General features: G+C 49.2%; 2 protein-coding genes across 4 annotated transcripts; one reads left to right on the top strand and one right to left on the bottom strand.

Moving 5' to 3' along the window:
* Positions 1 to 24,351: 24,351 nt before the first annotated feature.
* SYS1 (SYS1 golgi trafficking protein) lies at positions 24,352 to 34,935 on the bottom strand. Of its 2 annotated transcripts, none has more exons than XM_075266962.1 (3): positions 34,774 to 34,935; positions 27,450 to 27,555; positions 24,352 to 24,998 (listed from the first exon to the last, which is right to left on the bottom strand). In XM_075266962.1, the coding sequence occupies exon 3, from the start codon at positions 24,952 to 24,954 to the stop codon at positions 24,475 to 24,477; it is 480 nt and encodes a 159-aa protein (XP_075123063.1). In that variant the 5' UTR covers positions 24,955 to 24,998; positions 27,450 to 27,555; positions 34,774 to 34,935; the 3' UTR covers positions 24,352 to 24,474. The 2 variants fall into 2 exon arrangements, with proteins under 2 accessions (XP_075123063.1, XP_075123062.1); XM_075266961.1 differs by having other exon boundaries at positions 27,507 to 27,555.
* Positions 34,936 to 35,086: 151 nt separating this feature from the next.
* On the top strand, positions 35,087 to 83,925 carry AFTPH (aftiphilin). Of its 2 annotated transcripts, XM_075266958.1 has the most exons (10): positions 35,087 to 35,368; positions 53,356 to 55,061; positions 58,346 to 58,494; positions 61,568 to 61,703; positions 65,585 to 65,641; positions 66,890 to 67,012; positions 68,738 to 68,798; positions 71,487 to 71,570; positions 78,651 to 78,774; positions 80,955 to 83,925. In XM_075266958.1, the coding sequence occupies exons 2-10, from the start codon at positions 53,391 to 53,393 to the stop codon at positions 81,097 to 81,099; spliced, it is 2,550 nt and encodes an 849-aa protein (XP_075123059.1). In that variant the 5' UTR covers positions 35,087 to 35,368; positions 53,356 to 53,390; the 3' UTR covers positions 81,100 to 83,925. The 2 variants fall into 2 exon arrangements, with proteins under 2 accessions (XP_075123059.1, XP_075123060.1); XM_075266959.1 differs by lacking the exon at positions 71,487 to 71,570.
* The last annotated feature ends 26,809 nt before the right edge of the window (positions 83,926 to 110,734 follow it).

Here is a 110,734-nt window from a genome sequence, read left to right as displayed (position 1 = left end):
AGCTGTATATCCATAGTGATCACCAGCTCTGCCCTACTACAGCTGTATATCCGTAGTGATCACCAGCTCTGCCCTACTACAGCTGTATATCCATAGTGATCACCAGCTCTGCCCTACTACAGCTGTATATCCATAGTGATCACCAGCTCTGCCCTACTACAGCTGTATATCCATAGGGATCACCAGCTCTGCTCTACTACAGCTGTATATCCATAGGGATCACCAGCTCTGCCCTACTACAGCTGTATATCCATAGTGATCACCAGCTCTGCCCTACTACAGCTGTATGTCCATAGTGATCCCCAGCTCTGCCCTACTACAGCTGTATATCCATAGTGATCACCAGCTCTGCCCTACTACAGCTGTATATCCATAGGGATCACCAGCTCTGCTCTACTACAGCTGTATATCCATAGTGATCACCAGCTCTGCCCTACTACAGCTGTATATCCATAGTGATCACCAGCTCTGCCCTACTACAGCTGTATATCCATAGTGATCACCAGCTCTGCCCTACTACAGCTGTATGTCCATAGTGATCACGAGTTCTGCCCTACTACAGCTGTATATCCATAGTGATCACCAGCTCTGCCCTACTACAGCTGTATATCCATAGTGATCACCAGCTCTGCCCTACTACAGCTGTATGTCCATAGTGATCACCAGTTCTGCCCTACTACAGCTGTATGTCCATAGTGATCATCAGCTCTGCTCTACTACAGCTGTATATCCATAGTGATCACCAGCTCTGCTCTACTACAGCTGTATATCCATAGTGATCACCAGCTCTGCTCTACTACAGCTGTATATCCATAGGGATCACCAGCTCTGCTCTACTACAGCTGTATATCCATAGTGATCACCAGCTCTGTCCTACTACAGCTGTATATCCATAGTGATCACCAGCTCTGCCCTAGTACAGCTGTATATCCATAGTGATTGCCAGCTCTTCTCTACTACAGCTGTATGTCCATAGTGATCGCCAGTTCTGCCCTACTACAGCTGTATATCCATAGTGATCACCAGCTCTGCCCTACTACAGCTGTATATCCATAGCGATCACCAGCTCTGCCCTACTACAGCTGTATATCCATAGTGATCACCAGCTCTGCCCTACTACAGCTGTATGTCCATAGTGATCATCAGTTCTGCCCTACTACAGCTGTATATCCATAGGGATCACCAGCTCTGCTCTACTACAGCTGTATATCCATAGTGATCGCCAGCTCTGCTCTACTACAGCTGTATATCCATAGGGATCACCAGCTCTGCTCTACTACAGCTGTATATCCATAGTGATTGCCAGCTCTGCTCTACTACAGCTGTATATCCATAGTGATCGCCAGCTCTGCTCTACTACAGCTGTATATCCATAGTGATCGCCAGCTCTGCCCTAGTACAGCTGTATATCCATAGTGATCACCAGCTCTGTCCTACTACAGCTGTATAGCCATAGTGATCGCCAGCTCTGCCCTACTACAGCTGTATATCCATAGTGATCACCAGCTCTGCTCTACTACAGCTGTATATCCATAGTGATCGCCAGCTCTGCCCTACTACAGCTGTATATCCATAGTGATCACCAGCTCTGCTCTACTACAGCTGTATATCCATAGTGATCACCAGCTGTGCCCTACTACAGCTGTATATCCATAGTGATCACCAGCTGTGCCCTACTACAGCTGTATATCCATAGTGATCACCAGCTCTGCCCTACTACAGCTGTATATCCATAGTGATCACCAGCTCTGCCCTACTACAGCTGTATATCCATTGTGATCACCAGCTCTGCCCTACTACAGCTGTATATCCATAGTGATCACCAGCTCTGCTCTACTACAGCTGTATATCCATAGTGATCACCAGCTCTGCTCTACTACAGCTGTATATCCATTGTGATCATCAGCTCTGCTCTACTACAGCTGTATATCCATAGTGATCACCAGCTCTGTCCTACTACAGCTGTATAGCCATAGTGATCATCAGCTCTGCCCTACTACAGCTGTATATCCATAGTGATCACCAGCTCTGCTCTACTACAGCTGTATATCCATAGTGATCACCAGCTCTGTCCTACTACAGCTGTATGTCCATAGTGATCACCAGCTCTGCTCTACTACAGCTGTATATCCATAGTGATCACCAGCTCTGCCCTACTACAGCTGTATATCCATAGGGATCACCAGCTCTGCCCTACTACAGCTGTATATCCATAGTGATCACCAGCTCTGCCCTACTACAGCTGTATATCCATAGTGATCACCAGCTCTGCCCTACTACAGCTGTATATCCATAGTGATCACCAGCTCTGCCCTACTACAGCTGTATATCCATAGTGATCACCAGATCTGCTCTACTACAGCTGTATATCCATAGTGATCACCAGCTCTGCCCTACTACAGCTGTATATCCATTGTGATCACCAGCTCTGCCCTACTACAGCTGTATATCCATAGTGATCACCAGCTCTGCTCTACTACAGCTGTATATCCATAGTGATCATCAGCTCTGTCCTACTACAGCTGTATATCCATAGTGATCATCAGCTCTGCCCTACTACAGCTGTATATCCATAGTGATCACCAGCTCTGCCCTACTACAGCTGTATATCCATAGTGATCACCAGCTCTGTCCTACTACAGCTGTATATCCATAGTGATCATCAGCTCTGCCCTACTACAGCTGTATATCCATAGTGATCACCAGCTCTGCCCTACTACAGCTGTATATCCATAGGGATCACCAGCTCTGCCCTACTACAGCTGTATATCCATAGTGATCACCAGCTCTGCTCTACTACAGCTGTATATCCATAGTGATCACCAGCTCTGTCCTACTACAGCTGTATATCCATAGTGATCACGAGTTCTGCCCTACTACAGCTGTATATCCATAGTGATCACCAGCTCTGCCCTACTACAGCTGTATATCCATAGTGATCACCAGCTCTGCCCTACTACAGCTGTATATCCATAGTGATCACCAGCTCTGCCCTACTACAGCTGTATATCCATAGTGATCACCAGCTCTGCTCTACTACAGCTGTATATCCATAGTGATCACCAGCTCTGCCCTACTACAGCTGTATATCCATAGTGATCACCAGCTCTGCTCTACTACAGCTGTATATCCATAGTGATCACCAGCTCTGCTCTACTACAGCTGTATATCCATAGTGATCACCAGCTCTGCCCTACTACAGCTGTATATCCATAGTGATCACCAGCTCTGCCCTAGTACAGCTGTATATCCATAGTGATCACCAGCTCTGCTCTACTACAGCTGTATATCCATAGTGATCACCATCTCTGCTCTACTACAGCTGTATATCCATAGTGATCACCAGCTCTGCTCTACTACAGCTGTATATCCATAGTGATCACCAGCTCTGTCCTACTACAGCTGTATATCCATAGTGATCACCAGCTCTGCCCTACTACAGCTGTATATCCATAGTGATCACCAGCTCTGCTCTACTACAGCTGTATATCCATAGTGATCACCAGCTCTGCTCTACTACAGCTGTATATCCATAGTGATCACCAGCTCTGCTCTACTACAGCTGTATATCCATAGTGATCACCAGCTCTGCCCTACTACAGCTGTATATCCATAGTGATCACCAGCTCTGCTCTACTACAGCTGTATATCCATAGTGATCACCAGCTGTGCCCTACTACAGCTGTATATCCATAGTGATCACCAGCTCTGCTCTACTACAGCTGTATATCCATAGTGATCACCAGCTCTGCTCTACTACAGCTGTATATCCATAGTGATCACCAGCTCTGCTCTACTACAGCTGTATATCCATAGTGATCACCAGCTCTGCCCTACTACAGCTGTATATCCATAGTGATCACCAGCTCTGCCCTACTACAGCTGTATATCCATAGTGATCACCAGCTCTGCCCTACTACAGCTGTATATCCATAGTGATCACCAGCTCTGCCCTACTACAGCTGTATATCCATAGTGATCACCAGCTCTGCTCTACTACAGCTGTATATCCATAGTGATCGCCAGCTCTGCTCTACTACAGCTGTATATCCATAGTGATCACCAGCTCTGCTCTACTACAGCTGTATATCCATAGTAATCACCAGCTCTGCTCTACTACAGCTGTATATCCATAGTGATCACCAGCTCTGCCCTACTACAGCTGTATGTCCATAGAGTAGAGCAGAGCTGATCATGTGACCGAGAGCCGGAGCACCAGCAGGGAAGGCAGAGGAACAAGACTCTCTCTGCAAAGGTAATTATTTTGGCTTTAGTAATAAAGCTTATTCAGTGTAGGGTTTGCATCCATAAGCTTCATATCTTCCTGGAGCTTTCAGTCCTCCTCGCCTCTTCATCCCTGGTCACCACATTTGCTGTTCCTGCTCTCTATGAAGAAATCAACTAATTTCCTTACCTAGGCTACAATACAAAATCTGGGTGCTGCCCGGTGCCCCAATACCCTCATGTGACCGCTGATAGGAAGAAATTCTATACGAACATTGTACAATATGGCCGTGTGAAATCTACAATCTGTTTGCTCGGAGCCCGTAAACATTAGAGTGCAGCGAAGGATCCGAGAAAACAGACAAAATGAATAAATTAATAAATATTTTGGTAATGTAATTTGGTAATAGCCCCCAGTTACATACAGTGACTTTAATGCAGCCGTATGATGGTGATGATATGGCCGATGTGAATGTAGTGTGAATGTAGGCTTAGTATACCTGTGCTATGTATATACTAATCGCAGGGAGGCACAGGGATCTGTGGTCTGGCCATAGTCGCCATATAGTCCTACATGTATAAGCCGCAATCAGACACAAAAGATCTACCCAACGGGATCAGATGTTATTCAGCCCATAGTCAGAAGCCTTGGGATTCTCTCCGTGCAGATCCTGGTTCCTGCAGGTGCGGGTCACTGACTGGTTCATCATACGTATATCAGGGTGCTAATAGTAATATAATATCGGGGTTCTCCGTGCAAAATGTAAAGAGTATTACAGTGTCACATAGTGGGAGACAGGACCAAGGCATTGTACACAGATAGTGAGGGGTTAATATCGCAGTAATACGTGCAGCAGCGCTCAGGTCAGCCTGTGCCCCGGGGGGGGGGGGGGGTATTTTACAATAAACCCCTAAAACAGTCTCCGATTTTTGATAAAAAAAAAATATATTTTGGAAAAATTCTTTAATGGAAACAGATCTGGTCCCTGGTCCTCCAATATAGAGATCTTGGTCTCCTGTGAGTCTTTACATCGTCAAAGCTTCTTAAGACTTAGCGTGCAGACCAAGTGTCACCGTATCTGTAAACGGTTTTCTGTACAACCCCTTTAATCCTTAAAATCTAATGTATGAGGACCGCTCCCAAACAGCTCCTCGTATATCCACTACCTGGACCCTTGTAGATAAATTGGTTGTCTTAAATAGAGCTCATGGATTTCACAGATAGACAAAGGATTGATGCAAACAGCGCCCCCTGTCCTGGAGGACTCAGCTGGACCGTGTATTACACGGCTGCCTACCTATAGGATAGGACATAGTGTATTACCACTATTCTCCAGCAGTGGCCACTGCAGGAAAACCGTACAGCTTCCCTTGGAGATAAGAACTGATCTCCGTTACAGAACAAATTGTCTACATTTTTATTGGTCGACTGGTAAACTTTGTATCTTGTTTTTCTCATTATTTCTTATGACCATCCTCATTACATCTGAGCCAGTGTTCCCCAGGTCCATGCATTCCGCCACGTCGCTCCCGCGTTTCTCGCGATGGTCAGGGTAGTTGTACTTCATGACATTAACTTAAATGCACATTCATACCAATAAAGAAGGTTTCGTGTGACACCATTGTTCCTGCACTGACGTGTATTAGCGTAGCACAATAATCTCTCTCTATATTGTCAGGGTATTTGCCTAGAATGTAGCTTGTCGGTTTGCACAGTATATTGTCGCCACCTCTCTTGCTTCTTTCTCCATTGTACGTAGCATTAGAACGCCAAGCAATACTTTCCCTTTTTTTAGGATCCACGTTGAATGTACACTTGTGTTTTGGAGGGAACAATCGTCCAGCGAAGCATCTCATGTACCGAAGATATTTCTAGATATTTTGGATCTTCTCGGCCGCTCCGTCTGGTTGAGGAATGTGATTTTCATGCTTTCTAAATTTTTGTATTGACTCCCGAGTATTGAGACGATGTTGCCATTTTTTTGTAATTTGTTAAGAATTCTGACAGTGATTCCGCAAAAAAAAGTCTATTCTGAAAAATAAAAAACACTGAAAATGGGGATTAGAGATGTAGAACATTTACTGACGCGCTGCCTCGGGAGATCCGGACGTTTCGCCAGATTGGGATACAGTTTTGTAAATCGTAACGTGTCATTAGAGGAGAGTGGTTACATTAAACATTATAGAAGACTTTCACGTCCTCATCGATGTGCGGTATTATATACTGCTAGAAAGATGATGGCGCTGACTGGGATGTGCCAATATGGCCACTTATCACTACAGAAAAAGGTATAAGAGTCCGATCACTGGTGGCCCAATGGCAAGGTTCCCCAGTGATCAGGAGGACAAGGACCAAAAGATCCCCCATGGCCTCCTTCTGACCGGGGCACCATCCACTTCTATGGGGCGGTCAGGACTGTTATGCACCCGCAGCCCTGTAGAAGTGAATGGAGCTTTGTTCACACTATCACACTGGCGCTCCGTTCACAAGGAGGACTTGGGTGGGCCAAGAGATTGTAAACTCATCCCCTGTCTTGTGAATTGGGGAGACGTTTCTGTAGCGGCATAAGTTGACCCTACACTTTAGTCTGGCCTGCAGCTGCCATCGCTGACGCCCTCATACAGATACTTGCTCAGGTTGGCTGATGGAGAAATCCAATAACAGATTCTTCTGGCAGCAACTTATTTATCCAAGAAAATAGGGATTGGGCTGTTGCAATCCATCTGCCCGATCCTTATCTTCTGCAATATCTGAAAGAGTCATCACATTAGAGGATTGGCCGCTCCCATTGCAATCAATGGATTTGGTCGATGTGCATGTAATGTCTATGGGCAGTTTTATTTCTTTTACCTCCTCTATATGTTATTTTCACTTGGATGACGGAGATAATACCATGTGGGAATCCAGTTACCATTGATTTGGTCGGAGGCCCCCACACCCATAAGGTCATTGGCGACTCCACTGGATTCACAAGAGTTTCCTCTGCTGTGTGCGGGCTGTTAGTCGGATATTCTTATAGTTTGTGTTATATTGCTTAGATATGGAATATAATATCTGTATTCCCTTTTTGTTGTTAAGTGGTCGCTATTATTTCCAAAAAACTTTGGACATGTCAGAACTTTTGATTCCCAGAAGCAGTGAATGATGACTACTAGAGATGAGCGAACACTGTTCGGATCAGCCGATCCGAACAGCACGCACCCATAGAAATGAATGGAAGCACCTGTGACGCCGGCCGGCCGCCCGCAAAGTGTACGTACCAGGTGCTTCCATTCATTTCTATGGGTGCGTGCTGTTCGGATTGGCTGATCCGAACATTGTTCGCTCATCTCTAATGACTACGCCTCTCTGAGCTTCGAAAGGTGAGAAAACTGAGCAGAGACGTGGGGGGTCAGACCCATAGAGGGTTGGAAGCCCAAACACTTGGCCTCACTCCTCGGCTCCACTTCCAACCCTTCTTCCCCATCGGTCGTGGGGTCTCAGCACTTAGACCCCCACTAGGCAGACTTGACCCCCACTAGGCAGACTTGCTAACAGTTTTGTGATACAATAGTTTGCTGTGACTTCTCTGCATACACATCAGATCTGCCCAGGTATGGACTGGAGGTATAAGGTAGTCCCTGTCCCCAAAGCTTCATACACTGCACCATCGTTGATCTCTTCCCCTTTGGTCAGGGCTACAGGGAGATTTTGGCCGGGATTGAAGTTGTACATGGAGGGGTTACCAGTAAAATGAATTCCGGGCTTCACTGCACATGCAGATACTTTACGAGACTCATTCGCAACATTCTAAAATGTCACCAATGAAAATATAAACATTTTCTTTAGTAGTTTGCTGCCTGGGTCTTGCCTTCCAATGTTGCAGTGCCGGGGTCGTGTCAGTGTCTTGCCTTGTAATAGGGTTCTCCTATGGGCCAGTCCCTGTCTGCACTTTGTTCACATTGGGGGAATCCAATCCAATGTTCTGTTGTAGAGAGATGAGACCGCTCTCGTACCCCCCAGCTCCCGGATTGTGATCCTGTCCTGCAGTTTCCTTGCATTATAATGTAAATTTCTGCTAATTCCTGGTTTAGATCTCCATTGGGCAGACGGATTTATATCGATATAACCTTGTGCCAGTCAGGGCCTCTATGAAGACTGGCATACAAGTCGCCATTCTTAACCAATCTTCCCCACGGATAAACTGCTGCACCTATTTGGGTGACTGCATAATAAATATTCTACCTATGCGCCCCCGTGACGACGCCCCTTCCCATACATGTAGTAGTTCTGCCCCCCCCCCCCCCCTGTCCTTGGGATTATGGGCACAGTAGGACTTTAGTGCAGCTTTTCCATCATTCTGCACGGCTGACTTTCTTCAGGCCGTCATTGTTTATGTGGCGGTGATTCCGTTTACGCCTCGCCAGGGCTCTGTTTGTGCTGCTCAGTTGCTATATATTAACCCTCACATTATAATCTTCTTCTATTCTCTGTAAATACGGCGGCAGGGATCAGCCATTGTTTCTATGATTCACTGTCTTCTGCTCTTCTAGTAATCTCGGGCTAATCCAAATCCACCCATTACTTAACATTCTTCTCCACGAAGTGTAAACATGGACGGAATCTGTCACCGATTTAGGGGAAACCTCCAATGGGGTGTTTGTTCTTACCATGGACATGAATATAAAGTACAATAGAACCAAACATACCCGATAGTACTATGAGTGCATGAACCAAGGCTGCAACTGCACCACATCTATCGCTGCCACTAAGGCTCTAGTCACAAAGACATCACAAGGCCGCTCTAAAATCAATGCAAGCCTATGGACCGTTTCATACAAGCGCTATTTCATGGACTTTAGGAAAATTCTGTCGCACATGGACTGATACATCCGTGTTTGATGGCCATGGTCGAGTGAAATAAAGGAGAAAAAACTTTGAACTGTCAGTGTACGGGGGCTATACCTCATAGGATGGGACTAAATCGCAGATCAGTAGGGTCTGACACCTCCATGATCCTGAGAACAGGAGGGGGGTTGGGGGGGTTGGGGGGTGTACTTTGGTGTTCCTATTGAAATGTCATTAACCCCTTCCTGACATGTGCCGTAATAGTACGGCGCGTGTCGGGTCTGTAACTATGGCGACCGCCCGGGAGCCGGGCGGCCGTCATAGCCGCCGGGTGTCTACTGCTTTAAGCAGTAGACAACCGGCTCTCATGCCTCCGATCGGTCCCCGGACCGATCGGAGGCATTAACCCCTCCGGCGCTGCTGTCAAAGGCGCCGGAGGCGCCATTTTCCCGGCGGTGCATGGGCGCCGCCATTTTGGCAGGGATCGCCGGCTCCTGGAGCATGTTCCAGGGCCAACCCCCCGTTGCCATGACAGCCGGGAGCCTTGTTAAAGGCTCCCAGCCGGTCTGCAAATTCTCTCTTTTGCAGGCTGGTGTATACAGCCTGCAAAAGAGATGATGATTTTTTGCAATGCATTGCAATGCATTAGCATTGTAATACATTGCATTAGTGATCAGACCCCCTGGGGTTCAACACCCCTAGGGGGTCTAATAAATGCAAAAAAAAAATTTAAAAAAAAAGTAAAAAAAAATATAAAAAAATATAAAAAGTATTAAAAGTTCAAATCACCCCCCTTTCCCTAGAACAAATATAAAAGTAGTTAAAAACTGTGAAACACATACATGTTAGGTATCCCCGCGTCCGAAATCGCCCGCTCTACAAATCTATAAAAATATTTTTCCTGTTCGGTAAACGCCGTAGCAGGAAAAATAGTCAAAAGTGCCAAACCGCCATTTTTTCACTGTTTTAATTCTGATAAAAATTTGAATAAAAAGTGATCAAAGCAATAACATTTCCCCGAAAATGGTAGAACTACAAAGTACACCCGGCCCCGCAAAAAAAGACGCCCTATGCATCTCCGTACACTTACATATAAAAAAGTTACGGATGTCGGAATATGGCGACTTTTAGAAAAAAAATTTTTTAACACCGTTTTGGAATTTTTTTTAGGGGTCAAAATGTAAATAAAACCATATAAATTTGGTATCCCTGGAACCGTACCGAAACACAGAATATAGGGGACATGTCATTTTGGCTGCACAGTGAACGCCGTAAAACCAAAGCCCGTAAGAAAGTCACAGAAATGCATTTTTTCTTCAAATCCACCCCATTCTGAATTTTTTTCCTGCTTCCCAGTACATTATATAGAATAAGTAATGGCGGCATCATGAAAAAAAATTTGTCCCGCAAAAATTAAGACCTCATATGGCTCTGGGAGCGGAGAAATAAAAAAGTTATGGGGTTTAGAAGGAGGGGAGTCAAAAACGAAAAACGAAAATCAAAAAATGCCATCGGCGGGAAGGGGTTAAAGGGAGAGGGGGGATTCTGCATCCACCAAGGAGTCCGGCTGCTTTTATCACAGCTGCATTTACATTGGGGATAATACCACACACACCCCCCCCGCCCCAATCTCAGGATCTACAATTTACTATGTCACTGACTACAGATATACATGTGAGGTTCTTAGCGCACAGTTTGGTGACTTGTGTAGCCCATCTGCCATGTAACGGCCAACGTCCTCCTCATTCACATGGGTCCCTCCACTAAGACCCCAGAGATCAACTTCTCAGAGGCTGCCCTGTGACAGTGAGTATATAAGAAGGTCATTCCTGCCCTATATATACAGTGTCAGTGTAGGGACCCATCCGAATAAGGTCACTGAGTGGTCGATGGAGTCGCACGTCATGTAAAATGTCTGATGTCACTGCGGATAATACATCATTATATAGGAACTACTGGAGGCTCCCATATTATCTGCAAATAAAGATCATCCCCCAACCAATTCCGAGACACCTAATGAAGATCTCTGTGTGACGTCAAGGCCGAGGGACAAGATCTATTATTAGCGACCCACAACCTGCCATCTTTACAAATAGGAACTCGCTGCATTTATTCAGTGCTGATGTGAATCTATTACCACTTCTAATACAGCTCCATTATCAACAACGTTCATTCACAAACTCACCAGGACACCGACAGAATGACTGAAGACCACCGCGCCCATGAATGACAGAAGACCACCGCGCCCATGAATGACAGAAGACCACCGCGCCCATGAATGACAGAAGACCACCGCGCCCATGAATGACAGAAGACCACCGCGCCCATGAATGACCTGAATGACCACCGCGCCCATGAATGACCTGAATGACCACCGCGCCCATGAATGACAGAAGACCACCGCGCCCATGAATGACCTGAATGACCACCCCGCCCATGAATGACCACCCCGTCCATGAATGACAGAAGACCACCGCGCCCATGAATGACCTGAATGACCACCCCGCCCATGAATGACCACCCCGCCCATGAATGACAGAAGACCACCCCGTCCATGAATGACCTGAATGACCACCCCGCCAATGAATGACCACCTCGCCCATAAATGACTGAAGACCACCTTACTCATGAATGACTGAAGTGCTGCCCATTGTGTTGGATTGTCACTGCCGCCCTCTTCTCCCATTCTTGACACACTGATACAACACCGCAAGAGAAATTCTAGCACAGGCTTCCAAGTATCCGTTGTTTCAGGTGCTGCACATCTCGTATCTTCACAGAATAGACAATTGTCTTCAGATGACCTCAAAGATAAAAGTCTAAGCGGGTCAAATCAGGCGGCCTTGGTGGTCATTCAACTGGCCCACAACAACCAATCCACTTTCCAGGACTGCTCGGACCTGGCACCCATAATGTGGTCCTGCACCATCTTGCTGGAAAAACTCAGGGAACGTGCCGGCTTCAGTGCACAAAGAGGGAAACACGTCATCATGTAGTAATTTCAGATATCCAGTGTCATTGAGGTTTCCATTGATGAAGAATGGCCCCATTATCTTTGTACCCCATATACCACCCCACAGTCTAGGAGGGATCTATCCAGGGTGGGTCACACCAATGGCCGTGGTTTTGTTTGCCTCATCACTGAACATAATGTTCTGTGTAAACTGAGGGTCCTGTTCCAATTTTTGTTTTGTCCATTCTGCAAATTCAGTGCACTGATCGAGGTCTCCTGGTTGAGATGCTGCAGCGGGTGGAGTTTGTAAGGTGCCCTTTGTGAGTAGCTAATATCCGCCGAAGGGACTGATGCCGCTCTCCAGGGACACGCAACAAGGGCTACACTGAATGAAGCTTGGGCAGCCACTGATCTTTCTTCATTAGTCACACTTTTCATGGGTCCACATTTTGGCAAATCCAACACTGAACCAGTTTTACGAAATTTTGCAAGCAGTTTGCTAACTGTTGCATGGGAGATGGGTGGTCTCGTAGGGGGTCTTTCATAGAAATCTGCTGCAATGACCCCGATACTGCGTTCACCAGACATCAACACAATTTCTATCCGCTCCTCACGAGTTAACCTCTGCGACATGTCAATGGCTGTAAACAAAGAGAAAATTGTTAATAACTCATGAAAGAATAAAGTTACGGTAAAATCAAGGGCACCGTTGTTTTTCTTGTGAAATTGTCGATAAGTCTGATGTGTGACATGACCCTCTTCCCATTATACAGTCAGAAGCAGCCCCTCTCCTTTGGTAGTGAATGGGGAGTGTAGCCGTGGAACAGATCTTCTTCTGGCCATATACCTAGTATATAACTTCTGGCGCCAATACAGATGATCAGGACAGGGTCGGGGTTATGAATATTAGATTGGTGGGGGTCCAGCATTGGTTTGGTGTAGCTCGGGTGAGTATTGCTTGGCTTTGCAGACCAGTGATGTCTCCAGTCCTCAGGCACAAGGGTCAGGTGCCCTTATAGGTAGTGAAGACACTGCAGCACTTCTCCAAACACTGCACCCTGGGCTGAGCGGTGGGGTGTCGGGTGCTGGACCTTCACCAATCTGATATTGGCCTGTCCAATATGGAAACCCCTTTAAGATCCATAATGTGGGCAGGAGGTGTCTTAGCAATGTCTGCATATCTATATAGACAGGCGATGAGCGGACCCATAAATCTTCCACCCCTGACAGCACAATGCACCCGCTGTATATAAGATAACACTTAACTAGTGATTATATGAGGCGGATCCAGATTACCGGCCTAATGCTCAATTAAAGAATTAGCATGGAGCGGTTTGGTTTTTGCTTTTACACACCTACTGTTCCAGATGAATAACATACACCTCCCAAAAACCTGCACTAAAAATACCATAAATCTCAGGGTGTGATGGCAGGAGGCGAAGCTCTCACAAGGCTCAGCACATGGGGCCGGCATGCTGGACTGGGTGCATTAAGGACATTATTGGGCAATTACCTCCATATTGCAGGATGTCTGCTCCTAAAACTCACCCCAGCCCTGTAATATGGATTCAATTGCATCAATTAATATAGAAGGAGACTATAAATCTGTTTGTTAACTGGGGTAGAAATCACAGAATGGAGAGAAAGTCAGGCTGTATATAATGGAAAGGGCCCGGGCAGAGCAAGGAGCAGCTGGACGACTACAAGGTCATAGAGAGGATATAGGTAGTATACGGGTGATGACTTCATAGGGGATGGGCACCACTTTGGGTCCCAACAGAACTTGTAGTACTGAGCACTGTAGAGTTTCATGTAGTAAGGGCTAAATCTGGGAGAAGAAGCGTCCGGGTACGTCTTAGGGCGGCCATCTGGCCCTGCATAAATAAGAGTGGAGGGGAACAAATAAGAGGCTTATAAATAAGAATACCAGGGGCAGGTGGTAACATTGGGGGGGGGGGGGGGGATTACACGAATGACTGATGATCTAACAACTATCATGCTGAGCCTCATGGACCCAGAGGAGGGGGCGGCTGCATTTAGGAAACCTCACCTTAGGCACCCAGACAGCTATCATCCCCATCCTGGGGTCACAGCTGGTGGCTTTGGTTCCTATACAACCACCTATAGACTCGGAGACACGATGCCAGGATCCCTGCCTTCCCCCATTGCTTGCTATGGCTATGACCCTACCGACTATTCATGTCCTTGCATCCAATACTTCACTGGCTTAATAGAAGCAGCCCTGAGGATTGTAGACATGGACATGATAGTCAGTCTAGGAACCACAGCAGATAGGGATGTGAACCCCCCCCACACACACACACCTTCCCCAAAATGTAGATGGACAACCCTACACAGCTAGAAAACATTAATACTGAAGCTTCTCCCTTCCATTGCAACTTTCCAATATGGAGGTGAATAGGACGAGTCTGCACAGACTGCAGCTGCCAAATACGACCATGTTCACCTCTGCACTGGAGTCTTTGCTGTAGGGGCTTCCAAATTCTGCAAGTCTGATGACTCTTTAGTCCAATGGTTTCAGTTTTAAAGAAGGGACCCCTGACTGATTCCATTATAGTGAATGGCGTCCACTGGGCTCTGTATGTGACCTGTGTTGTAGCATGTATGTATGTTACATGTATGTTACATGCCCTATAGCCTAATGTGAGCTGGTAAATGTCTATAGCCAGAAATGTCCTTCCCCCTCACTGTTACCGTCTAACACCCAGGGCCACTGTGGATATAAGATGTAATTCTTACCCTGAACTATCAGATTCATTAATGGGGCCAATATCTCCTGGGATCTCCTCATCCATGTGACCTCGCCTTCCTTCTATAAGAAGCTTCAAGGGTTATGAGACATAAATATGGTCTATATATAGGGAGAAGGAAGCAGATTAAGGCTGTATTCACACAGAGTAACGCCAGGCGTTTTTTTGTGTGTTTTTTGCACATAGCGCCGCGTTAATGCCGCGCTATTTTGCGGTGGCGTTGACCGGCGTTAACGCGGCGTATACGCGGCGCTATGTGCAAAAAACACACAAAAACGCTTGGCGTTACTCTGTGTGAATACAGCCTAAGAAGGGCCGACTCCTCCAGACACCTCAGACTACTGAGTCACATCTATTAGGCTCCTGTCGCATGTTTAGCTGTGTTTCGCTGCCTGATTGTAGGTGACCCCTTGGTGTACAGGACACATCCGTGATCCCATTCACTTTGGCTATCTCTAGTGTTCTCATTGAAGTGAATGAGTCCCGTTCAGCACAGGCACGCCACGGCTGGATGCACAATGGGGGGGTCTCAGGATTGGTGAGGTTCTCTGCAGTAAAACCCCCATCATCAACTATTTGTCCTCTATAACAAGTACATATTATTTGTGGCATAAACCCTTTACACAAATCTCATCCAAGTGTTGCACCTAATACCTGCAGTGCTGACCCTTGGCTTTACTGGGTAAACTGGAGCAAAAATTTGCAGATTTCCAGGGTTTTTAGATTTTGTTTTTGCCACAGCGGCTGACAGAGGTGCAAGGAAGGATTGGATAGAAGGAGAATAATCACCAGGACTCTCTTCATACAAGTGCAAATACCTGCAAATAAGTAAATATTGCTCAGGGTGTACAAATATCTATTCTCTCACTGCTATAACAAAGAGCTCGAGTAGAAGAAACGTGAACCACAAACCTCCCAGGAACCGCCCTGCTCAGAGCACAGGACTTGCCGGTGACCCCCGTACTGCAAACCTTTAAGGGACTGTTCACACAATGATCCTCATTCACATTCCAGTGCAGTCCAAATGAATGGGCCTGACCGGCAGGGCGCCTCCTGCACTGGACTCCAGGGCACAATCCAGATGGACGCAATAAAAAGGCAGAGTCCGGGTGCAATTTGGTGATGACTTTGGGGTAAAATCCTACAAATTCCAACCTCCTCTTATGGGTCTCGCTATGGAAAGAAATATTACCCAGGACTCCGAGAGCGTCTGTCCGCCGGCTGGAACAACCATTATTTTCAGTATCACAAGGGACACATTTACCCCCTGCACATTTATAACTCTTGAGCCTTGTTTGTGACCGTTCAAAGCACAGCTCAGAGTGTGAACAGGACCTTAGTAGTAAAAATCGACCTCAATCATAACTGTCTGACCGCAGGGACCCCCACTGATAACAGGAACCTGTGTGATTGGTGCGGTTGTATATACTGTACGTGTGACCTCTGCTCCAGACACTTCTATGGGGACAGCGGGTAGAGCGCCCTGTTAGTCCCATATACAGTCCTATGAAAAAGTTTGGGCAGAGGTGGTCTGTGGATTGTCCTTGACTGTTCTCACCATTCTTCTTCTCTGCCTTTCTGATATTTTTCTTGGCCTGCCACTTCTGGGCTTAACAAGAACTGTCCCTGTGGTCTTCCATTTCCTTACTATGTTCCTCACAGTGGAAACTGACAGGTTAAATCTCTGAGACAACGTTTTGTATCCTTCCCCTATGTTGAACAATCTTTGTTTTCAGATCATTTGAGAGTTGTTTTGAGTAGCCCATGATGCCACTCTTCAGAGGAGATTCAAATAGTAGAACAACTTGCAATTGGCCACCTTAAATACCTTTTCTTATGATTGGATACACCTGGCTATGAAGTGCAAAGCTCACTGAGGTTACAAAACCAATTTTGTGCTTCAGTAAGTCAGTAAAAAGTAGTTAGGAGTATTCAAATCAATAAAATGATAAGGGTGCCCATACTTTTGCACCGGTCAAATTTTGGTTTAATGCATATTGCGCATTTTCTGTTAGTACAATAAACCTCATTTCAATCCTGAAATATTACTGTGTCCATCAGTTATTAGATATATCAAACTGAAATGGCTGTTGCAAATACCAAAATATTTAGAACTAAAAATGATTAAGATTAATAGGGGTGCCCAAACTTTTTCATAGGACTGTAAGTGAATGGAGAGGCGATCATCCATGACATGGGATCCCTGGTCTTGTCATTGCGGGGTCCATGTGATCAAACCCTCAGCATTTATTGTCTATCCTGTGGCTAGGACTTTACAGAGGCGAGTCCTTCATCTGCACATGTGGCAGTGACCTGAACTTCTGCTATTGGTTTAATGGCTGCAGTGAGAATCTTATCAACAAAAACCTATGAAAAATGTTTTTCTAATGATATTTTATTAGTTTTTGTCTTCTGTGATATCAGACTGCAGAAGACGTTTAATAAGCGGAGGCCCATGGAAGGTGAGCAGACATAAACCAGTGTTACTCACCTCTCCCTGGCTCTGGGCGGACTCCATGACTGACACCAGGAACCGCTGAGACCTGCGACTTGGCCCAGTGGTCACGTGGTGTTGGGACGCACAGACACAATCATCACAACGCTGTGTGACCCCCCCCCCCCCCAACAGCTGAGGCCTCAGGGGTCCCCGTCTCTTCAGATCCCAGAGTATAATAGGAGTTCTGGGTGGCCACATTGGACCCGAACAAAACCCCCGGCTGAACTTCACAAAATGAATCTTACAAAAGTCGCCTAACACTGTATATGGGGCGTGACATAAATAATTGCCATTAGCTGTAATCAAGGTGCAATGCCCAGTCCTATACAGCGTGCACCCCTGCTGGTCCGGGGCTACCCCTACTGCAGATTAACAGCCAATTGGGCTCAGAGGGCACCATGTAATACTTCAGTTCACCTGTGGGGGCGCTGGACGGGAACTGAACACTGGCCTAAAGGTTCCTTCTCTAAATGCTGATCACTTAGGGCCGCCGGCCGGGTCCTGCGAGAGATTCCTCTACTAATGTGGATTGTATAGAGCGGAGGACTCTTTTATACATGATAAATTGTTGATATTGGGGAATTATATTTGGGGTAAAGCAGAAAAGTTATTACATATTCTATTAGATAGAGATGAGCTGCAATACCAGAGACGTCTGCTGCAGAAACTGGACCAAAGAGGCGCAGCAGAAAGTTCAGGGGTTTCTAGCAGACGATTCCAAAGCTCTAGGAAGAAGATTATACAATCCTGTTACCTGAGAAATACTGTAGATTATATTCTGCCTGTACCCCTGGATGTCACAGGAGAGCGCTGCCATCTACAGGAAGAACAGAGCCCTGCACTACATAGACCCGCAGTACACCACAGTCTGGATACAGATATACACTATAGATGTGTACAGAATATTTTCCAACATGTGAACTGTCAGGTATAATGACATATCATTGCAAAAGTCCCTGGGGGGAACTGCTGTACCCTCTGTGCATGAAAACTGGCATCGATGGGAACAAAATAGCTGCAGCACATCTTTGGCACATTTTTTTCACCACCACAGTCCTCTTTGGACACTTTGCAAAAATGGGTGTCAGGGTGCAGAGCATGGAGGGCGGGGGGAGGGGTGCACTGACCTGACAGCAGATATCCTGGACACTGTATAATCTATAACCTCAGATAGGAACCTGCACCAGATAGGCCCAGTCCTAAATGTTGTGGCCCGGACTGGTGGCCCTCGTGTGGTCATGTACGTGGGATGACAGAAATGAATGGGTCAGTGTGCTATCCGGAGAAACCTGAATAAACCTGAACTACACCACGGTCTGCAAGGGCCTGAGATTGTGCCCTGACAATATATCTGTACAGCGCTGCGGAATATGATGGCGCTACATAAGGAAATAATATTACATATAGGACGTCAGTTCAAGAACCGGTCACTAAGCTGGAGGAATCCATGAGTGCTGGAAATGGGGTGTGTGTATGTATGTATATACAGTGTGTGTGTATGTATATACAGTGTGTGTGTATGTATGTATATACAGTGTGTGTGTGTGTATGTATGTATATACAGTGTGTGTGTGTGTATGTATGTATATACAGTGTGTGTGTATGTATGTATATACAGTGTGTGTGTGTGTGTATGTATATACAGTGTGTGTGTGTGTATGTATATACAGTGTGTGTGTGTGTGTGTGTATGTATGTATATACATATATATATACACACACACACACTTTTTTTACACCTAGACTATTGTGTGGGGAGGAGTTTGCTGCACATTTTGCTCTTATACTTTATTAACCTTTTCTACCACCTTTCAGTAGGTGACACGTTCCATTGTTTCCCCGGTCGTGCTCCGTCCATAGTCACTGTGCACCGCCATTGTATACAGGTATAGCAGTTACCAAAGTGGCTGTATCTCCAGCTTTATACTCTCTAGAAGGTATACAAAGTATTCACAGCATTTGCTAACACTAGAAGGGCCGGACTATCAGCCTTCATATGACACTAAAAACACTTTTTAGGCCGAGGCCCGACGTTGCAGAAACGCAGCTTTTTTGTTGCAGAATTTGTTGTGTTTTTTGAGCCAAAGCCAAGAATGTCTACAGAAGGAATATATAGGAAGTTCTTCTACTTCTCCTTCTGCTCGATCCAGTCCTGGCTTTGGCTATAAAAAAACGCAGCAAAATCAGCTGCGTTTCTGCAACGTGGGGCTTTGGCCTTCGGAGGTAACACTGGAGCTCCAGACCCATTGAGTGACCCCTCACCTCCTTGGCCAATGCCAGACTATACATAGAGATAAAACCGCGGGAATACAGGACGGGCCCCTGCCAATGCTAACAGACTGGATTCACACAGCAGAACACAAAGATATTCCTTTTTTTTTTCCACCATCATATTCGGCCACAGGATTGCCATGATGGACGCTGGTGCAGGTCATCAACATTGCGGCTTTTCTCTGCCCATTAGAATGAATGCGAATCTGCAGTGAGATTGTGCAGGAGACTGATTTTTTTTCTCTCTGTTGTACTGCGATATCTGCCACCCACTGAAAGCAATGGGACGTAGATTTGGGACAGAAACCTCCGTGTGAACTTAGCCAAAGAGTTACGTCGGAGAACTTTAGAACCGATTGTCTATTAAAAGGAAGCAAAACAGGTTAGAAGAGATGGCCAGGACTCGTTCTGTTTGAGATTGCTGCAGAATGTGTTGTCTTTCTAGCCGATGCATTTAGGTGTGGTCATGTGACCATCCTCCCATATACCGGGCACACCATCACCTCCATTCTGCAGTCCGCACCGTTCTCCTGTGTGACAGCACCAGTATATAGTGCACATGATATAGTGAGGGTATACGGACACGCTACACACCAGACATGTCACCAACATACACAGCAGAAGGGCAGGGACGCAGAGAGGAGTCGGCCCACAATAAGTGACGAAGGTGATGGCGCCCGGAGAGTGGGCACAGCCGTCTGCACTGCCGGGTACACACACAAACACAGGAGGATCACATGACCACGGAGGTAATAATGTCATATATTAAAAATGAATTGACTAGCAAGATGAAGACAATCACAAAATCTGAGTCCTGGACATCCCATTTAATAATACAAACAAACCCCCCCCCCATCGTTACACATATACAATACTGAGAAAAGCCAAAACACCAAGAGCAAAGAGTAACGGAAACCCATAAAAATAGAAATAAGGGGTGCAAAAATAGATTTATTGTCAGTTCTTCCAAACCATCGTCTGTCATTCTGTTCAGCTTCTGCTACAAACGGCCGCATGGGCAGCAGTGGCAGAAGAATTAGGGATGGGGTGGGGAGTTTTTAGGGTGCACGTATTCTATGGGCTTCCTGTTAGGTATTCACAGCAATAGGTTACATGAATGTACATCCATAGGCCGGGGCTCCTGCAGATCCGCTCAGTGCCCCAAATCCTCAGGGAGTCTCCGGACGGATAAGACTTGGGCTCCATCAACGTCTCCTTGTGCAGAACTGAAGTAAGAAGCCGACCCTGTCTTTGTCACCCTCTTAAGGTCACTCACAAATTTTTTTTCTTCCCCACAAGAAAACAATGCGGATGATTTTACTGGGACTTGTTCTGAGGATCAGGCCCAGGAAACATTAGTAAAATCTTAGATTTATTCCTTTACCCCATCACAAGGCCGGAGCTCCGCGGCAGCAGCAGACAATAGCGGTGACAACATGGCGGGATTTGGGTTATTGTCTCATTTGAAAGTGTCCCAACCAACCTTGGGACAACGGTGACAGTCTAACGTTTGCAATGAGCCCCCCCCCCCCATCTCTCCAGATAGTGACTTGCTATGGACGATGCGTCGCTGTGCAGACCTTGCCTTAGGACACAGATATTTGCAATAGGTAAATCCAACAAGTATTCTTCAATGAATTTGCAGCTGAAATACAAGGATGAGTCGGATTTCTCCAGGGAAAATGGTTTTCTCTCGAGGCCGAAGAAGGTGAAAAAACAAACAAGCAAAACCTCACCCTCACCCGTCTCCGATGCACTGATGTCCCATCCCGCAGCCTAAGGAAAGGACCCAGGTCAGGTGAGGTATGACCGACGTTCCAGATCCTTTCCTTAGGCCACGGCGCTCACGTGCAGTAAAAACTTCCACCAGAAGAAGCCCCGGGATGAACAAGACAGTGGAGGGAGACACCGAAAACAGGTGAATGGTTTTTTTATTTTTTCACCTTCTCCAGCCTCAGGAGAAAAAAAGTTTTTCCTGGACAACCCCTTTAAGTGTAGCAAAAAAAAATAAAAAAAATAAATAAATCAAACACCAATTTTTGCACCTCAGAAGTAAAGTCTTGGCGATCTCCAGTTCTCCCATTACATGCTGAGCGCCGTCCACCACCAGCCTAGCTGCAGAATTGACCCCTGTTCTTGGGATTGGTGGTCAGATCCCCACTGATCAGGTATCTAGCCTATGGGTGGAGAATAACTACAATTCTATGGGAACAATTCCATGTGGAACAAAGAGAATCTGTCACCGCCATAGTGTCCTATATCGGTCCCATCAGCTTCAGTACAAAAACTGCAGTAAGACCTGCAACAAAAAAGTGCAACTTTTCTGCAAGGTGCGGCCTCAGCCTAAAACCTCCAACTATACAGGACAGATCCATGGAGGATGGGGAAGCCATTGTTCTGCCTGATCTGACGGCAGCAGAAAGCAGCCACAAGCCATAAAGATCAAGGACTCTAGAGCAGGTGCCGTCACTGAGATGACACCAGGACACGGCGCCCCCTGCTGTAATACTGCAGACATCCAGTAAATGCCCCAGCACTGGCGGTGAGGTCTCTATTACTGCTCTAGTGCTCTGAGTAACATTAGGTCACAGAGTCCCCATACAATCTGCAGCGGTTTTGGTTCTGAGCACATTTTTCCGTTTCAAATTGACTTGGAACGTAGACCAGGTATCAGTAGATAAGATGAGGGTTTAGCAACGTGCAAATGCTCAACCTGTAATGTCGCCTTATAAGACACAGAACTATATAAGTCATACAAAGCAGAAAAAACGCTTTTTTTATTTTACGCAGATTTTACTGTATTTTATTGAGCCAATGCAAAGAGGAGATTTAGCAGAAAAGGAGTCTGTCAGCAGGAAGGGAGTCTGTCAGCAGGAAAACCCGGATCAGACTAATGACAGCACCTTGTAAGGCGGCTTCTACACTTTCCAAAGATGTCTTATCCTTATTGCAGTTCCATTTTCATGAAAAATTAGGATTTTATTCTTATGCAAATTAGCTGACAAGGGCTTTAGGGGCGTGTCTTCTCCTGCTGGGGCTTCATTCTCTGTAATCTCTAAGTAATCGCCCCTAGCTGCCGCCTAGCACCCCCTCCCCATTGTTTGAGTGACATCTTCCACACTTTTCTCTAGACAACCTAAGTGCAGACAGAGAAGGAAGCCTCCGCAGGAGAAGAAACGGGGCTAAACCTTCATTTGCATAAGAATAAAATGCTGATTTTCATTAAAATGGAGCTGCAAGAAGAATAAGAAAGACATCTTAGGAAAGTGTAGTATCCGCCCTACAAGGTCCTGTCACAAGTCCTTCCCATAGATTTCCGATTCCTTTTTAAGATATTTCCGGCTTTGTCTCCAAAAACTCAGAAAAATCTGTAGTAACAAACAAACGCAGATGTTCTGCAACGTGTGGCCTTGGCCTAAATCCTCCATCAGCAGCTTCTTCTCAAACTCCAACTATATCTATGAACACAGCGCAGGCCCTAGGGCAGGGGTCGGCAACCTATGAGGTCCTCGGAGTGCCGGACAATAATTGTAAGGCTGACGACCTCTACACTAAAGTCATCTAGCACAAACATAGAGGTGCTGCCATACTGCGCTCCCAGCCACACGTGCTTACCGCTATTTGCCTGGATACACATGTGATTTTCCATTAGAAGTGATGTAAGTACATGTGTAACCCATAATTAGTGATAATGTATGTGACTGGGAGCAGAGGGAGGTAATACCTGTAGGGGGCGACACACAATGTTCCTGGGTGCTGCATGTAGTCCCCAGTTGTCAGTAACTTCAGTTTTCTGTAAGGGCGGGTTCACACCGGCACCCGGTCCCCACTTTGTGGGTTTCCGTCTTCTGCCTGAGAAACTAGACAGGAGACAGAAACCCAGCAGTCAGTGTCCGCCCGTGAGCGTCTTCAGATCTCTGCGGCAAAACTGTTTTTTCTTTTTTAACCGGTCACAAAGTCCTGCAGGTCCGACTATGTCCAGTAAAAAAAACCCAAAAACTGTTTCACTGCAGAGAGGAAGAAGACGCTGACAGGCGGACACTTTGCAAACCCATTCAAGTGATTGGGTTTGAAAACTGACTGCTGGTTTTTGTCTCCTGTCCAGTTTCTTGGGCAGGAAACAGAGACCTGCAAAGTGGAGACCGGGCGCAGGTGTGACCCCGCCCTCAGGGAAACGGGGAATATATATATATATATATATATATATATATATATATATATATATATATATTTGGTGGGCAGTGAGAAGGGGGCGTGTCCTACACCTCGGCTCTAGCAGAGCACTGAAGCGACGCTCCGTCTACATTTACTACACTTAGTCACGGAAGTTGGGGCCGGCTGCTGTGACAGCCAGGGGTTGCCGACCTCTGCCATAGGGGATGGATGAGCAACGGATCTAAATGTGCCAATCCCTACTCCTCTTTATAACCAAGAATCGCCCCAAAACTGAACTGTATGGACGCTTTGATCTGTACTGAGGTTCTGTCCACACAACATGGCTGCTGCAAGTGGCTGAAACCCCAATTGAAGGTAGTACCTCAGATTTACTGCAAAATCACATGGTCATTGTACATGATGCAGGAGATGGTTTTTGCCCACGTCGTCCTACTGAAAGTATCTGATTTCTGCTCTGACGACTCTACTATACCAGTGTATTATCTACAGGATGTCCTCACTATCGGCATCAGTATCATCTTGCAGAAAAGATGCCGAAACCTTTCATTCTCCTCCAAGACGGCTCTTGCAAGTTTGAGTGGACAAGGAAAGAACCTGCAATGTAAGTGCGCTCGCTCACAGCTTAGATGATCTCAGTTACTTTGCAGCTTTAATTCTAGAAGTAGTTTTAACCAAACTCCAGAAACCATTAGCAGATCTAACAGTGTGGAGGATAAATACTGAAGTATAAGAAACATGGGAGAGGGTTGCGGAGTCTACACATTAGACTTGGGGGCAGAATTGAGGGGGATCTCATTGAGTTCAGTCCGCAGACACAGATACTCGCCAGTCACTGCCATGAGGCCGATGCAAACAAACATCAGCAGCCACCAAGTGATTGTGCTCGGGAACTGAGCGTTATATATCCAACATCCCAACATGTGGAAAAGATGGACGGTCACCGTGAAGTCCAGACACTGCTTTCCCCTGCGGATAAAGTAGAGCAGTCCCAAAGCGCAGGTTAAAGAGTTCAAGATGAAAGCCATCATGGTGATCCTCCCGTGCACTGAAGAAAATCCCAAAAGTTCAAAACTGAAGAGCTGGTCAAGGGAAGGGCTGTAGTGAATCAACAGGTCCAGTAATGCAATCCAGAGGCCCAGGCAGCCATAGTAGATGAACTGCATCAGCGCGATCTGAGAGACGATCAGGACGGGATCCCACACGTAGCTCCGGAACTGTCCGGCCATTCTCATCATACAGTATTTAAGAAACGACAGGGGAAGAGCTCAGGAGATTATGGCTGAAGAAGAAAACATAAGTACGTATAATATAGAAGAGTGTGACAACAAAGCAAGTGCACAGAAGACAATACATAGAAGTCAATGGGGTATAAGAAGCCACTGCAGCAGACAGGAGAGCACGGGCCATGACTGGTGGAACCAGGAACTGACAAGACGATTAACAGAGGAACAGAACAGGTATAGGAAAAAATCCTCAGAACTATTATTATTACTTTATTATAACAGAAATGGAGCGATGTCCTCACCAATGTGCGGTATTATACACCGTTACAATGCCGCGCACTCTTGGCTTTCCCTTTTTGTCTCCCGGGGCTGAGATATCTGTGTCATTAGTTTTGGCACCGATATATCCCCACTGTCAGAAGGACAGACCTCACAGCCTAGCACAGGGGGTGAGAACATCCCTCCTGACAGTACAAGGCTATGATAGGGTGCAGCCGGGGGGAGGGCGCTCATTACTGCTCAGTGATGACCCCAGGCTGTAAGGCCCCGCCCATCTGACTAAAGGGAAATATCAGGGTCATATAATCCCGCACATGTGAGGACATAAAAGGTCCTCTTTAAAGAACCTGACAAACTGTAGGCCGGTGCACATGGGCAAATTGCAGAGAAGTGCTGATCAAATCTGTGATATAGTGACAATCTATGGGGACCTAGTGCACCTCCCTATACCCTCCATTTTATCCAGGGGCACATCGTTTTTTTTTGTTTTTTTTTACCCTCATGGAATGAGTCTGTATTAGAGAACAATGAAATGACGCAGTGTGTTCTGGCAGAGCGCACTATAGACGTATTCTGCAGAATGTTTGGATGCTACACAAATACAAATCTCATCCACATGATGCCCTGGAAGTGTAAACCTGCAGCATGTCAGTGATTTCTCCAGATCTGTGGCCTTCAACCATTGCAATGCAGGGAACCCACAGTAACATCTAGGGGTGAGCTATATCTGGGGGTGAGCTATATCTGGGGGTGAGCTATATCTGGGGGTGAGCTATATCTGGGGGTGAGCTATATCTGGGGGTGAGCTATATCTGGGGGTGAGCTATATCTGGGGGTGAGCTATATCTGGGGGTGAGCTATATCTGGGGGTGAGCTATATCTGGGGGTGAGCTATATCTGGGGGTGAGCTATATCTGGGGGTGAGCTATATCTGGGGGTGAGCTATATCTGGGGGTGAGCTATATCTGGGGGTGAGCTATATCTGGGGGTGAGCTATATCTGGGGGTGAGCTATATCTGGGGGTGAGCTATATCTGGGGGTGAGTTATATCTGGGGGTGAGCTATATCTGGGGGTGAGCTATATCTGGGGGTGAGTTATATCTGGGGGTGAGCTATATCTGGGGGTGAGCTATATCTGGGGGTGAGCTATATCTGGGGGTGAGTTATATCTGGGGGGTGAGCTATATCTGGGGGGTGAGCTATATCTGGGGGTGAGCTATATCTGGGGGTGAGTTATATCTGGGGGGTGAGCTATATCTGGGGGGTGAGCTATATCTGGGGGTGAGCTATATCTGGGGGTGAGCTATATCTGGGGGTGAGCTATATCTGGGGGTGAGCTATATCTGGGGGTGAGCTATATCTGGGGGTGAGCTATATCTGGGGGTGAGCTATATCTGGGGGTGAGCTATATCTGGGGGGTGAGCTATATCTGGGGGGTGAGCTATATCTGGGGGTGAGCTATATCTGGGGGTGAGTTATATCTGGGGGGTGAGCTATATCTGGGGGTGAGCTATATCTGGGGGTGAGCTATATCTGGGGGTGAGCTATATCTGGGGGTGAGCTATATCTGGGGGTGAGCTATATCTGGGGGTGAGTTATATCTGGGGGGTGAGCTATATCTGGGGGGTGAGCTATATCTGGGGGTGAGCTATATCTGGGGGTGAGCTATATCTGGGGGTGAGCTATATCTGGGGGTGAGCTATATCTAGGGGTGAGCTATATCTGGGGGGTGAGCTATATCTGGGGGTGAGTTATATCTGGGGGTGAGTTATATCTGGGGGGTGAGCTATATCTAGGGGTGAGCTATATCTGGGGGTGAGCTATATCTGGGGGTGAGCTATATCTGGGGGTGAGCTATATCTGGGGGTGAGCTATATCTGGGGGTGAGCTATATCTGGGGGTGAGCTATATCTGGGGGTGAGCTATATCTGGGGGTGAGCTATATCTGGGGGTGAGCTATATCTGGGGGTGAGCTATATCTGGGGGTGAGCTATATCTGGGGGTGAGCTATATCTGGGGGTGAGCTATATCTGGGGGTGAGCTATATCTGGGGGTGAGCTATATCTGGGGGTGAGCTATATCTGGGGGTGAGCTATATCTGGGGGTGAGCTATATCTGGGGGTGAGCTATATCTGGGGGTGAGCTATATCTGGGGTGAGCTCTGGCGCCTTGCAGGAAAATCCTGCCACGTGTTTATCTGACGTGGCCTGGCCTTAGGGTGACGTTACCTGCGGCCTTGTTACAGAAGTTACGTATTTCAGTGAATGGCAGGATCCTTTCCTCACCTGGCATGAACTTCCTCTTGTTGAAGACACCGGGAGATACGTAACAGACCTAAAAGGAGAAAACATACACTGTTAATAAATAATACACCCCCCCCCCCCAAAAAAAAAACAAAAAAACAAAAACCAAAAGAGTGAGTTTCCTGAGTTGTAAGCCCCGGGGCTGTGGGTTATTAGGCTACAGCCTGACTCTGTCGGCCATAAGCAGTAAAGATCCTCTAATTCATTAAAAGACCAGTGACTTCCTAACTATCGGTAATTACTGTAATTATGTAACCATGTGATTTAGAAGCCGGAGACTAATTACTCCTCCTCCTGTGACTGCAGAGCCCTGGAGCCCCATCACTAACTAACAGCAGGTATCTGGCCCTTTAATATACTCTAGATCTGTGTTTGCTGTCAGTGAGTGAGACTTTCTTCTTCTGAGGGGCAGACGCTCATACAAACCTAATATTTCTTAGTGCTCAGTGTCTGCGTCGATTGTATCAAGACACGATAATCATCTGAGCCCCTCACAGTAAAGAAGACCCTTCACCACCTCCAATACGTTCAGCGCTCCAGCTAATAGACACACGTCTGCTGATTTCAGCAGTTGGAATTTTCTCTCTAGTCCCCACCGTTCCTGAGCAATCAGTGCTGTTAGTTTTGGTGCCTGATGTGCTATGTAAGCTCTGTAATGTCAGGTGGGTGGGGCCAGGCAGGGGTTTGATTGAGAGCTCCAATCAGAGAAAAATTCCAATTGCACCAGAATCAGAGGAGCAACGACTATTAACAGATACTGGAAATGGTACACGTGGAGAAAGGTCGTCTTTAAAACAAATCACTTTCTGGACACAAGTGGAGCAAACCCTCAGCTGTGAGTAGCTCCAGTCCATGCTAATGTTCTGCCCTTGGCTGCCAATAGAAATGTCTCCGGTCTTAGAGGGCAGATCTGTGGAGGACGCGAGAGTCAGAGGATTGGAGAAGGTTTCTGGGTCTTTATAGGAATCCTCCTCCCCTGAGCGCTGGCTGAGACTTGTGGTTCTCCTCACCTAAGGGGCCGCGTCTGGCTGAGACTTGTGGTTCTCCACACCTAAGGGGCCGTCCTCTGGCTGAGACTTGTGGTTCTCCTCACCTAAGGGGCCGCCGTCTGGCTGAGACTTGTGGTTCTCCTCACCTAAGGGGCCGCGTCTGGCTGAGACTTGTGGTTCTCCTCACCTAAGGGGCCGCCGTCTGGCTGAGACTTGTGGTTCTCCTCACCTCAGGGGCCGCCGTCTGGCTGAGACTTGTGGTTCTCCTCACCTAAGGGGCCGCCGTCTGGCTGAGACTTGTGGTTCTCCTCACCTAAGGGGCCGCCATCTGGCTGAGACTTGTGGTTCTCCTCACCTAAGGGGCCGCCGTCTGGCTGAGACTTGTGGTTCTCCTCACCTCAGGGGCCGCCGTCTGGCTGAGACTTGTGGTTCTCCTCACCTAAGGGGCCGCCATCTGGCTGAGACTTGTGGTTCTCCTCACCTAAGGGGCCGCGTCTGGCTGAGACTTGTGGTTCTCCTCACCTAAGGGGCCGCGTCTGGCTGAGACTTGTGGTTCTCCACACCTAAGGGGCCGCCATCTGGCTGAGACTTGTGGTTCTCCTCACCTAAGGGGCCGCGTCTGGCTGAGACTTGTGGTTCTCCACACCTAAGGGGCCGCCGTCTGGCTGAGACTTGTGGTTCTCACCTAAGGGGCCGTCCTCTGGCTGAGACTTGTGGTTCTCCACACCTAAGGGGCCGCGTCTGGCTGAGACTTGTGGTTCTCCTCACCTAAGGGGCCGCGTCTGGCTGAGACTTGTGGTTCTCCTCACCTAAGGGGCCGTCCTCTGGCTGAGACTTGTGGTTCTCCTCACCTAAGGGGCCGCCGTCTGGCTGAGACTTGTGGTTCTCCACACCTAAGGGGCCGTCCTCTGGCTGAGACTTGTGGTTCTCCTCACCTAAGGGGCCGCCGTCTGGCTGAGACTTGTGGTTCTCCACACCTAAGGGGCCGCGTCTGGCTGGGACTTGTGGTTCTCCACACCTCAGGGGCCGCGTCTGGCTGAGACTTGTGGTTCTCCACACCTAAGGGGCCGCGTCTGGCTGGGACTTGTGGTTCTCCACACCTAAGGGGCCGCATCTGGCTGAGACTTGTGGTTCTCCACACCTAAGGGGCCGCCGTCTGGCTGAGACTTGTGGTTCTCCTCACCTAAGGGGCCGCGTCTGGCTGAGACTTGTGGTTCTCCACACCTAAGGGGCCGCATCTGGCTGAGACTTGTGGTTCTCCACACCTAAGGGGCCGCCGTCTGGCTGAGACTTGTGGTTCTCCACACCTAAGGGGCCGCGTCTGGCTGGGACTTGTGGTTCTCCACACCTAAGGGGCCGCGTCTGGCTGAGACTTGTGGTTCTCCACACCTAAGGGGCCGCGTCTGGCTGAGACTTGTGGTTCTCCTCACCTAAGGGGCCGCGTCTGGCTGAGACTTGTGGTTCTCCTCACCTAAGGGGCCGCCGTCTGGCTGAGACTTGTGGTTCTCCACACCTAAGGGGCCACCATCTGGCTGAGACTTGTGGTTCTCCTCACCTAAGGGGCCGCGTCTGGCTGAGACTTGTGGTTCTCCTCACCTAAGGGGCCGCCGTCTGGCTGGGACTTGTGGTTCTCACCTAAGGGGCCGCGTCTGGCTGAGACTTGTGGTTCTCCACACCTAAGGGGCCACCATCTGGCTGGGACTTGTGGTTCTCCTCACCTAAGGGGCCGCGTCTGGCTGAGACTTCTGGTTCTCCTCACCTAAGGGGCCGCGTCTGGCTGAGACTTGTGGTTCTCCACACCTAAGGGGCCACCATCTGGCTGAGACTTGTGGTTCTCCTCACCTAAGGGGCCGCGTCTGGCTGGGACTTGTGGTTCTCCACACCTAAGGGGCCGCCATCTGGCTGAGACTTGTGGTTCTCCTCACCTAAGGGGCCGCCATCTGGCTGAGACTTGTGGTTCTCCTCACCTAAGGGGCCGCGTCTGGCTGAGACTTGTGGTTCTCCACACCTAAGGGGTCGCCGTCTGGCTGAGACTTGTGGTTCTCCACACCTAAGGGGCCGCCGTCTGGCTGAGACTTGTGGTTCTCCACACCTAAGGGGCCGCGTCTGGCTGAGACTTGTGGTTCTCCTCACCTAAGGGGCCGTCCTCTGGCTGAGACTTGTGGTTCTCCTCACCTAAGGGGCCGCCGTCTGGCTGAGACTTGTGGTTCTCCTCACCTAAGGGGCCGCCGTCTGGCTGAGACTTGTGGTTCTCCACACCTAAGGGGCCACCATCTGGCTGGGACTTGTGGTTCTCCTCACCTAAGGGGCCGCGTCTGGCTGAGACTTCTGGTTCTCCTCACCTAAGGGGCCACCATCTGGCTGAGACTTGTGGTTCTCCACACCTAAGGGGCCGCGTCTGGCTGGGACTTGTGGTTCTCACCTAAGGGGCCACCATCTGGCTGGGACTTGTGGTTCTCCTCACCTAAGGGGCCACCATCTGGCTGAGACTTGTGGTTCTCCTCACCTAAGGGGCCGCGTCTGGCTGGGACTTGTGGTTCTCACCTAAGGGGCCGCGTCTGGCTGAGACTTGTGGTTCTCCACACCTAAGGGGCCACCATCTGGCTGGGACTTGTGGTTCTCCTCACCTAAGGGGCCGCGTCTGGCTGAGACTTCTGGTTCTCCTCACCTAAGGGGCCACCATCTGGCTGAGACTTGTGGTTCTCCTCACCTAAGGGGCCGCCGTCTGGCTGAGACTTGTGGTTCTCCACACCTAAGGGGCCACCATCTGGCTGAGACTTGTTGTTCTCCTCACCTAAGGGGCCGCGTCTGGCTGAGACTTGTGGTTCTCCACACCTAAGGGGCCGCGTCTGGCTGGGACTTGTGGTTCTCACCTAAGGGGCCACGTCTGGCTGAGACTTGTGGTTCTCCACACCTAAGGGGCCGCGTCTGGCTGGGACTTGTGGTTCTCCTCACCTAAGGGGCCGCGTCTGGCTGAGACTTCTGGTTCTCCTCACCTAAGGGGCCGCCGTCTGGCTGAGACTTGTGGTTCTCACCTAAGGGGCCGCCATCTGGCTGAGACTTGTGGTTCTCCTCACCTAAGGGGTCGCCGTCTGGCTGAGACTTGTGGTTCTCCTCACCTAAGGGGCCGCGTCTGGCTGGGACTTGTGGTTCTCACCTAAGGGGCCGCGTCTGGCTGAGACTTGTGGTTCTCCACACCTAAGGGGCCGCCATCTGGCTGGGACTTGTGGTTCTCCTCACCTAAGGGGCCACCATCTGGCTGAGACTTGTGGTTCTCCTCACCTAAGGGGCCGCCGTCTGGCTGAGACTTGTGGTTCTCCTCACCTAAGGGGCCGCCATCTGGCTGGGACTTGTGGTTCTCCTCACCTAAGGGGCCACCATCTGGCTGAGACTTGTGGTTCTCCTCACCTAAGGGGCCGCGTCTGGCTGGGACTTGTGGTTCTCACCTAAGGGGCCACCATCTGGCTGAGACTTGTGGTTCTCCACACCTAAGGGGCCGCGTCTGGCTGGGACTTGTGGTTCTCACCTAAGGGGCCGCGTCTGGCTGAGACTTGTGGTTCTCCACACCTAAGGGGCCACCATCTGGCTGGGACTTGTGGTTCTCCTCACCTAAGGGGCCGCGTCTGGCTGAGACTTCTGGTTCTCCTCACCTAAGGGGCCACCATCTGGCTGAGACTTGTGGTTCTCCTCACCTAAGGGGCCGCGTCTGGCTGAGACTTCTGGTTCTCCTCACCTAAGGGGCCACCATCTGGCTGAGACTTGTGGTTCTCCACACCTAAGGGGCCACCATCTGGCTGAGACTTGTGGTTCTCCTCACCTAAGGGGCCGCCGTCTGGCTGAGACTTGTGGTTCTCCTCACCTAAGGGGCCACGTCTGGCTGAGACTTGTGGTTCTCCTCACCTAAGGGGCCGCGTCTGGCTGAGACTTGTGGTTCTCCTCACCTAAGGGGCCGCCGTCTGGCTGAGACTTGTGGTTCTCCACACCTAAGGGGCCACCATCTGGCTGAGACTTGTGGTTCTCCACACCTAAGGGGCCGCGTCTGGCTGGGACTTGTGGTTCTCCACACCTAAGGGGCCGCCATCTGGCTGAGACTTGTGGTTCTCCACACCTAAGGGGCCGCGTCTGGCTGGGACTTGTGGTTCTCCACACCTAAGGGGCCACCATCTGGCTGAGACTTGTGGTTCTCCACACCTAAGGGGCCGCGTCTGGCTGAGACTTGTGGTTCTCCACACCTAAGGGGCCGCGTCTGGCTGAGACTTGTGGTTCTCCTCACCTAAGGGGCCGCGTCTGGCTGGGACTTGTGGTTCTCCTCACCTAAGGGGCCGCGTCTGGCTGAGACTTGTGGTTCTCCTCACCTAAGGGGCCGCCGTCTGGCTGAGACTTGTGGTTCTCCACACCTAAGGGGCCACCATCTGGCTGAGACTTGTGGTTCTCCACACCTAAGGGGCCGCCGTCTGGCTGGGACTTGTGGTTCTCCACACCTCAGGGGCCGCGTCTGGCTGAGACTTGTGGTTCTCCACACCTAAGGGGCCGCGTCTGGCTGAGACTTGTGGTTCTCCTCACCTAAGGGGCCGCCGTCTGGCTGAGACTTGTGGTTCTCCACACCTAAGGGGCCGCGTCTGGCTGAGACTTGTGGTTCTCCTCACCTAAGGGGTCGCCGTCTGGCTGAGACTTGTGGTTCTCCTCACCTAAGGGGCCGCCGTCTGGCTGAGACTTGTGGTTCTCCACACCTAAGGGGCCGCGTCTGGCTGAGACTTGTGGTTCTCCACACCTAAGGGGCCGCCGTCTGGCTGAGACTTGTGGTTCTCCTCACCTAAGGGGCCGCGTCTGGCTGAGACTTGTGGTTCTCCTCACCTAAGGGGCCACCATCTGGCTGAGACTTGTGGTTCTCCTCACCTAAGGGGCCGCGTCTGGCTGAGACTTCTGGTTCTCCACACCTAAGGGGCCACCATCTGGCTGAGACTTGTGGTTCTCCACATCTAAGGGGCCGCGTCTGGCTGAGACTTGTGGTTCTCCACACCTAAGGGGTCGCCGTCTGGCTGAGACTTGTGGTTCTCCTCACCTAAGGGGCCGCGTCTGGCTGAGACTTGTGGTTCTCCTCACCTAAGGGGCCGCGTCTGGCTGAGACTTGTGGTTCTCCTCACCTAAGGGGCCGCGTCTGGCTGAGACTTGTGGTTCTCACCTAAGGGGCCACCATCTGGCTGGGACTTGTGGTTCTCACCTAAGGGGCCGCCGTCTGGCTGGGACTTGTGGTTCTCCTCACCTAAGGGGCCGCGTCTGGCTGAGACTTGTGGTTCTCCTCACCTAAGGGGCCGTCCTCTGGCTGGGACTTGTGGTTCTCACCTAAGGGGCCGCCGTCTGGCTGGGACTTGTGGTTCTCCACACCTCAGGGGCCGCGTCTGGCTGAGACTTGTGGTTCTCCACACCTAAGGGGCCACCATCTGGCTGAGACTTGTGGTTCTCCTCACCTCAGGGGCCGCGTCTGGCTGGGACTTGTGGTTCTCCACACCTCAGGGGCCGCGTCTGGCTGAGACTTGTGGTTCTCCACACCTAAGGGGCCGCGTCTGGCTGAGACTTGTGGTTCTCCACACCTAAGGGGCCACCATCTGGCTGAGACTTGTGGTTCTCCTCACCTAAGGGGCCGCCGTCTGGCTGAGACTTGTGGTTCTCCACACCTAAGGGGCCGCGTCTGGCTGAGACTTGTGGTTCTCCACACCTAAGGGGCCGCCGTCTGGCTGAGACTTGTGGTTCTCCACACCTAAGGGGCCGCGTCTGGCTGAGACTTGTGGTTCTCCACACCTAAGGGGCCGCCGTCTGGCTGAGACTTGTGGTTCTCCACACCTAAGGGGCCACCATCTGGCTGAGACTTGTGGTTCTCCTCACCTAAGGGGCCGCGTCTGGCTGAGACTTGTGGTTCTCCTCACCTAAGGGGCCACCATCTGGCTGAGACTTGTGGTTCTCCACACAATTAGATGACCTGCCATCTGACACATCTCAGACTGTGAACCTTCCCTTTAAGGAGTTCAGTTCTCCATCCCCAGACTGGCAGTATAAAGCATGGTGGAGCGCACCTCAGCCGCAGGGTCCTGTGTGAATCCCAGGCTCTCACACTCACATCTGGATCCCGCCATTGTGCTGTGGACGGAGTAACTTCAGGAGCATTGAATACAGTTGGACAGCCACCGCACAGCACACGCCGCTCCCTAGCGTTAGACACCATCTCCATCCACACCGAGAAGGCAGAGCCGGCCGTTACTCACCTCATTGTCTCCGTAGACTACAGACTCCCCCCTGACACCCGCTCCGGACTCCTCTGTCTCCTGCCATCGCACCGGCCACACAAATGCGTCACTTCCGCTCTAGCCGCCAGCGCCATCGCCGTGCCGGAAATGACGTCACCTAGCACACATCACACACTTCCGGTGATTACTCACAACACTTCAAAAAGCATTAAATCACGTGATTAAGAAACACAACACAACATTCCCCTAACCCCGGAAGTTGGCGTCGCGCCATGACAGGAAGTGATGAAGAACTGGCAAGTGAGTCTGACAGTTTGTGTTCTTCCGCCCTTCTTTCTCACCACTTCCGTCTTCGCCTGCGCAGCGGTCCAGCATCTCCGCCTCTGACGACTGGACGCGGTGGATGACGGGAAGGCGGATCCGGGAGCAGGAGGAGGCGGAGGGGAAGCTTGTTCTGTTGTTGCCGCTTCCTGGGTTCGGGGTTACCTGGAGGACTGGCTGCTGGAGCTGCTATAGGAGATCTCTGCGCTGACTGGAGACAAGTGTCGGCACGATATCGGGGACCGACATGAACGGCAAGTCCGAGCGGTGCGGCCCGGGAGAAGCGGACAAGGTGAGATGAGCTGGCTCAGGCGCTGTTCACACTGCTGTTTACATATGTGCCTGCGGTGACGCCTATGATCGGACGTGACAACTTCTGCGGCCACTGGTCCGGGATCAGGACTGCGACATTGACCTGACTGGACGGTCCTGAGCACGTAGACACCGCGGCCATGTCCCTGAGCAGCCCCGCACCATATGGTTTAGTGTCCTCCGACCTCACTCACCACTTACCAGGGTTACTGTAAGGGGGTGCAAGAATCTTCCAACTAACAGCGCCCCCCCTGTCCTCAGGCTGTGTGTGGTACTGCAGCCCTGGTTACTTAGTAGAGCTGAGCCGCAATACCAGGTGTGGACAGGTGTGGCGCTATTTATCGGAAGTGGTCGCCATGTTGTTTTCTTAAACTGTTGAACCCCTTTAAACGGGGAGTCTTTCGGGGGGTTTAGGTGCTGTACTAAGGGGCTCTGGACTGACCCCAGGACACATGATTGGTACCAGCACTTGGGTCCCTCCTCTTAGATTCCATTTCTATGGGGGGGGGGGCTATTGGACTATAATCGAGTCAACCCCCATCATAAAGGTAAATAGGAGCAGTGACCCGGGGGCTGTTCCTGATCACATGACCTGGAGTCAGAACCCCGGGGTACAGCGTTTAGGGTCAGTTCACACGTGAAAACCGCCTAGCTTATTTGTGCGAGGTAAAAAACCTCGAGGAGTTTTTTTGACGCTGTTTTTTGCATTCCACGCGGTTTTTGACGAGGTTTTTGACGCGGTTTTCGCTAGCGGTTTTCGCTAGGGTTTTTTTTTCCTATATGTGCTATAGAAACTGCAGGCGAAAACCGCGCGGTTTTTTGCAAAAAACCGCGCGGTTTTGTGTGCAAAAAAACGCGCGGTTTTTTACCGCGCGGTTTTCGCCTCCCATTCACTTCTATGCAATTCTTCAGGCGTTTTCCGCCTGAAGAAAGGTCATGTCGCTTCTTCAGGCGGAAAACGCTAGGAGGAAAAAAAAAGCTAGTGGTCTACATAGACCACCATGTTAAAGGAGAGGTTTTTGAAGCGAATTCCGCTGTCAAAAACCTCCCCTTTGCCCACGTGTGAACTAGCCCTTAAATTCCCATGGGAGGGAAGAAAGTCAAAGACGGACCCCCTGGAGAACCCCAATAAAGAACAGTTACTCAGAGGTGCACATGAGATGTCGCCTGTACATAAAGCGTTCAGTAATACCGCAGATCTCGCTGTGTGCGGTGATCAGGCCACGCCCCTATTAACCATTTCATGTAGAAAATGACATCACATGACAACTAAGGGTGTCGGATTTGTAGCTTTATGGGCAGTAATTCTCTTTGGTGGAAGGAGCTGTCATCAATTAGGAAATAAAATGGCTGATTTATTGTAAGAACAGCGCCCCCCCTGTCCACAGGCTGTGTGCGGTATTGTAACTCAGTTCCGTTTACTGCAGGGCACCTGAGTTGCAATACCAAACACAACCAATGGACAGGTGTGGCGCTGTTTCTGGAAGCCATAGTTGTGTCATTCTGGGCGACACCTTTAGGCCGAGGCCCCAGGAGGCGAATCCCATCTGCACATTGCGGAAACAGTCGTGCAGCGGAGACGCCGCTATTACCAAACCTGTCGTGGAAATCGCAGCGTGTCAATGATATCTATGGAAACGCCGGCGGTTTGTCTGTAGGTGGAACGGACGCAGAAAGTCTGCAGAGGAAAAATCTGTGAAAAGCGCTGCGGGAAAAACTGTGCTGCATTGTCGTTGCAGTTTTTCCTGCTGATCACGGCTGCAACGTAGGGTTAAAGGGGTTTTCCAGGCTTTATTAAGTGATGACTTCTCCTTAGGATCAGCGGGGGGTCTGACACCCGGGGTCCTTGTGGATCAGCTGTCTGAAGCAGTAGCAGCGCTGTCATGTTCATTGGTCTCATGGCCTGATTATAGCTCAGTCCCATGCAAGTGAATAGGCTGAACTGCGATACCAACCACTATTCATTGTCTGGTGCTTTGCCGCAGTGTTCACTGGATAGCTGATCGGTAGGGGGTCTGGGTGTCAGGCCCCTGTCAAATCTGCAGTCCAAGACCTCTCCAAAATAAAGCTCATCAATTGATAAAACCTGGAAAAAAACAGGGCTCAGCAACATGAGGCGCTCCGGGGTCTGCAGAACTACAACTCCTAGCTTTACTGACTGTCCAGGCATGCTGGGAGCTGTCACTGATTTCTGACCCTTGACCTCCCCATGACATGGGCTCATTACAGTGCAGTACTGGTCAGCCATACCACATTATAGTGCCACGTCCTGCGCCCGCACGGGCACATTGCACATTCTCTGTTTTGCTACATTCACAACTTTGTTGAAGCAGAAATTGCTAAATCTTTCAAGCACAATTGTTTCATCTGGAGATGTCTGCATAGAGAAACAAAAAAAAAAAAACACCCACCCACCCAGTGTACCCCAATATAGTCAGTGGGGTGTGTTGGGATCTGTTGTGACCTGTCAAAAGACCGACCGTTTGTTCTTCTGGTCGTGCGATGGAGAAGAAGAACGGATACTCCGACACAGATGTGATCTCAGCCTTAGTCATTACCATGGTGGGGGCTCATCACGTGCACCCCCCCCAGTCAGCTGCAAATTGGGGGACAATGTTTTGACTCTGTGCTCAGTTTTTACTTTTTGTGTGGTTGAATTTTTTCGTGACTAGTGTAGTTGGGCAGGATTATATCTAGTAACAGGTGCAGCGGTCTGCAGACATGTAGGGGGCACTTTTTGGTTTTCTCCTGGCTGTGCCCAGATGCATTGTGGGTCCATATTATACACAAGAACATCACAGGATTCTCCAGAACCAAATCTACATTGTAGGGATCAGTAAACTGCAGGGGGTCTGGGGGCGTCTAACAGGTATGTGAGTGGGGGGATGTACGCCAATCTTATGGAAACCGCCGACTGGCACCTGAATTATTAAAGGACTGTCACCAGACCAGCATATCACCCCAGCCCTGCAGATAGATAGGTTACTGTCACCAGACCCAGCATATCACCCCAGCCCTACAGATAGATAGGTTACTGTCACCAGAACCAGCATATCCCCCCAGCCCTGCAGATAGATAGGTTACTGTCACCAGACCAGCATATCACCCCAGCCCTGCAGATAGATAGGTTACTGTCACCAGACCCAGCATATCCCCCCAGCCCTGCAGATAGATAGGTTACTGTCACCAGAACCAGCATATCACCCCAGCCCTACAGATAGATAGGTTACTGTCACCAGAACCAGCATATCACCCCAGCCCTACAGATAGATAGGTTACTGTCACCAGAACCAGCATATCCCCCCAGCCCTGCAGATAGATAGGTTACTGTCACCAGAACCAGTATATCACTCCAGCCCTGCAGATAGATAGGTTACTGTCTCCAGAACCAGCATATCACCCCAGCCCCGCAGATAGATAGGTTACTGTCACCAGAACCAGTATATCACTCCAGCCCTGCAGATAGATAGGTTACTGTCACCAGAACCAGCATATCACCCCAGCCCTACAGATAGATAGGTTACTGTCACCAGATCCAGCATATCACCCCAATCCTGCAGATAGATAGGTTACTGTCACCAGACCCAGCATATCACCCCAGTCCTGCAGATAGATAGGTTACTGTCACCAGACCCAGCATATCACCCCAGCCCTGCAGATAGATAGGTTACTGTCACCAGATCCAGCATATCACCCCAATCCTGCAGATAGATAGGTTACTGTCACCAGACCCAGCATATCACCCCAGTCCTGCAGATAGATAGGTTACTGTCACCAGACCCAGCATATCACCCCAGCCCTGCAGATAGATAGGTTACTGTCACCAGACACAGCATATCACCCCAGCCCTGTAGATAGATAGGTTACTGTCACCAGAACCAGCATATCACCCCAGCCCTGCAGATAGATAGGTTACTGTCACCAGACCCAGCATATCACCCCAGCCCTGCAGATAGATAGGTTACTGTCACCAGGACCAGCATATCACCCCATCCCTGCAGATAGATAGGTTACTGTCACCAGAACCAGCATATCACCCCAGCCCTGCAGATAGATAGGTTACTGTCACCAGACCCAGCATATCACCCCAGCCCTGCAGATAGATAGGTTACTGTCACCAGAACCAGCATATCACCCCAGCCCTGCAGATAGATAGGTTACTGTCACCAGAACCAGCATATCACCCCAGCCCTGCAGATAGATAGGTTACTGTCACCAGAACCAGCATATCCCCCCAGCCCTGCAGATAGATAGGTTACTGTCACCAGAACCAGCATATCACCCCAGCCCTGCAGATAGATAGGTTACTGTCACCAGAACCAGCATATCCCCCCAGCCCTGCAGATAGATAGGTTACTGTCACCAGAACCAGCATATCACCCCAGCCCTGCAGATAGATAGGTTACTGTCACCAGAACCAGCATATCACCCCAGCCCTGCAGATAGATAGGTTACTGTCACCAGAACCAGCATATCACCCCAGCCCTGCAGATAGATAGGTTACTGTCACCAGAACCAGCATATCACCCCAGCCCTGCAGATAGATAGGTTACTGTCACCTGAATCAAGGTGATTTTCCCATTGTGATTCGCTGTTACTCATTGAGCTGTTTGAGGCAGTGATGATTTGCCATTTATCTCTTTGGACCAGTGACACCTTCATTGCTCTAAAGTGATTATATGCATATGAACAATGTGGTAATGGGAGCAAGAAGGGGCTGTGCAGCAAGGATCTGCCACAATTACACCCAACCCCACCAGATATCTGGCTTAGATAGGTTTGTAATTTCCCACCACTGTGAACACACTACAGAATTCCTTTATTTTGGACGTGTGTCACCTCTGACCTCTCACCTCTGACCTCTCACCTCCAGCTTTCAAGTTTTGCTTTGTAATGGGTGACATTAGCGGCAATAACTGAATAATTGGCTGTAAAGCTGCTGAGCAGGTCGCCTTGTGCTTGGGCTCTTAGTCATGGACTTGTTCACAGAGCTGGTAATGTAGATGGCAGTGGGATAGCTGCTGACAAATTTGCATCCCTTCCCTTATGGTCTTAGTCCCCGCTGCACACGGCTGGGGGTGCTGTCCAATGTGGGGGTGACTTTGCAGCAGAATGCACTTGGCAGTGACATCTGGGCCCATTCTGTAATGTACTTACCTCTATGATCCGTTCTGTTGCATTGACAGAGCAGGATAGGACTTGCTCTGTGCTCAACGGACTTTTGGACATCCCCTTCGAGGAGCGTCGGCCTCCACACTCAGCTGTGTGTATTAGGCCTTAAGCACCATTCACACAGGGAGATGATCACCTGCATGTTTGTTCTCAATCATTTCTCCAATAGTCGATATAGGCTTTTGTTTCCCGCTGTAGGGTGCGCACACTTGGAGGAATTTACCATGGATTTGGGGCGTATTAGACTCCTGAATCTGTCTCCCATAGAAAACAATGGGCAACAGAGATGGCAGTGGGACACAGCAAAAATATCAGTGTCCTGTTTGATCTTGCCGCAGGTTCCGTGGTTCGAGACTCCTTCTGATGAGGACCGTTCACCTGATGTAATGATGATACCCTGCATCAGATCCTGTCGCAGCGAGACTGTGGCCAAATACTGTACCGTGACGGAAAATTAAGACCTTTGGTCATGTGATGGACAGACAGGTGCCTGCAACCCCCATCACATGACCACGGACTGATTTTTTTTTTTCCACCAAAGTAAACAGAATGAATGACAGCAAGCAAAGATCTAAAAACCATGTGGAATTCGACACAAAGTATCACAGACAATTGTACAACTTATCATTAGATAAACAATAGCATTTGTGTCTCACTATTTGTCTGAAACTGGACGGCCCCATGAAGTCTATTAGACAGGTCCAGGCAGTGCTCTTAGTGCTGACGTTGTGGCACCAGATTATACCATATAACCCTGCAATCATCGGCTGCCACAACATGAGCCTGCGCCATTATTATTATATGAGCCCGCACCATTATTATCATATGAGCCTGCGCCATTATTGTTATATGAGCCTGCGCCATTATTATTATATGAGCCCGCGCCATTATTATCATATGAGCCCGCGCCATTATTATTATATGGGCCTGCACCATTATTATTATATGAGCATGCGCCATTATACACCATTCCTGCTGTCAGCCCAATGACGGGAGCGGACACTAATGGACGGCGGGGTATATATTATACTGGTATATACTGTTCTGACTCCTTCCTAGGGGACACCCTGTATTTTGTTGCGGTAGAATTTGGTTAAGATTTCACCTTCTTGTCTATGAGCTTCCAATTCTTAAGTATCTTCATGGAGAAAGGGAAGGGGAGAAGACAAACTAAGGCCCCACGGAACGTCCTGCAGCAAAAAAGCGCTGCTGAAAAAACCGCAATGGCAACACATCACCGTTTTTCCCGCAGCGCTTTAGACAGAAAGTTCATTAGACTTTCTATTACAATTAGACTTATGAGGAAACTGCCGGTGTTTTTGTGAGTAATAATTGACGTTCTGTGATTTCCAAAACCTCGACCGTCTTATAAATCGCAGTGTTTCCGCTGGTTTTTACCGCAAAGTGGGCATGGAATTTGCTAGAATCCTCTTTGCCCTTACTGTAAAACGCAGCTATTTTTCCCGGTGCGTTTCTGCCGCAGGCAAATCACGGCATTTCCATCCCATGTGGCCCCGGCCTAACACAGGTGTGCCGTCTTCTATACAACTTCCCAGCCATCGGTTCAGTTTCTAGTTCCAACTTCAGAACTCACCCGTATAGATTTAATTCAGTGTGAATGGCGCCTTTACCGATCAGAACTGTACCGCGCCCCTTCAGTTATTTGCTGGATGTTACACACATATATATATTTATTACCTCCTATTGGTTTGTAGACTATTCCTCGTCCTGACGACTGTTTCTGCTGTACGGACGTCCGAGCTGTTTTATCTTTGTTTCCTATTTGGTATCTGGTTTGTAGGTTGATCCACCTCACCGAAGGCAGAGACCTGGAGACTGTTTGTAGCTATGATGCTGCCATATAGTGATATCACCCCCCCCCCCCCCCCCCCATCAAAGTGACAAGAGGGAACGTATACTTATTGTGAGATGAAGAAGGAGAAATACTCATTGCGGTCCTAAGGATGCCGCCACATGGTGCTCACAGCTAGATAGATGTCTTGGACTAGGTTCGCACTAGCGTTCGGCTCTCCATCATTCAGGTTTCTTGGGGGTCTGAAAGATGGAGAGTCTGTATGCTAAGAAAAAAAAAACAGTTACCTGCGGACCCCATAGACTGTAATGGGGTCCACTGGGTGCCCATCAGGTTTCGTTTTCGGTATAAATCTGGTGGAGAGAGAAGTCTTCCTTACAGGACTTTTCTCTCCGCCAAAATTTGTCAGAATCTGCAGTAGAGTCTCCTAGGGTGAGGTGAGCCTGGCCTTAAAGGGGTTGTCTGATGGGGAAAAAAAATATGGACAAAGGACTCGGAATGGGTTAAAAAATAAAAGATATCCGACTGTTTGCTGATCGCCTGCTGCAGCCATTCAGATTCTTACCAGGCGATCCTAGAATGTATGGGCTTGGCATGGATCTAGTAGGTGGCACTACCTTGGCTTTGCCCCCTCCGGCCTATGGCCTTGGCATTTGTTGCCGTGTGGTCATAGAACAATCAGTAAATCTGCCTCTCCAATCTACAACCCTGACCTGGCGGCTCTGATTTGGGTAGCTGGGGTAGCGCTCACACACCCCAGGAGCTGCCCTGGTCTTTTCTTGCTCAACCAACCACTTGCTGCATTGCCAAAGGGCACCGAATCTTGTAATTTGTTTTGGACTTTATAGCGTATCTGCTGCCAGTTTGCTGCACATTTTACCCCCCACCATTGCAGGCCTGGAGTCTGTGCAGGTTTTTTCCGCAGTCTGAGGATGCGATTTATTAGATGTTCCCCCTACTTTACCACTACAGTAAATGCAATGGTGGAAAGTCTGCGGCGTATCCGCCCTGTGTGGACACGGTCTATTTAAGAATACCTTGTAGTACAATAAGCCGCAGAATCCGACGTCACCACAGAGCAGGTGTCCCAGTCTCTTTAACCCCTTGTGGTAACTGGTTCTCTGTAGAACATACGTTATCTGGTACGTCATGTGACTATAGCCTGGCGTCCGTCTCCGCACTGTACCTCTCGTGGGGGGGGGGGGGGGGGGGAGAGGTGTGACTAGCAGGTGGCACCTGATCCTTCCTTCTGAAATATTCAGCAGACTGGTAATTTTCCAGTGCAAGATACTGGAAAGCAAATACAAGAACCTGATCGGTGACATTCCATGCGGAAGTGGGCTCGTGTCCATAGACTGCAGCCGCCATGTGCAGAGGATTTCTATAGGGGCTGTTTATAGAATGGCTGCTTCCTCTTATATTCTTATAGCAGTCAGGCTTTCTGGGGCCGGACATATTAAAGTGTTCACCTCTGGGTAGGAAATCATTGATAGGAGCTCAGCGGAGAGACGTCACATTGTCTTTAGGGATTGTAGTGTCTGTGCTGGTATTGTGTGAGTACATATACATGGGGCAATCCGGACGGGAAGTTCTGGTCTGTACATTGAAGTGGTGACCCCGTCATCATACTGGTCTATTATTCTCAGAGTCCCGGGCTCCTATCGGCTCTACTGTCCGTACCATGTATAGCACAGGACAGTAGTCACAGGCAGGCACAGACTCCATCATAGACTCCAGTGCACAGAGCCATCTGCTCCCAGCTGCATACGGTGCACAGAGCCATCTGCTTCTGGCTGTATACAGAGCACAGAGCCAACTGCTTCCTGCTGTATACAGTGCACAGAGCCATCTGCTTCCAGCTGTATACAGTGCACAGAGCCATCTGCTTCCGGCTGTATACAGTGCACAGAGCCATCTGCTTCCTGCTGTATACAGTGTACAGAGCCATCTGCTTCCAGCTGTATACAGTGCACATAGCCATCTGCTTCCAGCTGTATACAGAGCACAGAGCCATCTGCTTCCTGCTGTATACAGTGTACAGAGCCATCTGCTTCTGGCTGTATACAGTGCACAGAGCCATTTGCTTCCGGTTGTATACAGTGCACAGAGCCATCTGCTTCCGGCTGTATACAGTGCACAGAGCCATCTGCTTCCTGCTGTATACAGTGCACAGAGCCATCTGCTTCCTGCTGTATACAGTGTACAGAGCCATCTGCTTCTGGCTGTATACAGTGCACAGAGCCATCTGCTTCTGGCTGTATACAGTGCACAGAGCCGTCTGCTTCCGGCTGTATACAGTGCACAGAGCCGTCTGCTTCCAGCTGTATACAGTGCACATAGCCATCTGCTTCCGGCTGTATACAGTGCACAGAGCCATCTGCTTCCTGCTGTATACAGTGCACAGAGCCATCTGCTTCCGGCTGTATACAGTGCACAGAGCCATCTGCTTCTTGCTGTATACAGTGCACAGAGCCATCTGCTTCCTGCTGTATACAGTGCACAGAGCCATCTGCTTCTGGCTGTATACAGTGCACAGAGCCGTCTGCTTCCGGCTGTATACAGTGCACAGAGCCGTCTGCTTCTGGCTGTATACAGTGCACAGAGCCGTCTGCTTCTGGCTGTATACAGTGCACAGAGCCATCTGCTTCTGGCTGTATACAGTGTACAGAGCCATCTGCTTCCTGCTGTATACAGTGTACAGAGCCATCTGCTCCCGGCTGTATACAGTGCACAGAGCCATCTGCTTCTGGCTGTATACAGTGTACAGAGCCATCTGCTTCCTGCTGTATACAGAGCACAGAGCCATCTGCTCCCGGCTGTATACAGAGCACAGAGCCTTCTGCTTCTGGCTGTATACAGTGCACAGAGCCATCTGCTTCTGGCTGTATACAGTGCACAGAGCCATCTGCTTCTGGCTGTATACAGTGCACAGAGCCATCTGCTCCCGGCTGTATACAGAGCACAGAGCCTTCTGCTTCTGGCTGTATACAGTGTACAGAGCCATCTGCTTCTGGCTGTATACAGTGCACATAGCCATCTGCTTCCGGCTGTATACAGTGCACAGAGCCATCTGCTTCCTGCTGTATACAGTGTACAGAGCCATCTGCTTCTGGCTGTATACAGTGCACAGAGCCATCTGCTTCCGGCTATATACAGTGCACAGAGCCATCTGCTTCCTGCTGTATACAGTGTACAGAGCCATCTGCTTCCTGCTGTATACAGTGTACAGAGCCATCTGCTCCCGGCTGTATACAGTGCACAGAGCCATCTGCTTCTGGCTGTATACAGTGCACAGAGCCATCTGCTCCCGGCTGTATACAGAGCACAGAGCCTTCTGCTTCCGGCTGTATACAGAGCACAGAGCCATCTGCTTCTGGCTGTATACAGTGCACATAGCCATCTGCTTCCTGCTGTATACAGTGCACATAGCCATCTGCTTCTGGCTGTATACAGTGCACAGAGCCATCTGCTTCCGGCTGTATACAGTGCACAGAGCCGTCTGCTTCCAGCTGTATACAGTGCACAGAGCCTTCTGCTTCCGGCTGTATACAGTGTACAGTGCCATCTGCTTCCGGCTGTATACAGTGTACAGTGCCAGGCCCAGCAGTAGTCGCAGACAGCTGATCAGTGACATGGGTGGCCGTCGGCTGTCTACCAGTCAGATAGGCGGCTCTATGATAAAGTTTGTGTCTCGGTCCCTAAGTTGCGGGCGGTTTCCATAAGCATTCCTGGTACAGTAACCTTCAGCACATATAGATATGGCCACCCCTATAGTAATAGTCCCATAAGATCTTGGCATCTTCCATCAGGCTCCTTGGGGGATGTATGGAGATCCCTGAATCTGTCCCAAGTCTCTTCCTCACTCTTTACCATCCGTCCCGGTGGTTGCGCGGCGCTGGCGTTACGCTGTAATTCCTGGACCGGTTTACCGCTGTTAGTAAATGTGCCGCTTGTGGACTTGTTTATGGCGAATCCTTTTAATATCTTGTAACAGCGGACGAGGAAGGAGAAACGGGAGACGTCTGTTCTGTCTCAGGGATCCTTGAGAGAGCCGAGGATGTGAATGCAGAAGAAGACATCAAACTATTGATTTGTGCTTTAAGCCAAGATTATACTACAGAAAACAAAGGAACAGATCCTGCGCTGTGACCGGCCGCTGCCCTTTATTTCTGCAATTTAGCACGCCTCGGGAGATTGGTTGTGTAAACAGAGCGGGCATTGTACAGGCCTTGGGGCTGCCCGGCGTCACCTGCCAATGCCAAGGAGTTATATGAGGGCACCTGGTGCGTATGGGATGATGAGAGTTGTCGTTCAGACTCGGAGGATTCTCTTTGGTGTCGCTTCTATGTATTGCACATGTCTCCTGATACTGGAGGTCGCTGAGCCCTGGAAGACTGATAAAAAATGCAGAGCAGATTATATTACTGTCCTGTAACCGAGCGCCCGGGAGCCGCCCGTGACGTGATGGAAAGTCCTCAGGGGCTCATTTTGTTGTGTCCTGACTTACATGGGATCAGAGCTATGAGGACAGACGTGAAGGGTCGACCGGCAGGATAACCTGCGCCCTAGATCACCCACCCCCTGCTGCTATGCTAGTGGTTATAGGGTCCCTGCTGGTCCTGCCCCAACACACAGGACATGGCTGAGGTGGGTATGACGGTGACCAGTCATGGGCAGGGCGTAGAGACCAACAAGTGGCAGAGTAATGACCCCCTTCATGAGCAGCCCCTTCTAGGCCTCAGGCACATGACAGTAGTCTATTATCTGCAGGTACAGGTCCGCCATTGCAGATAATACGCAGCCCTATTATATTCTATGAGGTGCACATACACATTTGTCCAGGTGTTCAGATTGCTTGCAGAAAATACTGTGTTACAGTCCCAACAAAGTGAATGAGATTTATTTAATATCATCCCCACAAAAACACTGCAAAAGAAGCCGCATGTAATATTTTCAGTGAAGACCCCGTGTTCCCTGTAGTATTATAGGGGGAGGTAGAAAAGGCCAAACATGGCAGATAAGCAGTGATAGATGGGATTGCATTTTCCCCCTTCGTTCCTCTCCCTCCTGGAGGGACTGGGCTCTGGGCTGGTTCGGGGGCACCCCGCGGCTATATACTGTATATATCTGCTGGCTGCACTTCTTACCCTGGACATGATGCTGTTAGTCTATGGGGACTATGGCTGATCTGCCTGTCAGGGCTCTGAAGCGTCTGCGCCCCTCTACCGTGCAAATCATGTGAAATCCATAGAAAACCAGACAAGGCTGCCGTTATATAAGCGAGCCGATCGTGTCCTCTGTGGTTTGTGTCCCTGTCATCTGCCGGGTAACGAGCCATCAAATGCTGCAATGTTTCCCCTATAGGGTGACCACGTGCGCCTGGGACTTGTAGTGATTTGTGGCGGACACTTAATGACAGTCTATGGACACGTGATGGATGGTTATATAACCGGGTGTTTGTTTTTGCGTCACGCCTTCAGAGAGGGTGCGAATCTTTGTCTCTTGGGTATTTATAGCCTGTGCCCATGGGGGGCTTGTTAAAGGGATTATTATGATTCTTTAATGAATCCTCTCTGCATCGGATAGGTTGTCTATTGCAGATCCACAGGGATCCGATACCTGATACTCCCCGGGATCAGCAGCCCATGTCATATCATTTTCATCAGTCACATGGCCTGATTGCAGCTCAGTCCCATTCAAGTGTCTGTAATAGTCACCTGGAATACCTGTATAATACACTATTATATTTTCACTGAAAGCCATATGTCTAGCCGGGACTGGAAACCCTAAAGGTAAGACCTGGATTTTGCAAAGTCAGTGCAGAATTGTCCCCATTCACTTCAATCTAAGGTTGTGCTGCAGATCGGGTCGGCCGCTTTTAGGGGAGTTCACGCTACCCTTCCTAAAGTCCATTGCTGTCTTCTGCCATAAGATGACCTCAATGGTCTTTCGCTATCACAGACTGATCCTGGGTCCTATTGACATGAATGTAAACAACATGGCGGAAGCTACGGTAGCTAGTTCGCGGTCAGTATAAAAACAACGGCAACCTTTAATTTAGGGGATGGGCCAAAAACATCCTCCCTTGTCCCTGGTGACACCGGTGTGATTGCTCCATGTTCCTCTCTGGACCTCTCTGTAACCTGCGAGTTTCTGGTGGAGGTATCAGGACTCCATTACGTTATGGCCGCCCTTTGCTCCCATGGATAGATCTTCCTATAATAGCGCGGTGCGGTCTCTGCGCCTTCCCTGGGTTACATAATCCATTTAGCAATCCTCCTCCGTCCGGTAAACGCTCAGTGTCAGGGCCGCGCTGTCTCAGACCTCTTTGTAATGTCTTTAGCACAGTGGCAGGACGGGACAGTCGCCTTGTCTGCAATGCTGGATAGGACGTGGCTTGTGTTCAGATGGGGCTTTATTTTGTTCCGAGCAGCGATGTTTAGGATGCAGATATGGATGGAACGTGGCATCATTTATCTGCAAAACTCCCAACTGTGCACAGTCTTTCCATCGTGTCCATAGTCCTAAAGCTAGAATTATAAGGGTATGTTCACATGGGCAGAATGCTTATTGGTTATTTGGCTGGGAGCCCGGGCTAAGACTCTGCTGCCGTGGCCCTCGGTTTACAGGTGCAGGTTTCGGCTGTTTGCTCGGCACGCAGATAAAGCCTCTTTATTGGGCCTTCCAGCAGGGCTTTGGCTCTGTTTTCTTTGTGCAAATTGGACGACATTGCTGGCGTGGAAGATACCGGTTGGGTATAATTTCGGACTATGAGTTTACCCTGTGCAGGTCGTGGGTTTGATTCAGCATATTGTCATTGCAGTGTGCTGCTTAAAATTCTTGACAATTACATACAATACAATACTACAATACCGTTCTCTTAGCTGATGGCATCTCTATGCAGACAATATGGCACTCGGCATCAAAGAATTAAAGGGGTCTTCCAAGGTGCAAAAATCTTAGCAGTGTATTCCTTACATTGGATAAGCTTTATTCCCCGGACCCCCTATTATTCCCTTTGCAGAGATCAGCGGAATGGTCTGCATGTGCGACCTCCCCTCCTCCGCTCTATTCTGCAGGTCCATAAGAGTACAGCGGAGTAGTCTGCATGTGCGACCTCTGCGCCCTCCACTCTTTTCTGCAGGTCCATAAGAGTACAGCGGAATAGTCTGCATGTGCGACCTCCCCTCCTCCGCTCTGTTCTTCAGGTCCATAAGAGTACAGCTGAGTAGTCGGGTGTCAGCAGGAGAGTCGGAGGAACAAGACTTACAGCCTCCCCAGCAAGGGTAATACACAGATCCCTGGGGGACCTGCATATATATTCGTAAGAAAGCTTATCCAGGGGAGGGAATGCAGCGGTCAGCTTTATTTGTCCCTGGATAACCCCTTTAAGCTGCAGGAGATGCCGAGGTTTGCATATTGCACATACTTGGCTCCACTCAATGCCCTGAAGTTGCCCAGAGCAAGGAAAACGTGTCTGCTTTCTTATAGAGATAGCACCAGGTCCACGGCTAGTGTCTGGCATTGCGGTTTTCAGCTCCCAGTCCACCTGATAGGTAATCGGTTGATAAGTGGGGGTGCGACACCCAGACCCTGCACTGATCAGCTGAGCTGACTGCCCCCGGACAATGAAAGTCACAGAGACAGAGTGATCCTGAAGCAGATCTGCTCCTATTCAGTAAGAGAACTAGAGCTGCAGCCCCCTCCTCTGTACAGTGGTGGCACCAGGTACTGCAGCTGATCAGGGTACTGGCAGATCTGTGCGGGGTCTGGGAGTCAGACCACACCAAATAAATTCTGATATTTTGTGGATTGGCCATCAGTAGGAGAAACCACTTGGGGCAGAAAACCCTTAAAGTGATCTTGGCCTGCAGGACCGGTGGGATGAGGGGAAGCTTCCATGTCTTGGAAAGTCGCCTTAAAGTCCATGTGACCGTTGCAAGGAGCGCTGCCATTATTCTAGGTGAGCAGGTAACGGGTGAATGTGCAGCAGCCTCTGCAATGTGCGAACATGACCTAAGGAGATGGCGGCAGGAATGTGAAGTATGTGCTAGGAGAAGTCGTCTGTTATCGCTGTCTCCACCACATTGGTCCAGACGCTGCGGCCTTGGGTGCAGTTTTTGACCTTGTTCTCAGTGTTTTTTTTTTTTTTTCCTTTATGGTATAAGCTCCTACATCGTTTCTTCAGTGAAGGATCTCGTCCTAATTTTGGCTTCAAGGAACCCCCTATGTGTCCCCCTTAAAGGGAATGTCTACCACCACCAAAATCTTTTCTATCCCACTTACATATTGTTGTAGGGGCAGTTAGTGATGTAGGGAACGGAACTTATTTTTTCCGTGTCAAAAAGACCGATCTTGTGTCCAAAATAATCTGCTTTTAATCTGTTTGCAAATGCAAGTTCAGTGCACCCGTGTGTGGCTGTGCCTTTAAGCCCCTCTGCACATGACTGTATGACATCTGGGTTTTCCCCGAATAGCACACTGACCCATTGATTTCTATGAGTCTGTACACATGAATGACACGGTCCGGTGTTAGGAGTTTGGGTGAAGCGCGCACAAACTCAATCTTTCTCAAGAATTCTTCAATAGCTTTGAGTACCAAGCACAATGCATTTCGGGCTGGACCCTTTCTCAGGTGCAGTTAAAACTGGTCGGTAGCCTAACTGGTTGCCCCTAAACTAAAGTCCCATACCACAAGCCATAACACAGAAGTGCTGCCACCAGATCCTTAAAGGGATCCTATCAGTCAGGCACTATTTTTTCTAGGTACCACATCGGAATGGCCTTAATAAAGGCTATTCCTCTCCTACCTTTCGTCACCTTCTCCGCGCCACCATTCGCCTACAATCCCGATTTTTCTAGGTATGCAAATTAGCTCTCTTGCAGCACTGGGGGCGGGCCCCAGCACTCAGACAGCACTGGGGGTGTCCCCAGTGCTGTGAGAGATCTCTCCAGCGCCGCCTCCATCTTCTTCAGCAGAGTCCTCTTCAGCCTCTTCTTCCAGCAGTGGCTTGTAATTTCTAGACTTCGGGCCTTGGGCAGAGCAGACTGGGCATGCCCGCTGGCCACGAGAAAATGGCCGCTCACAATACTGTGCAAGCAGCCATTTTCTTGTGGCCTGTGGGTATGTGCAGTCTCCTGTGCCCAAGGCCCGAGGCCTTAGAAGTTACAAGCCACCGCCAGAAGAAGAAGAGGACACTGCTGAAGAAGATGGAGTCGAGTTCTCTTGCAGCATTGGGGACGCCCCCAGTGCTGCGGGAGAGCTAATTTGCATGCTGGGATTGTAGACGAACGGCGGTGCGGAGAAGATGACGAAAGGTAGGAGAAGAATAGTCTTTCTTAAGGCCATGTCTGGACGCAGCTGTACTTAGAAGCAATGACAGTCCACGCGCAGCTGCCAATTAGTGGTAATGTGCAGTATGTGTCCAGGAGCCCCGTATGGCAGCACACTGTGTATATGGACGCAGCCATGTTCTTAGGCCACTGGAACTTTTATGTTGATGTAAAACTGTGTTCACATGGTGCATTTTGCACAAAAAAAAAAAGCCTGAATTTTCAGATCCCATTATTGTCAACGGGCTCCTATTTTAGCGGTCCGTATGTCCGTTGTTCTGGTCTAACAACATATGATACATGGCTGCAGATGAGAACATGGCGTATAATAAAGGAGCGGCAGGATAGTCACCATATTGGACACATAAGACGACTGTGCTTTATTATTTTCACCTCAGGCTTGTTTTTAAAGGAGATTTTTAAGGACTTTGATCTTCTGCAGCGCTGCAATAATGGAGACGTGGTGGTGACTGGTGCGGGTATAGCACTCACTGGTGTACGGCACATTACCCTGCAGTATAATGGAGGATAATATACACGGTATAGCGGTCTGGAGATCTGACCCCTCTGAACCAGAATAAGGTGGACTCGCATATGGCGGGAGACGTAAGTGTATGACAGTATGTTATAGAGGACGAAGGGGCAGACGAGACTGGTATATAGGTTCATGGGAAACTAAATCTCAGCACATTCTGTACTTAGGAGTCCAATGGGCGGTCCTACTCCATAATTAATAGACTTCAAGATAGTTGTCAGTCACTGAGTAGGACCGCCCACTGGACGCCCAGAATGTGCTGAGATTTAGTTTTCCATGGACCTATATACCAGTCTCGTCTGCCCCTTCTTCCTCTATATCATACTGTCTGCAGACATTACAGGTTTCCGTTACTCCATACCTAACCTGTCATACACTTACGTCTCCCGCCATATGCGAGTCCGCCTTATTCTTAGCTCAGGACCCTCTGGTTCTTATTGAAGAGACTCGGCAGCGTTTGGAGACTTTCTTACAGGCAATGTTCCATAGGGAAAAATATGCAAATTAGCCCGAATCCTCCAATCCAGAAACCCACCTGGTCCGAGTCTGTTCTTCACATCACCCAAGTGCTAAAAAAGGTACAGTCTATCCCTGAGCCCTGTCATGGGACCCCGATAATCCTCCCCAACCCTCCTAAGCTAGAAGGCCCTAAAAGAGTTCAGGGAGACCCTGACTTGCTCCTTATTGCCACCTGCTCTCTCACCCAAGGGTCTACCATGGAGCCTTACACCAGTGGCTTCTCCCATGGACAGAAGTATAGGGGTGCCGGAGCCTCAATGGGGCCACGCTGCTTCCTCTAGGCCTGGGGAGGGTCCCAGAAGTGCTGTAGGGTGCCCGTACCAGGGGACAGAGCAGGCTGCTGCCTAAATAAGATGTCTTAGATGTCCCTCAGGTGGATGCTGCTTCTTATTGAAGAGACTCTGATGAATGAAAACTTATTGGCAATGCCCTATGGGAAATCTACAAATGATCTCGAGGTTCCTGCCCTTTATCTGTAGGAGGGATTCGGGCCGGGCTGCTCTGCGTCTGTTCATGTTGGTTGATAAAGTTTTTTGTTTCTTTTGTAGCTTTTATGTATATAATAATGTAACTTTGTTTGTTTTTTACATTTCAGGTGTAATTTTGCTGCTGTAACCAAGACCTTACACCATGGAACCCGAAATCATTCGAATGTATTCCTCGTCCCCTCCTCCTCTCGACAGTGTTGCAGACGATGACGACGACGACGGGTTTGGAGAATTTGGAGGATTTTCTGACGTCAACAACTCTGGAATTGGATTTGCTGACTTTGATTCGGTCGGCTATCCCAAGACTAGAGAGGACTTTATGCCATCGAAACACTTTTTACCGATCCACGAGTACTCGGATAATGTAAATAACTTCTCCAGCCTTACCTCCATCACCGCCAACGAGAACATCTCCGAGATCGGCATTTCTAAGAAGGGACCTTGTCCGGTGTTTGAGACCAACATCAACCACGACACCACCCCATTCAACGTTGCTGCACTTGATAATAAAGGGAGCTCAGGGGAGAACGCAAAGTACTTAAACTCAGAGACCCTCCTTACTCGTGTCGACAATGTGGATTTAATAAGTCGAAGCGAGGAACAAATCGTAAGTACTTGTAATGGCGAGAAAGTCCACAGTCTGGAAAATCTGACCAATGGGTTTGCAGCGGTTGATGGCGACAACCCTCAGGGATTACAGGATCTGGACCGATTGGGCCATTCTAAAGGGTTTAAGTCAATCAGTTCTCATAGTACGGACTTAAGTATAGACTTTTCACCTCCGAGTCCCGGGGACGACTTTGCAGACTTTGCTACGTTTGCAAGCAGGGACTCAGTAGGTGCAGATGAGGCCCAGTTGCCGCCGCCCAAAGGTTCACATGAAGGACAGCCTCGAAGTATTAGCACTGAATCCAGTAGATCAGAACATGGCAGCGTCTCTGCTCCTACCGAAGTACTACAAGACCCGTTCCCTCCAGAAGAACCCGAAACGTTAGCACTTAATAGTGTTCCTCCTCACGAAGCGATGTGCGATCCCCTAGACTCTGATAGTATGCATTCACTGGATACCAAAAATACAGCAAAACCTACACAATGTAGAAAAGAGGAAGAACAGACTATGAATACAATAAGTTCTCTTTCTCACGATGAGTCACTGGAAACCTCAAAAGATGTCGAAAAGATAGAACTCGATCTCCAGAGTGGTCCAACCATGAACGAAGGTCACGAGGAGCCAGAATTTGAGGCTTTTGGAGATTTTGATGCTGCTCTTCCTGTGACAGACAATGTCGCGCCGGATACAAAACTCGTTCATGAACCTTTAGAGATGCCCTCGACGGAGGGGAAGGACGAGGACTTTGGGAATTTCGAGGATACAAATGTGGATTTTCAGGAGGAACAGGCAGGTCCTTCAGAAAAGTTGTCTTCTGAGGACCAACCTTCTCAGCATTGGGCTTCTGAGGAGCCGGATGAGTTTAGTGACTTTGGAAGTTTTGTGTCCTTGGCGAAAAAAGAGGAGTCGAATGTTAAAGCGGACTGCGATGACTTTGCTGATTTCAGTACGGCGGGTAACACTCAGCCACCTTCAGACTGGAATGCGTTTGAGGATGACCAGGAAGGAAATGCTTCTTCTTGGGCGGCCTTTGGAGATGAGAAAGTGGAGTCTTCTGCAGAGTCTGAAGACTGGCAGTCATTTAGGACAGACATTCCCTCTAACTCCAATGACTCGGGTGTCAGCGCACAAAGCAGCGACCTCCCTGCAGTTCAGGAACCGGAAACGACGTTCGTATATGAAGAGTCAACCGTGGCCTTTCAGGTAATGCTTGGAGGTTGGACTTGTTTCCTTATGGTAGTAGGTGATAAAGAATCCTAGAGTTACATGTGACTTAAAGGGATCCTATCATTCAGACGACGTTTTTTCTAAGTACCATGTCGGAATAGCCTTAAGAAAGGCTATTCGTCTGCTATGTTTTGTCGTTTTCTCCACGCCGCCATTCGCCTACAATCCCAGTTTTTGTTGGTCTGTAAATGAGTTCTTTCGCAGCACTGGGGGCGGGCCCCAGCACTCAGACAGCACTGGGGGCGTCCCCAATGCTGCGAGAGAACTCTCTCCAGCGCCGCCTCCATCTTCTTCAGGAACGGGGTCTTCATTCTCTTCTTCCGGCGGTGTCTTCTTACTTCTAGGCCTCGGGCAGAGCCGACTGCGCATGCCCACAGGCCCCGAGAAAATGGCTGCGTACAATACTATGTAAGAGGCCATTTTCTCGTGGCCTATGGGCATGCGCAGTCTGCTCTGCCCGAGGCCTAGAAGTAAGAAGACACCGCCGGAAGTGAATGAAGAGGCCGTTCCTGAAGAAGATGGAGGCGGCACTGGAGAGAGTTCTCTCGCAGCATTGTGGACACCCCCAATGCTGTCTGAGTGCTGGGGCCCTCCCCCAGTGCTGCGAAAGAACTCATTTACATACCGACAAGAACTGGGATTGTAGGCAAACGGCAGCGCAGAGAAAACGACGAAAGGTAGCAGACGAATAGCCTTTCTTAAGGCTATTCCGACATGGTACTTAGAAAAAATGTTGTCTGAATGATAGGATCCCTTTAAGGTTCTGTGGGACGAGTCTACTATGTTATCCATATGGCAGATATTGGGGAAGAGAGATCAGACATGTTCGATTTCAACATGACTGATCCTATGATCTTGTGGGATATAACCCACTGCCAGGGAAGTCGCAACTTATTTCCATCTTTCCTCTGACAATTGATGTTTGCTCATGCAACAATAATTCAGTGTCTTAAAGGGGCGTTCCAGCCCCTAATGTGTCTGTAATACAGCTGACCTCTGCACAGTCCTCAGTATCTGATCTGTCGGGTTTTACACTCAAACCCTTTGCACATGGTCTGCGGGCACTGAAAGCTGCTGCAGTGGATGAGGCATGGAAATAATAGGAGTAGAGCCCCAGCCGCTGTACAGCGGTGGTGGCCGAGCTAAAAAAACTGCAGCAGAATCTGCAACAGCAATCTGTGACATGCAGGAGTGTTTTTGCTGCTGTTTTTTTTTTTTTGCAGCGACGGCGGAAATCGGCCGTGTGATGTCCTTCAAAAAACAGAAGTCGAACGGCCATCGCACAGTCTATCTCCACTGTAGTGTAAATGGAGTCTGAGACTAAGGCCACACGGAGCAAATCTGAGCTAAAAGACATTGCAGAAAAACAGCAGCAAAAACACTCGTACACGTCACAGGATGTTGGTGCAGATTTTTCTGCAGTTTTTTTGCTCTCAGCTGCATTAAATGGTTAAATTCATTGTATGTAAATCAGGGTGAGTCACATGACTTATTTTTTTTATGTGTGTTAGAATGTAGCGTCAAAAAATCAGTCATGTTCTATTTTTGTACATTTTCGCGGATCCCTCAATAGACTCAAATGTGAATCATAAAAATGGGCGCGCCTTGAGGGTTAATAACAGTGAAAATGGCGTATGAATCTAGGTTGGGCGCTTTGGTTTGGGCCCTTAGGTTTGGATGCTTAGGCTGGGTTTACACTGTGCTTTTTTTTTTCTTTTTCCCAGAGGAGTTGTGTGCGTTTTAGTGTCAGTAATGAGTCGCTCCTAGTCTGCCCCCTCAGGCTCGGTTTATTGGCCATACAGCTGAGAGGTAGAGTCGCCGCACTGCTCATTACTGCGTTAAAAACCACATGCAGTTTTTCAGCAAAAAAATATACCCCCATTTGTAAACTCCTCAACCATTTGAAGCAAAGGCAACTACAGGAGCAGCCTGGCCCCTAGGGGGCGCCTCTAATTCCTGATATTTGGGCTGCACATACACTTGCCATTGCTTCACATGGGAAAGCCCAGGAGCGCCCGGACAATTACTGCACAATGGATGGGATGCCTCTTGTAAGGGCACCGTGTGCTGACGGGTTCTGCACTTACTCCGGACTGTCCCCCCGTCGCACCAGATGGGAGATCGTCTTTCCTTTTTGATGATATTCATGGATATTTCTATCGGACTCTCCTAATTATGAGGTCGTTCTCGGAGAATATTTTATCTCACCAATGTTTATTTGCTTACCTGCTAAAGTGAAAGGTGCTGAGAATGGGGCGACTGTCTTTCCAAAATAGCGCCACACCCGTTCATGGTTGTATGTGGTACTGCAGTGGAGCTGTAACACCCTACAGGACTTTATTCACCTATTAGGCCACAAACCTTCCTCTTATAGGTTTTCACTGTGTAGGTTTGGTGTCTGGTTTCGGCCTACAAATACTGATGCAGAATACTGACCGGCCCGAGTCACATTGGGGGTGTTTGGTTCATGAAATACAGACTGAAAGTATCTCTCAGAATGGACACTGAGCCAGAACCCGAACTCCGAGCCTCATAGTCCCATAGGTGCAAGTGCTGAAGGGCTGTCCTGGACTGCTGGAGCCCCCTGCTGGTCATTTATCACATCACAGTCTCCACACTGCTTCACTAGGCACAAGCCCAACATGGAGGAGAACAAGATGAGATGGGGCCCAAGTGTATACGGCTGCTGCCTGTCTGATGGGTGTTCTGTGTCCTCGTTATATTGGGGTTCGGGTCCCTGAATACTCCTGGTGACCAGAGTGTCCATGTCCACGGGCGTCCTGTGCGTGCCATGTGAGGGTTCACTTTATGGATGGATCAGAATATATATCCATTCTGCAGACCAGTGACCCCGTATACCAGTGACAGCGATGTATACAGATAGTCCTGCACCAGCTAGATAACCTTGTGTAAAGGCGTATCCACACCTGCCTATTGCACATCTGCAGTAGTGTCAGTATTTTATTGGATTGCAGTGCTTTTACCTGGTTTCGTTCCCGTTGCTGCTCCTTTATCTGCACAGGATGTGTTTTGCAGTTGCAGCCCGTCCCGCTGCAGCCAGGTCTGTGTCGTTCACTTCTGTATTTGTTCCGGGGTTTTTTCGCCTTTTATATTCCTCAATTACAAATGGGGTCAAAATATAAAGAAAAGACAATATAAATAAATATAGAGATCCGTATTGTGCCGTTATCTGTGTTTTCATCTACAAGTGTGAATGAGATCTAACCCTTCACGTGAATCGCATGTTTTTCCCGTCGCAGCATCTCTTACTGAGTCGTCTCGAGCGCGTTCTCCAGAGCTGCTTCCCTCCTCCTCCTGTGGCTGAGATAGAGGAGAAGATTTCACCCCTAGATCTTCTGCTATGCACCGAGCAGCCGGAGAAGACCTCAAAGTCCAAGTCTGCTGGCAGGTAGGATGAAGCGAGTGCCGCCATACTGTGGTCACTACACCCATCCACATGAGTGCCGCCATACTGTGGTCACTACACCCATCCACATGAGTGCCGCCATACTGTGGTCACTACACCCATCCACATGAGTGCCGCCATACTGTGGTCACTACACCCATCCACATGAGTGCCGCCATACTGTGGTCACTACACCCACCCACATGAGTGCCGCCATACTGTGGTCACTACACCCATCCACATGAGTGCCGCCATACTGTGGTCACTACACCCACCCACATGAGTGCCGCCATACTGTGGTCACTACACCCATCCACATGAGTGCCGCCATACTGTGGTCACTACACCCATCCACATGAGTGCCGCCATACTGTGGTCACTGCACCCACCCACATGAGTGCCGCCATACTGTGGTCACTACACCCATCCACATGAGTGCCGCCATACTGTGGTCACTACACCCACCCACATGAGTGCCGCCATACTGTGGTCACTACACCCATCCACATGAGTGCCGCCATACTGTGGTCACTGCACCCACCCACATGAGTGCCGCCATACTGGGGTCACTACACCCACCCACATGAGTGCCGCCATACTGTGGTCACTGCACCCACCCACATGAGTACCACCATACTGTGGTCACTACACCCACCCACATGAGTGCCGCCATACTGTGGTCACTACACCCATCCACATGAGTGCCCCCATACTGTGGTCACTACACCCACCCACATGAGTGCCACCATACTGTGGTCACTACACCCACCCACATGAGTGCCGCCATACTGTGGTCACTACACCCATCCACATGAGTGCCGCCATACTGTGGTCAGTACGCCCATCCACATGAGTGCCGCCATACTGTGGTCACTACACCCATCCACATGAGTGCCGCCATACTGTGGTCACTACACCCATCCACATGAGTGCCACCATACTGTGGTCACTACACCCATCCACATGAGTGCCGCCATACTGTGGTCACTGCACCCACCCACTTGAGTGCCGCCATACTGTGGGCACTGCACCCATCCACATGAGTGCCGCCATACTGTGGTCACTACATCCACCCACTTGAGTGCCACCATACTGTGGTCACTACATCCACCCACTTGAGTGCCGCCATACTGTGATCACTACACCCACCCACATGAGTGCCGCCATACTGTGGTCACTACACCCACCCATGAGTGCCACCATACTGTGGTCACTACACCCATCCACATGAGTGCCGCCATACTGTGGTCACTGCACCCACCCACATGAGTACCGCCATACTGTGGTCACTGCACCCATCCACATGAGTGCCGCCATACTGTGGTCACTGCACCCATCCACATGAGTGCCGCCATACTGGGGTCACTACACCCACCCACATGAGTGCCGCCATACTGTGGTCACTGCACCCACCCACATGAGTACCGCCATACTGTGGTCACTGCACCCATCCACATGAGTGCCGCCATACTGTGGTCACTGCACCCACCCACATGAGTACCGCCATACTGTGGTCACTGCACCCATCCACATGAGTGCCGCCATACTGTGGTCACTGCACCCATCCACATGAGTGCCGCCATACTGTGGTCACTACACCCACCCACATGAGTGCCGCCATACTGTGATCACTACACCCACCCACATGAGTGCCGCTATACTGTGATCACTACACCCACCCACATGAGTGCCGCCATACTGTGGTCACTACACCCATCCACATGAGTGCCGCCATACTGTGGTCACTACACCCATCCACATGAGTGCCGCCATACTGGGGTCACTACACCCATCCACATGAGTGCCGCCATACTGTGGTCACTACACCCACCCACATGAGTGCCGCCATACTGTGGTCACTACACCCACCCACATGAGTGCCGCCATACTGTGGTCACTACACCCATCCACATGAGTGCCGCCATACTGTGGTCACTGCACCCATCCACATGAGTGCCGCCATACAAAGCCCAACTCTATATTGATGTCCAAACATGAATAAGAAAACTAGTCGCACTATCACATAGGAAAGGGTGCGTGTCTGAGAAGCCAAGGACCTATTCATAGTAAAATCCCCAAAAATGGTAGCACTCCAAGATTGGAAAAATAAAGGGAAATGGACCTCACTCTCCCTCCTGTGCACTGGTTCAGGTATTCAACAGTGGCTTGGAAAAGGCTGAAACATTGCGCAGATGGCGAATAAAGTTTATCTTAATACAAGGCATATGGAGGGAAGTTCAGTCCGTTGGGGCTGAGTGTTCACAATACCGCTGTTCATGTCCGTTGCTGTCTTCCATCATAGTGTGACAACAACGGACATGAACTGTTGCAGAGAATGGACACAGAGTCAGCGACCATCAATAAGAACGGATACAGAATCGGTCTGCGACTGTTCTCTGCAACAATGTCACTTGTCATCCTATGACGGAAGACAGCAACGGACATTAACAGCGGCAGTGTGGAGAATTATATAGTAAGTGATATTCATACCGCTATCAGAGAGTTTCACTGCATATACGGTATATTAGTATGGTGTAGGGTGCCGCAGCCTTTAATAAAGCGCCCGGTGTACTAATAATAAATGACTACTAATCTGCCAGGCCGTGGCCTCCTCGCCCCACTCCACCCCCAGTCACATATTTGTCAGCCTGGTGTGGATCGTTGCTCGAGGCTCATGTTTACCACCAGACGAGGCCTCACTCAGATCTGCACCCCAATATCTTCCCTCCACTCACTGTGTATACTGAGCCAATGTTTGTCCTCGGCCTGTGGCGTCCATCTTACATGACCAGTGTGGGTGTTACTGTCCATATACACTGATCCTTATTCCACAAAATCCTATTAGCATTGCCCCCACATACTCGCGGATCTGCACAAAGCTTTGTATGATCCCATAAACTTGTATTGTTTCTATATAATATTTTCCTGCATTTCTCTGGTATTTTGCACACTGCTGCTATTAGATTGCTCTTCGTGTCGCAGTTATTAGCGGCCGGTGCAGCAGATGTGCGATCCTCTTGTACACAGCGGCGCCGGCCAAGCAGCGGGATTTCTCTAACGTGTTGATTTTCCGCAGCTTACGCACAGAAGTGCTGGACATATGGACGGAGCTGCAGGATATCCACGATGCCTACGGACTGAAGCACCAGTGGGGAGGTTCTCATAGCAACAAAAAGCTCCTGCGCTCCCTGGGAATCGACACCAGGAACATAGTACGTTGGTTGTTCTGTCTGTGCTATTGTCTGCTGCTACATAAAGGCTCCGTAGGGAAGGAGCGAGGCGGCGAACGAGCAGATCCCTGGCAGACATCTGGACGCAACGTTGTGGGTCAGTAATCCTTAACCCCATCATGGAGCGTCCAGCGGCCTGCGTGCTCTGCCAGTGCTCTGTGGGGCTATGAAGTACCCATCGGGGCTTCACCATTTATATTCTCTACAAATTTTGATATGTCATAAATGACTCAGAAACAGATATGGCTCCTGTAAACCAAACCATGTGAACAGGCCCTTATGCTATTTACTAGTGCGGGAGTAACAGGTGTGCATATGTGTATATATATACAGTCCTATGAAAAAGTTTGGGCACCCCTATTAATCTTAATCATTTTTAGTTCTAAATATTTTGGTGTTTGCAGCAGCCATTTCAGTTTGATATATCTAATAACTGATGGACACAGTAATATTTCAGGATTGAAATGAGGTTTATTGTACTAACAGAAAATGCGCAATATGCATTAAACCAAAATTTGACCGGTGCAAAAATATGGGCACCTCAACAGAAAAGTGACATTAATATTTAGTACATCCTCCTTTTGCAAAGATAACAGCCTCTAGTCGCTTCCTGTAGCTTTTAATCAGTTCCTGGATCCTGGATGAAGGTATTTTGGACCATTTCTTTCTACAAAACAATTCAAGTTCAGTTAAGTTTGATGGTCGCCGAACATGGACAGCCCGCTCTCAAATGATCTGAAAACAAAGATTGTTCAACATAGTTGTTCAGGGGAAGGATACAAAACGTTGTCTCAGAGATTTAACCTGTCAGTTTCCACTGTGAGGAACATAGTAAGGAAATGGAAGAGCACAGGGACAGTTCTTGTTAAGCCCAGAAGTGGCAGGCCAAGAAAAATATCAGAAAGGCAGAGAAGAAGAATGGTGAGAACAGTCAAGGACAATCCACAGACCACCTCCAAAGAGCTGCAGCATCATCTTGCTGCAGATAGTGTCACTGTGCATCGGTCAACTATACAGCGCACTTTGCACAAGGAGAAGCTGTATGGGAGAGTGATGAGAAAGAAGCCGTTTCTGCACGTATGCCACAAATAGAGTTGCCTGAGGTATGCAAAAGCACATTTGGACAAGGCAGCTTCATTTTGGAAACAAAAATTGAGTTGTTTGGTTATAAAAAAAGGCGTTATGCATGGCGTCCAAAAAGAAACAGCATTCCAAGAAAAACACATGCTACCCACTGTAAAATTTGGTGGAGGTTCCATCATGCTTTGGGGCTGTGTGGCCAATGCCGGCATCGGGAATCTTGTTAAAGTTGAGAGTCGCATGGATTCCACTCAGTATCAGCAGATTCTTGAGAATAATGTTCTAGAATCAGTGACGAAGTTGAAGTTACGCCGGGGATGGATATTTAAGCAACACAATGATCCAAAACACCGCTCCAAATCCTCAGGCATTCATGCAGAGGAACAATTACAATGTTCTGGAATGGCCATCCCAGTCCCCAGACCTGAATATCATTGGACATCTGTGGGATGATTGGAAGCGGGCTGTCCATGCTCGGCCACCATCTAACTTAACTGAACTTGAATTGTTTGTCCAAAATACCTTTATCCAGGATCCAGGAACTGATTAAAAGCTACAGGAAGCGACTAGAGGCTGTTATCTTTGCAAAAGGAGGATCTACTAAATATTAATGTCACTTTTCTGTTGAGGTGCCCAGACTTTTGCACCGGTCAAATGTTGGTTTAATGCATATTGCGCATTTTCTGTTAGTACAATAAACCTCATTTCAATCCTGAAATATTACTGTGTCCATCAGTTATTAGATATATCAAACTGAAATGGCTGCTGCAAACACCAAAATATTTAGAACTAAAAATGATTAAGATTAATAGGGGTGCCCAAACTTTTTCATAGGACTGTATATATATATATATATATATATATATATATATATATATATATATATATACACACTACAAGTCCCAGCATGCCTACCTGCTCTGCCCTTCTCGGAGCTGCCCATAGAAGCGACTGGAGCCTGCTGGGAGTTGTAGTGCGCCTGCCGCTGGATGACGAAGGTTAGCGATGGCCGCTCTAGTGGATATAAGCCTGTCCTGGTCACGTGATGGACACGCAGGAGATCGGCCGTACACGTATGTCCATCACATGACCAGGGCAGGCTTTTTATCCTTTTGTATTGAATGACGGCGAGCAGAGATCTTAACCCTTTCCACTGCAATCCATTGGAAAACTAAAAATGCCATGACTGCCAGAACATGACTGCCAAAAACAACAGCTCCTGCATGACTAGGATCAATATAGACCCCATCCGGAGGGGGTTAAAGATTTCGATCTGATACATTGTGACGAAGCAGTGGGCTTGTTTTGTTTCTTTCCTCCTCTGCGTTGTGCTGTTCTTCTGTTATTCCTCCTACAAATGTGGGAAGAAATTCACAACTAGGTCTCAGCAGTTGGGTCTGTCCCTGCACCCTCCAGTAGTGTCAGATCAGGCCCCTTGTACACGGCCGGACTGTTACTGTCTGCAAGTAACAATACACAGAAAACATGTCTACATTGCATCAGTATGTCATTCTCCATCAGTCACAAGAAGACTTGTCTGATCCCTTATGCTTAGGACCCCTGACATGACCTGAGCTGTGTCTCATGGCTAGCACACGGACACATTCATTTCTGTGGCCCCTTCCATATGACTATGTTCCAGCCTATACCCACTGACCTCAATGAATGGATGACAGATGTCATCCTTGGTGACACGCATACGGCCATGTACATGGTGCCTGCAAGTCTGTACTGCAAATATGGACAAAAAATAGGAGCTGCTCCATAATAAGTGTCTATGGCCCGGGCACTGTCTAGTAAGAGCTACGCACATATGTACATGGCCATACAAATGACTGCATACGTATACTACCTGCAATGGTGGACAATATACAGAAAAGGACTACAGTCTTGTGCATGGGGCCTTGGTACTGACTGTGTCCTATTGTGTAGGGCTGCACCCACTAGATATGGGGGATGGGAACGCACAGTTGTCAGACATACTGAGGAATAAATGAGGAACAGCACAATGCCGAGTCCTAAGGTTGGCTTCACACCTTTGTTGGATTCTCTATAGGAGACTACGCCGTAATATCTGCATAAAATCAGCGGAGAGAAAAGTCCTGCAAGGAGGGGGGGGGGGCCTTTTGTCTCTGCAAATTTCAGTGTAAAATCATCAGAATCCCAGCGACCTCCCTTATTGTCTATGGGGTCTGCAGGTTTTTGTAAGTGGACAGGATTTCCATCTTTTGGGTCCCCGTGCAGACCTGAAGGATGGAAATCCAAACGATAGTGTGAACCTAATGTAATAATGATGCTGCAGAAAATATAAAGGGGAACCCAAGCAACTTACTATAACAGACATGTCAGACGAGGTGAGAGGTCCTCTGGTTATGAGAAGCCCATTGGAAAATGTTAGCGGGATTTTCCAGGAGTTGTATATGGATGACCGCACAGATCAGCTGCTTGAACAACTCAGGTGATCGCTGCATCACAGGCCAATGACGTCGCGTTCATCAGTCACATGGCCTCTTGTGGCAGCTCAGTCCCATCAAAGTGAATGGGGCTGAGCTGTGATGTAAAGGCCCACACCTGTGCTATGGTGGCCGCGGCACTCATCTGATCACTGCAGTCATTCATGTAATTGATCGTGTGGATCCCAGGTGTCCGACCACCGCCCTCCGATATCGGATCAGCTATCCTAGGACTAGCAGATGAATACTCAGCAATGCCCTCTATCCTGTGCAGGCTTTCTCTGTGCTGTGTACAAGTCTTTCTTCTAGTAATTGTTCCTTTGTTTGCAGCTCTTCACAGGCAATAAGAAGCAGCCTGTTATAGTTCCCATGTATGCAGCCGGCCTGGTAAGTGACACCTCATATTCACACACACGTTACTGCTGTTTTGTACTAAAAGTCTAACTCCGGGACATTTGCAGACTTTGGATTTTTTTTGTCAGTATTTGTGTCATTAATAGATTTTCATAATATACTTTTATTACACGTTTTTTCTCCTTTATGTGAAATCCTGCATTGCTTCACTCTTTCCCTTGTATCTGTATTGAGCTGCTTTTGCCTCCTCAATCTGGAACGCCGTCACGTTCAGCTCTCAGTACAGAAACAAGGGAAAGACTGAACAAATGCAGAGGAGACAAAATCAGTGTATAAAGTATATTATAACATGTATTAGGGACACAAATACTGCTAGATATAATGTATTATATATTATATATGCCCTTGTCTAGTATTATCTATGACCCTCGGCCAGGTGCATAATAGCTAGAATACCAGTATGGCCCCCGGCATTCGCCCAGCCGACCCCTGGCAGTAATATTGAGGTCCTGCCTATGTAAATAGAATCCACATTGGTAAAATCACTGCAGTGGTCCTGAGGAGCTCTGTACGAGGCCGGGGTCACTTGCAGAGATCTCTATTTGAGTCACAAGAAACATCACCCAAATTCTTGGCTGCAGCGGCTTATAGTGGCCCGAGCATATTCTTAGGCAATATTTCCAAAGAGCTTTTACCCTCCCCTCCCCCCCCTCAACCGCAGTCATTGTACAAGTAAGATTATTGGGGTTATGCCACATATATTTATCCGTCCACTTTAGGGGGGGCTCTGGAGGTAGCGGAGCGCTGGACTTCAGCTGTCCCAATGCAATGAATGGAGCAGGGGTGCATCGCGTCCAGCACAAGGACGTCTGCATTTCACATGGCTGAATTCACCCAACGCTATCGGTATTGGGGAATGGGTTTGGGCGGTCCGTTCCACACCGATCAGCTATTTCTCCTAATGTTCCATTTGTTGTACAAACCCTTTAAGACCAGAACAAGGCTGCACTGACCCAATAAGTGAGTTGTCTGGGGATTGTCATTCACCTTGAGATTTATGTTTTAATATTAGGATTATTATTTTGAACCCCCCCTCCCTTCCAGGTAGTGAATAATTAGGTTTCTTGTGACCTCATCGGTCTGTGTTATAGCAATTGTGACCTGAGCTAATGTTGCTGTACCTGTGTGTGGCCACTAGAAGGCGCCCGTTACCTTGTATAACAGCCATGGCGGTTTATGTTACATTACCAGCTCCTTGTAATGCCTTTCTCTCACCTGTAGGGGATGCTGGAGCCGACCAAGGAACCTCTCAAGCCTTTATCTGCTGCAGAAAAAATAGCGTCAATAGGGCAATCGTCCCCGCTCCCTCCAGATGACAGTGTTTGTTCTTCTGACCAGTTACAGGTACAATCCTGCCCTCCTCTGTGTTGTCTACTCCAATAAAGTTGAGAAATTTTGCACACAAGGCCGCACCTTCATTAACCAAAAACCACCGGTGCACAGACAAACTTACTAAAAGCATTTCAAAGTGCGGAAAGACCTCGGCAATGACGAAGAGACGGAAAGAGCGAAACATGGGTCCTAATATAAAAAGAAATACGGTCCCTGGCTGTACCCGAGCCCCTGTGTGTACCTGAGCCCCCTGGCTGCTGTACCCGAGCCCCCTGGCTGCTGTACCCGAGCCCCCTGGCTGCTGTACCCGAGCCCCCTGGCTGCTGTACCCGAGCCCCCTGGCTGCTGTACCCGAGCCCCCTGGCTGCTGTACCCGAGCCCCCTGGCTGCTGTACCCGAGCCCCCTGGCTGCTGTACCCGAGCCCCCTGGCTGCTGTACCCGAGCCCCCTGGCTGCTGTACCCGAGCCCCCTGGCTGTCCAGTCCTGACTATCTGGGTCCCCTCTGCTCTCCTTGTGTTTCTCAAGCTTTGCTCCATCTTTAGACAGGCTGCTGTTTTGTCCTGCGACAGAGATGACATTGGAGGTGTGAGTGTGGCCTCAGCTTCCGCAGGTGTTTTGGGAAAGTCCTCTCCCTTATCAGTACAGAACAGGATTCTGGTGGGCGAGGCGAGAGGCCTTTGTAGTTTTGGGGGTTGTAGAGACCACCAGACTTTATAGATCAGGCATTGCGCCCTGGGCATGCAGATTAGCTCTCCTCCTCCAGGAGGGGTCGGGCTGTGACTTATAGGGTAGCGCCATCTATTGGAAGTAACAGAAACGACTTTCTTCCTGGAGGAGATCTCACCTGCACACACCAGAACATTGGAGGGGCGCACTGCTAGAATAGTGGCTACCCACAGCGTCCGACGGACTATATTGGGGGCTGTTTGACAAGCGATGTTTTAAAACTGAAACCGGCGGAGGAAAATGTCCTCCATGCAAGAGGCTTTTCCTCTCCCGATTTCATATGGATGTTGTGACTGGGTCTCCAGCAGAGACTGTGGCGCAGGTAGAAACCAAACCTTAAAGGGATTCTACCGTTACCTTTTTTTTGTGGATAAGACGTTGGGATAGCCGTTAGAAAGGTTATTTGTCTCTTACCTTTAGACGTGGTCTCTGCTGCGCCATTCCTTAGAAATACCGTTTTTTACCGGTGTGCAAATGAGTTCTCAAACAGCGATGAGGACGTCCCCACCACTGCCAGATAATTGTCGCCCTCATCGCTGTTTGAGCACTGGGGCCCGCCCCCATCGGTGCAACAGAACTCATTTGCATACTGGTAAAACCCAGTATTTCTAAGGAACGGCGCAGCAGAGACCACGTCTAAAGGTAAGAGACGAATAGACTTTCGACGTCTTATCCACAAAAAAAAAAAAAAAAAAAGGTTTTAATGGTAGAATCCCTTTGACGGATCGCTTTGTGTCCCAGAGAGCGCTACAATCGCAACATCCAGTTGCCAAATAATCCCGCAGCGCCCTGTCTTTTGTGAACACCCTCTGTATACATTACAAGTGTGAACAAGGTGCAGCTTGCCCTGACGATCTTGGATCCTGGTCACTGCAGCCGTAACCTAATGGAGTGTTTTCTTGCACCAGGTCCCGGCGGCTTCTTCTCACTTGTATTAAGTGATCTGTATACCCGATATCTCCGGACGTCTCCTGTATGGCCGCCATTAATCCATGTTCTTTCTTCCGCAGGAATCCCTCCCACCTGTCCAGTTTGACTGGAGTAGCAGTGGCCTTACCAACCCCTTAGACGGTACGTCTCTCCATAGCTCCTCTAGACATAGGAAAGCTTCAGAGTCCATCGCGTCTCCTCTGCCGACCTTCCTTGTGTCTTGTTAGTGTCTTCTTGGGAAATTCAGGCTTTCTTTCTTCCTTCTCTGCTCCGCATGAAGCGATAGATGAATGTGTTATAGAATGGGACGGTCACGCAGACCAGCGCCCAGGCGGCCATCTTGTAATGTGTAATCTTATGTACTCGCATCCACTTTCCATGGTCCCTTATTGACTTTTACCTGTTTATTAACCCATTGACAGTTGCGGTACCAGGTACGTTCCGTTTGCTTCTTTTACGTGATCTCATTTCTTCCTAGATTCTTAGTCTAAAGTCTCTTTACTAGTCTGCGTCTTACCAATGTTTTACCTTTGTGATCCTTATTGTTGGCAGTTACTTGCACAAGTGACGGCCGAGGGATGGATGAAGGTAAAATGGCTGTTTGGTATCTTCTATCTCCTTCAGACTATTACCCTTATAGTAAGGATGTAACTGCTGCTTTATAAGGTTGTGTAGACGTCTTTACCTAAAGATGCCCATATATATATATATATATATATATATATATATATATATATATATATACTGTATTACAGGGATGAACCTACTGACACTGGCAGGATTGGGCAACCATCTTATCTGTATGGGGGTGTCCAATTCGCCATGACAGTAGGTGATGTCAGAAAGAAGGATCGGGCATGTTTTATTTTCAGTATGCCCGATCCCTGTCCTCATGTGCAGTAAGTCACCACCAGAAGGGTCTCAGCCGTTTACTCCTCGTTCCTCATTGGGATTGCAGCCGTGTATGGCCGAGGGTCAGGAGACATAGCTGTCTAAGGTGCCGTCCTTACTTGTGAATATCCATAGAATTCAGACCACTGAGGTTCTAGAAATTATATTTGTGCTGGATTTTATTCATATTTTTTATATTGTATGTTCACGCCTTCACTGAGTTATACTGAGTTATCTCCATAAAAGTAATAAATCTAAAAACCAGACGCCCTACTTGCTGAAGGTTTCCAGTTTTTTTTTTTCATCAGAAAGTGAGAATTAACTAAAAAAAAAAAAAAAAAAAAAAAAAAAATGTATAAAAAAATATTAGGCTATTAATCTTTGAGGTAAGAACCTTCAGTGCTCAGTGCCGGTGGGGCTCCATTCAGATCATGTGTTTAATGGATGGAAAAAAATGTATGCAGGCAGATGTCATCTGTTTAAATGGTTATCAATGTATAAAGAAGACCTTTCACCACATCATGTCCTAGCTGCTTCTCCACTGATTCTGGCACCGCTGGTGTCCTCTCTCTAGCCCTCACCGCTCCTGAGCAATCATTGCTGCAAGTTTTGGTGCCTGATGTCAGGAGGGCGGGGTCAGGCAGGGGGTGGGATTCTGAGCTCTGACACTGGCTGCCTCTGATTGGAGCTCTGAATCACCACGCCCCCTGCCTGACACTGCCCACTTGACATTACAGGGTTACATAGGCACACCAGGCACCAAAACTAACTGCACTTATTGCTCAGGAATGGTGGGGGCTAGAGAGAAAATACCAACTGTGCTGGAATCAGTGAAGCAGATGGTAAGAACTAGAACTGGGAATTGGTGGAGGTGGTGAAAGGTCCTCTTTACTGTGATCTCTATGTAGACCTCTGCCCATCCGTTTGCATCTATTAAGCAGATGATGTGATTGGAGCCCTGCGCGTCACGTCCGCAGCCTATAGGATCCTGTGTCCGTATCATGAAGGAAAGCCTGAATGCCCGGCTGTCCACTTCCCTTCTCTGTCCGCTTCCATTCTTTATTTACCCTTTGTGTGCTGGTCTTTTCTTCTGCTTTTAGTGAATTAAAGGGAAACATTTCAGGTTACTTCCACAATTCCTTATTGCCGTCCATCATTTACTTCTTACCAGGAATCCTAAGTATCCGGCCGGTTTTCTCTATGGTCATACTATGAGATGTTCGGACCTGGGCCACCACCAAATTGGCATTTTATTACCTTTCTGCTATGGAAAATATTTTGAAGGGATTGCCCAGGATTATGATATTGATTTCTGCTCTGTCTTTACTTTATATCCAGAGCAGCGCCCCCATTGTGTAGTGGCTGTGCTTGGTATTGCAGCTTAGCCCCATTTATTAGTATGGACTTGCGCTGTAGCCTAGCCATAGACAATGGTTGTGATGTCATTGGCCTCAGTAAGGGCTCTCTGCTCCTGCTTTCTACATGGTGACATCATCACATCCTGACTTGGTGATGTCACTCGCTTTGTGTAATGTGACAGGCTGCATTGTTATATCCCGGTCCGCTCGCCAGGGTAATTGGATCATTGTAGTGAATCTTGCATTATATTCCGGGTGACTACCCGCGGGGGGTTGTGCAGATACTCTGGGCTGTTTCCCTTTAAGTCGTAGGATTTGTGTTTCTTCCTTTAATATGTTTAACCAGCCAAGTAAATGTAAAGTCTTTATTACCTGCCGGAGATCTGTGCCGTGGCGCTATACTGTGTGCACTCCCGTCAGTGCCAGTCACCATGTAAGATGTCGCTGTTTTCTCTGTGGATTATATCCTAGTGATAATACTATGCATGTTTAAGTGTGTGTGTCTTACCCCCTCTTTACACACAATCCCAACAATACCTTCTTTATGGCTGAATACCCAACACGCTCACTGACTTTCAAGCTAGTGGAGGGTCTACTCTTCTGAATCTTGATTTCTTTGGACCGGTGGATGACAGTGGCTTTAGCGGCACCACCACTATCCCAGGTCAGCTGAGTGTCACGATGGTCGCCTTACAAAGCATGAGCACTGCACTGTGGCTTTCCTACAAACAAGAAACCCGCTCTCGGTTCTGTCTCGTGTGTAATTCTCATCAATGGATCTTACAAAGCACCAAAACCTTGCAGAGCCCTGGCCCTGCTCCCGGGGTGGGAGACCTGGGGGGGACGTTGTAAACCAAGGAATCCTCTTATGAATGCAAGTAAGAGAGAGATTTGGAAGGAGTTACACTGAGTATATACAATGCACCGGTCCGAGTAATACGTCTATCCATAGGCACACTATATCCCACTTGGTGTATTCTTGTGGTTTTTTCACTATCAGACAGTGACTATGGTTTTGCATCTTCATGACATTTTTTTTTTGTCTTGCAATTTTTTAATCCCCTCTTCTGAATTCTTCTAATCTGTATGGTGTTGTGATAGAGTCCCGGAGATAGCAGGGAGCCGCCTGTATTCAGCTCTCTTCACATCACATCATTATTTACATCTGTTTAATGTACATCAATGTGAAAAACCCAAACGGACCAGTTTGTGATGTGACTAGAGCCTTAAAGGGGTTATTCAGGATTAGAAAACATGGCGGCTTTCTTCATTTCAGGGAGTCCCATCACCTTTGTTGGTCATTGCTCTCTGACTTACAGACTTGATGTCACTTCCTAAGATGAAGAAAGCCGTTGCGAGTCTAATTCTGGACGAACAGTCCAAGGCCGGGGCTTCAAGTGGCGTAAATGCCGCGGTTTTGCTGCAGCGTTTTACTGTCTCTGCAAACAGGATAGTCCTGTAGCAAATCCCATCTATACTTTGCACAAAGATACGTGCAAGGGAAGTGCTGCGATTTCCAAAACCGTTGTGGTTTTGGATATCACAGCATGTCAATTATTCCTGCGGAAACTCCACTATAGGTATAATGGAAGCAGACGGGAAACCTCCGAGGACTTTCTGTGCAAAGCGCTGCAGGAAAAGCCGCAATGCATCGCCACCACAGTTCTTTCCACAGCGCTTTTTTGCTGCAATCCGTTACGTGGTACCTTAGCCTAAAGGGGTTTTCCTGGGTTCCTGTCCTTAGGATAGGTCATCAGTATGTGATTGGTGGGGTCCGACACCAATCAGCTTGTTGTAGGGGCTGCAGCATTCGGGTGAGCACTGTGACCTCTTCTTGCACAGTGGCTGTATTTGGTATTGCAACTCAGCCCCATTTATGTGAATGGGACTGAGATGCTGCTGCACCATGTGACTAATGAACATGATGTCACTGGCACGGGGAAGAGGCGGCAGAACTTGCAGTCTTAAGATGCTGATCAGCAGCGGTCCCTTGTGTCTGATCTCTCACCAATCACACATTGATGGCCTGTCCTAAGTGTAGGCTATAAGTATTTAACCCCAGAAACCCCTTTAGGCCGAGGCCCCGCCATCTATTACATGACCTGGCTAATCCCATTCACACATTACAGAAAAATATCTGCAGAAACCATTGCGTTTCCGTGTGGGTATAATAGAGACAGAAAGCGGAGAACTCTGCAGAAAAAACACACAATGCATTTCTGCCGCAGTCTTTTCCCCAGCGTTTTTGGGCTGCGGCTCGCTATGTGGGGCCTTAGCCGAGTTATCACCTATAAGCAGGATAGGGTCGGAGGTCAAGCAGGTTGTTTATTTTTTTCAACATCCATCATTGCCCCCAGCCTGGAATTTGGAGCCCTGGTATTCAGGTTTCTGTTCTTCAGTTCCGCTTGGGGACTCAAAAAACGGAAGCCCTGTCTGCTTAAAATGATGCCCAGCGGCACCGCTTATTGAATAACCAAAAGCAGGGGGGAAATTTAGACATTCATAGAACCAACAACCGGAATTTTTGAAGTCTGGTCTTCCCCTTTAAGAAAGTGGATTTAGTGACTGGTCAGTCTTAGGGTTTGGTTTGTATCCGGTTAAAGGGGCGTCTGTACGTTTTATCCACAATTGTCACTGATTTATGTGTCGTGCCCGGTGGAATGTCTTTATATCAGTCACATTATAGGATACATGACATTTTAGCATCCACATCCCGGCACCATTGTTATAAGATAGGCAGGATCATGTTTAACCCAAGTAGGGATTACCCATAGTCCCTGGTAATGACCCCCTGCTCTTATCTACCCAGAACAGATCTCCTTCAGGACGGTGCGAGTACTCCATCATCTCAGCGCCCGGCTCCTCGGAGTATAGATGTATATAATTAGCATTGCTTAGCCTTTCCGCATCTTGTATCTTATCGTGCCTATAATAGCAGGCTTCCCTCTCACACTCTTATTACTTGATGTGAAAGGTAAAACGGCAGAAGATCTGTGTTATCGTGAAGAGATTACAGGAATTATCACACTAGAGACTGAATGGATAAAAAAAATAGGGAAATAATACTCATCACACTTACTGGAACCCCTGACGCTCCCATTCCAAAGTTTACTAGGTCCCCGTTGCTCCCCTTTTGATGGTTCCTGGGTCCCCCACTGCTCCCATTCCAGTGCCTCTTGCTGCTTCCTGGGTTGCACTTCTATTCCAATGCTTCCTGGGTCCTCCGCTGCTCCCCTTCCAATGCTTCCTGGGTCCTCCGCTGCTCCCCTTCCAATGCTTCCTGGGTTCTCCTCTGCCGCTCCCCTTCCAATGCTTCCTGGGTCCTCCACTGCTCCCCTTCCAATGCTTCCTGGGTTCTCCTCTGCCGCTCCCCTTCCAATGCTTCCTGGGTCCTCCACTGCTCCCCTTCCAATGCTTCCTGGGTCCTCCGCTGCTCCCCTTCCAATGCTTCCTGGGTCCTCCACTGCTCCCCTTCCAATGCTTCCTGGGTCCCCCGCCACTCCCATCCTGATGCTTCCTGGGTCCTCCGCTGCTCCCCTTCCAATGCTTCCTGGGTCCTCCACTGCTCCCCTTCCAATGCTTCCTGGGTCCCCCGCCACTCCCATCCTGATGCTTCCTGGGTCCTCCGCTGCTCCCCTTCCAATGCTTCCTGGGTTCTCCTCTGCCGCTCCCCTTCCAATGCTTCCTGGGTCCTCCACTGCTCCCCTTCCAATGCTTCCTGGGTCCTCCGCTGCTCCCCTTGCAATGCTTCCTGGGTCCTCCACCGCTCCCCTTCCAATGCTCCCTGGGTCCTCCACAGGTCTATTCCTTCTGGTTCCTCTTGAGACACACGAACTGCTATTCATCCAATCCCTGGCTGAGGGGGTCACCATTGGGGGCAGTTGTTGGTTGAGAATTTCCTGTGTATCGAGAGGGATCAGGAGGTAGAGACTGACAGTGCTGTTAGTTTTGGTGCCTGATATGCTAATTAGGTTCTCCATTGTCTAGTAGTTGGTCTCTTACCCATGGACAAGGGGACATGACACCTCCCACATTTTGTCATTTCTAGATCTGTATGTATGTATTCTACATATAACTGGAATATTCTTCAGTATCGATATATCGGCTCCATTCTATTACATGAAGACAGTGAATAATACTGTACAGGGCAGAGCTGGAATATCCGACACCGGCTGTAGGTAGCTAGAGTAGGTGCAAGGAGCAGCCATGTTTATTCAACCCCTAGAACAAGGCCCACAACTCCCGGCCCCCGAGCAATATATCACATAAGATTCTCTGAAATGTTTCACCTCCGGTCTTCAGTTCTCATTTGCTAATATTTGGCTTCTTCTGGTCTCGCCTTATTCGCCATCTCACATTACTAACGTGTTTACTAATTCTACACCTTTTAACTCTTTAGGAACTGCTGGTCCCTTTGAGATATCTCCCCAAAAAATAATCTTCACTCTTGGCAGTTTTTTCGGAAACCTCGCCAATGAAAGCTGAGATCTTGTCTTGGATTCTTTCATTGGTTTCTAACACTTAACACACAAACTGTTTTACTTGTTTCTGGGAAAGTCATCTGTTAGAGCTTGCTGAACATTTGGGAGTGGTTTTGCCCTTTCTGTGTAGCGCCCATGCCTCGGAACTCGCAGGTTGACCTAGCAGTAAGATTGTGCCAAGCTAGTCACTTGGCCGATAGTTCACCAAGCTTACACGTATTAAGCCTAACACATTGCCGACATGGTTATCCCTTCCATATTGGTTTTTGAGATATAACAAGAACATTCACTTGTGACATGAGTATAATAGTTATGGTCAGCTTGTTCTAGAAGTTCCCAGGCATGTCATAGTAGTTGGTGGTGGAGTGGTGGCTGTCCAATGTAGTCGCATCATGTAACATGGTTTCTGTCTGTCTTTAGTTGGGATTTGGTGGCTTTGCAGGTGAACGGTGTTTAATTGCTTATTCTGCATCTCAACGTGCTCCTCTAGGAACAAGAAGAATGGAGAGATTAAAGAAATGACACTAGAGGATAGACCACCCTGACCGTAAACTTGTCCACTAGAGGATAGACCACCATGACTGTAAACATGTCCACTAGAGGATAGACCACCATGACTGTAAACATGTCCACAAAAGGATAGACCACCATGACTGTAAACATGTCTACTGGAGGATAGACCACCATGACTGTAAACATGTCTACTGGAGGATAGACCACCATGACTGTAAACATGTCTACTGGAGGATAGACCACCATGACTGTAAACATGTCCACTAGAGGATAGACCACCATGACTGTAAACATGTCCACTAGAGGATAGACCACCATGACTGTAAACATGTCTACTGGAGGATAGACCACCATGACTGTAAACATGTCTACTAGAGGATAGAGCACCGTGACTGTAAACATGTCCACTAGAGGATAGACCACCATGACTGTAAACATGTCCACTAGAGGATAGACCACCATGACTGTAAACATGTCTACTGGAGGATAGACCACCATGACTGTAAACATGTCTACTGGAGGATAGACCACCATGACTGTAAACATGTCCACTAGAGGATAGACCACCATGACTGTAAACATGTCCACTAGAGGATAGACCACCATGACTGTAAACATGTCCACTAGAGGATAGACCACCATGACTGTAAACATGTCTACTGGAGGATAGACCACCATGACTGTAAACATGTCTACTGGACGATAGACCACCATGACTGTAAACATGTCCACTAGAGGATAGACCACCATGGCTGTAAACATGACCACTAGAGGATAGACCACCATGACTGTAAACATGTCCACTAGAGGATAGACCACCATGACTGTAAACATGTCTACTGGAGGATAGACCACCATGACTGTAAACATGTCCACTAGAGGATAGACCACCATGACTTTAAACATGTCCACTAGAGGATAGACCACCATGACTGTAAACATGTCTACTGGACGATAGACCACCATGACTGTAAACATGTCCACTAGAGGATAGACCACCATGGCTGTAAACATGACCACTAGAGGATAGACCACCATGACTGTAAACATGTCCACTAGAGGATAGACCACCATGACTGTAAACATGTCCACTAGAGGATAGACCACCGTGACTGTAAACATGTCTACTAGAGGATAGACCACCATGACTGTAAACATGTCCACTAGAGGATAGACCACCATGACTGTAAACATGTCTACTGGAGGATAGACCACCATGACTGTAAACATGTCCACTAGAGGATAGACCACCATGACTGTAAACATGTCTACTGGAGGATAGACCACCATGACTGTAAACATGTCCACTAGAGGATAGACCACCATGACTGTAAACATGTCCACTAGAGGATAGACCACCATGACTGTAAACATGTCTACTGGAGGATAGACCACCATGACTGTAAACATGTCCACTAGAGGATAGACCACCATGACTGTAAACATTTCCACTAGAGGATAGACCACCATGACTGTAAACATGTCCACTAGAGGATAGACCACCATGACTGTAAACATGTCTACTGGAGGATAGACCACCATGACTGTAAACATGTCCACTAGAGGATAGAGCACCGTGACTGTAAACATGTCCACCTGATCCCACCACCAGTTCAGGCACTGGTCCCAGTCTCTTCAGTCACTGGACATGTCCACTCTTTGGCCCTGTCGGGTCACCGGTACGGACTCATTATACTCCCTACTGTTAGCCACAGCCGCGGGCCACTCCATGTGCTTTGTGTTAATGTACAACAATGAAGTAATATAATGTAAGGTTGGCCACATTTTTCCCCAGAGCTTCCACAAGTTTGCAACCTGCCACCTAAAATCTCAACAGTCTTTGATTTTTTATGACGGTGCAGTTTGTGACGAGACAATGTCGGGGGTTGCAGTGTGATCTCATTCACAGCAGATGCGACATCACATTACCTGTCACATGTCTTCATAACGCCTTGTTTAGTAAGAGGTTGAGGAGCAACAAAATTACAAAAAAACAAACACAGTCCATCCCTGTCCGGTGCCGTGCGGTGGTCCTCCGCCAGTCTTTGCAGGTTGCCAGTGATGAGTTTCGGCTCGTCATTGCTAGTAAACAAGCAGCGGCGCTGGATTTAGGACGTCAGTTTTTGTCCTTTTTTCCGCCTCTGTCCTACGGCCCTTTCCAATGAGCATTCCCCTTCCATCAGAGCGCCCTGGATGGAGTTGTCTATTATTAACCGTTTCCTCTCCGTTCCTCCCGTCTTCCATCTTCTGGAGGAGCCGATCTCAGAAACATTATGACCTGTCTCTGTTGATTTGTTGGTGTCCCTAATGCTTCAGCAAGCTTGCGTAGTGGCCAGTGGTAGATTTATAGTCGAGTGGTTTAGTGCGTGTCTTCTGCAGACTTCTGTAAGTATCTGAGTGTGTTCATTGCTTATTTATAGGCCCATGTCAGCAGATCTAGATGGCGGTCCTCAGCTAGGTTTTATTTGCGGTGCTCTCGTGTGGCGCTGCTTATCTTATGCCGTGCCTATTTGCATTATACATTGGGGATACATATATGGTGGTGGGGAGAAGATGTTTCCATTATTACAGGGTCATGACCTAGAATCCGGCCTATCTGTGTGATGTGACCCAGTAGATCCCATTGAATCCCTGATGCGCTCAGATACTTAGAGGGGTGCGAGGATTGTGGTGTTTTTGTGATGGGTGCGGTGACTGATCTCCGCCTCTGCTGACGTCTTCCGTCACTGATTATTATTTTATACTGAAAGGTGTGGACCCGGAGCTCTACGCACTGACGACGGCCAAGGTGGAGTGCACCAATGCCAGCAGCAAGGTGACCGATGCATTCGCAAGACTGATGTCCACCGCAGAAACCACAAGCACATCGGCAAGGTATAAGCCTATAAAGGATTTGTCCCATAAACCAATGGGGGATAATGGGTATCTGATCACTGGCGGTTCTACCACTGGAACCAAATCCATGTCCTCCATCTAAATGTAGCTGTGGGGATCGTGCAGGCGCTATCTGGCCTTCGCACAGGCACGCTCCATTAGAGGGACACTTGAGCCCGTTCTCATGATCTCTGAGGGTCCTCCATCAATAAGACACGTATTCCTTATCTTGTTGCAATGGCACGTGGTATTTGTGGGACGAGTGGCCACATTTTATTTTTAGATCACTATTTCTATCTTTTGGGTTTTTTGGGCAAGTGTTGGAGCCAAGAAGTTATGGGGGTTGGCCGGGTATTATTTGATGGACTATCCCTTACTATAGGTCATTTGTATCTGGTTGGTGAGGATCAGAACAATGGCCCAGCACGAATCTGACTGTACGGGGTCGCCTCCAACACCCATACTATACACAGCACAGTATATACTGCTGCTCCGCTTCCCTTGAAGCCAATGAGAGCTGAGCTGCGGGATGTCGCCCGGCCACTGTACAGGGCCAATTGTTCCCAGCTCCATGTTGTGTGTGGTACGGGTGTGTCGGGAGCCGCTCCATATCGCTGATTTATGTGGGGACACGGACGTAAAAAAATATTCCTGCCCAGTCCCTTTAAAATATAAAATCACATGTTACCGCAGCCCAGCTCTGGGGCCGACTCCTATCTGGAGAATGGGGGTCCCCTGTTTGAGATGGAAATCCCCTATAATAAAGCTCCCACATAAATCTGCTTGCTGTAACCTCTTAAAGGGGTGACCCAGGGCTACAATATGGACTTCCCCATCCACCCCTCAGGCACTGACATCATGTGTATTGGTCCTGTCACCATGCTTGCTGCAATACCATGTACAGCCACTATACAATGTGTGGCGCTGTGCTTGGTCAGTAGTGAATAGGCCGCAGCAATCAAATCATAATCCAGAATTGCCCTTTAAATGGGTTGTGCCATTATGAGCCCTTACTCTCTATCCACATGACCAGGGGGTGAATGTCCGATTACCGGGTCCCCCATTTATTAATAGGAGAGGAGACCTGAAGTCCTTAAAGCTGCTTGTGAATGGGGCGTCCTGTATTTGCTGCTTTGTTCACCGCTATGGGGCAGCTCTGGCTCTACATTCACAAGGGGGCTTTAGGTCCTTGTCCTGATCATTGGGGTCCTGGGATGTGATCGGACACTTATACTGTGCCCTGGGGATCGGGGATAAGTGTCCAGAACAGGAGGACCCCTTTAAGTTTTCCTGGTTTTATCACATGTAAAGTTGGAGTTGCACCTTAAGACGAGACTTCCTAATAAGTGTAATCTAGTTTATAGATGGAAGCGGCAGATATTGGGCTATTAACCAGTGCAGTGCCAGCCCTCTGTCGGAGATCGCGTCCTGCCGTTGTGGATCTGCATCAGATCTAACCTTGTTGCTGGTCTCTATGACAACGGAGACGGTGAGTGACTTGTGCGGCGCGAATACAGCGTGCGCGGTCTATGCGTCTAGACAAGGAGCTGCTGCCGGTGACCTGAGCAATGGCGGCTCATGTAAACCAGGGCTCGCATTCATATTACATATGCTAATTGTGGCCTCGACATGGAGCTCGGGACAGTCCTGGGGGATGAGATGGGAGATACGTGATCACATGTTATCAAAGGCAGGGAAGGAGTAAGAAGACAAGGGCATACGAGGTATACATGGCCTCCTTGTATACATGGCCTCCTCCAGTCTGCAATAGGTCTCATCTATAATTCCTCTGATATTTCTTCTCTAAAAACAGAATATAATAATACAGGAGTCTTTGTCCCGGACAGCCATTGTCTAATCCCCCACCATATATATATACACTGCCGTGGCCCCACGTTGCACAAACACAGATTTTTGTTGCAGATTTTGCTGCAGGCCAAGGCCAGGAGCGGATTGCCCAGAAGGGAGAAGTGTAAGAACTTCCCAGATATTTCTTCTTCCTATTGCAGCCATTCTTGGCCTTGGCTCCAAAAAATGCAACAAAATCTGCAACAAAAAAACCCCCCGCATGTCCACGTTGCATCTCTGTAACCCCCTGAAGGGGCATCGGCGCCTGTAGAAATATATTCTGCCATTACATTCGGCCTAACCCCTGTTGTGTCTCATCTCTTTCTTTGCAGGAAACCTAGAAGGGACGAGAACCTTAGTGAGGAGGCTGCGAAGGTGATCGCCGGCCTCCCCGACCTCTCCTTCATGCATGCTAAGGTCTTGATGTTTCCAGTCTCCTTAACACCTTTATCAAGTTCTCAAGACAAGGATGACTGATGACAATAAAAAAAACTAAGAAAATAATAAAAGAATCCAAAATGCATTGGATGTTTTATATCCAAACTTTTTAAAGAGGATGAAAGTGTTCCTGCTTTTTCATAAAATCACTTGGGTGGATTTGTGGGTGAGCGGCGCTCTCGGGGTGTATACACACTCGCTGTATATGTCAACACTGAATACTTCATTTATATGAGAAATCTTCAATTACTTTGTATATAAAGGCGAGGGGGGGGGGTTGGTTTTATCTTCTTTTGTTGATGTGCTGGTACATACACTGGTGGATCCTTTCTTACAAAAAAATCAAAAACAGACAAAAGTGAACATGCAAAACCTTCACTGCCTGTGAGCCTGTCGTGGTGACTGCTTTTCTTTTGGTTGTGTTCCCGCTCCCGGTTGTATTGAATTGTCGTCCTGTTACATCGAAATGTTCAGTGTTGTTTATTTTGTGTTATTTGTACCGAGCCCGAGCTGATCGTGGACTGAGGGGCGATGGGGTCTTCTGTCCTTCTGCGACATTACTAAAAATTCTGGTTGGTTCTTGGTTAGCGGGGTGACAACCAATATGGCCGCCAGTATCAGTCCCCTAGTTATGGAACGATCATAACAAGACTAATTTGCAGTTTTCCCCCTTTTCTCGAAGGCAACATGCACATGGCCGTGTCACCAGGGCTGATGGACCAGCGCAGACGTCATCCTTAGGCCGCCCACGCTTCTAGGCGCCCGCAAAACGGACAGGAATAGGATTTGTCCTGAGTTTTGCACCCGCCCCATAATACACAGTCATGTGCATGGGGCCATAGAAATGAATGGATCCGTGTGCTAACCGTGAAAAACACGCCTAGTACACTGATGGTGCAGATGGTCACGTGCATGAGGGATTGGGGTGAGTTCACTCAGAGTTTTTTGCAGGAGGATTTTGGCCGATCTTCACGCAGATTCCACCTTGAAAAACCCATTGAAATCAATGGGAGGTGGAAAACATGTGCTGCAGTTTTTGCAAAAACCACAAAGGTCTTTTAAAGTGTTTCCAGGTCTATACAAAAAAAAAAAAAGTTTAGAAAGTGCATCAAAAAATTTCCAAATTCATGAAGCTAATTATTTTTTTTTGCCTGCAAAAACCCCTCCATGTGAATGTACCCCAGGGAGGTCTCTGCTCCTTCCATAGTCTGCACATGGGCCATTGATATGGAGCCCCAGTTTGACCTCATCACTATGTCTGGCCGTACAGATCAGATCCCCGTCAGCCGACTGCTCGCTCATGGGAGAGGTATCACCCCCAGCCCCCCCCCATAGACGTGCAGACCGGCTCTGCCAAACATGGAATCCAACAGCCCGATCCTCTTCTCCCCGGAAATTGACATGTGGAGATGACATCAGTCTGTGTATGTGTAGCTTTAATATCACAATGTATGTAACATATCCGTATACCTGCTGTGTACAGCGGCCGAACCCACAGATATAACCGGGACACAACTTAAAGGGACATTTCTATCTCTGCTGACGTGAGTACAAGACTCCTCCTCGTGTCCCCTGGGATAATAGTTAGAGAAATGGCCAATGCTGCTCTTCTGTAACTCTCATTCACCCACATGGGAGATACGGAAACCGCGCAGATCAGCCCTGCTGATCTCTTCCCTTAGGTCCCAACCCCAGTAGTCACAGACTAGTTTTTCCTATTTTGGCAGCAGTTTGCCGATAGGAGATCAGTCCAGGAGGATTTCTTGTCTCTCCTGACATGTCTGTCTAGGATTCCCTTGTAATGGCGGCCTCCTTTCTCAGAACACTGCGCTGTTCCTCAGTTTCTCCTCCTGGAAATGTAATGATGAATTGACAACTTCCCGTCCCCCTGTCACTTCTGTATACTCCTGCATAATCATGCACTTGGTTATAGGAGCACCGCACATCGGCAAGGGGAATGGGTCATACTTTTTCAGGAGGAATAAAAGAGGAACAACACTATGCAGAATGCCGATATTCACTAACCTTTATATCCAGGGAGGGTTTGATACTTCTCTTGGGTTCTGTTGCAGGTTTCCGGGCTGGTTGTGACTTTGGGTCAGGTGACCAGAACCAGGATCTGATCCCCGAGTCACCTTCTGTGTTCGGGTTAGCTGTGCTATGGGGCTGACTTTCCTATTCTAATATGCTCAGCCCCCCCATAGTACAGGTAAGCAGCCATGATCATGGGGGAGGGGGTGCTGTGATTCGGCGGCCAGGTGCGGACTCTCATCACCTGACCTGGGATTGGAACGAGCCCGGAAACCACAGAACTGGATAGTGAGTATTGGATCCCTGTAAGCAGGATTTTTGGTAATGTCACAGAAGGGATCGCCCCAAGGAGATGTTTTTGGCAGTGATGCTTAACCCATTCCCTGCCAGAAGCCATTGCATCAGCGGCGTAAGGTATAAATGTCGTCTGCCGGGACAGGTTTTATTACAGGGTTTTTACAAAGCATCCATATCTGACCATCGTGTGTCTGTCCTGCTCCATTCGGTTTATGTGTTCTATACGGTTGCAGGTCTTTGGGGGTTAATCGGCGTGATTTGGGTTAAGAAGGACCAAATAATCTGAATGTTTGCGATTCCTGTTCTTAGTTTCTTCGTGTCTTGTTGTACCACTATCCTTCTGATTTGCACAGTGTAAAAATAAAGACATAATCATAGGTTGCTATGGTTTAGGCTGTACATACATTGAAGACTTTGGGATGTAAATTTATGGGAAAATTCCTATGGAAAAAAAACTAATTTGCTCTGTAGCGGTGAGGTCCGAGTGCATGCCCAAATTCTTTTGAACTGTAAGCGTGTACATTTTCTTTTAGCTTACACTGAAATAAAAAAAAAAAAATTAAAAAAAGTTCTGGTCTCTTTACTTGGTGGGTGAAATTCATGAACATGTACTGGGTTGTATATGACAGGATACCAGTATGTAATGGGGGATTCTGGGACCCTATAGATGGCCTGGCGTTGGGATTGGTCTTGTCTGACCGTCGGCCGACCCTGCTGATCAGCTGTATGACGGGGCCAAGGCAGTGGTGTAAGTGCTGCAGTCTGTGGAGGGGCTTGGGGTGTGTTCACACCGTGGAAAGTAAAGAGGAATTTCTCGTCCTTTTCTGCTGGCGTATATACTTATATTATACATACGACATATATATACAGTATATGCGTACATATATATTCATTTTTTTTATTTTATTTTTTGCATTTTGCTGCATTTTCTGCCTCCCATTGAAAACATTAAGATCCAGATTCAGGGACGGGATCCCTGGCAAATTCCACCGTGTGAACATTCCCTTAGTATTTCAGCTTTGCCTTATTAAAGCTACAACACCCTGCACTGCCGCTACTATATACTGCATGCAGGTGGAGGGAGCCATGTAGACCATGAACAGGCTGCAGCATACGCCGGAGTGATGCAACCCCTGCAAACGGCTGATCAGCAGAAAGTGGGACCCTCGCTGATCTGGGCCATACTGGGCAAAACCACTAAACTGTATTGTGTCTGAGCCCCAGTGCTTCCTAACCAGGGTCCCTAAGGGTAAGTTCACACGGGAACTTGATGCTGAATTGTACATTAGAATAGTTCACAATGTTCACAAGGAAAAATTCAGCTTCAGAAATTTGAAGCTGATTTTGTTTGGGGTTTTTTTTTTTTTTTTTGCTTGAGTGTGAGGTGGAATCTGCTGTGGAATCTGCAGACTCTGCTCCTGCCCGGTGATATTTTCCACTTCCGATTCACTTCTATCAGATGGAATCCACCCAAGGATGGAGAATGAAGAAATACCAGTGTCTGGCGGCCATTGAAATGAGTAAGAGGTGAGTGCAGGTGGGATTTTCAGCAGAATCCTCCTCAGTTGTGTGATCATAGCCTTCGCTTTCCTCAGAAGTATTTCTTACTCAGACCTGCACCTTGATGCCTGGGGTAGAGTCAATACACATAGGCAAGTGTGTATGGGAGAAATCTAGCCCAGCGCATACACCGAGCGTCCTTGGACTAGGGTTTCCCCCAGTATTACTGGGGACTTTTTCCCATTGGGGCGGGGGCTGCAGTTCTGTGTCTATTACTTGAATAGGGGCAGCTCTGCTCCCGGAGACAGATGGATCAGCTGATCGTGGTGGGGTCTGAGTGTCCGATCTATTTATCAGGCTGAGGCCTCACATTGCAGAAAGAAATTAGCAGAAATTTTTTTTTGTTGCAGATTTTGCACCGAAGCCATGAATGGCTGCAAGAGGATTGAGAAATCTATAAGAAGTTCTTATACTTCTCTCTTCTGCTCAATCCACTCTTGGTTTTGGCTTAAAAAAACAAAAAAGTGCAAAATCTGCAACAAAAAAAAAAGAAAAAAGCTGCATTTCTGCAACTCGGGGCCTCAGCCTAAAATCGTCTGGTCCTGAAAGCAGTAAAGAATCTCCGCGGCTTCATCAGCTCAGTATCTGATTGTTGTGAGTCCCATCTCCTTACCATGAAGGTCACTCTGTCCCCAGTAGGGGGCGCTGCTTGTTTTATTCAAAAAGTGCTTAAAAATTTGACAGAATCTCAAATGGAGAAAAGGAAAAAAATCTGAATGTGTTTTGTTTATTGTAACATTTTAATCTGATATTTTTTAGCACAATTGTCTGTGCAGGTGCCGCGCATTACTGAGGGGCTGTTGTGGGAGTCATAAATTTACAGGTGAGATATTGAATCCAGAGCCCGAGACCAGAAGTCGCCGACCGCGGCTGCTCCATAATAAAGACAAACACCAAGGAGGAGAGCGAAGAGAATACGAAAATATCCAATTATTAATAATAATATAAGTCTGATAGATAATAAAATAATCTAATACAGAGAAAATATAATCAGGGAAATATCATAAAATGGGATAAGATATAAAAGATTTAATCCACAGTTACCAGCGCATGAGCAGCACCAAGGGCAGTGGCATTACTACCGCCATAGCAGTAGAGGCAGCTGCCACAGGGCCCGGGACATAAGAGGGCCGGTGTCAGCTACTACCGCTGCTATCATTGTACCGGGGGGTCTTTTCGGACCCCTGAGTATAATGATCGGTGGCCCGGCAGAGGTGAGAAACATAAAAAACACTGTTACTTACCTCTCCGTGATCCAGGCAGGCTTCGGCCTAGTCGTCTGACGTCTCATGTCCCCAGCCTGTGTCCCGGGTCATGTGACGTCTGATGTCATTGAAGATGGACTACAGCGGAGGCCGACAGCGTAGGAGCCGGAAGATAGGTGAGTAACAGAGTTTGTTTTAGTTTTTTTATGTTTTTCTCCCCCTGGGTCTCCGATTATTGTACTCTGGGTCTCTCAGCAGACATAGTAAAAGGTAACGCGCTCATACTGACAACCAACCAAATGGAAGATATACACAAATAAAGAAGAAAACATAATAAGAAAGAAATTCACCAAAAAAAGTGAAGTGCAATAAAAAAAAAATCTAAATAAAATATAATAAATAAATGAATAAAATAATAAATACAATGATATATGATGACTATAAGAAGAGCTGAAAATACAATTCTATTCTCATAACTCCAGCGTATTGATAACATCCCCATTTAAAGCCCATAATCCCAAATAATCCAGGAGGACAACTCGGAACGTAATGGTCTGAGGTCATAATCCTGTGCAGATTGTGCGCACTACGACGAGTAATGGAGGGACGTTCATCCACTTGGTGCGAGAGGTCGTTACTGTAAGTAGAATCCGCCAATGCCTAAGACGTCTCTGTCCAGGTGACAAATCTAATAGGTTGTAACTCGTGTCGCTTATCCTTCCGATTATTCACCAACAGGGAATTGCCTTCCAAACGTTTTAATGAACAACATAACAAGCGTAATGAGCAGCGTAAAAAGAAATTAAACATTTTACCAGAATTTCCATCTATCATCTATTGGCCGCCATAAGAACGGCGTAAACGCAAGCAGGACTTTTCTCTGCGCATTTCTTGGGCAGGACCCTGACGGACCCCATTACAGTCTATGGCATCTGCAGGTTTCCGAGGGTAGCCATTTTTTAAGCGGATTGTGTTTCCTTTTTTGGGTTCCCAAGGGGGATCAGAAGAATGGAAACCCAAGGACAGGTGTGAACCGAGTGTAAAAACAGCGTAGTGACCTAGACATTAAAGAAGAGCTCTCACCACCTCCAACAAGACCAGAGCTTTACATTCAATAGCTGCTGCTCCACTGGCTTTGGCACAGTTGGAATCTTTTCTCTAGCCTCCACCACTCCTGAGCAATCAATGCTGTTAGTTTTGGTGCCTGATATGCTATTGAGTCTCTGTAGTGTCAGGTAGGCGGGGTCAGGCAGGAGCAGACAAGGGGGTGTGATTCTGAGCTCTGACATTGGCTGCCTCTGATTGGAGCTCTGAATCACTGACCACACCCACCTGACATTACAGAGCTTACATAGCACATCAGGCACCAAAACTTAATGCACTTTGTGCTCAGAAATGGTGGGGGCTACAGAGAAAATTCCAACTGTGCTGGAATCGGTGGAGCGGCGAATAATAACAGATACTAAGAACTAGAATTGGTGAAGGTGGTGAAAGGTCCTGTACAAGTATACCCTGTAATCTACATGTGGGGTAAGCAGATATAGCCCCGTGCTGTGAAATCTCAGCTCTAAGAGTAAAGTCACACTGCAGACTTGAAAGATTTCCTACTCCAATTCACTTCATTGGGAGGTTCCGGCAGAACGTTCCTGTCATCACAAGCTGATGTGTTCAGATAGCGGCCTCTCATTGAAATGAATGGGAGGCAGAATTTTTTTTGTCAGATTCTACAGCAGAAATTCCACCATGTGAACCTGCTGTACGCGCCCATATACCTGCTGTACGCGCCCATATACCTGCTGTACGCGCCCGTGAACCTGCTGTACGCGCCCATATACCTGCTGTACGCGCCCGTGAACCTGCTGTACGCGCCCATATACCTGCTGTACGCGCCCATATACCTGCTGTACGCGCCTGTGAACCTGCTGTACGCGCCCATATACCTGCTGTACGCGCCTGTGAACCTGCTGTACGCGCCCATATACCTGCTGTACACGCCCATATACCTGCTGTACGCGCCCGTGAACCTGTTGTACGCGCCCATATACCTGCTGTATGCGCCCGTGAACCTGCTGTACGCGCCCATATACCTGCTGTACGCCCCCGTGAACCTGCTGTACGCGCCCATATACCTGCTGTACGCGCCCATATACCTGCTGTACGCGCCTGTGAACCTGCTGTACGCGCCCATATACCTGCTGTACGCGCCTGTGAACCTGCTGTACGCGCCCATATACCTGCTGTACACGCCCATATACCTGCTGTACGCGCCCGTGAACCTGCTGTACGCGCCCATATACCTGTTGTACGCGCCCATATACCTGCTGTACGCGCCCGTGAACCTGCTGTACGCGCCCATATACCTGCTGTACACGCCCATATACCTGCTGTACGCGCCCGTGAACCTGTTGTACGCGCCCATATACCTGCTGTATGCGCCCGTGAACCTGCTGTACGCGCCCATATACCTGCTGTACGCCCCCGTGAACCTGCTGTACGCTTCCGTAAACCTGCTGTACGCGCCCGCGAACCTGCTGTACGCGCCCGCGAACCTGCTGTACGCTTCCGTAAACCTGCTGTACGCCCCCGTGAACCTGCTGTACGCGCCCGCGTACCTGCTGTACGCTTCCGTAAACCTGCTGTACGCTTCCGTAAACCTGCTGTAGGCGCCCGCGAACCTGCTGTACGCCGCCGTAAACCTGCTGTACGCGCCCGTGAACCTGCTGTATGCCCGTGTACCTGCTATACACTCCTGTGTACCTGCTATACACTCCTGTGTACCTGCTATACGCGCCCGTGTACCTGCTGTTGCCTTGTCCTTTCGGCCATAGATTTTCCATTCCAGCCCATAATACACCTCTCTATATATTTCAGAATAAATTCTGGATCCCTGGGCTTTGGTTTGTACCTTTTGGCTGCTGGGGATGAATGTGTTAATGTTGCGCTGTCACATGGTCCATAGTCTATATTTATAGCTGTATAAACTAACATAAAGGTATCCTACATGAACCGTAACTAAACTACACAAGTGAATTCAGCGGAACGTACCCGGAGCGGGCCTATAAATAGACACTGTCATAGAAACCAACAATGTACAAGGTCTATCCCGGCCCTTCATCAGGTTCCAGTGCGGAGCAGCACGTGCCCGGGAACTTGAGAGCCTTGTAAAACCTTCGCTGCACAGTCTCAGAGTCGTACACAAGTGGCACAAACATTTCCCCAACTTACAAAAGTCTCGGAATAAATTCCTTCCTAATGGAGCGTGTCATATTACAATCCTCTCTTGTACTGTACTCGCTCTGTGCAAAGATCCGCACAAAGATGTGTCATCGGCCATGAAAAATTCTAACTATGCCGAGCTATTAAGGAAAAAAAATCTGGAATTAATTTCTATTACTGAAGTTTAGAATGGGAGACATCTGGGGGATATTTCACTGCGTATAATAAGCAGATTATTATTATATTGCTCCAGTTTACCAGTTATAGGGGGGCTCTGCAACTGGTACAGGGCCCTGGAGCCGCAGGGGGCCCCAAGCCCATTCTACAGTATATAGCTAGTACATGGTATTAAGGGGGCACATATTTTGCAGGGTGACCCAGGAGTTTCAGTTGCACCTTTGGTTTACAGGGCTCTAATGTGCAAGTCTGCAACTCCAGCAGTGTCGCCACCTACTGCAACGAAATCTCTGACAGCACTTGCCTACTACTGTACACCTTTATAATACTGTGGCAGAGGGCCCTGCGGGTGTAAGGCCACGATATGACCAACCATTTACACTAGTTCACACCTGCGCTTAGGTTTCCATTTTTTGGGTCTGCTTGGGGACCCAAAAAATGGAAACCCAATCCACTTAATAAACAGTCACCTGTGGATGATAGAGAATAGAGAGACACCGAGCACACTTATAGTGTAGATGGTCTATTATAAATATATAGATGAATTATCTGGTGTTTATGAAAAGAACTCAGGACCTGGTGGCCTCTCACCTGATCGGGTTGTGACTCCGTTCACAACTCCGTTTTCAGCAATATTAGGCTTTGTCAGAGTGAGAGTGGCAGCACGTCTCTATAACACTGGTCAAAAACCAGGAGCATGCACCAATGGAAGAACAAAAGGACGGCGCTCTCAGGTCCAAAGGAATTTATTCAATCTTCTTTTTGAATAAATTCCTTTGGACCTGAGAGCGCCGTCCTTTTGTTCTTCCACCTGTGGATGATAGACCATAATAACCCAGACTGTATAATGGGGTCTGACCGGTTTCTGCCTGAAAAATGCTGAAAAAGTCTATTTTTCCAGTCTTTTGTCTCCACATTTTTCAAGCGGAGATGAGGATGGAATTCCCAAATGGAAACCGAGTGCTGGTGTGACCCTCACCTTAGAGGTTGGAGCCGCTTAATAATTCTGCACAACTTGAACCAGCGGGGAATGGATTCAATTTGCCTCCCAGGTGTTCACCACCTATAAGGACCTGCAGAAGACCCTGTATATGAGTGATAGATACCTGGTCCTGGTGTATTACTGGCTCTTAGTGGGACCATTTTACTATTTAAGAACATTTGCCTGCAGTGTCTCTTGTCTCTACCACATTACATACAGAATATTTCTCAGTCCCTCTCATGTCCCACTTAGTTTTAGATCCTCTGGCAGAAATGTCCACACCCTGCTCATCTGTAAAAGAACCTGGTCCTGGGAGTAAGAAGAGTACACATATACCTGGTCCTCGGGGGTAGGAAGAGTACACATATACCTGGTCCCTGGGAGTAAGAAGAGTACACATATACCTGGTCCATGGGAGTAAGAAGAGTACACATATACCTGGTCCATGGGAGTAAGAAGAGTACACATATACCTGGTCCATGGGAGTAAGAAGAGTACACATATACCTGGTCCCTGGGAGTAAGAAGAGTACACATATACCTGGTCCCTGGGAGTAAGAAGAGTACACATATACCTGGTCCATGGGAGTAAGAAGAGTACACATATACCTGGTCCCTGGGAGTAAGAAGAGTACACATATACCTGGTCCTCGGGGGTAGGAAGAGTACACATATACCTGGTCCCTGGGAGTAAGAAGAGTACACATATACCTGGTCCCTGGGAGTAAGAAGAGTACACATATACCTGGTCCCTGGGAGTAAGAAGAGTACACATATACCTGGTCCATGGGAGTAAGAAGAGTACACATATACCTGGTCCTCGGGGGTAGGAAGAGTACACATATACCTGGTCCCTGGGAGTAAGAAGAGTACACATATACCTGGTCCCTGGGAGTAAGAAGAGTACACATATACCTGGTCCCTGGGAGTAAGAAGAGTACACATATACCTGGTCCATGGGAGTAAGAAGAGTACACATATACCTGGTCCATGGGAGTAAGAAGAGTACACATATACCTGTTCCTCGGGGGTAGGAAGAGTACACATATACCTGGTCCTCGGAAGTAAGAAGAGTACACATATACCTGGTCCATGGGAGTAAGAAGAGTACACATATACCTGGTCCCTGGGAGTAAGAAGAGTACACATATACCTGGTCCTCGGGGGTAGGAAGAGTACACATATACCTGGTCCATGGGAGTAAGAAGAGTACACATATACCTGGTCCATGGGAGTAAGAAGAGTACACATATACCTGGTCCTCGGGAGTAAGAAGAGTACACATATACCTGGTCCATGGGAGTAAGAAGAGTACACATATACCTGGTCCATGGGAGTAAGAAGAGTACACATATACCTGGTCCCTGGGAGTAAGAAGAGTACACATATACCTGGTCCATGGGAGTAAGAAGAGTACACATATACCTGGTCCATGGGAGTAAGAAGAGTACACATATACCTGGTCCTCGGGAGTAAGAAGAGTACACATATACCTGGTCCATGGGAGTAAGAAGAGTACACATATACCTGGTCCTCGGGAGTAAGAAGAGTACACATATACCTGGTCCATGGGAGTAAGAAGAGTACACATATACCTGGTCCCTGGGAGTAAGAAGAGTACACATATACCTGGTCCTCGGGAGTAAGAAGAGTACACATATACCTGGTCCATGGGAGTAAGAAGAGTACACATATACCTGGTCCCTGGGAGTAAGAAGAGTACACATATACCTGGTCCCTGGGAGTAAGAAGAGTACACATATACCTGGTCCCTGGGAGTAAGAAGAGTACACATATACCTGTTCCTCGGGGGTAGGAAGAGTACACATATACCTGGTCCATGGGAGTAAGAAGAGTACACATATACCTGGTCCATGGGAGTAAGAAGAGTACACATATACCTGTTCCTCGGGGGTAGGAAGAGTACACATATACCTGGTCCTCGGGAGTAAGAAGAGTACACATATACCTGGTCCATGGGAGTAAGAAGAGTACACATATACCTGGTCCCTGGGAGTAAGAAGAGTACACATATACCTGGTCCTCGGGGGTAGGAAGAGTACACATATACCTGGTCCATGGGAGTAAGAAGAGTACACATATACCTGGTCCCTGGGAGTAAGAAGAGTACACATATACCTGGTCCATGGGAGTAAGAAGAGTACACATATACCTGGTCCTCGGGAGTAAGAAGAGTACACATATACCTGGTCCATGGGAGTAAGAAGAGTACACATATACCTGGTCCATGGGAGTAAGAAGAGTACACATATACCTGGTCCTCGGGAGTAAGAAGAGTACACATATACCTGGTCCCTGGGAGTAAGAAGAGTACACTGTCACGGGATGGTTAGAGTCTATACTATAGGCAATGTGTAATATATATTTCATGTGGAATGTATTCTCTAACCTGTTATATACATCAATGTGTAGTTGGCTGATTAGGGTCTAGTGTGTTAGCACATTGTATGCAAATCCCTCTAACTAGTGAGGACCAGTGAGGACAATGGGTGGAGATAATCTGATCAGTGTCTCCAAGAAGATGTTGGACTGTGCATTGTTCAAAAGAGACAGGGAGTCTGCTCTCCTTGGTATAGGTGAGGGGGGAAGGATCTGTGACTCAGCCCTTCCCACCCACAGATATAGGATGTAACAGTTTAGTATATAGATGTAGCTTGCAGTTAGTATGTGTTAGCCGGCCTGTGCACAGCTCTGTAGAGAGCCAGGATTTAGTTACAGGACCAAGGAACCAAAGCTATCATTGGATTGTGACTTCTGTGGACTTATTGTTATTACGGTTGATGTGACCGCCACCGGCTACTAACTTTGTGGATTACAATAAATTGCTGTTGTCTCCCGACCTCTTGCGTCCGTGTTGATTCAAAAGACCTTCCGGAGGAAGACGTATACCTTTGCTCCGTGACATACACATATACCTGGTCCTCGGGGGTAGGAAGAGTACACATATACCTGGTCCCTGGGAGTAAGAAGAGTACACATATACCTGGTCCATGGGAGTAAGAAGAGTACACATATACCTGGTCTTCGGGAGTAAGAAGAGTACACATATACCTGGTCCATGGGAGTAAGAAGAGTACACATATACCTGGTCCCTGGGAGTAAGAAGAGTACACATATACCTGGTCCATGGGAGTAAGAAGAGTACACATATACCTGGTCCTCGGGAGTAAGAAGAGTACACATATACCTGTTCCTCGGGGGTAGGAAGAGTACACATATACCTGGTCCATGGGAGTAAGAAGAGTACACATATACCTGGTCCCTGGGAGTAAGAAGAGTACACATATACCTGGTCCCTGGGAGTAAGAAGAGTACACATATACCTGGTCCCTGGGAGTAAGAAGAGTACACATATACCTGGTCCTCGGGAGTAAGAAGAGTACACATATACCTGGTCCTCGGGAGTAAGAAGAGTACACATATACCTGGTCCCTGGGAGTAAGAAGAGTACACATATACCTGGTCCTCGGGAGTAAGAAGAGTACACATATACCTGTTCCTCGGGGGTAGGAAGAGTACACATATACCTGGTCCCTGGGAGTAAGAAGAGTACACATATACCTGGTCCCTGGGAGTAAGAAGAGTACACATATACCTGTTCCTCGGGGGTAGGAAGAGTACACATATACCTGGTCCATGGGAGTAAGAAGAGTACACATATACCTGGTCCCTGGGAGTAAGAAGAGTACACATATACCTGGTCCATGGGAGTAAGAAGAGTACACATATACCTGGTCCATGGGAGTAAGAAGAGTACACATATACCTGGTCCTCGGGGGTAGGAAGAGTACACATATACCTGGTCCATGGGAGTAAGAAGAGTACACATATACCTGGTCCTCGGGAGTAAGAAGAGTACACATATACCTGGTCCCTGGGAGTAAGAAGAGTACACATATACCTGTTCCTCGGGGGTAGGAAGAGTACACATATACCTGGTCCATGGGAGTAAGAAGAGTACACATATACCTGGTCCTCGGGGGTAGGAAGAGTACACATATACCTGGTCCATGGGAGTAAGAAGAGTACACATATACCTGGTCCATGGGAGTAAGAAGAGTACACATATACCTGGTCCATGGGAGTAAGAAGAGTACACATATACCTGGTCCTCGGGGGTAGGAAGAGTACACATATACCTGGTCCATGGGAGTAAGAAGAGTACACATATACCTGGTCCTCGGGGGTAGGAAGAGTACACATATACCTGGTCCATGGGAGTAAGAAGAGTACACATATACCTGGTCCATGGGAGTAAGAAGAGTACACATATACCTGGTCCATGGGAGTAAGAAGAGTACACATATACCTGTTCCTTGGGGGTAGGAAGAGTACACATATACCTGGTCCATGGGAGTAAGAAGAGTACACATATACCTGGTCCCTGGGAGTAAGAAGAGTACACATATACCTGGTCCCTGGGAGTAAGAAGAGTACACATATACCTGGTCCCTGGGAGTAAGAAGAGTACACATATACCTGGTCCCTGGGAGTAAGAAGAGTACACATATACCTGGTCCCTGGGAGTAAGAAGAGTACACATATACCTGGTCCCTGGGAGTAAGAAGAGTACACATATACCTGTTCCTCGGGGGTAGGAAGAGTACACATATACCTGGTCCCTGGGAGTAAGAAGAGTACACATATACCTGGTCCATGGGAGTAAGAAGAGTACACATATACCTGGTCCATGGGAGTAAGAAGAGTACACATATACCTGGTCCATGGGAGTAAGAAGAGTACACATATACCTGGTCCATGGGAGTAAGAAGAGTACACATATACCTGGTCCATGGGAGTAAGAAGAGTACACATATACCTGGTCCATGGGAGTAAGAAGAGTACACATATACCTGGTCCATGGGAGTAAGAAGAGTACACATATCCCGGCTCGTATAGCGTGAGCTGTCATTAGCTTGTCCCAATGGCCGCACCAACTCTTTGGGGAGATGTTTTGCGCCTTGTTCACCAGTTTTCTGTTAGTAAGTGATGACTATCCTCAATGACTGCAGGCTGTGCCTTACTGCAAAGTTATCACCACGGGGTTCCCCGTAGGGTCCTTCAATATTGTTTAGTCAAGTGATATTCCAATTGTGAACAAACTGGTAACAGATGTCATCTGTCGTATATGACCATAGGTTTCTCCTGAAATACAGAATTATTTTCTGGTTGATTGTCATCCTAGGACTGGAGACCTGGACCTCCCATGAGCTGCATCATAGATATATCTTACAAGCCATGATACATTATCTGATGTCTCTCCCCCTCCAATACCGGATTCCCAATCCTTCTTCAGGGAGGGGTCGCTATACGAATGACCTCCCACCTTAACACCAGAGCACAGTCTGGAAGAGTCATCAAAATAGGAAAAATATTCCTGTCCCCATCCTGAAGACCCAACAACACTCAACACACAAAAATGTCACCAAACCAGAGCCGGCATACTAGACAGAAGAGTGATGGACCTCTACTGTCCATAGGTCTGTCCAGAAGTGACCAGAACCAAAGGGCAAACGTTCTGATGGAAGCGGCTCATCTACCCTCAAAGTATCGAAAATGGCTGAACCAAAAGAAGTGCCAAAGCGGGAAGCCCTAGAGACTGGGCCAGTAGCCTGAATCTAACTGGGCAACACCAAATCGTCTGCTGGTGCCTAATGTTTTATGTGAAAATCCTTCCAATTACAGATCCTGATACAATTTACTTCCATCTTCCATCCGCTCGGCTATAAACCTCTCTGACTATACACATGTAATCCCGGCCTCACTAAGCAACCTCCAAACATGGCGCCTCTAATCCTCTCCCCAATGGCGATATCTGGCAACGGCTCCTGAAACTGAGGCCAACGAAAATGTGAAAAATCTCTATTGACTGTATTACCATGTGGGATCTACTATAATGCTCCAGACGGCGGCGCGCACTACCTGCAAGGAGGAAGAAGGAAGAAGGACGATAAAAAGTGTCTGCCCAAAGCTAAAAAAGCAAAAAGTACCAAATAGAAAGGAGCGGCATAGCCGGGGGGGGGGGGGGGGGGGGGGACGACACCATCTAGATAATGAATAAAGGACATCGATCCTCCTCCACCGGCCCACTATAATCCCAATCCTACAGGAAAGGACGCCATCATTACATGGAGCCAGATGTCTGTATTCTTGAAGGGGTTAATGGTTCAGACGAGTATTGACCAATATCACTGTGTATTGACATTTTCCTGTATACATTCTCTATCAATTCCTCACAGTTTACTAGATTTCTGCTTATTTCAGTGGATAAAAATCAGTCCAGGGTCATGTGATATACAGTCCGTGGTCATGTGATGTACAGTCCAGGGTCATGTGATATACAGTCCGTGGTCATGTGATATACAGTCCATGGTCATGTGATATACAGTCCGTGGTCATGTGATATACAGTCCAGGGTCATGTGATATACAGTCCAGAGCAGGGCCGGCTCCAGGTTTTTATGGGCCCTTGGGCGACAGAGCCTCAGTGGGCCCCCTTGTAAAGGAGGCGGGGGAGTCGAGACACTGTGCGTTGCAGATGAAGCGAGTGACGTCATGCAGGAGTGTGGCGTCACCAACGCCATACCTCCCAATTTTTAAAGAGAAGAAAGAGGGGCAAAATGTGCGCTCTGCGCGCCGCGGCAAATTTGGCTCCACCCACTTTTGTTGATTCCACCCATTCTCATTCATTTATCATGTGCTCCCACACAGTATGATCCTCCTACAGTCACCTGTAAATTATATGCCCCCCCTCCATCTCTCCCCCAGTTTCATATACACCCTTCCTTTGCCCCCAGTTTCATGTCCCCCCTCCATCTCTGTCCCCAGTTTCATATACACCCTTCATCTGCCCACAGTTTCATGTCCCCCGTCTCTGCCCCAGTGTCATGCCGTTCTCTCCCCACCCCCCCCATCTGCCCCAGTGTCATGCCGTTCCCCCCCTCCCCTTCATTTGCCCCCCAGTTTCATTGGGCCCCCTCCACCTCTGTCCCCAGTGTCATGCTGTTCTCTCCCCACCCCCTTCATCTGCCCCAGTGTCATGCCGTTCCCCCCTCCCCTTCATTTGCCCCCCAGTTTCTTTGGGCCCCCTCCATCTCTGTCCCCAGTTTCATGCCGTTCTCTCCCCACCACCTTCATCTTCCCCAGTGTCATGCCGTTCCCCCCCTCCCCTTCATTTGCCCCCCAGTTTCATGGGCCCCCTTCATTATGTTCCACCTTTATATTTAATACAAAACAAACACTTACACTCACCTTCTATCACTCACCTTCCATCGTTCCCCCGACGCTCCTCTCTCTCCCTCCAATCACATACGCGATGCAGGAGCTGTGAGTTCAGCTCCTGTTTAGCTCCGGCCCGGCTTGCGTGTGTAAGCGTGATGTGATGACGTCATCGCGCCTACACATGCAAGCCGGGGCCGGAGCTTTAAAGTAGGAGCTGAACTCACAGCTCCTGCATCGCGTATGTATTCCAGCTCATCGGCGGACGGACGCCGATGAGCTGAAATTGTGACAGGCAAGTGCCGGGGGGCCCCCAGAGGCTCTGTGGGCCCCGGCACTTGCCCGACTATGCCGTGCGCTGACGCCGGCCCTGATCCTGAGTCATGTGATGTACAGTCCAGGGTCATCATGTGATATACAGTCCAGGGTCATGTGATATACAGTCTATGGTCATGTGATATACAGTCCAGGGCATACCTCCCAACTTTTGAAGAACCGAAAGAGGGACAAAATGTTGCGTTGCGCGCCGCGGCAAATTTGGCCCCACCCACTTTTGTGTTGACTCCGCCCACTCATTAATTTTTCATGTACCCGTACACAGTATAATCCTCCTACAGTCACCCGTAAATTATATGTCCCCCCTCTATCTCTCCCCCAGTTTCATATACACCCTTCATCTGCCCCCAGTTTCATGTCCCCCTTCCATCTCTGCCCCCAGATTCATGTCCCCCTTCCATCTCTGCCCCCAGATTCATGTCCCTCCATCTCTGCCCTCAGATTCATGTCCCCCATCTCTGCCCCAGATTCATATCCCTCCATCTCTGCCCCTAGATTCATGTCCCCACATCTCTGCCCCCAGATTCATGTCCTCTCCATCTCTGCCCCCAGATTCATGTCCTCTCCATCTCTGCCCCCAGATTCATGTCCTCTCCATCTCTGCCCTCAGATTCATGTCCCTCCATCTCTGCCCTCAGATTCATGTCCCCCATCTCTGCCCCCAGATTCATGTCCCCTCTATCTCTGCCCTCAGATTCATGTCCCCTCCATCTCTGCCCTCAGATTCATGTCCCTCCATCTCTGCCCTCAGATTCATGTCCCCCATCTCTGCCCCCAGATTCATGTCCCCTCCATCTCTGCCCTCAGATTCATGTCCCTCCATCTCTGCCCTCAGATTCATGTCCCCCATCTCTGCCCCCAGATTCATGTCCCCTCCATCTCTTCCCTCAGATTCATGTCCCTCCATCTCTGCCCTCAGATTCATGTCCCTCCATCTCTGCCCTCAGATTCATGTCCTCACATCTCTGCCCCCAGATTCATGTCCCTCCATCTCTGCCCCCAGATTCATGTCCCCACATCTCTGCCCCCAGATTCATGTCCTCCATCTCTGCCCCCAGATTCATGTCCCCCATCTCTGCCCCCAGATTCATGTCCCCCCATCTCTGCCCCCAGATTCATGTCCCCCCATCTCTGCCCCCAGATTCATGTCCCCACATCTCTGCCCCCAGATTCATGTCCTCCATCTCTGCCCCCAGATTCATGTCCCTCCATCTCTGCCCCCAGATTCATGTCCCCACATCTCTGCCCCCAGATTCATGTCCTCCATCTCTGCCCCCAGATTCATGTCCCCCATCTCTGCCCCCAGATTAATGTCCCTCCATCTCTGCCCCCAGATTCATGTCCCCCATCTCTGCCCCCAGATTCATGTCCCCCCATCTCTGCCCCCAGATTCATGTCCTCACATCTCTGCCCCCAGATTCATGTCCCCACATCTCTGCCCCCAGATTCATGTCCTCCATCTCTGCCCCCAGATTCATGTCCCCCATCTCTGCCCCCAGATTCATGTCCCCCCATCTCTGCCCCCAGATTCATGTCCCCCCATCTCTGCCCCCAGATTCATGTCCCCACATCTCTGCCCCCAGATTCATGTCCTCCATCTCTGCCCCCAGATTCATGTCCCTCCATCTCTGCCCCCAGATTCATGTCCCCACATCTCTGCCCCCAGATTCATGTCCTCCATCTCTGCCCCCAGATTCATGTCCCCCATCTCTGCCCCCAGATTCATGTCCCTCCATCTCTGCCCCCAGATTCATGTCCCCCATCTCTGCCCCCAGATTCATGTCCCCCCATCTCTGCCCCCAGATTCATGTCCTCACATCTCTGCCCCCAGATTCATGTCCCCACATCTCTGCCCCCAGATTCATGTCCCCCCATCTCTGCCCCCAGATTCATGTCCTCACATCTCTGCCCCCAGATTCATGTCCCCCATCTCTGCCCCCAGATTCATGTCCTCCATCTCTGCCCCCAGATTCATGTCCCCCATCTCTGCCCCCAGATTCATGTCCCCCCCATCTCTGCCCTCAGATTCATGTCCCCCCATCTCTGCCCCCAGATTCATGTCCTCTCCATCTCTGCCCCCAGATTCATGTCCCCCATCTCTGCCCCCAGATTCATGTCCTCTCCATCTCTGCCCCAGATTCATGTCCCCTCCATCTCCGCCCCCAGATTCATGTCCCCCCATCTCTGCCCCCAGATTCATGTCCCCACATCTCTGCCCCCAGATTCATGTCCCCCCATCTCTGCCCCCAGATTCATGTCCCCCCATCTCTGCCCGCAGATTCATGTCCTCTCCTTCATCTGCCCCCAGATTCACGTTCCACCTCCACATTAAACTTACCTTCTCCTCCGCTCCCTCGCCGCTCTCTGCCCGCCGACACATGAGGCTGAAGGAAGGAGCTGACACAGGTCAGCTCCTCGCTTCAGCCGCATGTGTCAGCGAGAGAGAGACACAGTGGCGAAGCGAGCACACGAGCAGCTTCAGCCGCATGTGTCAGGGAGAGAGGCGGGCAGCGGCGAAGCGAGGAGCTGACCTGTGTCAGCTCCTTGCTTCAGCCGCATATGTGTTCAACTCAGATCTGCGTCCTCTGGACGCAGATCTGAGTTGAAATCGGGACATACCTCCCTCCAACCGGGACCGTGGGACATGTCACCCAAATCGGGACTGTCCCGCGGAAATCGGGACGGTTCGGAGGTATGGTCCAGGGTCATGTGATATACAGTCCGTGGTCATGTGATATACAGTCCAGGGTCATGTGATGTACAGTCCGTGGTTATGTGATGAGGACAAAAGTGCACAGCTCATTACTGGTCAGATGTCTGATTACTGAGCTGTGACTGTAACGAGCCGTGCACCTGTGTGTCCATCACATGACCCTGGACTGTACATCGCACCCACGTCAGTTATCCCCAGGTCGCACTGACCTTTTTTTGCAGGATGTGATTTTTGCTGCATTTTTTTTTCTTTTTACTCCAGCATTGTACAGACCTGGAAAATCAGCTTAGAAAAGTCGGTGGATTTTGACGTCTTTGCAAAAAATGCATCAAAAATCCGCTTTGTGTTTTTTCTGCTTTCCATCGATGGGTTTTTGAAGGTAGAACCTGCCTGAGGAAAAAATCTGCTACTGAGTCCCATTGAAATGAATTGGAGGTTTTGGTTTTTTTTAGGCAGATTCCGAATCAAATCCTCCTGCACGAAACTCAGTGTGAACTCACCCTAAGGGGGAGCTGATGTCGCGGCAGATTACTTAGGTCATCAGTATCAGATCACTGGAGGTCAAATGTCCAGCACCGTCACCGATCAGCTGCTGCACCGATGTGTCTGCACAGTATATATGAGCTTCAGTATGTCACTTACAATGGTCGTCATATTTATGGACCGTCCTCAGGACAGGAGATTAATATTGGGCTGATCGCAGACCGCTCTGTACACTGTGTATTGCTGCGCTGCGCTCTTACAGCTCAGCTTCCATTCACTTCAATAGAAGATGGCCGGCCGCCCCCTGGCACGGCCGCTACACAGTGTACGGAGCCACAACCCCTTTTCAGCCAAATCGGAAAGACTTGATAAATATGGCGCGGCGCGCTGGACAGTTTTTTGGCGCATTACACGTAATAAATCGCCCCCATGTTTTTGTGGCGTCCCTCACTGATTTTCTGGCTTCTATAGAGTCTGATATATAAGGATGTAGATATAATGTTACAGGTGAGATTATTGGTCACCCCTGGAATATACTGTATATCCTGAGGTCGGAGCGTACAGGTATACGGTATACACAACCAGGCCACTCAATATCATCACATTGCATATAAGACAATGGGGCCGATCCTGCGACTTGTGAATGAAATACGACTTCTCCGCCGCTCTAAGACGTCTCATAACACAAGGCAGTTTTGTAAATAAGAGTTTAATGTTTCCATGGTAACCAAATATTTGGGAGAATTTGTAAAATCCTTTTCTATTAAAGGCTTGTAAATGGCTCGGCGGTGACAGGACAAGACGGACTTCGCTTTTCCTTCTTTAAATTTGTGACTGATATAGAAAGAACGTTTCTACCTCGGCCGCTATTCAGACTGCGCTACACGGGGAGAACACGAGTCCTTCTCTGAGATTCTTTGTGCCCCCACTTAGGCCGCTGCACAATAGAGTGCCCCCACTAGGCCCCCGCACAATAGAGTGCCCCAACATAGGCCCCTGCACAATAGAGTGCCCCCACTTAGGCCCCCGCACAATAGAGTGCCCCCACTTAGGCCCCCGCACAATAGAGTGCCCCCACTTAGGCCCCCGCACAATAGAGTGCCCCCACTTAGGCCCCCGCACAATAGAGTGCCCCAACATAGGCCCCTGCACAATAGAGTGCCCCCACTTAGGCCCCTGCACAATAGAGTGCCCCCACTAGGCCCCCGCACAATAGAGTGCCCCAACATAGGCCCCTGCACAATAGAGTGCCCCCACTTAGGCCCCCGCACAATAGAGTGCCCCCACTTAGGCCCCCGCACAATAGAGTGCCCCCACTTAGGCCCCCGCACAATAGAGTGCCCCCACTTAGGCCCCCGCACAATAGAGTGCCCCAACATAGGCCCCTGCACAATAGAGTGCCCCCACTAGGCCCCCGCACAATAGAGTGCCCCAACATAGGCCCCTGCACAATAGAGTGCCCCCACTTAGGCCCCCGCACAATAGAGTGCCCCCACTTAGGCCCCCGCACAATAGAGTGCCCCCACTTAGGCCCCCGCACAATAGAGTGCCCCCACTTAGGCCCCCGCACAATAGAGTGCCCCCACTTAGGCCCCCGCACAATAGAGTGCCCCCACTTAGGCCCCCGCACAATAGAGTGCCCCAACATAGGCCCCTGCACAATAGAGTGCCCCCACTTAGGCCCCTGCACAATAGAGTGCCCCCACTAGGCCCCCGCACAATAGAGTGCCCCCACTTAGGCCTCTGCACACTAGAGTGCCCCCACTTAGGCTCTGCACACTAGAGTGCCTCCACTTAGGCCGCTGCACAATAGAGTGCCCCCACTTAGGCCCCTGCACAATAGAGTGCCCCAACATAGGCCCCTGCACAATAGAGTGCCCCCACTTAGGCCCCTGCACAATAGAGTGCCCCCACTTAGGCCCCTGCACAATAGAGTGCCCCAACATAGGCCCCTGCACAATAGAGTGCCTCCACTTAGGCCCCTGCACAATAGAGTGCCCCCACTTAGGCCGCTGCACAATAGAGTGCCCCCACTTAGGCCCCTGCACAATAGAGTGCCCCAACATAGGCCCCTGCACAATAGAGTGCCCCCACTTAGGCCCCTGCACAATAGAGTGCCCCCACTTAGGCCCCTGCACAATAGAGTGCCCCAACATAGGCCCCTGCACAATAGAGTGCCTCCACTTAGGCCCCTGCACAATAGAGTGCCCCCACTTAGGCCGCTGCACAATAGAGTGCCCCCACTTAGGCCGCTGCACAATAGAGTGCCCCCACTTAGGCCGCCGCACAATAGAGTGCCCCCACTTAGGCTCCTGCACAATAGAGTGCCCCCACTTAGGCCCCCGCACAATAGAGTGCCTCCACTTAGGCCCCCGCACAATAGAGTGCCTCCACTTAGGCCCCTGCACAATAGAGTGCCCCAACATAGGCCCCTGCACAATAGAGTGCCCCAACGTAGGCCCCTGAACAATAGAGTGCCCCCACTAGGCCCCCGCACAATAGAGTGCCTCCACTTAGGCCCCTGCACAATAGAGTGCCCCAACATAGGCCCCCGCACAATAGAGTGCCCCCACTTAGGCCCCCGAACAATAGAGTGCCCCCACTTAGGCCCCTGCACACTAGAGTGCCCCCACTTAGGCCCCTGCACACTAGAGTGCCCCCACTTAGGCCCCTGCACACTAGAGTGCCCCCACTTAGGCCCCCGCACAATAGAGTGCCTCCACTTAGGCCCCTGCACTCTAGAGTGCCCCCACTTAGGCCCCTGCACACTAGAGTACCCCCCACTTAGGCCCCTGCACACTAGAGTGCCCCCACTTAGGCCCCTGCACAATAGAGTGCCCCCACTTAGGCCCCTGCACAATAGAGTGCCCCCACTTAGGCCCCTGCACACTAGAGTGCCCCCACTTAGGCCCCTCCACACTAGAGTGCCCCCACTTAGGCCCCTGCACACTAGAGTGCCCCCACTTAGGCCCCTGCACACTAGAGTGCCCCCACTTAGGCCCCTGCACAATAGAGTGCCCCCACTTAGGCTCTGCACACTAGAGTGCCCCCACTTAGGCCCCTGCACAATAGAGTGCCCCCACTTAGGCCCCTGCACAATAGAGTGCCTCCACTTAGGCCCCTGCACAATAGAGTGCCCCCACTAGGCCCCCGCACAATAGAGTGCCCCAACATAGGCCCCTGCACAATAGAGTGCCCCCACTTAGGCCCCTGCACAATAGAGTGCCCCCACTTAGGCCCCCGCACAATAGAGTGCCCCCACTTAGGCCGCTGCACAATAGAGTGCCCCAACATAGGCCCCTGCACAATAGAGTGCCCCCACTTAGGCCCCTGCACAATAGAGTGCCCCCACTTAGGCCGCTGCACAATAGAGTGCCCCCACTTAGGCCGCTGCACAATAGAGTGCCCCCACTTAGGCCGCTGCACAATAGAGTGCCCCCACTTAGGCCCCCGCACAATAGAGTGCCCCCACTTAGGCCCCCGCAAAATAGAGTGCCCCCACTTAGGCCCCTGCACAATAGAGTGCCTCCACTTAGGCCCCTGCACAATAGAGTGCCCCCACTTAGGCCCCTGCACAATAGAGTGCCTCCACTTAGGCCCCTGCACACTAGAGTACCCCCACTTAGGCCCCTGCACAATAGAGTGCCCCCACTTAGGCCCCTGCACACTAGAGTGCCCCCACTTAGGCCCCTGCACAATAGAGTGCCTCCACTTAGGCCCCTGCACAATAGAGTGCCCCCACTTAGGCCCCTGCACACTAGAGTGCCCCCACTTAGGCCCCTGCACAATAGAGTGCCCCCACTTAGGCCCCTGCACAATAGAGTGCCCCCACTTAGGCCCCTGCACAATAGAGTGCCCCCACTTAGGCCCCCGCACAATAGAGTGCCTCCACTTAGGCCCCTGCACAATAGAGTGCCCCAACATAGGCCCCTGCACAATAGAGTGCCCCAACGTAGGCCCCTGAACAATAGAGTGCCCCCACTAGGCCCCCGCACAATAGAGTGCCCCCACTTAGGCCCCCGAACAATAGAGTGCCCCCACTTAGGCCCCTGCACACTATAGTGCCCCCACTTAGGCCCCTGCACACTAGAGTGCCCCCACTTAGGCCCCTGCACACTAGAGTGCCCCCACTTAGGCCCCCGCACAATAGAGTGCCTCCACTTAGGCCCCTGCACACTAGAGTGCCCTCACTTAGGCCCCTGCACACTAGAGTGCCCCCACTTAGGCCCCTGCACACTAGAGTGCCCCCACTTAGGCCCCTGCACAATAGAGTGCCCCCACTTAGGCCCCTGCACACTAGAGTGCCCCCACTTAGGCCCCTGCACACTAGAGTGCCCCCACTTAGGCCCCTGCACACTAGAGTGCCCCCACTTAGGCCCCCGCACAATAGAGTGCCTCCACTTAGGCCCCTGCACACTAGAGTGCCCCCACTTAGGCCCCTGCACACTAGAGTGCCGCCACTTAGGCCCCTGCACACTAGAGTGCCCCCACTTAGGCCCCTGCACACTAGAGTGCCCCCACTTAGGCCCCTGCACACTAGAGTGCCCTCACTTAGGCCCCTGCACACTAGAGTGCCCCCACTTAGGCCCCTGCACACTAGAGTGCCCCCACTTAGGCCCCTGCACAATAGAGTGCCCCCACTTAGGCTCTGCACACTAGAGTGCCCCCACTTAGGCCCCTGCACAATAGAGTGCCCCCACTTAGGCCCCTGCACAATAGAGTGCCTCCACTTAGGCCCCTGCACAATAGAGTGCCCCCACTTAGGCCCCTGCACAATAGAGTGCCTCCACTTAGGCTGCTGCACAATAGAGTGCCCCCACTTAGGCCCCTGCACAATAGAGTGCCCCCACTTAGGCCGCTGCACAATAGAGTGCCTCCACTTAGGCCGCCGCACAATAGAGTGCCCCCACTTAGGCCCCCGCACAATAGAGTGCCCCCACTTAGGCCCCTGCACAATAGAGTGCCCCCACTTAGGCCGCTGCACAATAGAGTGCCCCCACTTAGGCCCCTGCACAATAGAGTGCCCCCACTTAGGCTCCTGCACAATAGAGTGCCCCCACTTAGGCCCCCGCACAATAGAGTGCCTCCACTTAGGACCCCGCACAATAGAGTGCCCCCACTTAGGCCCCTGCACAATAGAGTGCCCCCACTTAGGCCCCCGCACAATAGAGGGCCCCCACTTAGGCCCCCACACAATAGAGTGCCCCCACTTAGGCCCCTGCACACTAGAGTGCCCCCACTTAGGCCCCTGCACAATAGAGTGCCCCCACTTAGGCCCCCGCACAATAGAGTGCCCCCACTTAGGCTCCTGCACAATAGAGTGCCCCCACTTAGGCCCCTGCATAATAGAGTGCCCCCACTTAGGCCCCTGCACACTAGAGTGCCCCCACTTAGGCCCCTGCACACTAGAGTGCCCCCACTTAGGCCCCTGCACACTAGAGTGCCCCCACTTAGGCCCCTGCATAATAGAGTGCCCCCACTTAGGCCCCTGCACAATAGAGTGCCCCCACTTAGGCCCCTGCACAATAGAGTGCCCCCACTTAGGCCCCTGCACAATAGAGTGCCCCCACTTAGGCCCCTGCACACTAGAGTGCCCCCACTTAGGCCCCTGCACACTAGAGTGCGCCCACTTAGGCCCCTGCACAATAGAGTGCCCCCACTTAGGCCCCTGCACAATAGAGTGCCCCCACTTAGGCCCCTGCACAATAGAGTGCCTCCACTTAGGCCCCTGCATAATAGAGGGCCCCCACTTAGGCCCCCACACAATAGAGTGCCCCCACTTAGGCCCCTGCACAATAGAGTGCCCCCACTTAGGCCCCTGCACAATAGAGTGCCTCCACTTAGGCCGCTGCACAATAGAGTGCCCCCACTTAGGCCCCTGCACAATAGAGTGCCCCCACTTAGGCCCCTGCACAATAGAGTGCCCCCACTTAGGCCGCTGCACAATAGAGTGCCTCCACTTAGGCCGCTGCACAATAGAGTGCCCCCACTTAGGCCCCCGCACAATAGAGTGCCCCCACTTAGGCCCCTGCACAATAGAGTGCCCCCACTTAGGCAGCTGCACAATAGAGTGCCCCCACTTAGGCCCCTGCACAATAGAGTGCCCCCACTTAGGCTCCTGCACAATAGAGTGCCCCCACTTAGGCCCCCGCACAATAGAGTGCCTCCACTTAGGACCCCGCACAATAGAGTGCCCCCACTTAGGCCCCTGCACAATAGAGTGCCCCCACTTAGGCCCCCGCACAATAGAGGGCCCCCACTTAGGCCCCCACACAATAGAGTGCCCCCACTTAGGCCCCTGCACACTAGAGTGCCCCCACTTAGGCCCCTGCACAATAGAGTGCCCCCACTTAGGCCCCCGCACAATAGAGTGCCCCCACTTAGGCTCCTGCACAATAGAGTGCCCCCACTTAGGCCCCTGCATAATAGAGTGCCCCCACTTAGGCCCCTGCACACTAGAGTGCCCCCACTTAGGCCCCTGCACACTAGAGTGCCCCCACTTAGGCCCCTGCACACTAGAGTGCCCCCACTTAGGCCCCTGCACAATAGAGTGCCCCCACTTAGGCCCCTGCACACTAGAGTGCCCCCACTTAGGCCCCTGCACACTAGAGTGCCCCCACTTAGGCCCCTGCATAATAGAGTGCCCCCACTTAGGCCCCTGCACAATAGAGTGCCCCCACTTAGGCCGCTGCACAATAGAGTGCCCCCACTTAGGCCCCTGCACAATAGAGTGCCCCCACTTAGGCCCCTGCACACTAGAGTGCCCCCACTTAGGCCCCTGCACACTAGAGTGCCCCCACTTAGGCCCCCGCACAATAGAGTGCCCCCACTTAGGCCCCTGCACAATAGAGTGCCTCCACTTAGGCCCCTGCATAATAGAGGGCCCACACTTAGGCCCCCACACAATAGAGTGCCCCCACTTAGGCTCCTGCACAATAGAGTGCCCCCACTTAGGCCCCTGCATAATAGAGTGCCCCCACTTAGGCCTCTGCACAATAGAGTGCCCCCACTTAGGCCCCTGCACACTAGAGTGCCCCCACTTATGCCCCCGCACAATACAGTGCTTCCACTTAGGCCCCTGCACACTAGAGGGCCCCACTTAGGCCCCCACACACTATAGTGCCCCCACTTAGGCCCCCGCACAATAGAGTGCCCCCATTTTGACCCCTGCACAATAGAGTGCCCCACTAGGTCCCCAGAGGTATTGTTGTATGCCACTGCTTACTGGATTACTCCTGCTGGTAATTGACACTTTAGATTTTTCTGTTCCCACTCCTGTCCATGGCTGATTCTGCTTAGACCTCCAGGGGACGCTGCACATTATGTTGTCTTCAGCACCAGGACGTGACATCTGGGATGTAATATGCGGCGCCCCCTGGAGGCAGGAGTGGGGATCGGTAAGTCAAAATTGTCTGTTTTCTGCTAGAATGAAAGAAAGAGCAGCGGAGGTTTGTCCGGGCCCCCCTACGATCCAGGGCCTTGTCGCCTCCACCATGACTGCTGTGACAGTAGTTACACCCACGCTTCCATGCTACCTACACACACGTTTCCATAACTTGCTACTTTATGTAGATCTTTGTTCCTACCGCTACATACATGAAGTGTCACCCAGGTCTGGGCTAGATAAGTCACTTTGTCTCCTTGTCTATTTTCTTTGCTCTGTTTCCTGTTTCTGATCAGCTCCGTCTATAAATAGATTTACTTTTTCTCTCTTCTTGAAGGTCATGTAATAAGTATTTCCTTGTGCAGACAAGAATTTGTTCCATAAGAGAAAAGGGCAAACATTTGTAAAGTGTTCAGCAAGTGAGTGCGAGTGAGCGAGCGAGGGGAGGCCCAGAGTGCAATGTGTTGTGTGCACTTCATATGTCTCTGCTGATGATACATGGCTGCTCGCCCAGGGCCCCTGCGTGCACTTACACCATCGTCCTCTGCACAGCTACACTCGCTGCTTCCTTGGGAGGAGAGTCCGAGCTCCTGTGTCCTCTGTTTATCAAGTCTCAAGAACCTTCTGCAATTCATTTTGCAATTTTTATATTCCATAATATATTGTAACTCACAGATGATACAAACAGAAGAGTCGATGGATTCAGAATCTGACCAAGGAGTTTATATGCTGTCCTTGTACTTGCCTGGGTTTCCTCCCACACTCCAAAGACACCCTGATAGGGGTTGTAGATTGTGAGCCCTATATGGGACAATGTCTGTACAGTGCTGTGGAATATGTTGGCGCTATACGAATAGGCTTAATGAATACAGAGCAGTTAGTTCTTTATTATGGGACATCCCACCCACAGAACTGCACCAAAGACCTTGTGAAGCTTGTGAGCAGGTGATCTATTGCAGGACCGTGGCCACATTTTGCTTTCTTCATTCTGGGTTCTGCATATCTCCAGTCATGTGTTCCCAGCTACAATGTTATGTGCAGCTGCTGTGGCGTAGAGCTACGAGCGTCCTAAATGCAGAGCCGGCTATAACTGACTGCGAATTCTGAAACCCCGACCACACCGCAATCGCTAAATCCATAGAAAATGCAAACCCCCCCTCAAAGTCCCAATAGATTGTGTATTGCACTGACACCCACCAATATTTCTTACCATTACATGTGATATTAGAATTCAGATCTGCAGGAGTTGCCTTGGGGGTTGTTTGGGAAAACAGGACTCACTTTAGGTTTTTTTTTCTAATTTTTGCTTTTGAAGTTTATTATGCAAAGAAGGTCCCAAAAAATCTCCGATCACCTCTCCCAACATCTCTCATTCACTTCCTCACGAAATAAAATTCTGCTGCTCCTATTTGCAGATCTTGTTCTTGTGTTGTCCCTTGTTGGTCCACAGCTCTCACCCAACTCCTTCACACACTCCTTCACAACGTTCCGATGCACATTGCGCTATGTTTATATTTGGGATGTTCCGATACACATTGCGCTAGGTTCATATCGGGGACATTCCGATGCACATTGTGCTAGGTTCATATCGGGGACATTCCGATGCACATTGTGCTAGGTTCATATCTGGGACGTTCCGATGCACATTGTGCTAGATTCATATCTGGGACGTTCCGATGCACATTGTGCTAGATTCATATCTGGGACGTTCCGATGTACACTGTGCTAGGTACATATTTGGGACGTTCCGATGCACACTGTGCTAGGTACATATTTGGGACGTTCCGATGCACACTGTACTAGGTTCATATCTGGGACGTTTTGATGCACATTATGCTAGGTTCATATCCGGGACGTTCCGATGCACATTGTGCTAGGTTCATATCCGGGACGTTCTGATGTACATTATGCTAGGTTCATATCTGGGACGTTCTGATGCACATTATGCTAGGTTCATATCCGGGACGTTCTGATGCACATTGTGCTAGGTTCAGATCTGGGACGTTCTGATGCACATTATGCTAGGTTCATTTCTGGGACATTCTGATGCACA

The sequence above is a fragment of the Leptodactylus fuscus genome, chromosome 3 (assembly GCF_031893055.1).
Source record: "Leptodactylus fuscus isolate aLepFus1 chromosome 3, aLepFus1.hap2, whole genome shotgun sequence".
Lineage (NCBI taxonomy): Eukaryota > Metazoa > Chordata > Amphibia > Anura > Leptodactylidae > Leptodactylus > Leptodactylus fuscus.
The sequence above is the reverse complement of the archived record's forward strand: the minus strand, read 5'-3'. Positions and strand labels throughout refer to the sequence as shown.

Excerpts from the sequence above, each read along its gene's own strand:
- SYS1 (XM_075266962.1), bottom strand. The coding sequence starts at position 24,954 with ATGATGAGAATGGCCGGACAGTTCCGGAGCTACGTGTGGGATCCCGTC.
- AFTPH (XM_075266958.1), top strand. The coding sequence starts at position 53,391 with ATGGAACCCGAAATCATTCGAATGTATTCCTCGTCCCCTCCTCCTCTC. Across the intron at positions 58,495-61,567 it reads AAGTCCAAGTCTGCTGGCAG|CTTACGCACAGAAGTGCTGG; the intron begins GTAGGATGAAGC and ends GATTTTCCGCAG. Across the intron at positions 61,704-65,584 it reads GAATCGACACCAGGAACATA|CTCTTCACAGGCAATAAGAA; the intron begins GTACGTTGGTTG and ends CTTTGTTTGCAG.